Source organism: Ictalurus furcatus, chromosome 7 (assembly GCF_023375685.1).
Source record: "Ictalurus furcatus strain D&B chromosome 7, Billie_1.0, whole genome shotgun sequence".
In the NCBI taxonomy this organism is placed as follows: Eukaryota; Metazoa; Chordata; class Actinopteri; order Siluriformes; family Ictaluridae; genus Ictalurus; species Ictalurus furcatus.
In genome coordinates, this window is record NC_071261.1 from 4,529,964 (window position 1) to 4,674,142 (window position 144,179).

Genomic DNA, 144,179 nt, shown 5'->3' on the forward strand with positions numbered 1-144,179 from the left:
TCATGCATGATTGCTTTCAGTTTCACAGACAATTGAAGGAATTCAAATGTATGTCATGAGTCATTGAGTGTGTTTAATTAGTGTATGAGGGGGAAAAAGTGGAAATGTTATGGCACAAGTATTAAATGAGGTTATTAAACAGAGCAGATACGTATATTTCTCACAGAGTATGTCGATTACAAATTGGATTTTTTTTTTTTTTTTTTTTTATAGATTATTAGTTACTGTAATTAAAATCAGAGCTGAAAAAGAATAAAGAAGAAAAGAGAACTCAGGCAAAAGGAGCAACACGTCTTTGAAATAACGACACGGCTGACCAAGTGTGCTTTAATATCCGAACACAAACTCCACATCATAAGGCAATAGATACGTGTTTTTGTTGAGTAAGAAATGTTTTTTGGTCTTTGCCTGTTCCAAAAAAGTACAAATTCATTCAATTCATAAGAGTGATGAGCCATTTATATTTAATAGAGCAATGTGCAGCTTTCACATCCTGAAATAGTATTAATGACAGAGCGATATTTACAAAGCTGCCCACAAACCTTCGCAAAACAATGTAATGTTATTATAAGATCAACATCTGAAAGACTGGAACATTTAAATAAGACAGTTTGCCATTTTGTTTGCCTCGATGTTAACCTTTTTTTTTTTTTTTTCTTTCTTTTCCTTAATATGAAGAACATGTCTCAATATGAAGAATCTGTTAAGGGCATCTCAATCCAGTAATAAATACAGAGAAACGTCTTTCAATACAAGATTTAGGACATCAGATAAAAATAGAAAAGGAAAGTAAACCTGTGTCTTGATATTACGCTATTACTGTATATCCGATTTTCACCATAAATGTATAAGAATGCAATCTTCATCAGCTATGCCCTTTTTCAAATAGAGTCACCAAATAATACCGAACATCTCCGAACACATAGAAAAAGAGCAGACATGTCATGTGTTTACATTGTTCCACAGAAAAAAAGGCTAGGATGCAGTTCTGTCTCTTCAAGCTTTGCTCAGAAGCGCAACTTGATTCAGTCTGTGTTAAATTTGCTTCACATTCAGATGTATACACACTCGCTATTCCCGTGTCAATCACAACTTACAGTTGGTTCAGTTTTGCTGCTCAGTGAGGTGGCAGGCTTAGAAAAGCAAACCCACAAGAACATGGACACTCATTTCCAAAATAATCTTTTTACCTCTCTCCCTGCCTTTCTCATTCTTATTCTGCCAAACACAAACACGCCTAAGCAAGAGAGCATCACACAAGCTAGCTGCATAGCTGGCTGTGTTCTTTTCTCTTTTTCTCATCCATATTCACACACACACACACACACACACACACTCACACACACATACACACACACACACACAGGCTGGAGAGTATTATCCAAGCTAGCTTCAAAAAAGACATAAAGAAACTTACCATTCATGCCTTGATGTTTCAGTCAATCACATTTCTGAATACAAAGATACGATTCAAGGGCATCTCAGTCCATTGGTAAATACAGTATATACATCTTTCATTACAAGATTTCAGAAGTCAGATAAAATAGTAGAGGAAAGTGCAGGAGAGAACAATGTGAGCTAACTTGCACAGCTAGCTGAATTCTCCCTCTTTCTCATTTACAATTAAACACACACACACACACACACACACACACAGGCAGGAGAGAGTTATCTGAGCTAGCTACACAGCTGGGCGAGGTCAGGTTTGGAGGAGCTGGGCAACTTGACACTGAAGCTGCGAAGCAAGTTGTGGACACGTGCCACCTCACTGGCTGAGAGCTTGAGCCGGTGGCGAAGCAGGCAGGAGAAGAGGTCGAGTGGGCGCTCGGCGGGTGGCGAGAGCCGATTTACACGGTCGCGGATCTCCATCAGTGCCAGAAAGGCAGCGTCCTGTGTGCCGTGTGTGTACGGGTAGTCCAACTGTGAGACCAGCTCCTTGACACCATCGGCATCGAAGTGCATGCTATAACCGAACACCCTCAGGCTGTTTATCTTCATGTAACCCAGGTTAGCCGAGTCCATTTCCAATGGCTCATAGAAGAGCGTCTCGTTTACACCTGGGTCATCTGTGAGGATACGGCTGCGCAAGTAGACATGCACTGTCTCGAAGAAGGACTTCCATTTAGTGCCCAGCACCAGCGTCCAATTGTGGCATGGCAGTGCCGAGTCCAGTTTAGTTCGCTGCCAGTCGGGGAAGTCGTTCTGCTTGACAGGCATGAACCAGCTCTCTGAATGGCTTCCCCCAAATGGGTTGACGTAGATGGCAGGCACAGGCTCCAGCGTGCTGTTTTGTGTCGTGCAGATCTGGAAAGAGATTCCCATGAGCATGTGCACCAGGTTGGACTTGTTCTTGTTGCTCTTGAGCGTAAGCAGCATGCGCTTGCGCCATGCCGGGTTGAACCAGCTTCCCAAGCGCACATCATTGCTAATGTAGATTGCGCGCACCTCCAGGCGCCCATCCAGACGCTGCAGCAGGTGGTGTGCCTCTGCATCCACCATGTCCAAGTCAAAGTTCACATAGTGGTCCAGTGAGATGGCCACGGCTGGCCGGCATGAGCCCAGCTGCAGGAAGCTACCAGGCATGCATGTGCCACAGCGGGTGACATTGTCCGGGGCACACAAGGAACACAGTGTGCCCTCACCCACCTGACAAGGAACTGTACCCTGGCAGGAGTTGCCCTGTTCTGTAGGACACAAGCAGTAATGCACTTCCTCTGAGAAGGAGCCCAGAATTCCATGCTCATTGCAGTACAGCAGAGACTGAACTCTGTTCAACCAAAACCCCAATGTCCTGCAGGAGAGAGGACAACCATTAGCATAGAAATAATTTGAAATAATTAGAAATGCACAATTGACTGCTTTGCTCAATGCAAGAAAACTACACAAGCTCTGGGACGGCATGAAAATAACAATTGGAAAACTGCCTGAAAGTTTACATTGGCTATATTTTCATTATACTAAATGAGGTAATCCCTTCTCTTGTCCATTGATTGGTAGGATTATTAAACAAAGTGCCAGAGACCTGCCTTTAATACTAAACCAAGAGAAAAAGTAAAAAGCAAGCAATAGACTGTCTTTTATTTCCCTTTTCCATCATCCTATTTAGGGAGTGTCGTGTCGGGTTTATAAATACATTCAGCGCAGCAGATTCATCCGTTACCATCCAACTCACTTCGCAAAAATCGAGGAACACCAAGTTCCCCACACTCATAAATTAAAACCCTCTCTATCCTCTAGTGACTCCTTTTCCTAAGGCAATTCTCATAGTCTTATATTACTGAGTGCCTTAAATTAGTCGAACATGCATTCTAATGTACCACACTGTGTAAACGTGATGGCATTTTAAACAATCAGATATTTTAAAATAGCAAACTAGGCGCTCAAATTTAAAGCACACTCAACTAGGAGCACTGGATATGCTTCTTCTCCGTGTCCTAAAAATACTGCCTTTTAATATGTCAAATGAGTGACAAAGGCAGACAAAAGCTTTCTGTTTGAGGATGTTTACATATAATGAAAACAGCTCCAGGGGACATTTGGTTATGTGATATGTCATTTATTTGAGCTGCCTCGGATCCAAAGCTGACTAAACTGATTTATACATGTTCTCTCCAAACACATTTTGATTAGAATTCAGAGGGACACATATGCCAAGGTCTTTTCACCGTCCGTGTCCATGGAAGCTGAATTTTATTAGAGTGGTAGCCCAAAATGGCAGGAGGCTTGTCAGAGTAGAGTGAAAGTCTTCACAATAGAGTACGTTAACTACAACCTGCCAGTCTCTCCAAGCACTTCATTACTGCACACACACACACACTAACCACACTGCACAAAGGTCTTCTCAATCTGGCTTAGAGAAGCTAAACAGCTCTGTCTCTTACAGCTTATTTGTCTGTCTCATGTATCTCACATCTCTGTCTAGCTATTTTTATTCCCTCTGTTCTGTGTTCTCTGTGATTACACGCTCCAGCTCCATACTATTACTGCCCACATTGCTGCCCACACAGCACTGAATACCAAATCAATTTTTTAAACATTAGTTGTCAATCATGTGAACATGCTTCTGTATTACAGCTGTGATGCTTCTAATATACAGTCAGTATGAAACATATGAAGTACATTTAAATAAATGTGCCCACTGTCCAGCTTTGGTAATACAATATACCATGATTATTGATTATTAATCTTGTATTAACTGATCTTTTTTTTTTCTTAATAAATCGAATAAGCCAAAAAATCCAAACATTCCATTCATTTTCTGTACCACTTATCCCACACAGCGTCACAGGGGGAGCCTGGAGCCTATCCCAAGGAACTTGGGGCACAAGGCGAGGGACACCCTAGATGGGAGGCCAGCCCGGCCACAATAGCACACACTAGGGACAATTTGGAAATGCCAATCAGTCTACAATGCATGTCTTCGGACTGGTGGAGGAAAACAGAATATCCAGAGGAAATCCCTAAAGTGGAGAACATGCAAACTCTGTGTACATAGTGCAGAACCCCAAAGGTGGGAGGCAAACGTGTTAACCACTAAGCCACCGTTCCCCCCACCAAATAATCAACACCCACATTAACCAATTTTCATACCACCTATGAGTAAATTTAATGCCACATTGACCAACATGAACAAACATCGTAATTAACCGTTATTAGCAGTTGTTAACTCGCAAAACTCAGAGCTGAGGCTGAAGTTCCAATATTTACACTTGGAGAACACAGTTCAGTAAATTATCAACAGTCATCATGCTGTAATTACATTACTGTTAATTTATTTACGTTTATTTTTAGTCCTGGATTGAATAAACTTTAGTCAATGCAAGTGTTTTTGCTAACATGGCTTTTGGTGTATTAAATGAATCATGTGCTGCGCTAATTGTCGTTGTGGCTTTAATGGGTAACTGAATGCTAAATATTACACACATGACTTTGCTAAGGATCACAACATAAACAACGAGTATCTTTTCATGTTTTCTGATTAAATGTTTTAGCCCACTTGTGTCAAAAACAAGGCCAGAGGGCAAAATCCGGGTCACAGTCTGGTTCCATTTGGCCTGCGTGAACTTTGAAAAAATAATAGGGACTCACTACTGCTCAACATTTTCACACTATACAGAATACAGAGCAGATCCAACAGCATGCCCAAGCTTTTCCTCCAACTAAAAGGTAGTAACCATAAACTGATGTATATGTATGCACCTTTATGCACTTTTATAAAATACCTTTATGACAGAAAATTATTAAAATTACATATTAATAATAGGGCAGAATTACACCTTATATTATAAATCTTAATCTACTTTTCTATATTTACATAGACAAAAGTTGCTGCACATTTAAAGACACAGTTCAAAAGCACTGTTCTCCGGATTTGGAGTTTTGAATGTCCTTTCTACAACCATCATTATCACAGCTAATGTCAACGTAGCCCTGGATAATCCACATGATCAGTTATCTGTACACTTAGAAGATGTTGTAATAGTAGCAGGGGACAGCACAAACCTTAAGACACTCCTACACTATTAATATGAGTAGAGCTAGAGGAACTCACATCATCTGTCCTATCATATACATTTGCACAAAAGACTATCAAAATGTTTCACACTTGGAAGCTATGGCTGAACACCCAGGTACAGTTTGTGCTCAGGTTACTTGGCATGGCTTTTAATGCTGCCCACATAAAAAAGAACATCTGGGATGCAAATCCATAATGGACTACAGAAGACCACACTCAATCTTAACAACGATATTTACCTCCCTGGTGTTTTTCCAGTTCCTTGTCTGCTTAGACAAACAGAATGGCCGTGTTGGCACAATCACTGTGCTGAAGGGCTAGCAAACACTTGTCTTGCAATGCCATGATGTACAGTCCAATATGTATAGGATTATGATCAACAAACAACCAGTCTAGGGTTGCATTTGAGGTGTTTACCAATATACAGTTGCATTCAAAATTATTCGACCCCCATTGCAAATCAGGTTGATTGTCAAAATTTGCAGACTTTCGGCTGTTTGCAATTAAAAAAATCAAACAAAAGCAACTGAAATAGTTCAACACAACGAATGCTTCAATCGGTTTCCCCAAATTCAACTTAAAATGCAACTTAAAATGATTTCTCCAGTTTCAAATTTATTAAACCCCCTGAATAGAATCCCTCACAACAGCACAAATATGCAAAACAGGTGTAGTCTCAAGCACCTGATCCACAACTAATCAAGGGCTTCATTAGTTGCACCAGGTGTGCTTGAGCTGGAACACGTGAAATATGTGTACTAAACGCAGAAGGTTTCCATGCCAGAACCCCAAGACGTTCACCACTACTGACCCAAAAGCACAAGAAAGTTTTGTTCAAAATCATATAAATAAGCCACAGAAGTTTTGGGAATCTTTTCTGTAGAGCGATGAAACAAAACTGGAACTTTTCTGCACGATGGATCAGCGGTATGTCTGGAGGAAGAAGAATGAAGAAAGAACACTCTGTCCACAGTCAAGCATGGTGGTGGCTCGGTGATGCTCTGGGGCTGCTCTGCACCCTCTGGCACTGGAAACCTGCAGAATATGGAAGGTAATCAGGAAGTATCAGGAAATCCTAGGAGAAAGCATCACGCCGTCTGTGAGGAAGATGAAGCTTGGGCATCATTGGACCTTCCAACAGGACAACGATCCCAAGCTTACCTCAAATTCCACCAAGGCTTGGCTGCAGAAGTCCTGGAAGATTCTACAGGGCCATCACAGTCACCTGACTTGTACCCCATAGAAAATCTCTGGTGGGATTTGAAGAAGGCGGTTGCAGCACACAAACACAAGCATATTACTGAACTGGAGGCCATGGCTCATGAGGAATGGGCTAAGTTTCCTCAGGAATGCTGCTAGAAGCTGGTGTCTAGCTATGCATCTCATTTGCAGAAGGTCATAACAGCAAAAGGGTGCTCTACTAAGTAAGAAAGATGCTCGCCATGAAGGGGTTGAATAATTTTTAAGACTGGAGAAAACCACTTGACATATTCGTTGTATTGAACTATTTCAATTGCTTTTGTTTGATTTGTTCATTGTAAACAGCAGTAGATTTTGACAATAAACCTGATTTGCAATGGGGGTTGAATAATTTTAAACGCAACTGTATATAGCAAGATGTAGCCCTCATTTGCCTGAAATCCACTACCATTCCTTGTTCCAAAAAGTAAACAGTGAAATGACTGTCACCCAGCTGTTACAAGTGCTTTGAAAGTCTGATATTAAGACAGATACTGTATCAAAGCCATCATCTTCTCTGAGCAAGCAGATACACAGAAGACGTGGCCCTGACTGCACTTCATACAGCCTAACATACTGTATTTGGAGTATCAATCACAAATTTGTGAATTTAGTGAAAAAAAACTTACTTAATCTTTATGTTAACAAGACAAGTTATTAAGAATCAATTATTTGTTTATTTACAATGGAAGCCTGGCAATTGTAATGATGTTAAACATTTCAGTTGGCTCTTACTACTACAAATCAGTTGTTAAAAAAAAAACAAATCAGCAACTTATACCTGGGAACTTCACTCTACACTTGGATCCAGATTTTTTTAACCAGCAGATCAGAGAAGGTCTGATCTGAGAACGATGAGAGACTTGGACACAAGCACTGCAGGGCTGTGTCTTCAACACCCTTCTATATTTTCTGTTCACTAATGACCTGATTCACTCTTCTAATGGCATAGTCAACTTCGCAGAGGACATCACCATAGTGGGACAGGTATCAAGAAACAAGACAGCCTACAGGGTAAAACCAGGCAGTGTGGTGTCTATAAAACAACATGACCAAAGAAACCAGAGAGAGATGACTGTTGATTTCAGGAGGTTGAGGAGCACTCCTGCCATTACATATATGTAGAGGAGGCAGAAAGAATAGAAAATTCCTGTGGGTCTACATCACAGAGGCTCTGTTATGTTGTGGTTTCCGCCTAGTGCAAAAGGCACAACAGAGACTGTTCTTCCTACGGAAACTTAAAAAAGCCAGACTACAAGTAAACAGTGTAGTACACCAGCTGCACTTCTGCCTTCCAAAGAGACTTGTACAGAGTGGTGAAAAGCCCCCAGGAGGAGATCAGGACAAAGCTGCCGAACCTGGATGACAGCTATGTTGACCATCTGTACAGGAAGACTAGTAGTATTGCATTAAGAATAACCCATTTATGCTTTATGCCTCTTTTTCCTCAGCAAAGTGTTACAGCAATATTCATACAAGAGCAGGTTGCACAACAGTATCTTCCCAAGAGCTATAATGTATATATACATTTACCCCTATGTCCAACCCCATCTAAAATCCTGCTAAGGGGAACTAATGTCCTTTTAGTGTTTTTTTATGCCTTCTTACAGAACTATGCCTTCTTATCTTATCTTATCTTTTCTTATCTAAGCTTATCTTATCTATATGGTAGATCTTATCTATATGGTAGAAGGCACTTTACCTTTCTCTGGGCAGGCTGATCTTTGGCTGTTTGGGACAGCGCTTGCTGAGCGTGAAGAGTTTCTGCACAATTTTGTTGGCTTTGCTAAAGATCAGTTTAGTGCTGGTCTCCAGCTGAGTGTGGCGTCTTTGCAAGGCTGTGTCCAAACTCCAGAACTTCAGGATCGCCGATGTGTTCAAAAAACGATCGATTGGCAGCTTCTTCAGAAACGCCTTGAACTCATCTGAAAAAACAAACGAACAATGGCATAAATCATATTAGAACAATCTGTCCATAATGTAACGACAAACTAGGCATTCTAGACATGAAGCACTGAACACTGATTAGTGGAAAATAACCAGCCGGAATTAGCTGATGCTACAAGTGAATCATAAGAGCTTTGATTTTTAGTAGTTGGCTGTGAAACGTGGGTGGAGGAGATGTACCATTTCATATAATAACCTAAACATCTCAAAGAAATGCACAGTTAGTGGCTCAAAAGGTGTGGAGGCTGAGCGAGAATGCTGTAGAAAAGCTACAGCAATCAGCATATAATTTCTCAGCTTGTGTCCCTTTTCTGGGCTTCCAATGGCAACTATAGATAATACGATGTGAAGGATAATTGTTTCCTGCATGAAGTGCACTAGCGATAGCTGTGGAACACAGGCACCAGTCCTGTTTGCTTGGCTGAAAACGCTGAATAAGCAAGAAACACCAGACTTCAAGGATAACATCAAATTCAAATTATCCTAATGCCCATTTTAACTTTGAGAAATGGTTGAGCTGACACCGGCAGTCCTTGGTAATGACTGAAATAAAGACACTTGTGCAGATGTGGACAGTGAGAAATGGGCGAGCTCCTGGGGATTTGTTCAGACTATGTAGCTTGGGTTCCGCTGAGCACCCTGCTGTCCCAGGCAATTATAATGTGCAATGATCCCATGTAAGACGGCAAGCCCATAGGCTCCCACCAATAACACTGAATCAGTGTTGGATAACATTGGGTTTGGCTCAGAGAGTCATTTGAGCTCAGTTTACCCACTGTTCTACTCATCCATGACCAGCTGTGCCCTCTTGCACGCTTTAGTCTGTCTCAGACACATCAATGTGACCTTCATCAGAATCAACTTTCTAATAATTATCTTTGTCACATTTTTTGATCCATTTTATACCTTTACTTTCTTTATCAGCACTGAACTGTCATCTCTCACACGTATGCAAATTACTCTCGTCATTTAAGTACGCACACACTGTATATGTTATTAGGAAACTATATCATTTAACAAGTGACACTGTCTCATTCATCACTGTCTCACTATGAGGCTTATTGCTTAATTTCCATCAAAAGCAGATGGATGTGCTAATGTTAAAATGCACAGAAGTATACTGCTATAAATCAGCCCACTATATAGAAATGTTACCTAATGAAAGAATTTCAATTGTGGTCAGTATAAGACAGCCCAGACCTGGCTGTCTCCTTTGCCCAGCAATGAAACACAGCCATGAAAGCACACCTGTCTCTGTCTTTCTGTCTGTGTTTTTGACTTGATGTGGTCTGTGTTTTTCCTTTTGCTGCTCTGGCTGATGGATCTTATCTCTCACTTCTCTTCTCCTTAGTGACTTGTCCTTTCTTTCTTATCCTGCCCTCCTCTCCCCTTTATCTCTCTCTTTCCAGGTTGCCCTGCTGCTGAAGAAGACTCATTAGTATTCGTGGCACACTTAGGGAATGTGCTCTGCCTATCCACCTCTTTTTCTGGCGTTTACAACTTTGTGTTCAAATTCATGAACAATTGAGCTCCTTCAAAATGGTACTAATAAAGGAATCTGGCTGATTTCAATCACAGACACTGCATTTCCTCATTCACTGCAGCAAATTAAGTATTCCAAATGACCATAAACAGGAAGAGAAATAAGAGCTGTAGCGGTCTAATTATGTTCTATTAGATGCCAGACATGGGCTTTGCATTGCAGGGCTCCAAATAAGGGAGTAAAGGACATCTGTAAATGAGCTCTGGATGTTTTAGCACTACTGCACTGAAGACAGAATTCTCTTTCTCTCCAAAGCCTCACATAGTGCTGCTCATTATACCAATGCAGTGCACACCTGCATCCTGATATCTGAATAGTTGTCCAGTGTTCAAACCCAGTTGAAAAGCAAGGGCCACACTCCCCTGTTGATGTGAAGGGTCAGTGCAGAATTACACCTCTTTAATGAGGGGGTCAGTGGCCAATACACAACAGCAATTAACCTACCCTTTTTTACATACTAGCACAAAAGGGCAAAGAAAGCAGGGGGAATGTAGAGCGCTATTAGCCATTTTCTTATTTTTCATTTATTGAAAAAAATGCATCCATTCAAAAGTACATATTATTTGTAAGTAATGTCTCCCTGATATGCTGCAACACAAAATACAGAAATAAGACTTTAAAAGCTGCTCAAACCCTGAACAAAAGATACAAAGGGGATGCCAAGAAACTGTAATCCAGCCATAGGAAACAATTCTGTCTGAACATAGCACTTCAGACGAGCAGACAGTACTGTAATAGAAGGAAGCACTATCAATATACTGTGAAAGGAAAATATCAGTGATATGAAAAACATACAGAGAGGGCAACTATAGAATCTCTGGATATGTGAATATGTGGTGTGATGGGAAAACCTGCTTTACTATAAATGTGCCACTTTTAATTATGAAGAGTTGATCCTTTTTTTTTTTTTTTTAGAGTTTAGAAACGGCCACACCAAAAAACAATTCAAATAACTCTACGTTTGTTAGATATTTATTCATGTACTGCAGCGTACAACTTTCACCTCAGTGATCTGACTTTATGATCCAGACATTACTACACCTGCGAGTAAAGGCCTGATTTGTCTGGATAATTATCTTCAGGATATCAATGAGTTGTAGGCCAAATATTCAAATGAAACCTAGAACAGCATAAAAGTTCTCATATCGTTCTGCAACTGGATAAACATATCCGTCTTTCCAATTTGAATGACCTATTATAATCTGGTCATATGCTTTTTCATCTGAGGCTAATAGGATTCTCAAGTTCATTATACATGTAATGAACTGCTTTGCATCTAAATAGAGGTAAAACATAATTATCATCACCAATGCCGTCTAGTTTAATATGAAAAATCAGGAGTGGATGAAACTCTGAGGTTTCCAGTCTGTCATCACCAAATAGCGCTGTGTACTGAATAAAAATCAAAACTCATCAGGTGTGTTTAGATCTTAATGAGATTAAACTGATTATGGATATGAAAATGCAGGCTGTTGGTCTTCCTCATAGCTTCTTTTTGCTTCTGACTGATCAGTGTTGTATAATTTATATGAACAAGTCTCTTTCTTTTCTTCATGGGAGGATTGAAAAGATTTATATGCTATGTGCAGCATGATGAGAGACATAGCCGCTGGCCTCTATATGTCTTTTTTGTCTCTAATAGGAGTTTGAGTTTGGAGCTGCAGGAGTTGTTCAGGAGAGGCATTAATCAGAGATTGGTCAGGGGAATGTGAAGTTGCAAGCTGTAGAATTATGAGTGGCTGCCAGAGCTGTGATTAGGCCATTTCCAGCCTCAATTGGACAAAATTTTGCCTGGTGCCTCTTAAACACCATTGTAGATATAATCTGCATTAGATCAATAGCACAGAAGTTCCATTGCTACACTAATCAGAATGTAAGTCAGAAAAAATCTATGACTGGAAGATCGCTATGTCTAGATTTTTCCATCAGGAAATGAAATGATCATGAAATGTACTCATGTTAGTACAAATAAGTTAAGAATTTATGTAAATTTCAACTTCAAAGATCTCTCTTCAAAGAGATTTTCTCTCTTTTACTCAAATAGCTGGACCGGTGGATGATCAATCCGAGGTCAGGCACTGGCATCTTCTTTCCTAGGTCAGACAGAATGATTTCCTGGAATGTTAACCATAAAATCAAAGATAATTTTGGGCTGGAGAGATCTGAGGCTTGGATTTTCAGTTCCAGGCCATGATGAGACTGACATGAAACTTGTGATGCCTTTTTTTTTTCTGACAAGTAGAAGGAATTTTTTTTCCATTAATCAGATGACTGGATTGGCAGACAGTTCGAGTTATCTGAGGCCAGGTGCTTTCTGAATGCTAATGTAGATCTGACAGGTCTCTTCCTTGCAAAATGCTGCAAAAAAGTTCTCTTTCAAAGAGATCTCAAGCTCACGCAACATTCACACTGTGGGAAGCGCCCTTGCGCATGACTGGCATCTGAAGCTTGTGTAACATCATGCCTATTTATAGGCTGCCATGATCAGGTGACTTAGCAATTAAGCGCATCGCGTGATATAAAATGTGCTGTGAATCATGCCGTCAGCCTTATTATCTACAGCAACACTGCATGTCGGTCATTTGTGTGAATGCTCGCAAAAGACTCTGCTTGAAGTGATTACTAGGGCAATTGAAAACCTTAATCTAGACTGGCCCAGAGAAGAGGAAGTGGCTTGTAGCAGGCTGGACAAGCACTTTCTCCCCAGTGAATATAAATCTTCCTTACATTGCAGAAAACTCCCCTTTTTTAAGAAGTGCATGATGAAATATCGTGCTTCTGGGGAAACCTATACACTAGCTATATTTATAACCCTGTGACGTCGGATTATTCGGCCACTGTGGGGAATGAACAGCACGGCTATTTAGCTATGCCAAAGGTGTAGGAGGTGCTTGCAAGCTACCTCTGTCCATAGATAGCAGGCAATTTAGGGGGGCCAGATTTGAAATCCAAGCCTATGCAGCAGCGGGTCTCGCTTGTGTGTCATGGCATACAATGGCAGTGAGGTGATACAGCAAAGGGCGGCGTTCAGACAGTTCCTTCGCCATTGTTTTGAGTTCGCCCGGGCATCCACGAGTGGAGTACGGGCCAGCGCTAGTGTGAGGGAGGCACAGAAGGTGAGTGTGGTGGCCCACCTCCCCCCACAGAGAGCCAGGGGGACCGGGCAGCCACACTCTTGGACAAAGGGGTAATAGAACATGTACTCCATTCCTTGAGGGAAGGAGGTTTTTACGACTGTTGTTTCCTGGTCCACAAAAAAGATGGGAGTATGCAACCAATTTTAGATCTGCATTATCTGAACCGTACTCTTCGGACATACAGGTTCAAGATGCTGATGCTCAAACTCATCCTTCCACAGATTCAGTTCGAGGGCTGGTTTGTGACGATAGATCTAAAAGATGCATATTTCCACATAAAAATATTGCCCAGTCACAGGATGTTCCTGAGGATCAAGTTTGGAGGTTATGCATAGAATATTGGGTTCTTCTCGTCGGGCTAGCTTTATCCCCTGGCACCTTCACAAAGTATATAGATGCCAATCTGGCTCCCTTGCGACTCCAGGGCATCCGTGTACTAAACTACCTGGACTACTGGTTAATTCTACCACGATCCAAGTAACTCACATGAGGAGCTTGGGGCTCAGGTTGAACCTCAAGAAAAGTATGCTTTCCCCAGCGCAGAGGACAACGTTTCTAGGGGTTATATAGTCCTGGAAGGTCTTTTAGGTGCCCCATTTGAGCCCTTAGAGTCAGTGTCAGAGAAGGTTCTGACTCTAAAGGTAGCTCTTCTGCTGGCCCTGAGAGCTCTCAAGCGAGTAGGAGATCTACAAGCTCTCTCTGTTGCCCCTTCCTACCTTGACTTTGCCCCTAGATTAGTCAAGGCCCTCCTATATGCTAGCCCGAATTATATTCCTAAATTGCTTACGTCTGCTTCCCAGCCGGTAGTGTTGCAGGTTTTTTGCTCTCCTCCGTTTCTTACACTGGAACAAGAGAAATTGCACCTACTGTGTCCAGTAAGGGCTCTCTGTAGTTATGTCCACCGCTCTGGCCAGTGGTGTAAGTTGGTGCAATTGCTTGTCTGCTTTGGCGGCAACAGTAGAGGTGATGCTGTGTTGAAGCAGCACATCTCTAATTGGATAGTGGAAGCAATCTCTATCGCTTATGAGGTGCACGGTCTCGCTAAACCTCTGGCCATGAGGGCTCATTCCAATAGGGGGCTCACCTCCTCGAAGGCTTTGTCCAAAGGGGTACCCTTACAGGATGTGTGTGCTGTGGCAGGGTGGTCTACACTGAACACATTAATTCAATATTACAGCCTGGATATACATCCGGGCTCCAGTGTCTTGCAGTGACCCTCAAGCTTGATCTTTTGAACAGGCCATGCCCTCATTACGATGGAGTGGATATTCTCGTTCTCACAGTGCGAAGCTCACGCAACGCAGCGTTCCCTTTGAAAGAGAACATCTGGGATACGCTTGTAACCCTGCTCCCTGAGAAGAGAAGCAGATGTTGCATAGCTTTTTGATACTGGGGCATGCCTATGCATTGTGTCTTTGCTTCAGATAATAGAGGCTGACGGTACGGTTACATGTGTATCCCAGACGATTTGTAGAGTCAGAAATAATATTAAGCCAGAGAGATCCATGATTTGAACTGTGTGTTACACTACATATATAGTACTGTGCAAATGTACAAAGGTCTTAGGTACATTCAACGAAATGCTGTAGAACAAAGATGCCTTCAAAAATAATGAGATTAAATGTTTTTACATTTAAAAAATACTATAAAGAGCAGTAAACAGTGATAAATGAAACAAAGTCAATATTTGGTGTGACAACATTGAATGGAAATTAAACATATAGTATCATGCATTTATGGACTATTCTGTGGGAATGCCATTATACTGAGAGTCCAATTACATAGAGATTAGATACTTAACCCTCCACTTTTAGAATATATATTACAGTATCCATTATATCGCCTTCTTAATTATTAGCAATATAGCTAATAGTTACAAAAACAAACCTACCTAAGTGATGAATAATACAAATCATATCACTCAAATCACTTTTTATCTCACTTTGTTAATTGGACCTGAACAGAAACTTTGCAATATAAACATGATTGTTATAAACAGTTTAATGATGGAAATATAAAATATTATATTTGGAAATTAACTGAATATGAGGATTAATTGAAATAAATCATTACTTCCTGTATCAAAGCATTTTCTTTTACGGAAACCTCAAATCATCATGTTGTAACCCTAACTTATTGCACATGTTTCCTGTGATATTAACTGTATACACCAAACCATAAGCCATGTCTATGCAGTTGGAAGTGTCATGCAATCAGTTTGCGCCTTATTGCACTCTGGGGTGTCCTTTTAACAAGGCCAAGAAGAACTCTAAAGGTCTTAGCCTCCAAAACCTCAGAACAGAGAATAAGCCTGAGTAAAACACTGATTCCCATCTGTCAAAGCAGATCAAAGCAGATCCAGAAAATTAAAACCTCATCTTCTTCTGAAAACTACTACCAAACTGTATGCTGTTTTTCAGACAAATTTTGTTTGATCATAACTATATTGACTGTTTTCATAATGCGATCTCTTTACAGTCTAATTTATATGCATACTTTTTATAGCATTCTTTAAGTGGCTTATGCTGTCTACCATGAAAAAAGAGACTTCACAAATATGCAGCATCTTTTCCCCACCTTAGGTTATTCATATCTTTGGAAAAATGATGCTATCTGAGCTCATTTTAAGGTTTTACATTACCAGCAATTAGGGTGATGCATGCGTTTATAATGGTCTATCATCTGCAGCATATCTGCGTGCCATTCTACAGGTTGTTAATGCACTGGGAGCTGGTCTGAACTTAAATGGGGCAACTGGATGAATGAGGCTGACTTAAATGAGGTTTACTTAAAATAAGCACAAGGTGGGTGGCTTGCAGGATCTCCATAGGTGTGGGATGCACAAATCATTTTTCACATCATTAAAAAGAAAGATGATGTGAATTCCTGTAAAGGAAAGATGAGGCTGCACTGTTTTCTATGTGTTGAGAAGTTCAAGTATAGTGCTTTACTGGATATGAAGTAAAAGGGCATCAAATGCGCACAACATGATATGCCTGTAAATCCTGAGCAACTTGGAAGGTGTTATATGTCTACAATGCTGTGTTCTGACTAATGTAATGCCCTTCTTCAATCATTCATGCCCAGACTTCTTTTAGGCCACAGCTGCCTCTGCCAACTCAAATTGTTAGAGGGAGTGTTCAGACTGACGGTCTACAACAGTGCAATAATGTATGGACAGTGACACAAGAACAGATCTAGATCATCTTTTACAATATTGTTTTTCCAAAGTGATAAATTGGATTCCCAAGAAAAAAAAATCAGATTCACCTTTATGAAAAATGCAGAACTTCAATACGGAAATAGCAATATTATTATTTTCCTCATGCAGGTTCAGTTGTCACAATAGTATGGAGGACACATACAGTAAAATGCCAGAAGACCTGCAGTCTATTTAGTTAAATGTTAAAGATTCCACTCTGTCATGCCATGTCTAATTAAAGTAGTTAACAAATGCAAGTAATTCAGTCAGCTATCTTGATCACCGATGTCAATGCATAAAAAATATGTTTTGGAATCCATTTGAAAAATTCACCAGAATTAAATAGAAAATGCATCAATATATATTGTACAGTACGGGTGTTTGTAGGTAGAGATTAATTTTATGAGGAACGTATGTATTTTGTGCTTCACCAAGCTGCTCTGATGAGGCCATGTGTCATCCAGTAGAAGATCCAGTCATTCATGCGAGTGATGAGGAAGATGGAAGAGAAATAATCATAGTTGTTAGCGCACATCCAGAACTGTACAATCCAGTCTTACAAATCAATAACTCAGCACTTTATCAGTGTGTTCTAATGGTGTAAGACAGTTCCACTATCTGTATCTGTACATGTTTAGTGCTTCAAATATCTGTATCTTTATTCTGAACTGGAACTGGGCATGGTCTAGACAAGAAGGGTATTTTTTTTTTTGTTTTGTTTTGTTTTCAAACATGAACCATACCACTATGCTCAGAGAAACCTTGCAAAACACTAAAAATGAAACACCAGAGCCACTGGAAATACAATTAAGTTTCCATTTTCAAAATAGAACAGACATCTGGGTTATGCATGTAACCCTGTTCCCTGAGAAGGGAACGAGATGTTGCATGAGCTTTACGCTGTGGGAAGCGCCCTCGCACGTGACCGCTATCTGATGCTTGTGTAACGTCATGCCTATTTATAGGCCTGCCATGATCAGGTGATGTGACAATTATGCATGTCGCGTGATATAAAAACCACACCTGTGAACCAAACCGTCAGCCTTTATTATCTGAAGCGAAGATGCAATTCACAGACATGCCCCAGTATGACGTAATGATCAGTATGAGTAACCCAAGCGTTCCCTTTCAAAGGGAACTAAACATTGTGTGAGCTTCACGTTGTGAGTATGAGAATACCCAGTCCATCATACTGAGGGCATGGTCTATTCTAAAGATCAGAGCCCAAGGGTCACTGCAAGACTCTTGACCCTAGGGTGGATTGTAAATCCAGGCTGTAATATCGAATAATGTGCGCGGTGTAGACCACCCTGCTGCAACACAGACATCCTGTAAGGGTACCCCTTTGGACAAAGGCTTCGAGGAGGCACCCCCCTAGTAGAATGAGCCTTTATGCCCAGAGGCATAGTGAGACCGCACGCCTCATAAGCAATAGAGTTTGTTTCCACTATCCAATTAGAGATGTGTTGTTTCACACAGCATCACTTCTAATGTCGCCAACAAAGCAGACCAGCAGCTGCTCCGACTTATACCCCTGGCCGGAGTGGTGGACATAAGTACAGAGAACCCTTACTGGACACAATAGGTGCAATTTCTCTTGTTCCATTATGAGGAATGGAGGAGTGCAAAAAGCTTGCAACTCTACTGGCTGGGCAGCAGACATAGGCACTTTAGGAATATAATCTGGCCTAGGATATAGGAAGGTCTTGGTCTTTTATTGAAGTTAACTCTTCCACATTCTGTTGGAGGGAAAGCATCAGATTTTCATTGCCCTGTGACAGATCACTGACCAGAGAAGACTGAAAACTTGGGACAGCCTTGGCTGGGGGAGGCCATACAGTTGTACTGGGGGCTAACTGCCCTAACAACCTCATGTCCACTGATATGTCCTTCCGCGGCCCCTGAGGAATGCTCCTTCTCTGTCTGCTTGGCCTTTATGATCATTCTCAGATCAGGCCTACTAGCAGGCTGCTACTGTGGCTGCCTTGTCCCCCTGGCTCTCCACGGTGGGAGGCGGGCCACCACACTTGCCTTCTGTGCCTCCCTCGCACTAGCACTGGCCAGGGCTCCACTCTTGGATGCCCGGGAAAGCTCAACATGAAGGGGAAAGGTCTTGCTGAATGCTGCCATATGTTGAGCTCACTCAGCACATCTGCTTGGTAGGCCTGCAACACTGCCATTATATGCAGCGAGACCTGCTACACAAGCGAGACCTGCTGCCACATAGGCATTGCCCACTAACACAGAGGTGGCCTTACATGGCTTGGATGGCAAAGTCGGCCCCCTAAATTATCCGCCGTAGATGGAGAGAGGTAGCTCGCAAGCACCTCCTCCACCTTATAGCATAGCTAAATAGTCATGCAGTTCATTTCCCAAGATGGCTGAATAAGCCAACCTTGTGAGGTTATAAATACGGCTTATGTATAATTTTCCATAGAAGCGTAATATTTTGTTATGCACTTCTTGGAAAAAGGGGAGTTTTCTGCAGTGTGAGGGAGATTTGCTTTTACTGGGGAGAAAAAAGCTTATCCAGCCTTAGAAATCACTTCAAGCAGTTCTTTATATGCTTGAGAGCTGCTCTCAGCTTTTGGCACACCCTTATGGCTCCTCAGAGTCAGAGAGGAAATATTTTTTTTGGCTTTCCATAGCAGAAGGAGGAGCGATGACGCGAGCTCCAAAATCTGGTGGAGAGCCGGACCCGGAAGACAGACCATGAGTCTCCGGCTCCTCTTCCAGATCCATACGAGATCCCCAGGACCTGATCCAGATGCGTGACACTCTGAAACCTAACTCCCTTTGGCCGCAAAGAGAGCGAGTCGTGAGTGGAGCTGCCTAATTGTAAGGCTTCACAGTGCACACAGTCAGACCTCTCGAGGGCTGCCCTGGTGCGCTCCACTCCTAGACACCTCACACAGAAAGTGTGTCCATCCTCCCCCTATGATGAAACGGGAGCAAGGTATAACACACTTCCTGAATTCTCTCTCACTCATAATTTTCTCTTTTATTTTAATAGGATAGAAAAGTAAAGAGATTTTTTTAAAGATAGAGAGGAAATGAAGAGTCTTTTTGCGAGTGTTACACAAATGACAGACATGCAGTCTCACTGAAGATAATAAATATCATGTAATGCCACTGCACCTCACTGCATCATGGTCATAGGACCACCTGCACCTGAATCACGTCATGTTAACGAACACCTATGTGTATATAGCAACAGTTTGCACTGCACTCCTTGTCTTAAGTTTATCTTTCTTTGCTGTTGTTTCTGTTGCTGTGTTTATGGTCTTTCGTTTATGGTTATTCTTAGTCTTAGTGTTTTTGCCATGTGTTCATAGCATATTTTTTGTTTGTTTGCGTTGTTATTAAACTCTTTATCTGCACTTGCATCCATCTCCGCCTCCAAACCGTGACAGAACACAAGACCTCAACATGGATGCAGCAGAATTTTTCAGAGGCCAAGAGGCCCTATATGAAAAGGAAAAGCCAAGATGGGAGAAGGAGGGAAAATTCTCCCTAATTAAAGCCAATTGGGAATGGCTCGATGTGATGTACTCCGTCATGGGGTATGCCAAAGGGGAGCACTCCAACCAGGCTGGAACCATCTCCCACCATCCCTCCACCACTGTGGATCTCGTTCAGCTTGCTGAGTCAACGGAGAATGTTGTTCAACCTCCCTGCTTGTCTGCGGATCCTGCTCAGCATCCCTGTTAAGCTGAGGACGCCGTTCAACATCCCTGTTTAGTTGAGGACACCGCTCAGTCTCCTTGTTCTGCCTCCTGGTCCGGCCAACACCTCCGCTTTTCTTCCCTGCTCTGCCTCGGATGTCACTACGCCAGGCTCCACTTCGGACATCACTCCGCCTTCCTGCTTGGCTGAGGATGTCGCTCCGCCTTCATGCTCAGCTGAGGACATCTCTCCGCCTCCTTGCTCGGCTGAGGACATCGCTCCGCCTCCATGCTCAGCTGAGGACGTTGCGCCGCCTTCCTGCTCGGCTGAGGATGCCGCTCCGCCTTCCTGCTCGGCTGAAGATGCCACTCCTTTTCTTTGCTTCTCATTGTTTGTCACTCCCCCTTCATGCATCATGGAGGACATCGCTCCCCCACATGCTTCACAGAGAGCATCGATCCACTCTCTGGGCTCGCAGAGAACCTCACACCACCCTCTGGCCTCGCAGAGAACTTTGCTTCCCCCTTGGACCTCGCGGAGAGAGTTGCTCCCCTTTCTAGCTTCATGGGCAATGTTGCTTCCTCCTCAGGCTCAGCCTTGAGCTTCGTTCCTCCCGCTGGCTAAGCAGTAGCCATCGCTCCACATTCAAGCCAGGCCGGGGATATCATGTCATCTCTCTGCAGTGCTGAAGAGACTGCTCCATACCTGAACTTCAGAGAGCACACCAGGTTCCTGGCTGAGGTTGCCGTCAAGGCCAACCAAGTTCTGCTCACGCCCAAGTCTGCTGACAACGCCAACAAAACTGCTCAGTACATTTACATGAAGACATTTTGCCAAGAGGGCCAGGACTGCCAGAGGAGGGAGTGTTTTCTGGTGCTCTGGTAGTAGCGCCATTTGGGGGGCAGGGTTCTGTCATGTAATATCAGAGAAGGAACTCCAGCAGCCACTGCACCTCACTGCATCATGGTCACCTGCACCTGCACATGGACCTGCACCTGAATCACGTCATGTTAATGTTGCATGATGTTACACAAGCTACAGATGCCGATCAGGCACGAGGGCACTTCCCATATTGTGGAGCTCACACAACGTGAAGTTCCCTTTGAAAGGGAACTTTCTTTTTGACTTCAGCAACACAACACATACTCATATCATCAATAAATCATTATCTGTCCAGAATAAAATCTCAACTTTATCAGATATATCTTAAAAATGCTTCAGCCGAGAATAATTCACATATCTCAGATTCACCTCCATTAAGGCATTATTGCCAGCCATTAGAATGTGCTTAAATTTGCATTTCCCTTTGAAGTTCCATTTCAGAGCAGTACATTAGAGTTTTACCTTTTATCTGCAGCTCACCTGTTTAAATCAGTCAGTAATAACACACAGTGGACCTCTCAGAGTCTCTTTATAGACACTCATGCACACAACATTAGAGAAAACCTCATGTACATGTCAATTTTCACTTCTACATATTGATCTTAGCAAATACATAATTCAGTAGGGCAGACGAATAGAAGTCTCCTTCCGGCAAGGCACAGTGATGCACCAGCAATTACGAAATCTCACATCAGTAAAAAGCCTTGGAGCAACGCAGTGGGGAATAAGGAGAACTGTCCGAAGTTCTCAGTTAAGAAAAGCATTCATAGTACTGTGTGACATAAAGGAGTGTTGTCTTTGTCAAATTAACTTTTCTATTAAAGTAGTATACATGTAGAGAAATCCAAGGGAGGGTTTGCTTACCCATTCAAGACCTGATTAAACTGTTGATTTTAAAAAAAGCCACATCATGTCCTACTAGCTTTATCTCTAGATAGAGATCTACAGCTTAAATTTAACTCAGGTTTTGTGTACTCTGTTGAATGCAGTCTTTGTTTCCACTGCATGCACTGATTGATGTTATGTAAGTTCCCAATCGGTAGCTGATATTTCAATGCATGTCAGGTTGTTTGATAGTTCATGTTTAATTTATCATACTCAATAAGTCAACTATATAGCTTCAGTAAGGCTTTTTACTCTTTTATATTACACTAATTTTGGGGCACAGTGGCTTAGTGGTTAGCACATTTGCCTTGCGTCTATGGGTTGGGGGTTTGATTCCTGCCTCTCCCCTGTGTGTGCAGAGTTTGCATGTTCTCCCTGTGCTTCAGAGGTTTCCTCTGGGTACTCCGGTATCCTCCCACAGTTCAAAGACATGCAGTGTAGGCTGACTGACATCTTGTGTGTGTGTGTGTGTGTGTGTGTGTGTGTGTGAGATTATGCCCTGCGATCAGTTGGCACCCTGCTTGTGGTGTCTTTTGCCTTGAGTCCCCTGCGTAGGATAAGTGGTACAGAAAATGAATGAATGTGTATCAAGAGACATTTCTTGTTTTAGTTAACTTTCCTGAAATTGTATTTTAAGAGTCACTGCAGAACCGAGGACTTCCAGCTAAGCATGTGCGTGAGAAGCTCCCATGCGTTTTGTCTTTTAATTGTGCTTTTCAGGCAACCCGAATCATTTCTAAGACTCGGTGCCTCCTTTTTCAATTAATCAGTTTACAATTATAACCAGAAAGAACTTATGGCTTCTGAAAGACAATGGAAACCTAAATTGTCAGTGAGTGTGACAGTAAGTCATGGTGACTTCATGTCGAGTTTTCCCGGGCAGTGAGCCCTGGCCAGTGCTAGTGCGAGGGAGGCACAGAAGGTGAGTGTGGTGGCCCATCTCCCACCGTGGAGAGCCAGGGGGACCCGGCAAACCCACTGGACATCACATATGCTCCACTCCAACATTGATTCCAAGTCCAGAGGAGTTGCTATCCTGATAAGTAAGGCTGTGCCCTTTTCTTCTGATAAAGCTACTTCTGATGTGAATGGTAGATATGTGATTATGGAACAGAAAATTTCACAAATGCCTGTAGTTTTGGTGAATTTATATGCCCCAAACTTTGATAAAAATTTTTTTTTGCTCAGAACTGTCCAGGATCCCTGCTCTGAACACACATCTCTTGATATTTGGGGGAGATCTAAACTGTGTTATTGATTCAGTCTGGATACATCTCTGCAATGAGTTTATGGTTCAGAATGGTTACATTGATCTGTGGTGATATTTTAACCCCACAGTGAGAAAATACTCTTATTTTTCTCATGTTCATAAATCTTTCTCTTGCATTGATTACTTTTTAATTAATAACTTAGGTTGTAAACTCTGAATATCTACCCATACTTATTTCAGACCATGCCCCTTTAAGTCTTGACATTCTCCTACTTTCGCATTGCACCTCTCTCCCCCATTATGGCGGCTCAATTCTCTACTTTTATCCAATTCAGCATTTTGTGAGTATATTTCTACTTTAAAAGATGTTTTTCTTCTACTAATCAAATCGATTCAAGCTCTTTTTCTTTACTTTGGGAAACTCTAAAGGCCTTTTAAGAGGACAGATAATCTCCTATTCTCCTAATGTCAACAAGAAATGGAAGGATAAGATTAAAAAGAGATATCTGATAATATTCAAGCTATAGATGACCAATATGCTCTTAACCCGACCCCTGAGCTACGTAAACAAAGGCTTAATTTGCAGGCAGAATTTGATTTGTTATCTACAGGTGAGGCGGAGAGGCTTTTCTTACAAACACATGGAAATTATTATGAATATGAGAATACGGTCGGTCGGCTCATGGCCCCCAACTGTGTAGCCGAGCGGCTTCGCACTCTATTACTCAGATTATGCAGTTCAGTGGTGCATTAACCTCGGATCTTGTAGAAATTAATTCAACGTTTAAAAGTTTTTACTCCTCTTTGTACACCACTGGAGCTCTTGACAATTCGGGTAAAATGAGCCATTTTTTTTAAAATGCTGATTTTCCCAAAGTTGACCCTCTATTGACATCTGAACTTGACAGCCCCATCACCTTAAATGCGATCATTAACTCAATTAATTAAATGCAATCTATGAAATCACCTGGCCCGGACGGGTTTCCTTCCAAATTTGATAAGAAATTTAATGTTAAATTGGCCCCATTACTTTTGGCTGTATTCGAGGAATCCTGCTGCCACCAACATTGAGACAAGCATCCATAACTCTATTGCTTAAAGATGGGAAGGACCCAACATTATGCAATTCGTACAGACCTATTAGCCTCCTCAATGTTGATGTCAAGATTTTAGCCAAAATTTTGGCCTCTCGTTTAGAGGGGATTCTCCCTAGCAAGCCGGATTTATAAAAGGACGGCCTCTCTCAATAATGTGTAGAACTCTTCCTGTATTTCAGGGTATAATCCACAAGGGAATTCAACATAAACTAGCCCAATATGTTGACGACTTACTACTTTATGTTACTGATCAAATTACATCTATTCTAGAGATAATACACCTACTAAATGATTTTGGGAAATTTTCCAAAACCAACAAAAAGACTGAATGACTACCCATAAACCAATCTGGCCAAAAAATTAAAAAATAAAAAATAAATAAATCTGGAGGGTTCAAAATTATAATATCTTGGAGTCATGGTCACCTGTTCTTATTCTGCATTAATGGCGGCAAACATTACACCTTTAATTTCATACATGAAGTCAGTTTGATGGGCAGATCTACCATGATATCTTCGTGGTAGAATAAATATGGTAAAAATGAACATTCTTCTAAAATTCCTCTACCTCTTTTAGTCTATTTCTTTGTTTTTACTCAAATATTTCTTCAAGAATATAGACCAATTAATCTAATCTTTTATATGGGAGGAAAAACTACCAGGGTTTCCAAACTTTTTTTTCAAAAGAGTGGACTAAGTGGTGGCCTCTCATTACCCAAATTCATGCATTATTATTGGGCAGCTAATATTTAGAAAGTGGTGCTCTGGGTGCAGGCCCCCTCTCTGCCATGGTGCCACTTAAAAGCAAAGTCTTGTATTTCAACCTCCCTCACTGCTATGGTGTTCTCCTCCCTTCCAATACCCCTTTGACACTACACGATAATTCAAAAGTATGTACCTCTCTCAAATCAGTTTTGGTGTCATTTTAAATCTATCTCAGCCTTAACCATTCTCTTTCTGGGAAAGGAAGGATCTAAAATGCTTTGAAGATCTTTTCATTAATTACATGTCAGCAAACTTTTCTGAATTATCCTCTTCATTCAACCTGCCTCCATGTCACCTATTCCATTTGTTTCAAATTAGGCATTGCGTCTCCTCCCTATTTTGTGGGTTGCCCTCCTTACCTACAAAGTCTGCATGGGAAGAGGTGTTCAATCTGAATCCTCATATGGGTGGTATTATCTCACAGATATATACGACAATGTGGTAAAAGGAGAATTCTCACAATATCAAAACCATTAGTGCTTGTGAAGAGGAATTGGGCCTAGAGCTTGAGGATGATCACTGGGGCAGAGTGTTAGATAATATACGTACCACCACCTCATGTGCTGGACTTAGTTTCATATAATTTAAAGTGCTCACCTTTCTAAGACTAAACTATCTAAAATATATCCCAACGTTCCTGACGTATGTGAAAATGCAAATGTTCACCCTGTAACCTCATATGTCATGAAGTCATATGTTTGCACTCTGTCCCAAATTGCAAACTTTTACAGTAGAACTCTTTCTTCAAAACTGTCTCCGACATTCTTAAAATCAAATTAGATGTCTGTCCTTTAATTGCCATCTTTGGAGTTCCATGTCAGCATCAACCTCTAAACCATAAACAAGCTAGCATTGTTTTTTTGTTTTTTTTGTGTCACTGCTTGCTCGGTGCAGAATATTGCTGTCTTGGACCTCTTCACAACCCCACTCTATATCAGTTAGGCTTAAAGATTTAATCTTCTTTTTAAAATTTGAAAAAAATCAAGGATAACATCAAAGGCAGAAGTGAAGAATTTTTTGAAAAATGGCAACAATTTATTACCTACTTCAATGATGTACACACCCTGGAGGTGGATTGAGGGAAGGTATAATACTAATCTCTTTACTCTGTTTTGTTGTTGTTTTTCATCTTATTGTATGCATTGAGCCTTTTCAGATGTCTTTTGGTTTTGGCTGGGATTATTGTGTCAGGGCCGGGCATGGTGGGGTTTGGTGGATGGGGTGTTATAATATGTAAAAATACCCCTAACCCTATTTTGTATAGACTGCTTCAAGTGAAAGAACTTTACTAGTGCCGTTAGTTATTTAATTCAAAGCCAAACAGATTGTATTTGCTTAGCTCAGAGTGGCTTGTGACTTTGTCATGTGTACTAACTCAGCTGCATTGACACTTGGTCTTGAAAGAGCAATATTTGACCCTACCAATCAGAAATTTATTGAGTTTGTATATATTAGCTGTGACACTGGTAACTCTGGGCTGGCTACGAAATCCATATGCTAACTGAAAAACAGGCAAGTCTTGCATCTATAGAGATTCCGTTTGGATGTGGGAAGATTTTAAAGAAATTAAATGATTTCCCGTGTTGTTTACTCAGTCTTTGTCCACTTTAGGTCGAGCACACAGCTACTGATATGAGCTTCTATTTCAAAGCTCACTGCAGAGCCTGGGGCAATGGATGGCTCCTATTGATCGGGCTTCTCGAGTGAGGACTTCTGACATTCCCATGTCTCACATGCTTAGTAATTTACTGAAATTAAATGTGTTTTGGCATTGCTTTGTACTGAAACATTGGGAGTGTTTTACAGTGGTAAAATAAAAATGTAAGAAAATATAAGAGTTTGGCACATTATATGGCATTTATATGGTAATTCTTTTGTATAATGTAAAACACCAAGGATAATAAAGCAAGAGAAGTAAGGTAATTAATTCATTATAATCCATTACTATTCTTAAGTAACAAGCACACCTACTAAATTACATTTCCATGAAAGTTATACCCTAGAGCAAGTATTTTGCTGTAAAATACTTACAAAAAAATACTTATTTAAAATTATATGATTTCACTAATATAAAAAAAAGACTAATAATAATCAAGATAATGTTTTCTCTTAACTACTGAAAGCAGAGTTAGAGTCAATGTTAAGTGTCTCTTAAGAGAAAATGATAATTAACACTGGGTGTTATGAGTGTATCTAGATGTGTTGTCATTTGACACATTGTGCCTAGTTAAACAAATTGGTGTATCAACAAGACAATCAGATTTCATATAGAGATTTCTCAACGTGTGTTATATATATATATATATATATATATATATATATATATATATATATATTAATTAATGTGTTATATGTTAAATTCTTCACAGTATTCCTGATGAAGCTTTGCACACTGGCAACTTCTCAATCAGTTTCATGAGGGCACTTCACCCAGGAGGCTCCCAAATAGGCCAAGCTCCTCACTGCTTCTCCTAAATTATAAATGAAAACTACTTCTTTGGGAAAACAATTTAATTTTTAAGCAAACTCTACTTATTATAATACATTTTGATTCAGAAATGCATTTATAAAATTGCATTAACATCACTATTTACATTTGTCTTAGACACACAAATTTCAAAATGTTGATAAAATATATATTCAATCTAGGTAGATTGGTATATAGAATATTGCTGCTTTTAGCCTTTCCATGAGGGCATTTATTTATTGGTATGTGGTTGATCTCACATGGAGCTATGACCTGAAGCCGTCTGATCCAACTCAGATTACTGAGTTGATATGTCCTGTACTCTGTGGGCATGTAGAGACAGCCAAAATCCCTTGTTCTTTCCCACATTTGACAACAGAAGGGAAGAACTCAGCTATCTATAGCCCTGGGTGTCAGGTAGCCCCAAACTGACACTTAAAAAAAAAAAGTTGTGACAATATCTGCTATGCTGAAAATACAACTTATGCTCTCCAGCTCAGTTTCAACTTATTCCCATTCTGTACATCACTGCTTGTTTATTGACAGCTGCTTATCATTCCCAAAATAAACATGCTAGTGAAGGAGCAGGTCTCCTGCAGTCATTGCTGGTAGCATGTGTCTTTTATTTCTAAAAGAGTAATGCCTGCGAGGTCTGATCACTTTTATACACCAATTCTGCTCTGTGTAGTTATCATACAGATAATTTAGTAGTTATTTATGTTTTCCTGTGTATTTAGTTTTCTGTGCTGCATTTGTTCTTATCTTCATAGTCAGGTGTTTTCCCAGCAATGTTTATTCTGTGTGTGTCATCTCTTCTGACTCATATTCTCCCTTTCTACATATATAGCGGATCTGAGTTGCTTTGCTAAGGCAAATGGAAGAGTTACGTTCTAATACCAGTCCAGCTGTGCTCTGACTACAGCGCATATACTGTAATAACAAGGGAGGATTGAGAGGTGTAATAATAAGGTGTCATCCTACTCTCTACCAGGGCACCTTGGAGTGCAGAGAGGCCATGCAGAGTCTGGTGATAGACTAAGACAGAGTGTTCGTCCTCAAAAGGAGTCATTCTTTTTTTTTTTATAGTTTTTAGGTCCCATGAGGCCTCTATTGAGCTTCAGGGATCAAGAATCACAAGGACAAACTCCCAATCCCAGCATTCCCAGCAGAAGACTGACAAGAATGATAAGAATTCACTTGTAACAAGGGGGGGGGGGGCAGGTTGTGAGGATGCACACCTGGCACTGATTTGGCTAATTAGTGGGAGAGAGAGATAAAGGAGCGGCTAGAAGCACCAGAGAATGACAGAGAGAGAGATGCATGTGCGATTTCTGTTACGTTAGTGGGTTTTCTCTTCTGTTTGAGTTTGGTTTATTATTAAACTTTATGTTTATGCTCAGCCGGTTCCCGCCTCCTCCTTGCCCGCCTTTAAAGTTTGTCACACTGATGCCGAAACCCGGAACAGAAGGAAGTCATCGTCATCACCACTGGCGGAACTCATCACGTCCCTCGCCAATCTACATTTACATTTATTCATTTAGCAGACGCTTTTATCCAAAGCGACTTACAAATGAGAAAATACAAGCAAAGCGATATATCAAGCAGAGAACAATACAAGTTGTGCTACCATACAAGATCCATTAATTGAGTTCCAGAAGAAGCAAAGTGCACAGAGTAGAGATGTAAGTGCCAGAGTTTTTTTTATGGGTTGATTAGGTATTCACGGAAGAGGTGGGTCTTTACCTGTCTTTCGAAGATGGTGAGAGATTCTGCGGTACGGATTGAGGTTGGAAGTTCATTCCACCACTGAGGAACAGTTAGTTTGAATGTTCTTGAAAGGGACCTTGAGCCACGTTGAGTAGGTACTACTAAGCTTTGGTCATTGATTGATCGCAGATCGCGTGAGGGAATGTAAGCCTTCAGGAGAGAGTTAAGGTAGGAGGGTGCTGTTCCAGACAAGGTCTTGTAGGTGAGCATCGAGGCCTTGAATTTGATGTGGGCGGCTACAGGAAGCCAGTGGAGGGAGATGAAGAGGGGTGTGACATGGTTTCTCTTGGGCTGGTTGAAGATGAGGCATACTGCTGTATTCTGAATCATTTGAAGGGGTTTGATGGAGCTGGCTGCGAGGCCCAAGAGTAGTGAGTTGCAATAGGACTGGCAGGCGATCCAGGGCCTGGTACAGCAGGCCGGTGTTCCAGTCGCGCCCCCAGCAGCCACCGTGGCCATGCCCCACATTGCCTTCACCAAGATGGGACCGTAATAGGCCTTCCTGGAGCTGTATGATTGCTCCGCACTGGCATGGGGCTGGCCCAAGGGAGAGTGGGCGGCCTGCCTGTTGTTGCTTCTGTCCAGCTCAGCTCAGCTCGTGGCCCAACAGCTACTGGTTGTCAACATGCTGGAGTACCCAGACCTGAAATGGGTGATTTTGCTGCAGGTTGGCCGAACTCCAGAACAGCACCGTCAGCGCATCTGCCGGAGGTGGTTGCTGGCCGAGGGACACGGCTCCAAGGATGTGATAGACCTTGTGGTGCTCCAGCAGTTCGTCGGCTGACTTCCGGAAGGGATGGCAGAGTGGGTCCAGAAAGGTCTATCACATCCTTGGTGCCATGTCCATCGGCCAGCAACCACCTCCGGCAGGTGTCCCAGAGTATCAGGTGTCCCAGTAGGTGCATCCAGGGCCGTAATGCCTGGGTTGGCATGCTGGTGTTACAGGGGAAGTTGAAGCGATGGTCCGGCTCCCTGACACACAGCAGGCCACCCCGATCAGGCTGGGGCATACCGCATTCCGGTTTGTGTTCAGGGGGGTACATATCACATATTTTGATTCAGGCTGTAACCAAACCTCAATTTACCAATGCTTGGTTCAAGGGAATGCATTGGGAAATGCACAGTTGGTGAAGGTGAGGCGTGTGCACGGGGATGTTCACACATACCCTATAGTGCCCATTGTCATCAAATTTCATGGACAAAATATGTAGTGGCGGTGGTGGTTGGTCCTTGCCTCATCCATCCACTAATTCTGGGGACAAATTGCTCAGGGTTTCAAGCGTTAGCCAAGGAAATGTTTCCGGATGGGTCCTTCAGTACGAGAAAACGGTGTAGAATGTCTGCAGCATTGGCGGAAGAGGCGGTGCCCTGTTGGTGTCAGCTCCACATCAGGGAGACAGCGAGAGCGGGGGGAGATTAGCCACTCCCCTCTTGGCAGGGATTCCCCTCAGGGATTTTGCCTTGGAGCAGTCAAACGATGAGACCCTTAAGCATGCCTTCGACCAAGTGTGAGTAATTGCTGGAAAGCTGATCCAGCACTCTCCCACCCCTATTTTTTAGGATAAGTTATATTGAGTGACAAAGGACATTCATACTAAGGAAGAAATAGTTGTTGTTTCCGAGGAGCCGTCAGGAATTCCTGGTGACTCACCATAATCCAACAGCGGGGCACTTAGGGCAGGGGAAGACACTGGACCGGCTCATGGCTGACATTTATTGGCCAGGCATTCGCAGCAATGTTCGCAGGTGGTGTGCGGCACATCATGAATGCCAGCTGGTGAATCAACCGGCCACCCCAAAAGAACCGTTGTGCCCATTCACATTAATCAAGGTCCCTTTTGAAAAGATTGGTATGGACCTCATTGGGCCATTAGACCAATCTGCACAAGGGCATCACTTTGTGTTAGTCTTAGTGGACTATGCAACGCGATACCCGGAATCGGTGCCTCCATGCAGAAATATTGCAGAGGCAATCTTCCGAGTCGAGATCCCAAAAGAGATCCTAATGGATCAGGACACATCATTCATGACACAAACACTATGCGAGCTGTATGAATTGCTGGGGATTAAATCTATTCGCACCAGTGTTTATCATCTGCAAATGGATGGGCTGGTAGTATGGTTTACTCAAATGCTTAAAAATATTGTTCGTAAGCTCATTCACAGTGATGCGCTAAATTGGGATAAGTGGTTAGAGCCTCTGTTATTTGCAGTAAGAGAGGTCACGCAAGCATCCACAGGGTTTTCCCCGTTCAGATTATTGTATGGACGCAAGCCACACAGTGCTTGACATCATTTGGGAAAATTTGGAGGAGGGACCTTAAACATTAAAAATGAAATTCAGGAAGTTCTTGACCTGAGAGCAAAACTCCACACCTTAAGCCACATAACACAGGAGAATTTGCTACAGGTACAAGAATGCCAGTCCGGGCTGTATAATGGGGTGCTTGGCTACGAGAGGTCATGCCGGGAGATAAAGTGCTCATTTTGCTACCTATGTTGAGCTCTAAATTACCTGCCAAGTGGCAAGGGCCCTTTGAGGTCACACGGTGAGTTAGAGACGTCAACTATGAAGTAAAGCGAACTGATAGAGGCAGGGCATGACAGATTTACAATCTCAACCTCCTAAAACATTGGAGGCAGACGGTGCCCATGGCTTTGGCGATGGTTGTTTCTGAGAGGGAGGAGCTAGGACTGGAGGTGAATCTAAAGATGGCACTCCAATCCCCCCTGCAGTCCCCTATGGAGACCACTTCTCTCCATCCCAAATCACTGACATTGCTAAATTACAGGCAGAATTTTCTGATGTGTTCTCACCTCTCTCTGGTCACACTAACTTCATAGAATACCACATTGAGACAACCCCAGGGGCATTGGTGTGCCCATTTCTGCTGCCCAAACACAAAAAAAATGTAGTTCGGGACAAACTCAAGGCTATGCTCGACATGAGGGTAATCGATGAGTGTCTGGAGCAGCCCAGTAGTTTTGGTTCCCAAGACCGATGGGATGGTCTGGGTTTTGTGTGGACTTTAGAAAAGTCAACACCATGTCTAAATTTGACACATACCCAATGCCTCGCATTGATAAATTTATTTGATCAGTTGGGCACGGCTCGCTTTTATTTGAGACTGGATTTAACAAAGGAATATTGGAAGATCCCATTGACTCCAATGTCTTGTGAAAAAATGGCCTTTTCCACTCCGTTTGTGTTACAACAATTCGTTACCCTTCCTTTTGGGTTGTTCAGAGCCCCCCCAACATTCCACTGGCTGATGGATAGAGTACTCTGTTCGCATGCTGCATATGCCGCTGCCTATTTAGATGACATTATTATCTACAGTAATGATTTGCAGCAGCACATGCAGCACCAACGAGCTGTTCTGAGATCGCTAAGGCAGGAAAGCCTCACAGCAAACCCAAAGAAATGCGCAATTAGACGGGTGGAAGTACGGCACTTGGGTCATGGACAGGTGTGTCCCCAAATTGATAAGACAGCAGCAACTGTGACCTGCCCAAGACACAAGACCAAAAAGGTGGTAAGGCAGTTACTGGGGCTGGCTGGCTATTATCGTAGGCGTGTGCCTAATTATTCGGACGTAACTAGCCTGATGACTGATCTCACTAAAAAGAAGGCACCAGATCCGGTCCAGTGGACTGAGCCGTGTCAACAGGAATTCACTCAGGAAATACTGCACTGTGTGGTGCCCCACTCCTACATTCTTCTGACTTCTCTCTCCCCTTTATTTTGTAGACAGACATGTCAGACAGGGGGGTGGGGGCTGTGTTGTCAGAGGTGGTGGAGGAGGTGGCATGCCCCATGCTGTACATCAGCTGCAAGCTCTTTGTGCAAGAGACTACGTACAGCACAATAGAGAAGGAGTGCCTGGCTATCAAATGGGCGTTCCTCACCCTCTGATATTATCTGCTGGAGTGGGCCTTCACCCTCTATTCGGACCACGCCCCACTCCAATGGCATGAAGGATGCCAATGCGCAAATTACTCATTGGTATCTGGCAATGCAGCCATTTAAGTTTGAGGTGGTCCACAGGTTAGGGGTGCAGATGGCTGTGGCGGATTTCCTCTCTCGGCAGGGAGGCGAGTGGGGGTATGTGGAGGCGGGGACGTGGACGAGCGCTGGTTTGTGAATGGGGCAGAGATGAACAAGGCGAGTGGTATGGAATGCACAACTGAGGGGAGTTCTCCTAATGAATGTTCTCTGATGCAGTGAGACGAGTCGAGGATAAGAGCAAGAGAGACACACGCCCCAAGAGAGAGAGCTACCCGCACGACGCAAATGTGTTTTGTGTGCGTGCGTGTGTGTTCAAAAAAGTAAAAGAATATGAGATTAAATAAGTCTCAAAATTATAAACAAATTTATTAATAAATGCATGCACATTTATCAGTTAACTTCATAAATGTTGCAAATGTATCTTACTATCCACAAACAAATGCCTTACAATTTGTGTCTGTGAAATTCAGAATTAACTGAAGATGCAGTGATTTGTACAAATAGAGACATATTTGTGAATATAAATGTTCTATTTTGTATTAATGTATCATAATTTGCGCATGCAACAAGTAAGATGTGCATTTGTGGATCAGGTGACATGCGTGCTTTCATTGGTGTCTTTTCTGAGTCGATTCTGTTCGGTTCATTTGAATTTTGAAACTTACTTTCCGCAGTTTGCCTTGCACAATTCACACACAAATATTTCCTGATCCACACACACCTGTGCCTAAGAAAAGCAGCTACCACTAGATGGCAGTCTCAATTTGAACTACATAACGCGATGGCATGTCTTCAAGCTGACTTTTTTTTATCTAGTTAAAAGAAAAAACGATTATCAGTGTGGGCTTTGTCTTATCAGAATTTGTATCAGACTGGTCAGGTTCGATTGTATAAATGATATTTTTTTACCTTTATCTTTTCTGATATTTTATTTACACAGTACTTATGATCTCAGTCTGAACTACTCATGCCCCTGATCAGAGTCGAATATAAGTTTTGGAATCGATTCTGGATTCACAATGACTCAGAATCGAAGAATTGGTTCCATTTTAAATTGACTCCCAACCATAGTATCATGCCTTCAGAAAGACAAATCATGGCTGGACAATCAGTGCCAACGACTGCTAGTGCTGTAAGTAAAGTCCAAGACATCAGGTGTGCCATATTTTTTTTAATTAACATTCAGGGTTTGTTTGTTGTCACTGATGGTAGCACTAACCTTAGCAATGCAAGGCAATGCCATAGTCTAACTCAAATTGTTGATTGATGACGTTTGATGACGAATTTAATATAGCAAATATTGGATGCTCATATTCGATGAAAGCAAATATTTCTTTAGTAAGAGCAGGAGGAGAAACCAGTTTTTGGTATACTTTTAGCAAGCTAAAGCATTTAGGCCTGAAGAGGTTTTTGAATTTGGCTGAAGCTAAAAGTTTATTTAAATGCATACTGGGAAGCCTAATTTCTTTGTCTGTATTAAATTGTTCATTATAATACACACACACACACACACACACACACACACACACACACACACACATATATATATATATATATATATATATATATATATATATATATATATATATATATATATATATATATATATAAATACAAAATAGACCATTTGTACATTTTTATACACAAATATGTCTATTTGTAAAAACCACTGCACATTTATTTAACTCTGAAATTCCCAGACACAAATTGTAAAGTATTTGTTTGTGGATAGTAAGATGCATTTGCAACATTTATCAAGTTCATGAATAAATGTGCATTTTTTTGTTAATAATTTTGAGACTAATTTTATCCCCTAAAAGAAAGCTGAAAAGCAGAAAAAGAAAAAAGAAACCAAATAAAGAGTTGAGTTCTGTCAATCCTTCTCCTTGCCCGACCTCCAAGTTCTTCACACCGCTCTTTGCCTGAATGTGTTTCAGTCCGTCTGCTTCTCAGTCATGCCGAAATCTCCTCATTTATTTCAATATTTAAATTCAGAGGCTTGCTGAAAAAAAAAGTTATTGAAGTTACCAAAATTATATAAGGGAACTTTCCCTTGAAGCAAACCTGCAGGGGGTCTGTGGAAGTCTCAGTGGGAAATGACAGTCATGTTTGGCAGGTCTGGAAACGTGCATCATCATTTTAGAAATGTGGGCTGAGATTGTATGCCTGGTGTTTACCCCTAATAGAAGAGAGAAAATTTACAGATGTGCTGGAGAGAATTCGATTGGTTTATGAGATATACAGTAGGATGTATAGTGTAAACAAAAAAGCCTTTAAAAACCTGATGTTCTGTACATTCTGTTCAGCACATGATGTGGCAGCACAAGTTCAACAAGAACTGAGTGACACTTTGTAGCAGCAAAGAGCAAGATAAACCAACAATCACCAAAGCTGTGACAGAACAGGAATGGATCGAGATCATATCATCCATTCGTAGCCCAGCACATTAATGCACATTTAAATAATTTTGAGATATAATTCTGACATTCTGATGACAATAAACATGAATATGTATCGATGTTTTCAATATACAAAATGTGTTATTGAACTGCATATCCTGTAAGCTCCTTAATAATGGTCTAGAAAACTGAACTATTAAAACCCATTAATCACTTCAGCAAACAAGGGGAGGACAACCTTTTAATAATTCATTGAAGATGTGATTTTGCTATTGTTTGTGCGTTGACTTAATTTATACAGCAAAGCTATAGTACTCTGCAAAAGTGTATTTTTGTATAATCCCTGCTTAGAATTAAACAGCACTGTGGCTGAATAAACACATTCGTTCTTCTAGACCTCTCTAACCTCAAGTGAACACGATTTGCAATTTTCATCAGGCACATGCTGAAAGTCAGGAGTGGTATTTACCACGCTTTCTTTGTCAGATATAGTTGTAGCACCATGAAATCTTCACGTCCTATTTTGGTATTTTCTTTGCACCACTTAGCAGTATCTGCTGTAGTACATGCTGTAAGAAATATAAAAAGGCATTAAAATCACTGTGGCACTGTGTAATACTGTAAATTGTTTAGTGGATCATTTTATTTGCATTGAAAGTGCTGAAAACAAAGCCTTAGTAATATTTTAACAGTGCAGGTGACTTTATTGCACATATTAAGGACAAGTAACAATCACTAAAATCTCCTCTAATATCATTCTTCTTATTAGCCTACATCTGCTTGTCATAATTCCTCCTCATTACTTTATATTACCATTTTATCATCATTAGATCGTTCTTTAACACCTAATTACCACTCCCCTTGTGTTATGCACTTACACCAAGCACAAGTGAAAAATGACTTCCACACTTCCAGTTTTTCCACAGTTCCAGTAACTGAGAAGTGAAACCCTTAATTGATATGATATTTTTGTGTCTGCATTTAGCAGTGCTTGAACCCTGGGGAGGAAAAAAGGAAGCATTGTATAGGCTAATTGCATTTAGGTCTATGAGCATGATGCATTCTGTTGAAAAACTGTGCAGCACTCACGTTTCCAGTACAGTACAGCGTTAGTTAGTCAGCACAGTGAGACAGCAACGTGTTCTTCGTAACGGTATATCAAAATGAACATCCAGCTTTAGGTATTTAAGACAGACTGTTTTACGCAACAAATGAAGAAATATTCTGAGCACTGTGGTGTTCCTCTGTGTAGAAATATCATCAGAAATGAACAACTATTTAAGCCTCTATCCCAGCTCAGAGTGATCTCAGGAGATCATGGTTAGCAAAACTTGTGGCTATTTCGCTGAATACGAAGGTCTGTAGTACACAGTTCACACCAGATCAGCTAATTGACCCTAAAACCACCGAGAGTCAGAGAAGACTGGCAAAAGCTCAGTACTACTGCTCTTTGAATGGAATAGCTACAGTATTCCAACGCCACAAATAATAAGAAATGCCTAACGAGAAACATTATACAGAAGTCTTAATAGTATTAATTAATAGTTATTATTATTATTATTATTCATCCATTCATTTTCTGTACCGCTTATAATAGACAAGGTCATGGGGAATGTGGAGCCTATCCCAGGGGACTCAGGGCATGAGGCAGGGGACACCCTGGACGGGGTGTCAACCCATTTCAAGACACATACACACACACACCCATTCACACACTATGGACAATTTGGAAATGCAAATCAGCCTACAATGCATTTGAGCTAGGGGAGGAAACCAGAGTACCCGGAGGAAACCCCTGAAGAACAGGGAGAATATGCAAACTCTATGCACACAGGGCGGAGACATGAATCGAACCCCCGACCCCGGAATATGCTAGCACTGAGAAAGTGGATAACATGTGGTAGCAATATTTACCTTTATAGCGTATGGGATATAGTGTTAAAAAAGACATTACCAATATCATGGGCAGCAGCATCAATATCATCATCAACTAATATCATCAAGTTTCAACTGAAGACACCATATTTTCAGTAGCACAAGCTACATTGCCGTGAACTGTGTGACTAACATTAGCTTGGGTGTTTGTTTCTTTGCATTTTCATTAATAGGTACTGTCTTATCCTCATAGTTGTGAATGTATGAGGAAGTATATAGTTTGAAGCCTTTCTCCAGCTTACAGTGTTTTTAATGTCACTGACATTAATCTTCAAGAACTCTTGTGGACCCCGACTGTAAATACTGCTATTAATGTAGTGTAGTGAAAGAACTGGAAACGGAAGAGCTGTGCGCACCTTGCATGATGGTAACTTAGCACTGATTTATCAATATTCACCTCTTGACTCAGAAAGTGGACACAAGGACTACTGTTTATGTTCACATACTGTGAATGCAGAGTATATAATATCTAACTTCTTGTATCTTGCTTCTTGTAAAGTGTTTTTTTTTTTTTTTTTTTAATCTTCTGTATTTCAGAGAACAATAGTTGAGCTGTTTTTCTGCCAATCCCTAATGGAGTTGGAATGACAGACATGAGGAATCCCCATATTGTTTGGGACCAGAACCTCTTTGACAAGCACTTATCTTGCTCTTGCTGAAACTGCATCATATTAGCAATTCTGTTGCAGGAAGTGCATATCACAAGCTATAGAACAGCTATGGTCTATTCAGCAACTTCACCTCACCCTACAGGAGTGCAACAGGGAGAGAGGCAGCTGACTGATGTGACAGGGCCCATTAGGAAAAGAAAAGTGAGCTCCTCTATGACGTGATCAAAAGAAAGACAGCTGCTCAGCCCAGTGGAGGGGAGAGCATGAGAACCGATACTGTGTTGGAATACAGAGTAGAGAAACTGGCAGAGGGCATCAGCCAAATACAAGAGCTGTTAGCTACAATGCAACAGCGCTACGAAGGGCACAGCTGGGTGAAGCTTAGTATTGCTGCTTGATGCAGTGGTTGCATCTCATTCTCTAAGTTTGTTGCTTACAACAAACTTAGTTGAATGCTGATAGACTGGCAATAAAACATTCTGATGGTCAGGCTTTAAACCCAAAACACAGTACAGCACCACTTAACACCATACACGCCAACATCAATGCCTCCTTGGCAAAACTACAGCTTGAGCCTCCAGCTAATTCAATGGATCAAATGCCTGATCCATTTAATATTGTATAGGCCCAAGCAAGTGGCTGGGCTATTCCACATTGTATAACAAAGGAGCTCATATATGCGATCGAGAGCACAGGGAATCTGCAACCTGATATAAGAGGACACATAATGGCTGCAATGGCAGATCTGGAAACCATTGGGCTGAAATCAATTGCATCAGTAGAGAGGCCAGTGGCATTGCTAGTGGTTCAAACAGACAAAGCATTTGACACAAATCCACACTGTGCACAATCAAAATATGTGCAAATCTAACACAAGGTCACATATGCTCTAATTGCCCTAATGGAGAAAAAGACCACAACAGAAGATTCAGTGGGTACAGAGATTTTACAGGCAACACTCCAAGCTATTGGAGCCATACAAGGCATGGGCTGTTGCTCTACTGACACAGATGTGAAGGCAAGCTCAGCTGGCTTAAATTGCTAAATCTGGTAAAACACTTTGCACCACTGATGTTTAGGCAGGTCTTTGGCGCAAAGGTACAGGAGGTACTGGATGACCTCCTCGTACACAGTACGCAATACATTGGTGATGCAGCAGCGGATCAGAATGCAAACACCTAGCTAAAAACACGACAAAAACTGACCAAGGCACCAAAGCACTATTCAGAATTCCAGTAGCATGTCTGAAAAGCTACAGTCGACAGTGAGCTTTATTGTAACTGGGTTTACTGCTCTGCAAATAAAGCAATTAATTGATAACATCAAATCAGTGTTTCTGAGCACATTGTCCATATGGTATTGTTTACAGTGTAGAGTCAGAGTCGCTGAATATTTTCAAGATATTTTCTGCTTTAAAGAAAATCTTAAAGTAAATCTTAAATGGTCTTAAAACAGTTGTTATTCCATATACTGCATATACCAGATGTGATAAAAGATGCATATTTCCACATTCCATGCTGGGGACCAGAATTCAAAACTGTCACACTCTTGCTGAACCATGCATAATTGCCAAAGTTATTGATGCTGTGGTATATTATTACAATTATAAACTGATCTGCTCTTACCGATGAGACCATGTCCCAAGCAAGGCTCTCAAGTCTTATGTCACGTTGCATCCTCAGTAGAGTACAGCAATGGGGCTTTGAGCAAGTCTCGTCTTAACTAAGATCAGTATCAGTGCACGACAGATTCTAACCTTCAACAGTAGGAATCATAGGTGCTGTCTATGTGTGTGTGTGTGTGTGTGTGTGTGTGTGTGTGTGTGTGTGTAGTTGGGTAATCCCAAACAAAGAAAAGCTGCACGTGGTAAAATAATCCATAAACATATACATTTCAATTAAGGTCCTTGAAATAAATTTACTATCAGTTCAAAAAATATGGCAAGACTTTTGAATAATTTGTAATAAAAATAATTTGTAATCATTTTGAAACATTCAGTGATCATTCCTGTTTCTATATCAACACCCATTTAAACAGTTTCATTAATTGAGAGCACGAGGGAGCCCGATCTGAGTGCGTGGAACGGTGTTAGAGAGCGTGCTTATTAGAGAGCATACACAAAGCTACTCGCGCGCACAAAGCAGTGAAATAATTGTGCAGAGAAGTTTCCGTGCATGAGAGCATGCACTTGACACGCTCTCATGCTTTGCGATCTCTAAATGGTGGGGATACATTCTGTGGTTGAGTCAAGTTGAATTTTGAGATTTTGGTGGTGGAAATAAGCAGGATTTGGGAGTAACGGAATACATGTGACGGCGTTACGTAATCAGGACACCAAAAAACAGTAACTGTAATCCGTACTACTAAGTGCTAAGTTAGTACATTACTCATGCAAATAACAAAGTCAGTATATCTTCTGTGATACACTAATGAGGCCTGTGGTAGAATTTAATTGAGCTTAGTAGGGGCTTATTACTTATGTGCGCTATGAAAAGTGGGCTTGTTGCATTATGTACATAATGGATGTCACAATGATTTGCTTAGTTATACATAAAAGAAACTGCAGTGTATCCCTGAAAAAAAATTAATTTTAAGCTGCTGTGAACGGGCATTTAAAGGGTCTACACTTCTGACATCATTTCAACACAGGGAAGCTGGATGTGCCACAGCACATCCATGAAATGGTTCTATCATAAAGCTACAAAGAAAAGACCCACCTCCGTATGCTCTCATGTTCTATAAGTATCTGAGCTGTTGAAATGACCAATATGCATATCCCTAATTGGTACTGAAGTTGTAAGAGTTTGCTAATTATTATATTGGGCACGCACAAATCAACCACAACCTCAAAGACGCAAGTTTAAGCCTTATAAAGTCATAAACTCAATGAAATATCAAACACTGCATACGTTTATTTATTTATTTATTTATTTATTTTTTAATGTTTATGTCAATACTATTCCCTGATTTACTAAATGTTTTTATGTGCAAAAACAACACCTTGATAACATCTGCTAACAGGGTCTACAGAGGATTGTGTCTTTTATATAAGCAAAATAACACGTCAATTTTGCAGGTTGGCCTTAATGAATATGCAATCTGGGGTGGTGTTAATGCAAATAGTTTAATTTAGCACCTGGAATGTGATCTATTATGCCTGAAACTGATTCTGAGAACAGCAATTGTGTGTGCAAATTATTTCAACCTAAGGGTGAATATTCAATTTATGGAAGCCCATTCTCTTTGGTATCAGAATTCGCCGTGGTTATCAAAAAGTAATAGCACACGCAAAACAATATTTAAACATTTTACCTTCTTTGTATGAGACCATTTACACAATTAACTTTTGTAAATCACCTGAAAATGCAATTGATCAGATTGCATACGCAAACAAGGGGTCTTTGTTTGATTAACTCCGTATAAAGTATAGAACTTTGTAAAGTATAGAACTACTGCGTAATTTCACCAAACCTGAAATAATTTATCATTGTTTTCCCACTTAAATCTTTCCTAAAATATTGTAAGATCCTTTTTGTACTATACTCATACATTGTATGAAACTAGTCTATTGTTGCTGAAATACTTTAAATCAGATGCAGGAAATTAATTCTCGTTGTAAACGAGAAACAATAACTCCTGATTAGTATGTGTATGTCCTTTGCAGAATTAACATAAACGATTTTTGGGAAAAAAAAAAAGACACATTTGCTATGTGTCAGCAATCTATCACGTTCAAATGACAAAGGCACTATATCTGAGGACAAGCTTTATTGAGTAATGGAGCTATAAATATGAGCATTTCTGATGGCAAGTCTCAGAAAGTGATGGAACCTGTGCCAGAACTGTGTGCTGGTGGTACCATGTAACAAACAGCTCTCTTTTACTTGAAAGCCTGTTTTTAATTACCATAATGAAAATTAACATCCTGCAATATCAGGGGGCTGGAGAAGCAGGGCTGGGTAATCTTTACGCTGGAGACTTGAGCTTTTAAGGCTAAATTTATAGTTGTAAATCTAATCAATCATTTAAAAAAAGAAGGTGGTAAAATCACTTGGTGGCACAATTACAAAGGTGTAAATCTTAGCTGTAGGAAATGCAACATGCTCAGGTATCACATTTAGTGCTGTCGAACTATCCCACAACATCCCAAGCAAATTTCCCCTTAAGTGTACTATTCAGACATGATTTAATTTTATTGTGCATGCAATTTAAAAATACAGCACATGACCACCATGTGAGAGCTAGCAGTATGCATCAACTGTGAATATACACACCATTAACACTGTTTCTATTAATCAATCAGTTAATCAACCAACTCTCTATCATGTGAAATATCCCTAAGATATTATGATCTTATTATATGACAGTATTGATAAAAAAAAAAATGATTTCCCTATAATAGTACACATTAATACAATTAATATTACACATTTTTATCATTGATTCTGTTATACCATGGCTACTTAAAAAACTTAATCAAACATTTAAATTTATGGAAATAGCAAACATTTACATGTTTAGATGTCATCTTGTTTTATTAATTCTTGGTGCATGGTGCTCAGGGTAAGCAGACAGCAGACAGCTCCAACATTTCCAGTGATGTTGAAATTTGATAGTGAAATAGGCTAATTGTTTCATCATTGTTTAGAGGTGTAATAGTGAAAGCAGGAGTGAAACATAAATAAATCCTAGTCTAAACCGTAATTTATGCATGTTGTCATGGTTACATTTTCGCATCAAAATTGTTGATCCAGAGCTGTGATTAACTGTGACTGAACTGTGACTTATAATAACTTTAGGTGGAAGCTCATATAAGGAATTAGTGTACACTTACTAGGCAAACAAAAACAAAACAAAAATTCTGACAAAGGTGATTGTTTTCATTGCTTTAACTGCTAGCATATCAGGTAGAGAATCTGCGATCTTGAAAAGTATCTTCCTAGCTATCTTTTGATAATGGGAGTTGACTTCTCCGACAGGAAGCGAATAAAACTGTATGAAAAAGCTTTTCTCTCAAGCCCAGCACTTCACCTGCTGAAAGGAGATATGCATTTGGAGGAATGCAGTTCTGCAGTTAAACGAATTTGGGCTACTTTCATTAATGGTCCATCACAGTGTAGGAAAGGGCTTTCAGACATAGCCTGGGCTTATCTCTCTGATTGGATCACTCTTTGGATGGGGAAATGTTTGGGGGTGGAGAGAACAGATGCTGTGGTTCTTGTTTCTTTTTGCCTGTTGGCCATCACTCTTTCTGTCTATCTCCTTCAAGCCAACAATATTATCAGATTAATCAGTCCCAAACAGAGCAGTGAAAACAAGACAAAGGTTACAGTCATGAGAAAAAGAAAATACACCCTCCTTCAATTCTATGTTTTTATTTATCAGGGCATTAATAACAATAGTGTGGTCCCCACCAACTTCTATAAACACACAAATATCCCCAGGTGACAACAACAACAAAAAAAAACACAACAGATTACAATATGTAGTCGTTTTTTTCTTCAAAAAAGTTAACCAACATTCAGAAGCCAGGTGGGAAAAAATAAGTACACTCTATAATTCAGTAGAACCATCTTTAGCAACAGTACTTTCTGTAGGAGTTTATCAGTCTGAAGAGTTTTGGAGAAAATTTGGCCAACTCTTCTTTACAACATTGCTTCGTTTTGTTGATGTTTGTGGGCACTCATTTATCTACAGCTCTCTTAAGATCCTGCAATAACATCTCAATGGGGTTGAGGTCTGGACTTTGACTTGGTCATTCTAGCACCTTGATTTGTTTCTTCTTTAGCCAGATGTTGTTCAGCCAGATGTTGTTCAGATGTTAATTTGCTGGTGTGCGTTGGACCTTTATCCTGTTACATGGCCCAAGTTCAGCCCAACATAAGCTGCTAGACAGATGGCCTCACATTTATCTCAAGAATTTTCTGGTATAAAGTGGAGTTCATCAACTGCAATATTCCCAGGTCTTGTGACTGCAAAACAAGCCCAAATCATCACCCCTCCCCCATCATGCTTGAACATAAACAATTATATTGCTTACAGAGGCATGTAGAACACATGATGTAGCTCTTGGGGTTTTCTTTATATATCTGAGCATTAAATGGTCTGAGCTTGGACTGAATTTTCTTGGACGTCCACTCCTGGGAAGTTTGGCAACTGTCTTGAAGGCTCTCCGTTTGTAAAGAATCCATTTCACTGTAGAATAGTGAATTCCAAATTGAGATGGCCTTATAACCCTTCCCAGATTCCTGAGCAGCATCAGTTGCTTCTCTGAGGACATGGCTGGTGTCCTTTCTCCTTGGCATGATATAGACACACACCTGAGTGTTCCAGAACACTAAACTGCCAAAAGTTCTGCTTTTACAGAGGTAATCACTCTTGTTGATGATTAACTAATCTTGTGCATTTCATTAGTAATACCTGGCTGCTAATTACTCTCTTAATGACTGTAGAAGTAGGAAGGGTGCACTTATATTTTTCCACCTGATTTCTCAATAAAAAAAATTACTACATATTGAAATCGTTTTTTTTTTTTTGGTCACCTGAGGTTGTTAGGCATGAGGTGGAGCGGAGTGCCTAAAACTCCCTTAGCTGTTCTAATTTTATAATTGTTTGTTTATAGAAGTTGGTGAGGGCCAGACAACCCCTGATAGTCTCTGATAAATAAAAAATATAAAATTGAAGGAAGGTGTACATTCTTTTTCCCATGACTGTATTTAACTAGTAACCTGAGCCAACACACTGGCCTGTATGCACTAAATTTAACCCTCTGGGGTTGAGGAACGTGATGGATGAAGGCAGCATAGGAGGTTTTAAAAAATTCAGACACTACCTGTAATAGGAAATCTGGTTAGTTTGTTTAGAGGAGGAAGAGGGACAGGGAAATTTGTCGTTTTTTATTTGTTGCTGAATACTACGCTCGAGCAGCGTGTCAGGATACTGAAAAAGACTAAACCACACACACACACACACACACACACACACATATGTATATATATATATATATATATATATATATATATATATATATATATATATATATATATTAGCACACAAAATTTGTTTTCATAATTAGAGCAGTATTCTAATATTAATTTGTTAAGCAAAAAAGGAAGTTGAATACAACAAGAAATGTAACTTAAAATCTCTCTCAAAACTTTGTAAATCAAGTGTCCTCGCACACTGTAGAGTCGAGACACCCAGTTTGGGAACCCCTGGTCTAAACTGTATTTTCTACTGTCTATTGCTTTTATCATATGGCAACATATTGACAGCCTGCATAATAATAAAGTCTGCATTTTCTATCCCCTGATTTTCTTTTTGCTTAAAGGAAAGTGCTTGTGTATAAAGATGGTAAAAACTCCCATCATGAGAGCTCTGAACAAGAAAAATATGGCAACCAAAGAGGCATGAACTGCCTGCATATAATTTACTAGTCAGAATTAGCCAGAAATTCAGCATAATCACCTGCATAAGTCTGAATATGAAAAACTTTCCCCTTGTCAATATTGACATAACTTTTAACCTTAAACTGCTATCACTGAATGTGGCCCAAAGTAATTAAACTGAACTTTGCTATGCGAGTTCATTTTGTGATATGCTCTCTGGAGTGACGCAAAATGCTGACAGATGTTCCATTTATAAAGAGTGAGAGACCTGGATAGGGAAAACTGAGAAGCAGGGATGGGAAAGCAACACCCACATAAATCAGCTGTCACCATCAAACACAGCCCCAGAACACTCAGCTTTGTCAAATGCATTTCAGCTAAAAAGATTTTGAGTGCTCTACTACAGTGTCAGTGTTCTCCATGCTGTTTACAAAAAGCCTTGAAAGTCTTCCTGCGGCCATGTTTTAGAAGCTTGGTCCCAGTTTCCCAAAAGCAATGTAATGTTCGTGTCTCAGGTGAAGTGTTTTTCAAAGTATGCCTTGCTGTACTGTGATCTTGGTGCTACTAATTACTTCAGACAAAATTTAAACACTAACTTATTGTTAGCACCAGAGACAACAGCATAGCAGAATCCTTACCTGATTCAATAAACTCATTGTTCAAGGTAATCCAGGTCTCCCTGCTTTTCCGAAGACTCTCTTCCATGGCTCTGATATCCAAGAAGGGGCAGTTGCAGTCGGGGAACTTGGCAGAACATCGACACCAGCAGTCGTTGTTGCGGCACAAGAGCTCGCCCTCGGAATTGCATGCCACATAGCTGAGCGCTGCCTCCACGAAACGGTTGCGCAGGAAGTCGGGGAGAACATCTTGTAAACCTGAGTTTAAATAGAGGGTTGTCTTAATGGCACGTAATACAGAGAATCTATATCTCGATGTAAAACTTTTATTAGCTTCTTTAAAGACCATAAGGCTACAACCATGTATAAAGTAGTGTTAGGGTTTCTACTTTCTAAAAATGTTGGTAATCCATTCTTCTAGTTACTTTCATAATAGCAGGAAGTAATTAAGCAACAGCAAATATACAGACAAATAATTCTGCATATCTTGTCTACTTAAAAAAAAACATCATGAGAGCCATTGTAATTGTCTAATAATAATGACAACAGCTGTCTATTTGACAGCAAATGTGCTGTAACAGATGTTGAATGGATGCTGAATATCATTTCCTTAAGTGGAAGGAAGAGGCTTTTCCTCTGATAACTGAAGTCTGAGAATTGTTATGAAGACAGCACAATGTATACATGATTTAAATAAATAAAGTAGCTTAGGCTAAACTACCACCCTAGTCACACTAGCGTTCATTTTGGAAACCTTCCACATCGCCGACAGAATACAATTCTGACATGCATGTAGTTCACTGAGAATAAACATGATATTTTCCTGCACCGATCCAATGATTTAGTGTCAACAACTGTGGTAGGCAACACAAAGCCATACAAATTAAATTCATGGAACATTTTTTTTTTCCATTTTTCCTATCTCTTCTCCTTTCAAATTCCTTACACGCCTCAAAAAGTCATTTTTAGTTTTTTTTAAAAAAAAAATTTTAATGCCATGTTCAGGACAATGCAATAAGCCCAAGCTCATTCTCCTGCATTATCTTCTATAGATTGGGCAGGAAGCAGAGAGGATGGAATGTAAAGTGGGTCAGACGTCTGACCGTGTTTGCTTGCACATTTCTATTTAGGACACAGGACTGCCATGCCAGTTCTATAATTGGGTAATGGGATGGATAAAGACTAACAATCTCTACGGCAAGGTCATTCAGCCATGTATTGTTGTGATGAAGCAGGGGTGCTTTGCAAACAGAGAATCGATGATGTGGCATTCTCTGACCATATCCTGTTCTGATCTTTTGATGGGAGGTTATGTAAGTATTGATATTTATGCAGACAAATTAATTAGTGATGATTTGCTTGGGATAGCCCATCCTATACGACTCAATGGTGCCTACTATGATGGGTGGATTGTATATATAATACATTTTAAAAACACTTTTGATGTCGCTTTTGTTTTTGCTGGCAACAATGTAGTCAATTAAGCATTCGTAATCAATACGTAATGATGAACACAGCATACAATCATTCGATAATGAATACGTTCGCTATCCATCTGCTGGTGAGATCGATCCGCATTTTACAGCCCAGCTGCGGGTGTTGAGCAACTGCTAATTATATTATCTGAGAAAAGCTCTTCTCAGCTTCACCAGATCTGACACCCATCAAGAGAGAATCAATTCCTTTTTCTCTCAGCTTTTCAAATTCCCTCTCCCGGTATGAATATTTATGAGACACGTTTCTCCAGTATTTATTCTCTGAATTGCAAGAAAACAAGAGGCGTAATTAGATGCAGTCTTCCTCTCAAGGCCTGGCTTATGGTGGGTGCGGAGCCAACAGTGTGGGGAGGCACACAAAAGACAGCAACTTGGATGGCTTTCATTCCGGATAAGGCTAAATAACAGCTCTTGTGCCCTCTCCTCCTCAAGCTCAGCCTTTTTATGGAGAGAAACAGAGTGAGACGTGTTTTTTTCCCCCCACAAACGTTTACTGCAGTCTTCAGTAATATCTACAGTCTAAATTATATCTATTGCATCCACAGTTTTGGTTATGGGTTTCCCCTTAGTTCACTTCTGCTAGACACTATGATATGACTATCTATGGTCTGGAAAATGCTAAAATAGTCTTAAAAAAAAAAAAACAAAATGGTCTGAAAAAGTCTCCAGAAATGTAAAAGAACTGATGAGCTGACAGAAATAGAGGCCTCGGGCATCTTCCATCCAGCCACTTTTCTCTCTCCGCTTTAGACATGCCCCTGCCTCAGCTTATTAAAGTAGTTACATGGCTTTTGTCAGTGGGGAGATTGCTTTAGGAGGTAGCAGTATTAAGTGGGCTGACTTTTAAATGTCAAACTCAAGAAAGTGGCAAGTACTAGCACAGACCACATGTATAATTAGCACAGACATTGGCTTTCCTTTCACTGCCATTACTATCTTTTTTTCTGCTTTGGTCACTCATGGTGACACATCTGTCATAGGGGTATGAGGGAAATTTAGGTTCGTGTAAATGCTTGTCTTCAGATAACCCCTCACTTCATCTAAACCCTAGCTTGATATGAACATCAGCTTTTTTCTCTCACAGTTACATACTTTTTTCCCCTCTAGACGGTGAAATGGAAAATACATAGACTTACATGCCACAGTATAATTTAATTAAAACCTAATTAATTAAATCCAGGCAGAGGAATTTAGTCATTAGAACTTTAAAGGCATCTCTTAATGAAAATATGAAATTTTAAAAACAAAATGCTGCAGTATAGCCAGGAAAAACAATCCTTTAAATATTGTAATGAATTGTTGTTTTTAAATACTGACTATGATAAATACTTAATATAATATGTCAATTCTGAACAATTCTTTTAGCAACCAGAAAACTAAACCGGAATTTAGTCATGTGCAGTATGTATGAAATGAGAAACTTTTGAATGTCAAATATAACAAATATTTATAAATTTTTATATTTTATCATTCAAATAAACATACTGATGCTATGAAAACACATTTCATAACAAATATTTACTTTTGATTATAAATGATCACTCAAAAATATATGTAAATCTGTTGAATATAAACCAATTTACCTGGTTTATGTGAATGTTGTATTATTATTGTTGTTGTTGTTATTATTATTATTGTTGCTGTTGTTGTTGTTATACACAATAACTCTATGTGTATAGCTAATTCGTTTGGTTGATGATATTTTTCCTGTTCCTGTGAAAAGTTAGTGGTTGTATGCTGAGGTCACAGGAAAATATTGCTAGAGCACTTATAGTGGTAGTTATATATAATAGAAGAGCTAACAACAAAGAACACAAGCTTCTTTCCCCACCATTTTCCAACAATATTATATTAATATTAAATCCCACATCAGAGTAGAGAAGACTCAAAAGTTCAAGAATGAGCTCACAGTTCAAGAAAGCAGTGCAGCTATATTAGCATTGGAAGTTAACCTTAGTTAACTTAGTTAATCTTGGTTAAAGTTAGTCAGAGAGTGCAACAGACTAAAGGAAGCTCTGCTGCATTGCTCTGTTTAGGTGAAGGCTAAATCCCACTCCACTAGTATTAGCAGGTAGTCGAGCAGTATTGTGGGTAATCTAGGAAAACTTTAGTTACAGTGAAAATAAACAACACAAATATAATATGTTTAAAGAAAAAAAAGTCAGAAATTCATTATAAAAACCTTAATGCTATTGCACATCATACAGTGCCCTCCACTAATATTGGCACCCTTGGTAAATATGAGCAAAGAAGGCTGTGAAAAATTGTCTTCATTGTTTAACCTTTTGATATTTTGTTCAAAAAATTCACAAAAATGCTCTGCTCTCAGGGATATCAAACAATTGCAAGCACAACACAGGTTTGTCAAAAAAAACAAAACACTTTGTTAAAGGGGTCATAGCATGATTTTTGAATGTTTTCCTTCTGCTTGGGAGTGTAATGTATCTGTTTGTGCATGTATAAACTCTGCAAAGTTCCAAAACTCATATTTTCCACCAAAGGGATTTATTCTATCTAACAGAGAACACTGCTCAAGACCTGCCTGAAACGCGTCGTTCGAAATCCAGATTTACTTCCGTAATTTCTCTACGTCACAGCATGCACTATCACCATAATCCCACCCAAAGGCAGACACAAAGAAAGAAGGTGAGGCTTCAGTGAATTTAGTCGATGCTTGAGTGAATTCAGGCACCGTGTCGTGAAGACGCTGTGTGTTTCTGTGCGAAAGCAAAACTTCTTTGATTAGCCTTCCGAAAATGGACGAAATCAGTGGTTACTGTTTATTTATAACGCTGTTCCTGAGCAGTTCAACCCAAACATTTGCTTGTGCACAGCGCATTTTATAGATGACAGCTTCCTGAACCTGGGCAAGTACAACACAGGCACAAAGGGTACTCCATACTCCTGAAAAGAGGGGCGATTCACCCTTTGCTCAGACAATCTTGTGCTTCTGAATCAGAACCTTTTTGATTATTTTATGAAGTATCTGCTGTTGATTGTTCAAATGCTGAGTTTTGTGTTGTGGCTCTGCAAACCTGCTAGCTAAAATTTGCTAAGTTGTCTCAGTTTTTTAAGTGTTTGTTTGTATGTTGGTGGTCTGACAGATTGTTGATTGTAGCCTCTGTTGTGAGTGTATCTTGAAATGGTTTATATCATTTGAATCACAAGAATCCTAGCTTTCCAAAGATATATTGCATGAGTACCTGTGTACAGCATAGTTAGGCTCGCCGGCAAGATCAGGATTTACATCGTATCTGAAAGGTGAGAGAGTTACAAAATAAAAACTTACCTCTGTGAAGCGTTCTGCTCAAGTCGTGTTTGCAAACTTGCTTCCGCTTTACATTTTTTTAGTACACCTGGGTGACTAGGAACAGGAACTTGTTCAAACATGACTTCCTGTTTCACAGGTGTATAAAGGTTTCACATAGGCCAAATTCCCTTAGTCATTCCTAACAATGGGTTAGACCGAGGAATATAGCTGTGATATATAGCTGTGATGTGTGGCAAACGGATGTTGAGCTTCACAAAAGGGGAAGTGGCTATAAGAAAATAGCAAAATCCCAATTTCCACCATAAGGGCAATAATTGAGAAGTTCCAGTCAACTGGAAATGTTATGAATCAACCTGGAATTGGACGTGTGTCTGTATCGTCTCAACGCACTGTGAAGAGGACGGTTCGAGTGGTAGAAGTTAGTTGCAGCTTGGGGTCAGAAAGTCTCCAAAACTACAATCTGAAGTCACCTACATCATGACAAGTTGTCTGGAAGGGTTTCAAGAAAAAAGTCTCTACTCTCATCCAAAAACAAACTCGAGCGTCTTCAGTTTGCCGACACTACTGGAACTTCAAATGGGAACGGGTTCTATGGTCAGATGAAACCAAAATAGAGCTTTTTGGTAATAAACACCAGAGGTGGTTTTGACACTCACAGAGAGGTAGCCATATGGAAAAGTACCTCATGTCCACGGTTAAATATGGTGGTGGATCTTTAATGTTTTGGGTCTGTTTTTCTGCCAGAGGACCTGGACATTTTGTTAAAATACATGGCATCATGGACTCTATCAAATATCAACAGATATTAAATGAAAACCTGACCGCCTCTGCCAGAAAGATTAAAATGGGCCATGGCTGGATCTTCCAGCAGGACAATGATCCAAAACATACATCACAATCAACACAAAAATGGTTTACTGACCACAACATCAAGGTCCTGCCATGACCATCCCAGTCCCCTGACCTGAACCCCATAGAAAACCTGTGGAGTGAACTGAAGAGGAGAGTCCACCAGTGCTGACTCTCCAGATCTGGAGAGATTCTATATGGAGGAAGGGTCTCAGATCCCTCACCATGTATTCTCCAACCTCATCAGGCATTATATGAGAAGACTCAGAGCTGTTATCTTAGCAAAGCGAGGTAGCACAAAGTATTGACTAAAAGGGTGCCAATAATTGTTGCACAATAATTTGTTTGCAATTGTTTGATATCCATGAGAGCAGAGTATTTTGTGATTTTTTTTTTTTTTTTAAAGAAAAGATCAAAATGATGAACAATAAAGGCAAATGTTCACAGCCTTCTTTGCTCAAATTTGCCACGGGTGCTAATATTAGTGCAGGGCACTGTATATCAATTACAATTGACTGTTATTCTGGGTGATTTTTTCCTTTAAACCAAACATTGTGTTTAGCTGCTGCTCTGTCTCTTCTCCCTACAATCATCTTGCACTTGCTTCTAGTCAGGTAGAGGATATTTAATTCTGCAGCACTCCCATCTGTACCAACTCCTCAAACTGCCAGAGGCTGGGATTGTATTCTGCCTCACTTGTCACTTCTGAAGTCGTTTCGGAAGAAAGCATCTGCTAAATGATTAACTCTAATTAGATGTAATTTAAAAGTAAATGTAAAAGTAACTTTGTCTTTTGTTCCCTATCAAGGAACTCTTGGGGTCACAGCAATGTCAGCTCGCTTCATCAGTTCCATCCATATGTCATTTATTCATACAGTCACGCACAATAAAGAACTCTTTAAAGAACACTATTTGTACACCTCAATGCATTTATCTGATCTAGCTGCTTCATAGCCATTTAAGCTTGTTATTTAAAAAACATAAGAGGCAGAATATAAACACTGAGTGTGATCCAAAACTCAGTGTTTCTAAGAAGTGTGAATAGATTGGAAATGATTTTGGTGAATTTGGCAGCTGCAAAGAAGGATAAAAAAAAAAAAAAATTCTGTTATATTTAATTTTTTTTTTAATAAAATTGTGTGAATAAATTTTAATTATGCAATCAATCATTTCTGTAAAACAAAAAATAAATGGATGGATGGAAGGATGGATGGACAAATTATCCTTTACTAGCAACACTAAGAGTCTTTGAGTTCTCTTAGTGGAATACACTCTAATATAGTACAAAAAGCACAGAGACACTAGCTGTATGTTACAGATAATGCAGCTGGTCCCTTCCACAAACAGAATGTTAGTACAGAAAGTACTTAGTGATATACCTCTTCAGAAATTAAGCTTAAGAAAAATGTCACTGCCCCACAGCAGACTGCCAAACCATGTCATGAATCCCCACAGCATAGAGTGTGTTTCCCAGCACAGTGAGCACTGCCCTAATTGTGACATGTACTTCTGTTGTATCTTCTAGTTCTGTCTCCAACACTGTCCCTTTATAGGCCTGTTCCCTAATGTGTACACCTGTCCTCAGTTCAGCCGTCATTAGTTTGTCTTTTTACACCCTTCTGTTTCTTTGTCCATTTCTGTTAAGCATTGTTGACTGTTAATGTGTGATTACGAATGTCATTTCCCTGTTCATTATTTCTGGTTTTGGACTTTTGCTTGTTTCCTGTTTCTATAATAAGGACAATCCGTGTTTAACTTCGACTACTTGTGCTTTGACCCTTGCTGCTTCTAAGGCCAAACAGACTTCATATAAATCCATAATGAACTTTTTCACACTATCTGTTGTTACCCAGATGAGGACGGGTTCCTTTCTGAGTCTGATTCCTCTCAAGGTTTCTTCCTCTTAACACCTTAGGCTTGCTCAGTTGGGATAAATTCACACCTTTAATATCTATATACCGTGTTGATATTTCTGTAAAGCTGCTTTGAGACGATGTCTATTGTAAAAAGCGCTATACAAATAAAATTGAATTGAATTGAATTGAACAATTTATGGATTACCCTTAATAGGGTACCCTTAATAGTATATCAGTCCCGCCTCTGCCTGCATGTTACAAACCAAATATTATTTGATTACATGTTTTCTAAGAACAAAATATGTAATGAAATTCTGAGCAAACTTTTTTTTATTAAATCTAAAATTAAAAATAGAACATAGATTTTTGTAAAAATACAAAACAATGGAGTGCAAAATGGCATGCCAATAAATGGCAAAAAATATCCCAATATATGGGCGGATGTGGCTCAGGTGGTAGAGCGAGTTGTCTACTGATCATAGGGTTGGCGGTTTGATTCCCGGCCCATGTGACTCCACATGCAGAAGCGTCCTTAGGCAAGTGTCCTTGAGCAACCTCGAGTTGCTCCCGATGGCAAGTTAGTGTCTTGCATGGCAGCTCTGCTACCACTGGTGTATGGGTGAATGAGAACCAGTGTAAAGCACTATATAAGTTTTGACAATTTACTATTATATCATGATATTGAACACTTTCTTTTTTATCATGGATCATAATGATGGAAACTATGTGATGCACATGTTTATTACATGTCTCATTAAAGCTCAGTGAAATGCCCCAAGAGGGTGTTCAGACATTTTAGGGAGACTTTTTATTTTTGGTCAAAAACCTGATTCCCTTACATCTTTCCACAAATGTCATTACTATCTGCATGTTTCTCTTTCAAAATGTAGTGAAGCATAAATGAAACGATTTTTTTTTTTTCGAACTCCCTGTTACACTCGCTAAATGTGAATTATAGCATTGGGACATCTAAAAGCAACATCCTAATTCACAGTTTACCTTTTAAGATGCCTGAATCCCTTTTCTTTTCTTTTTTTTTTTTTTTAGAATTTTTTTCAAGTCATATGCTCTCTGTTCAATCAATCTTTATTAAAGTGAAAGGCTTACACTGATCTCTTAGTGCACCGGTAAAGCAGTACTGAGAGAACAAAAATAACATAGCCAATTAAACCAGGGTCCCTGACAACCTTTGGTTACTACAGCTCATGTTATTATTTATGTCCCACTTTCCCACTAATTCCCATGCCTGTCATTTCTTACACACAATCATAAAAATTAGTTAAAAGACCACCAAGCATTAAATCACTTACTTGCTAAATTAGTACTTTACTAGTGATTCGCACATATGGCACTATTGCTGTCATGGGGAACATTACAGTTGTTACATCAATATTGCAGAATAAAAATCCTGTAAATAGTGATATTTTACTCCATTCGGGGTGTTGCTGATGACAGCTCACATGAGAAGTATAAATACACCAATTTGTGAATGAATAGTGCATAATGAAAAAGAAAGCAAGAGATTTTATTGTACCTTGAGGACACACGAAGAAAGATTATTCGTTCGTCCATTCACATTATAATAAATCTTACGTTTCCAACAGCCCAAGTTTACATGGCTGCAAATCCTACCAAGGACCCTTCAAGGTCTTTGTTATAAAGTTATAGCAGCTGTGATGGTATAATCACACAGATACACAGGTAAGCAAAAAAGTTGTCATACCTTTCAGATGGATTTTATTCTCCGGGCTGTGTACCAGCACTGAGCTGACAGAATCCAGGCTGTCGTAGTTACTGCATCCCAGAGGCCCTGTTCTGGTCTCTGTTACCTAGGAAACAAGGGGATATTTTACCGCCTTATTACCGCTGAAATCATGCACCTGTTTGTTGCTCTTTAATGGGAGAAGAGCGGTGAGGCACATGGCTGTTGTCAAAAACAAACCAAAGTCATCTAGAATTAATAGTACATCTCAATTCGGCATATTGCAGCCCTTCACAAATGGCCATTTTACCAGGCTTTCATTTAAATGAGCAAAAAAAGAGAGAGAACTTCATTAATGTAATTTTAACATCTAAACATCCAAACAGATGACTCTGTCCTTCCCAAAATATCTCTCTCTCTCTCTCTCTCTCTAAGTTTGTGACTCTAATCCTTGGCTGAAATAAAGAGATAACACCATTTACCATTGTATCCTTCTCCACATGCATGTCTTTCATTTTATTGGCTTTGACAGGCATGGCCCCCACCCAGCGAGCGGAAGAGAACAGAAGTACTCATACACTGAAATTAAGGACGCAGGCACAGTGACTTCACAAAATATCATGTCAGTCTTCTTCTTCTGCCAAGTAAATTTATAAACCTGTTAGTGCACTCATGCTTTTAGAGTATTCTGTCTAATAGACTCTCAGAACCCTAATATACTTTACATTAAGAAATTAATTCATTTGTTCATCTTCAGTAAGTACTTTATCCTGGTCAGGGTCATGGGCAGGGATATTACCTGGATGGGAACAAATACCCAGGTCCATTCCAAGGTCTATATGTATAGGTATATACAGTATGTTTCATTCCAAAATACAGTGTGCAATACAGTCATGTGAAAAGATAAATACACCCCATGGAAATATGAGCATATAGGCAAAGACAAGGACATTTGGAATAATGTGTTCTGGACAGACAAATCAAAGATGGAGTTGTCTGGCCACAGTAGCAGCAGACATGTTTGGTGCTAACCAAAGACAGCTTTTCAGGAGAAGCAATTCATGCCAACTGTGAAGCACGGTGGTGTAAATGTGCTGGTTGGGGTTTGCGTCGCTGCCTCAGGGACTGGAAACCTTGCACTCACTGATTCAACTATGAAATCTGCATCATATCAGAGAGTGTTTGAAGATAAATCCACCAAGGAATGGTTCAAAAAGAAGAAATGGAGGGTTATGAAATGGCCTAGTCTTTGAATTCCACTGAAATGTTGTGGGGGGATTTGAAACACGCAGTACATGCAAGAAAACCCTCAAACATCTTGGAACTGACAGAATATTGCATGGAAGAGTGGTCAAAAATTCCAGCAAGCCCGGTGCAAAACGCCTACAAGTTATTTCTGCTGAAAGGGGCAATACTAGCTTCTGAAGCCAAGGGTGGACTTACTTTTACCACAGAACAATATCACATCTATTGATATTTCTGTTGAATAAATGATTTCAAATATCAACAAGTATATCAACGTCATTAATAGGCACTGTTTCAAAGATGATCAAATGTTTTCTTGTCCAAAAAAATGTTTTCTTGTCAAAAAAGCCAACGATTTCCATGCAGTGTGTTTATTTTTTCACATGACTATATATATATACGTATGTGAGCATCTTGCTCCTTTAATGATTCAACATACAGTTTACATTGTCAGAAACACCGGCTACTGAACAGAGTAAAAAGCCATTGCTTTCGTTAGAGTTTAGAAGGATTGACTCAGATGCAACAGAAACATGTTTCGAGCTTTCACCACGCCATGTGCTCGTTGCTTCCTGTTACCCAACATGCAGTGCTTGTGAAAACATGTCACAATAAGAGTCCTCATGTATAACGTTACAGAATAATGGCAGGTAAAACAGAACTTGGAATATTAAACAAATACGAAAATATAATATTTATAAATGCAAATGTCCATAATAAACTATACACAGCCTCTGTTAGGCAGAACAATATATATATATATATATACACACACATAGTGGGGGAAATTTTCACCAGACTTCGGTATTAACTCAAGAAATCCGCAAATATAAAGAATTCCCAACGTTAAAGTCCATAAATAAAGTTGTGTAATAAAGTGGAATGACACGGGGAAAAAAGTATTGAACACACTAAGAAAAAGCAGTTCTCCAAGGCAAGGTAAGGCAAGGAACCAGCTGAAATCCGTAAGTAATTATTCCCCCTATCTGTGCAAATTAATATCAGCTGGGTTAGTAAATTGATGGTCTATAAAAAGGCTTTTTGTTACCAAGATGTCACACAAGAAACATCTCATGATGGATAAAAGCAAAGAGTTCTCTCAAGACCTTCACAACCTTATTGTTGTGAAACATATTGATGGAATCAGATACAGACGTATTTCAAAACTTCTGAATCTTCCAGTAAGCACCATTGGGGCCATTATCCGCAAGTGGAAGCAACATCACTCCATCATCAACCGGCCACGCACAGGAGCTCCTCACAAGATTTCTGACCAGAGAGTCAGAAGAATAGTCAGAAGAGTAGCCCAAGAGCCAAGGACCACTCGGAAAGAGCTCCAGAAACACTTGGAGGAAGCAGGTGCCATCGCCACAGAGAAAACAATAGGCAATGCACTCCACTGTTCACACTCACCCCGCAAGACTCCATTACTAAAGAAAAGGCATGTCGAAACTCGTTTAAAGTTTGCAACAACTCATTTGGACAAGCCTATGAAATACTGGGAGAGTGTAGTCTGATCAGACGAGAGCAACATTGAACTTTTTGGCTGTCATACTACACACCATGTTTGGAGAAGAAATAGAACTGCACATCATCCTAAAAACACTACACCACCAGTGAGGTGAAGCATCATGGTGTGGGGCTGTTTTTCATCACATGGTACTTCATATAATTGAAGGAACGATGAATGGAGCCCTTTACCGGGAGATTCTTGAGAATCTGCCATCCACCAGGATGATGAAGATGAGACATGGGTGGAGCTTCCAGCAGGACAACGATCCAAAGCATACAGCAAAGGAAACTCTCAATTGGTTTCAGAGAAAAAAAATCAAGGTGTTAGAATGGCCCAGTCAATCACCTGACTCGAATCCAATTGAACAAGATTTAAATACAGTATGTTTAGAAGAACGGACCAAAATCACGCCTGAATACCGCCGGAACATTAATTTCTTCATACAGGAAGTGTCTTGAAGCTGTCATTACAAACAAAGACTTCTCCACTAAGTATTAAATATATTTCAGTTAGCATGTTCAATTCTTTCTTCCTGTGTCATTCTTTATTACACATAACTTTATTTATAGACTTTAATGTTAGGATTTCTTTATATGTGTGGATTTCTTGAGTTAATACCAAAGTCTGGTGAAAAATATATTTACTGAAAAAAATAATGTTGACACGTTCAATACTTATTTAGCCCCACTGTGTGTGTGTGTGTGTGTGTGTGTGTGTGTGTGTGTGTGTGTGTGTGCGTGTATGTATATATATATATATATATATATATATATATATATATATATATATATATATATATATATATATATATATAAAAGTCATTCTACCCTAAATTACCATTTGTTCAAAGATTAGCATCCAAAAGAGAGCACTGCACAGTCCTTGCATCTTAATAAATCTATTTATGTGTTGAAAACTCTCATTATCTCATGCACCTGTTTATAGTCTCATTGGGATTCTCATACAATATATAATCTGCTGCTTGTCTTCTGTATTTAAGATGCTTCACCAATACAATGAAAATTATGGAGCATTAGTCTGGTTTTAAAAACATATGCCTGCACATGAAGTGTTTCCTGAGAAAGCCTATGCCTGACACATGCGGTAACCTATTAGAGTATATCAACATTATCAAATACCTCCAATCGGCTATAAAAAAAAAAAACCCAAAAAAGATATAGAGACCCACATGATATATCCTACAGAAAAATCTCAATAATAACAACTAACTACATGATAATAAAAACAATATGAATAATAAGAGGACCTGTGAATACAGATAACCCACTGCAATTTCCCAGTCCTGATAAATATTGAGCAATTAGGACACTTCCTTGTTTGTACCACTTTTGGACAAGTCCGCAAAAAGAAGTCCCCACTACATTAAAAATAAATCAGATGCCAGAGTGAGACCTATTTTGAAAAAGTATTAACTTTCTTTTGACTAAGCAAATTAAACAAAGATTTGTAAATGTGACTTGTAAATGGAATGGCCCCTACTTTGTCAAGTTTGAGAAATTGCCATGCTTTGAGATTGTTATAAATAGTTACTGTATGCAAATTTACTAGATTATATCATGTCCACCGTCAACTTATAATGAAATTACCTTTTTTTTTTTTTTTTTTTTACATGGATGTGGAATCATCAGACAACAGACAAAGGTGAGTCAAAAGTTAAAGATTTATTGCACCATCTTGTGGGATTCATGCCAATTAACAGGAATTATCTAGTGTTATGCTGCCTCACACTGTCCTTACCTTTCAGTGTTTCATTTACTACTGTATATGTGTGGTGAATGTGCTGTGGTATATTTTGCCTGCAGCTCAAGTAAACTATGTGCAGAAAGAAACAGATCATACAGATCTTTGAAAGGTAAGGTGCTTCAAGCAACGTAAGCTCAAATCCCAAAACTGCTATGTATAAAAACAATCCATTCTTGGGAGTGAGAAATTCCACTGCTGGCTCTTTACCTTCAGATCTATGACTGGCTTGTAATCTGACTTACTTGTACATTTCCTTGGATAACAATGTCTGTCAACTTAACAGTATATATGTGTGTCATAACCCAAGAATTCATTTTCTAGTGAATCAAATACCAACCGCACGAGGTGGGATTTAACACTCTGAAAATATAGTCGATGCAAAATAAAATATTTTAAAATTGAAAGCAGCACTTATTCTGGTGTGGGGAAAAAAAAAAAGAGTACTGCTTTTTATTTCAAAATATTTTACTCTAATTTCTCTACTGAACATTTTGTTATGCTTCTCACCTCATTCACCTCATTTATGTTTCATGTTGTCCTGCTAAGACATATTCAGGGTCTTGCAAATTGAAAAGAAACCATAGCAAACGATTCATATGAATTAGTTTCAAGAGGAATGATGCATGATGCATGTGCTGAACTGTCAGTGAATGAATGATGCATGTGCTGAACTGTCAGTCCTCGCATCTCCACAATGTATTGTTGTCCATGAAAACTGTTAGAATATTTTTCACATTCAACAGAATAAAATGGTGAGGCCCTAGACGTGTAAATTTGATTCATTTTCGATTCTATTTCAATGAAATTATCCAATCATCCGTTTAAAAATATCTATTTTTTTTATTTTTTTAAAAAAAGCTTTTTCTAAATTTCCATTTCCAGTTCTTAATATTGGAATAAAAAAATACAACAAATTAAAATAATAAACGCAACTTTTTAAAACTTTTTCATCCACACACAAAGATCAATAGGAGGGTAAGATATGAGGATTTATACAGGGAAAAGCTGTGGAGAATTTATTTGTAGCTTTAGTACAGAAAAACACAGCTTAATAGCTGAAAGATGGCATCATTGGTGCCTTATACGGATGTCATAGTTAGAGTGTTTGATGATGAAATGACATACACCAATCTGACTCAAATCGGTCTGCAGAGATGCTCAGTCATGAGCTTCCACATGTTGTTCCAAGACCACACCTTGAGAAGGAAAGGACAAGTGGATGACAACTTCCTGGAAATGGCAGTTGACTTGAAGCTCACAATATCAATGTAGCCTAAGTGTTGTTGTTGTTGTTTGTTGTATATGCCTATTAAACACAATAATTTTGTGATTCAACAGATGTACCTCATTAATCATCCAGGCCACCACCATTTTGTTTTTGTCATCCACGTGTCCTTTCCTTCTCAAGGTGTGGTCTTGGAACAACATGGGGAAGCTCATGACCGAGTATTTCTCCACACCAAAGTCAAAACAGATGAACTATCAAAACATACAGCAAGCCTTTCCGAGGGGATTCTGGGCACGAGGCAGGGGACACCCTGGACTGGGGCCAGCCCATCACAGCGCACAATCACACACACATTCACACACAATTTGGAGATGGCAATCACCCTACAATGCATGTCTTGGGACTGGGGGAGGAAACCAGAGTACCCAGAGAAAACTCCCAAAGCACGGGGAGAACATGCAAACTAAGGGCGGGAGGCAGGAATCAAACCCCCAACCCTGCCGGTGTGCTAACCACTAAGCCACTGTGGCCTCTACAATTCAGTATACAGTACAATATCTCCACAGCATAATTGGTGTCTCTAAGATATAATGTGCTGGCTTAGAAATGAGGGGAAGAGAGTACTACAAGGTGAAAATTAAATAAGCTATGTAACTAAGTGCAGTATAAGTGAGGGAGAATGCCAGTGGAATCTAATGGACTGGATCCAGTATAACAGGTGAGCTTTAGGGTGGAAACTACAGTAGATAGTTACCCAGTTAACATCCGTATTAGATGTTAACAATTAGTCAACATGTTAGATGGTAACATCACCACAGTAAATTACATTATACTTATTTGTACAATATTGCACATTAGCTACATGCAGGTTATCTTTGCAGCTAACAAGTTGATAATTGGTAATGATTTAATGATAATAAATTATTCCACAGTGCAACAATATAGACAGCTGCTTAAAACCTGTGCATATGTCAGGTAACTATGTGTATGGGCGACTGGGGGAATAGTTCCAAACGCTTATTCGTGGCAAATAACATCGTTTTGAGCTATAATGATGTTCATAAACTAAATTACTATTGCAGTTCCTCCATATTTATCCACCCCATACATCATATAAATGCATCCCTTATTTTGTTTAATCACATTTTATTGGCTACCAGCTGCTTTGGTGAGAAGCAGGATGAATCAATCAGGATCACATTGTTCCTGTTTCTGCTTGAAAGCTATTAGCTCGCTAGCTATGCTTGGAGCTTATCAAGGTAACAAGCAATGAAATATTGTCGGTGTACTGCATGAAGAGATAAAGAAAAGTAGATCTGGATTTATAAAGCAAGGGGTTGTTTTCCCCATATTATTAGCATATTATTGCTAGCATGTATTTTTTTCAAAAAATAAAAGTGTTTGAATTCTGATACCTGTTAACGTTATTAATATGGCAAGGTTAGGTGATGGTATATTTAAATAATAAAATGACAAATTCCGAATATCACGCCATAGCTCCTACTACAATGTTATATATCCTGTATATATCTTCAGGTGAGTGAGCTGCTTTAGTGTTTCCCCAGTCCATGAAGTAGTGTACAATAAACATAGAAATACACAGAAAACTACATAATTCAGACACATATAGTGGCTGTAATAACACAATAAAACCTCATGAACTCAATGACGAGTACGATGAACATAAACATAATTCATTGCACAAGGTGTAATTACTCATGTGTGGTCTGATATGGTTTAATCAACGCTATACACTGTACACAAGAAAAGAAACACACAGGCACCGTGACAGGGAACTGTGCTCTCTTCCGCATTAAGACACCATGCCCCGTGAACTTTAAACAATACAAGTATAAGCCTGTGCAGGAATAACAGTCATGATTATAACGAATTACTCAAATAAAGTCACTCTGACTATTTTAAATCATGAAGTCTTGACTGCCACAATGCAAAGTAGGATGTTATGGCATCGTATCTAGCGAGCAGACGTGCAGTTAATTAGACATGCTGAAAACAACAAAACTGAAGTGATATAAAACATGAAGTTATAAGTATACACAACTACCAAACATTAAAAATACAGAAATACCATTAATGTTGTAGAAAATATGCAATGGTAAATTAATTTGAATGAAGTACACTGTCTTGTACTCCCAGTTCTTTTTTTTTTTCTTCCTTTGATATAATTATTATAATGTCATGATTCATCTTGTGGCTGGTCATAATAAATGGCAGAGATTGTTCTGGAACTAAAGCCTCTGAAGAAGTGGTGGTCAGTGTTCATCTCTATTCATTCATTGTTTAGAATGCCGGGGAAAAAACAAACCACCAAGCAAATATAATACTTCAGTTGAAATTGGGCAAGTTGAGCCAAACACCATTGTCCTCATTTGCATCATTCACACAGAATTGTTGTATTTACTGTACTTTTGGACCCATTCGGAAACCAATATATACACCCATTTCTATTACTTCCTGAATCTAAAACACAACCCTGTAACTGAACAGTACAGTATTTGTGGCACTATTTTCATTTCCAGCTTTGCAGATTCTCACCAAATTCATCAGGCCCAGCTGCATGTTCAAAGGTAGTGAGAATACAGCATTTTCCCCCCAGGAGCAATAAGCTGAGCTAGCTATGGACTGAGTCACAGGCAAAATGCATATTGGAGAGGCTCATTTATCAAAACTGCCTGTGCTGAAGGGACGTTTAGCTAAGGACTTTGGGTACGCTGCATAAGCTTGAATTCCGATGTTTAGGAGTCCGCCAAGTGTGACATGATTTTAAACGCGGACTCTTTGCACTTCATTGGACTTGACAGCTGACATTACTTAGACACCATTGCCACTGCTCCTGGCAGCACTGGATATCTACAGCTATCTCCAGACAGATGAGGTGAAGGGTTCTCTTCCTCTCCTAGTTAAAATGATTGTGCTTGCTCTGGGGACCCACTCATGATCACGCAGTATTCCTGACAAGATGTAGTGAACTGGTCTTTGTTACCCAAGAGTGTCGAAACTGTGTAATGCGTTTGCTATTTTTACAACTTTACCCATTAGGGAGTGGGAGACTACATAGATATGTAAAATGCCCTTGAGAATTTTCATAATATCCATGGCTCCTATAATATAACTTTTGAGCACATGGGGTTTTTTTTTTTTCTTTCACTACAACTTTTCAATGTTCCAGGTCAGAGCTCAGAAAGAATGTCAGCTATGTCCTATGCAGAGGTGACTATTAATAATATGTCATTTTGACAAATGAATAAATTTGGAGGGTCCTTCATGTGTAATTGTATTATTAGGCCAACATTATTGAAGCAGAACCAGGAACAGAACTACATGGCAAAAAGATGAATTATACTCAAATTGTAGTTCTTAACCCATTCTCCATTATGACTACATGTACTGTGTAGACACCACAGGTTTTCATTTAGAGCTAGGATTTTTTTAAAAGTTCTTCAAACGATCCAGCATGTGCATACACCACAGTCCAGTCTTCTCTGTGACATTTCTGAGTGAACAGAACACAGCGCCCAGAAGAACTTTTTTTGCTTCGAGTAGTCTGGAGAACACAATCGACTTCAGCATTTGCCTTTGATCCTGATCACATATGTGATGCGTGCTTCTGTGGTGCTTTCTATATATATTTCACAATAAGTGCCTTATTATGTGGAGAGGCTGGGAAGTCTCTAAAAGAAGTCCGTGTGTGTGCCATCACACTATGATTTTGGGGAAAGAAAGTGGGATTGATCGTCCTTTATGGGATTATTGATGGGCTTGTTAAGACCCACTTTTGCTTTGGTGCCCAATTCATCAGTCTGATTTGCACAATGAGTACTAATAAAAAAAAAAGTGTTGTAGAGGAGACTTGATGTCCTTGTAATGTCTCATTAGCTTCCCTGCCATAAACACATCTGGCAGGTGGTACAGCTTCATGAGAGGACAATGACATCTCATGTAAACAGGAGTTTTATTTTGGAGAACTTTGATTTCTACAAAATCCACTTTAAGTGAATCATACTGACTAAACAAGAAATAATCCATGCACTCTCATTCAGCTGTGGTTTACACCGAGGTTCATGCCATACACCACTTCCTAAAATAAAGTTTGAGACTTGTGGGAGAATTACTCTTGACGAACAAACCTGCTTAGAACTTAATATATCTATCTAAAACCACACTCAGTATGTTCTGCAATTCATATCTATGCGCAAATACAAGCACTAAAAAAAACCCCACACAATATTTCAAATATTTTAGCAATGTCACATGCTAAGAGCAGGTAAAAAAAATACAGCTAGTATTATGTGGTATTTATGAGACATGAGTCAGACTGAGTAGATGAAAATATTCTCTTGTACCTTGATGGCTGAGGTGGCAATCTGTAGGTGGTGGAGTCTCCTGAGGGTGCTCTCTCTATCAGTGAAATAGGATGCAGCCAGCTGGTGCAGGATTTCCAGAGACACCGTCGAGCTGTTGCCGTTGACCTCAGACTTCTTGCTGAGCTTCTGTTTGTCCAGGAAGATGGTGAGAGACTCCTCGCCTTCAAAAGAGATCCAAACAGAGCCCAGTGTGATATAGAAAAGCTGGAAGAGGCAGGAAGTTTAACTTTCACAAGACAATCTGAAGTGACAGCGTATCCCACTCTGGCTAGAAAAGTAGTTTTGGGAGCTGTGAGCTGTCCAACGCACCTCTATGAGAACCGAATGGAGGATAAGCAGCTCAAACTCAAACTGTCGACGCAATAAATATGTAATACAGTGCAGTCGAAGTTTTCAATTCAGTTTGCCAACATTTTGGTCTATTTTAGTTCCCATCCCAACTGAGCCAGCTAAAAAGCATTCTGCAGCCCTTGATCACCTGGCTCAGGTGTGCTGGCAGAAGGAATTGAAGAAATATGTGAAGTGGTGTTGGAATTTTTATAGCATAAGAAGAAAACATGTTTTTTTCTACTCATAAATCCAGACTTCATTTTTTAAACACACATTTTCTGTATATTGCACATTTGACAAATTTTCCACAAAAATAAAAAGATTGCTTCTATTCAAGATTTAATCCAAACATTTTTTTAAAGCTATCAAACTGCATAATCAATGGATAAACTGTATTTATTTTGAATGATTTCCTATCACTGATACATTTTAACAGTTTAGGTAACAGATTGGGGTTTTCAGGGTTTCCGTTAATGAAACAAATATTAACAATAAAATTGATTCATGTATTTTAGTCTAACATTGAACCTATATGATATATAAATATAAAACATAATGGCATAGCTATTTATTTCTAAAGCCCTTTTTTTTTTACAGAATAATTGAACTGTTTCTGTGTGATAATCTTATATAAAATATGGATGTGAAATTTGTGCTTGGAGCTAATTCTTGCATATTGTATTTATAGATTTTTTTTCCCAAACATCATTACCATGACGTTAATACTGTACGCATTTCATTACTGTTGAGAAAAATGTAAAGCCTAGCCCCATTTCCGCTGATACCACAGGAATATTTTACATTTTGTACCCATATTTCATGATTACCTGCGAAACACTGCTGTACTACTGCTGTCACCATTCCTGTGCAGCTCTCTGTTCCCAACATTCTCTCTTTTTCCAACTCCCCTGATTCAGCTCAGGAGATGATTAGTAAGCCCTTTGTGACATGTGTTTGTGAGGTGGTGTAAGGTGAAGAATTCTGAAACTGTGTAAGGTAGTAGATTCCCAGGATTGAGCTGAGAACAACTGCTTCAGAAGTTCATAATAAACAATAATCACTAGCGATAATTTCACTATAGTGAAATATATTACAAATATATTACACTTTGTCTACTGTTAACCCTGTTACATTGATATAATGTACACTTTTTTTTTTACATTCTGGACCTATACTACACATGGAAACTTACTCGTTTTGGACCTATAATACAAATGGAAACTTGCGACTTTAAAAAGGCATTCTCATAAACATTTTTCAAAGATTTTTGTTTTTACAACCCCCCCCCCCCCCCCCCCCCCCCCATTTTTCTAAATTCAATAAATGTAATATCGTTATTAAATCCTGACCCAAACCTGGCCTTATCACAAAAATTTAGAAAGGAGAGCATGGACATACCTAAAGATCATGTTTCCTGAAGTAATGCCAGAATGTAGTGCAGCTCATGTAATATACAGAAAATCATCTGGGTTACACATGTAACCCTTTTCCCTGAGAAGGGAACGAGACGTTGGGTTAGCTGAATGCTATAGGAAATGCCTTTGCTTGTGACCGGTATCTGAAGCTTGTGTAACATCAAGCCTATTATAGGCCTGCCATAATCAGTTGACGTGGCAATTAAGCATGTCGCATGAATGATTATCTGAAGCAAATACGCAATTCACAGGCATGCCCCAGTATGACAAAGCTACGCAACGTCTCGTTCCCTTCTCAGCTGTGGGAACAAGAATACCCACTCCGTCATACTGAGGTTACCGCCTGTTCAAAAAGATCTGAGCCCGAGGGTCACTGCAAGACACTCAAGCCCGGGCCGGAATGTATATCCAGGCTGTAAAATTGAATGAATGTGTGCGGCATAGACCACCCCGCCACAGCATGCACGTCCTGTAAGGATACCAATTTGGACAAAGCCTTCGAGGTGGCGATGCCCTAGTGGAATGAGCCCAGAGGCGTAGAGAGACCACGCGCCTCATAAGTGATAGAGATTGCTTCCACTATCCAATTAGAGATGCGTTGCTTCGACACAGCATAACCTCTACTGTCGCTACCAAAGCTGACCAGCAGCTGCTCTGATTTACGCCACTGGTGGACATAAGTACAGAAAGCCCTTACTGGACACAGTCGGTGCAATTTCTCTTTTTCCAGTATGAGGAACAGAGGAGGGCAGAAAGCCTGCAACACTACTGGCTGGGCAGCAGATGTAGGCATTTTAGGAATATAATCCGGCCTAGGATAGAGGAAGGCCTTAGCTAATCCAGGGGTAAAGTCAAGGCAGGAAGGGGTAACAGAGAGCTTGTAGATCTCCTACTCGCTTGAGTCAGGGCCAACAGAAAAGGGTGATTCCAAGGGCTCAAATGCGGCACCTGACAGACCTTCCAGGACCACAGAAGGGTCCCAGGAAGGTATGCCCGGTCTGCAGATGTGCCTCAGCTGCCTGACACCATGCATAAACCTCGAGGTTAGATGATGTTGCCCTACACAGGCTCCATCAGCAGGGTCATGGCTGGCCGAAATGGCGGCCACGTAGATTGTAAGGGGAGCCAACCCCCGCTGAGAAACGTCCTTGTAAGGACTCCAGGACTGTAGCTATTGCGCAGTTTCCTGTGTCTAGCTGATGTTCCTCACACCACAAGACAAAAAGTTGGATGCCATTCTAGCATTCAACATGGTCTCTACAACCTCAGTTCTGAGACCAGAATCTATGGGTTGGTGCCCCTCAGGGGCCAGACACACAGTTTCCAATGTTCCGGCCGAGGGTGATAAATCAGCCCTCCGGCTTGAGACAGTAGATCCTTGAGAATGGGAATCTCCGAAGGAGTGCCGTCCAGCAGGGATATTGTCTCTGGGAACCATATTCGAGCTGGCCAATAAGGTGCTACTAGCAGCAGACATAGATAGTCTTGGCGAACTCTCGCTAGAACTTGTGGGAGCAGAGCGATTGGGGGAAAAGCATATAGATGTGACCTCGGCCGCATGTGCCCCATGGCGTCCAGCCCTAATAGTGTGGGAGGAGTGAGGGCAAATCACAACAGGCAGAACACATCCACTTCCGCTTGGCCAAACCTCTGCCATATGGACTCCACCACTTGTGGATAGAGTCACCAATCCCTGGGCCTCAGACCCTGCCTCAACAGGATGTCTGTCCCCACATTCCAGTTGCCCAGAATGTACACTGTACTCACAAAAATTTTCACTCTGCCTATAAAAGAATTAGTTGTGCCTGCCTGAACAGGGGGCGCGAACATAATCCTCCCTGGTGGTCGATATATGAGACCACCACTGTGTTGTCTGTCAACACATGGTGACCTCTCAATTGAGGAAGAAAGAATTTGAGTGCTAGAAATATGGTTCACATTTCTAGGCAATTTATATGCCACTCCAGATGAGGGCTGCTCCAGAGAGCTGGAGCCATCTAAGACCACGCCCCAGCCCGTGAGGGAGGTCTCAGTCATTACCATCTTGCAATAAGGAGACACCCCTAGAGTGTGACCCAAGGCTAGAAGCCGGGGACACTTTCAAATTCTCGGAACACATAGGCATCGCCGCGTGACACTGATTATTCTCAGAGGTTTCATCCTCAGACGAAACCCCCAACTTTTCAGCCACCACTGAAATGGTCTCCTGTGCAAGAGGCTCAAGGGTATGGCATTGGCTGCTGCTGCCATAAGCTCCAATAGTCTCCCATAGAGATGGGAGGGGATGCCGAGATCCAGGTCTATCTTGCTCAATGTTGATAGGATTGACCCTACGCATGTTGGGGATAGAAATGCCCAGAATAGAATTAACCAGTCGTCCAGGTAGTTTAGTACACGGATGCCCTGGAGTCACAGTGGAGCCAGAATGACATCCATGCACTTTGTAAAGGTGCGAGGGCATAAAGCTACCCCGAAGGGAAGAACCCAATATTGATATGCGTTGCCTCCAAACACAAACCACAGGAATTTCCTGTGACTGGGCAATATTTCTATGTGGAAATATGCACCTTTGAGATCTATCATAAACCATTCCTCAAACTGAATCTGTGGAACGATAAGTTTGGGTGTCAGCAACCTGTATGTCCGAAGAGTATAATTCAGATGATGCAGAACTAAAATTAGCCACATACTCCTCTCTTTTTTGTGGACCAGGAAATAACGGCTGTAAAAACCTCCCTCCCTCAGGGAACGGGGTACATGTTCTTTGGCCCCTTTGTCCAAGAGGGATTTTTGCTGGACCCGGTAACCCTTTTCAATGGTAGACAGAAGCCATGGAGACACATTTGGCAGTAGTTTCCATGCTGCCAAACGGTCTTTTAGTGATGTTAACTTTTCCCCATGCTACTGGAGGGAAAGCATCAGATTTTCGTTGCCCTGTGACAGCTTGCTGACCAGAGGACACTAAAAACTTGGGACAGCCTTGGCTGGGGGAGGCCCTACAGTAGTACTGGGGGCTAACTGCCCTAACAACCTCATGTCAACTGATACGTCCCTCCATGGCCCCTCAGGAACGCTCCTCCTTTGTCTGCTTGGCCTTGATGACCATTCTCAGATCAGGCTTAGTAGCAGGCCACGACTGTGGCCGCCCGGTTCCCCTGGCTGTCTGCGGGGCTGCTGTACTGGTCTTCTGTGCCTCCCTTCGCACTAGCACTATTGAACTTGACACAACAGGGAAGGAACTGCCGGAATGCCGCCGTATGACGAGCTCACTCAGCAGGTCTGCTTGGTAGGCCTGCAACACTGCCATTGTCTGCAGTGACCCACTAGCAAGACCCACTTATGCACAGGCCTTGCCCACAAATGCCACGGTGGCCTTACATGGCTTGGATGGCAAAGCTGGCCGCCCTAAATTACCTGGCGTTGATGGACAAAGGTAGCTCGCAAGCGCCTCCTCCACCTTAATAGCCATGCCATTTAAACGCTCCGATGGCCGAATAATCCGACATCGCAGGGTTATAAATACGGCTTATGCATGGTTTTCTGCCAGAAGCATATTTTGAAAAAAAATTTTGTGTTTATTTTTTTGGGGGGGGGGGGGGGGGGGGTTTGGCTTTCCATAGCGGAAGGAGGAGTCGCGACCTGAGCTCCAAAATCCAGCGGAGAGCTGAACCTGGAAGACAGAGCAAGAGACAGAGCAGTGCTCGTCTCCGGCTCGTCTTCCAGATCCATACGAGATCCCCAGGACCGGAGCCGGCTGGCTGCCTTGGCCCAGATCCGTGAGGCTCTGAAACCCACAAGTCGCGAGCAGAGCTGCCTAATTGTAAGGCATTCACAATGCGCACAGTCAGACCTCTCGAGGGTTGCCCTGGTGCCCTTCACCCCTAGACACTTCAAATAGAAAGTGTGTCCGCCCTCCTCATGATGAAACGGGAGCAAGGTGTAACACACTTCCTGAATTCTCTCACTCATACGTTTCTTCTTTTTATTTTTATTTTTTATTTTTTAAAGGGACAGAAAAGAAATTAGATTTTTCTCTTTTTTTGGAAAAGATAGATAGGAAATGAACAGTCTTTTTGCGAGCATTACACATCCAGTCTCACTGAAGATAATAAGGCTGACGGCATCACAGGTGTCGTTCATATATCACACAACACGCATAATTGTCACGTCACCTGATCACGCAGGCCTATAAATAGGCATGATGTTACACAAGCTTCAGATACCGGTCACGTGCGAGGGCGCTTCCCACCGCGTTCATCTAATGCAACGTGGAGTTCCCTTTGAAAGGGAACATTCTTTATACAGGTTTTCTAATTGGGAATATTGATTTCATGGACACACAAAATATGCAATTTCACAAAATTGGTATTATTGTATTTGAAATAAATGCCTAATAGTCATAAATTTCTCCCAATTATTTAGGGAAAATACAGTCATTTATATTTAAGATCATTTAAATGTTTTTGGGCAGAGTTTCACGAACTCAAAAATGTTTCATTTAAACAAAATGTTAGCTGTACTCAAGTTATTTGGTGAAATATGCTCATGATTTACATCAATACGAATTTGAAATAAAGATTGGTGAAAAAAATGCAATCAACAACATATCCCACCGACATCAAATGTACCAACAATTTTAAAATGGTTGATAAGTTTACTACTTAAGATTTTAACATTACTTTTCAGTTTAACAGCTATTAAAAGAATACAGAGAGAGTAGGAGTGTGTATCCACTGGATGATATATGAGCATGCACAGCACATTAGTTTGGATTTAGGAATTAGGAATTATTACATTATAACAGAAGAACATAAATCAAATTCAGTGGACATTCTACTTTGCTTTTGAGGAGTCTCTTTCTCTCTCTCAGAATGGAACATTTTGCAATGCAATTCGTATGCAGTGAGCAGTCCCATCCTCGTTTCCACTCCTGCTTGACTGGTTAATTACAAGCATTCACTATAGCTTTGCCACTGCATTAGTCTCTCTTGTCAATGTAGCTTCAATGCACGCACCTAGCAATAAGTGGCATCATAATTAGTATCCAGATCTTAGAAATGCAAGGTTCAGTTAATATCACTGCTGTTAGAAACCAGTCTTAGGACCTATCTGCCAGCCAAGAAATGGAATGTCATGGAGAAGGTGGTGTATAGTTTCTTCTGCTGTTGAGTAAAGTGGTGTCAAACATACCTGGAGGGCACTGGAAAAGACCAATATAAATGGGGAGTCTCCAAACAGAATCAGCCAAATGTGATTCAAACAGATGCATTTATGCTATTTATATTTTAACACTCTGCACAAAGCAAATGGGAAGATATGCCCTAGCTCTCTCTGTCTCAATATACACTTCATATCTAACTGGATATTTATTTGTAAAGACATGACATCACGTCATATTAAACTTATAACAAATCCCTCTGAAATGGATCTACCCAATTTAATGGTGTTATTTTGTGTTTGTGTGTGTTTTAATTAAAGCTCAAGATACTGGTGTATAGAGAAAAGGGTTCCTCAATAGTTCTTTGGATATTTAAGGGTTCCCCCAAGGAAACACTCAGTTGTAGGGCTCTACATGAAACCTGTAAAGCTTCATACACCTTTTAAGTGGAAACAAAATACCCGTTGTGGCTCTAGATTTAACCTGTCGATATAATTTATCAATCATTTTTCATTTAGAATACAAATGACATGTAATACAAAAGGTGCTACTTTCTAATGGAGGAGAGAATCATAACACGGACAGACAGAACCTGTCACAGAATGGGGATCTACACATTTGAAGCGATTTCTCGTGCTGACAACTTACCCCCGAGTGTGGCTGATACTAAGAAGTGAGTGCCGTATTTCTTGATCAGGTTTTCATGGATCTGCTGGAGAGTCGGCCTCCTTCCAAGTAGCCTGAGGTTGCGTAGGAATTCAGGAGACAGAGGCAATGGTGCCTTGAAGAAATCTCTCTTCTCTGTGGCCAAGCTGTTCACTTTCCAGTGACTGAATTCCCTGCATGAGGGGAAAACAGAAATAAAAATATACAGGACTCAGCTTAAATTCAGCTGTGCTGAGGATTGGGATTCAATTTGCATTCTGATTTTAGGGTAATGCTGCCAAGTATTAGTGTAGTATGTATGTGTGTAAATATATAGAAGCAAAAAAAAAATGTGAGTATCAGCAAAAAACAGGCTAACCTTACATAAATATGCATCGAAAACATGGAGCTGAATATTGACGCCTTTGAATTGACAGTGGGGTGAGCAGAATACAGCTCTTCAAAAGCTTTACAGTTTGCAAGAATCAAAGTGACAGCAGTGTTTACTCTCAGCATCCATACTTTGTGCTTTCTCATTTGCGCCCATATTTCACTGAGTCTATATCAGTATCTCCAGGTATAGACCTTAAAACTTGCTGCTTGTTGAAATTGATTCTAATAAAGAAAATTCACAATGCAGCATCTGTAAGTAACATATTGGTGTTGCCTTCAGGAAGAACAAATGTGCTATATACATACAGACTGCAAGATCAGCTGTCTTTAAAGTATTAGCCAAAAGAAATAGAGCAGTGTATTTAAGGCTATTCTTTCTGATCGCAAAGAGTTAATTAGTAAGCAAGCCTGCTTGCCATGCAAAAGCTAATGATGATCGATGGTCTTAATTAAAGGGTTTTAGCACCGACTGATTCCACCTGGAGCTTGGCTGGTAGAGAGAAACACAGATAGTACAGGGCAACTAAAGCAGCCTCATAAGTACCTGGGCAAAAGAAAACCTCAGCACGTTAATGTTGAAAATGTCAAATATTAACTGCACTTCAATGTATACATACTTACTGTACATTTTACAGTTAAATACTAGCAGCCTAGTAAAATAATGTGAATTTAAATCTCTGTACAATGAAATAAGATTTGTTTACTGGATCAATTACTAGAATATACAGTATACCAGTGTAAACCAACAAGTGTTGGAAGTGGCTATTGCTGCTAAAAATTTAAAGAATTTTTTATTTTAATTTACAGCAAAATATATATTTTTAAGTACAGGTAAAATTAGTCAAAACTACAACGGTTTACATTTAATTTACATTCATGGTGTTCACTGCAACATTCTATTTTTATTTTTAAATTATATATTTATTTTGGATTTAGATCGCAAAACTCGTACTGGCTTGTACCAACATTACACTTATACCACAGTGCTGTTGAATTCTCAAATCTGCTTAATTGGTTTGATTAATTTTCAGCTCTCATAGCTGATGGCAAAGCAAAACACAGGTCTAGAGTGTCAATAGTACCATCACACATCTATAGTACCAGTTAATTTGCTGGATCTTCAGTGGAGAATGCGTTTTTTAAAAAAGTGCTTTCCAGTTTCTTTGTAACATAACCAATTGTCTTATTTACTGTGTCTTATTAACTTTAAGACAAAAGAAAGAAAGAAAGAAAGGCTGGTGAGGGGATGAATTGTTTATATCTGCTACAACGTAAGTGATAACAGGAACTAACTCGTTTCACAGATGTTCCACAACATATATGTCGTCATATAACAGGGAAAAAAAAAACACTTTGAGAAATGCCGTTACAGAAACTTAATCAACTTTGGGATGGTAATGCATCACATCAGCCTATCGTTGATTATGTTCCTATAAAAGCACACCTTGTCGTGTTTTTATTCCTTACCTGTAACCTGAAGCTAAAACAAGAATATTATTAGAACGGGCAAGTGGAAGGACACTCAGTGGTCCTTAGACAGATCATTAGCTCAAAAGGTCCTCCTTATGCTGTCTAGTACCCTGTTAAGCTAATGATAGAGAAACAAACATACCATCTTCATATAATCATAGTTAATGTGAACATTTTGTAGGTGATCTGAACCTCTTACCGGAGAATCAAAAAGATATCTAGCTAAATTAGAACCAACTAACTAATTAACTCAATGAATAGAGCTCCATAATAGAACACTGTAAGGAAATAAATAAGTAAAATGCATTATAGCATTATTGCAATGCCTAACAGTGAACGCACACTTTTAAACACTTCTCATTTATGCAAGCAAAATGTCATCTCCTTGTCTTGAATATCATACGTATATGTAATAGGTTAGGATTACTGGAGAAGATTGTAAGCAGTTGCATTTAGATTTTCACTCTGGCACTGCACTTATGATTCAGTGGTGTTGTGCAACTGAAGACGCTCAAGCAGCAATTCAAAAATAACATTAAGCTGGAGGGGGGGGTACGGGGTTCAGTTCTGATGAGCTGCTCACATTCACCTGAGAAATACAGAGAGAATGAGTTTGTAAGACAGAACTGCTGATCTGCAACATCGCACTCCGTCAGATAGAAACTGGGTCTTCAGTCTTGCGTGTGTTGTGCTGTCAGTCAAACACACAGCTATTTTCCCCATCCTGAAAACATTGACTTCTTCTCAAAACCTACCAATTATTCAAAATCACACAAAACAAGGACCCAGACCATCAAAAGAAACATATAATTGGGGTTATTTTTCTACAGGCATCTTGAATTCAGCTGTCATTACAACCATGTGCAAGTTCAGGAATAACAAATAATTAGACACTATTCCTTCTCTACAGTGCATTCTTACAGTGTTTGTGCTCAGCAAGAAAATATAGGGCTACTGACATCCTTGCCTTCTCAAAAAGGCTCCCTCTAGGAAAATTTTAAATTCTCCAGCTGCAAAGTTGCAAGATTTCATAACCATGTCTTTCTTTCTTTGACTGTAATTAGAATGTTTCTTCTAAATGGGATAAACTATTGTGCTGTGTGCCAAAAGCTTGGAGCGCTCCTCCCATTGCATCAAGCTGAATCGCAGAGACTCCACGTCTTCACTGGAATTTAACTGAATCTCATTAATTGCTTGCTGGGAGTTTTTGGCGTTGAGTGCCTTAATAAGATTTTCTGCTTTAGTACCTCAATGAGAAGAAAATAATAAAAACACAGATTCCTCAGACTTGAGATGAACATGCATCTTGTCACAGTATTTACAACACTTATGGTCCACCAGAAAAAAAAAAAAATTAGTTTTATTCCTGCATTGTGATGACTTTTTGTTTATAAAAGTCAAAATCCAACAGTAAATGATTTTCATGTATGTATTAAATGTTATCACAGAGATCGTGGCTCTAAATTCCATCATAGTCAGGGAGTGCAGTTCTAATTGCTATCAATGTCAGTAGGCCTGACTCAAACTGCCATCATAGTCAAGGGAAGGGAGTCTAAATTCCATCATAGTCAGGGAAGTGACTCTAAATTCCATCATAGTCCAGGGGAGGGACTCTAAATTCCATCATAGTCCAGGGGAGGGACTCTAAATTCCATCATAGTCAAGAAGTGACTCTGAATTCCATCATTATTGGAGGCATGGCTCTTAATTCCAATGTTAATCAGGAGGTGTGACTCTAAATTGCATCATAGTCAGGGGCATGACTGTGTATTCCATCATAGTCAGGGGAAGTGACTCTAAATTCCATCATAGTCAGAGGGAGTGACTTTAAATTTCATCATAGTTAGAGGGCAAGACTCTAAATTCCATCATAGTCAGGGACATGACTTTAAATTCCATCATAGTTGGGTTGTGGCTCTAAATTCCATCATAGTCCGGGACATGAATGTGTATTCCATCATAATCAGGGGCTGTGACTCTAAATTCCATCATAGTCAGGGACATGGCACTAAATTCTATCATAGTTGGGTTGTGACTCTAAATTCCATCATAGTCAGGGACATGACTTTAAATTCCATCATAGTTGGGTTGTGACTCTAAATTCCATCATAGTCAGGGACATGACTGTGTATTCCATCATAGTCAGAGGAAGTGACTCTAAATTCCATCATAGTAAGGGGGAGTGACTCTAAATTCCATCGTAATAAGGGGGTAAGACTTTAAATTCCATCATAGTCAGGGACATAACTCTAAATTCCATCATAGTCAGGGGAAAGAACTCTAAATTCCATCATAGTCAGGAATTGACTCTGAATTTCATCATTGTTGGAGGCATGATTCTACATTCCATCACAATCAGGGGCTGTGACTCTAAAGTCCATTGTAGTCAGAGGGAATGACTTTAAATTCCATCATAGTTAGAGGGCAAGACTTTAAATTCCATCATAGTCAGGGACATGACCCTAAATTCCATCATAGTCAGGGGCATGACTGTGTATTCCATCAAAGTCTGGGTGTGACTCTAAAGTCAGAGGAAGTGACTCTAAATTCCATCATAGTAAGCGGGAGTGATTCTAAATTCCATCATAGTAACGGGGCAAGACTTTAAATTCCATCATAGTCAGGGACATGACCCTAGTTCCATCATAGTCGGGTTGTGACTCTAAATTCCATCATAGTCAGGGGAAGTGACTCTAAATTCCATTATAGTCAGAGGGAGTGACTTTAAATTCCATCATAGTTAGAGGCCAAGACTCTAAATAACATCATAGTCTGGGTTTGACTCAAAATTCCATCATAATTGCAGCGTAGCTCTAAATTCCATTATAGTTGGAATGTGACTCTAAATTCTATAACAGTCAGGGGGAGTAACTCTAAATTCCATCATAGTCAGGAGGTATAACTAAATTTCATCATAGTTTGGACGAGATGCTGAATTCCATCATAGTAAGGGGACAAGACTTTAAATTCCATCATAGTCGGGGCATGATTCTAAATTCCATCATAGTCAGGGGTGTAGTTCTAAAAGCCATCATAGTCAGGACTAAATTCTCTAAATTCATAGTCAAGGGGTGTGTCTGTAAATACCATTGTTTTTAAGGATTGTGCCCTTAAATGCCATCATAGTCAGGACGCATGGATCTAAATGCCCTTATTTGTAAAGGGTGTGGCTCTAAATGCCATTGTTATCAGGGTCTGTGGCTCTGTCTAAACAACCATAGCAACAGTCCTCCCCCAGATAGATCCAGCACAGTGCCAATCTAGTGCAGTGCCTGTGAGTTTGACATTGAAAATAAAGTGGCTTTGGTCTATTGATCAGATCACTGTTCTGTGGCTGGATTTATGCAGCTGCTTATAATAAAGTCTAAAATGGGAGAACTACAAGAGGGAAGTCAAGACTCAAAGATTTGGCAAGTGTGACTGCAACATGTGAAGCAGTTTTACTGTTGCTTAAAAAGTTTGCTGGAATTAACTGTGAGGATGCTCTAGTGTGTAGACTTTAGCACTGATCCAACTGCTTGTGAATCACATTCACTCACATCCTCTGCCTCATCAAACACATCAATTAAAAAAAAAAAAAAACTGCTCCACCAAACATTACAGCATGTTATGGCAAACGTCACCATTAATGACCTAGATCCAACTGATCTATTTCACTCATATATATATATATAAAAAAGTGCTTTTAAATATAGAATTTAAGCTGCAGAAACTGTGCTACTATCTAATGCAGAACCATAGAACCAGTAAAACCTGGAGAGGAGCCTACATTCTGCTCTGTATGTATTCTATATATCTATATATTTGCTTGATATTACATGCACCTCAAACCCATCTTATCCTATAATGTGAAGTACTTAGATAAGTGTAAATTTACTCCTATACTTCAGCCTAAGGATAAGAGAAATGTAAAACTCTACTCTAAAATGGGCGAGTATTTAGGAGTGCTTCAGAGGTGCTGCAGATGTGACAACACCTCTAAAGATGTGAGCCCGCTAATTTCCTCAGCATATCAAAACTGCCATTGCAAGCACAAAGCTTATAAATACATTGCCCTTTTTAAATCATAGAATTAACCAGTAATCAAATATCTCCATCAGTATCTCCTCCACCTATGGCAAAATCACTATTGATAAAACTACATGGAAATAATAAATTATTTCATTTGTCTGTTGCATTTTTTTTTTTTTTTTTTAAACGCTGCAATCTGTGTCTGGCATCTCATACGTCTTTTCCCAACATGAGAGGGTAAAAATCATTAATGACCAATTTTATTGCAAACCATATTCTTATCCTGACTAGGGAAAACCCAAACCTACCCTTTATGTTGTCATTTTCCCTTTATTTCTTTTGTTTTTAGGTCTGTTGGGGTTTTGCTTTTGAACAAATAGATGTCACTTAAACAAACTAAATATCGAAAATAGCCCTTAGGATATACAGAAAAGATGTAACTGGATGTCCTTGTGCTTGGTATGGACTGTAGCTTAATAAATGTGGGTTGTTTATTTTATTCATACTTCACATAAATGTATTTACGTACCTTTTCAAACATAAGAAAAGGAAACAGTAGCTACAATACATCAACATGTATGCTGTATCCGAAGGAGTCAGATTCAACTGCAAACCAATTCAAGCAGGTTTACCCTGGTTTTATATATATATATATATATATATATATATATATATATATATACACAAACATATATAAATATATTTCTGAGTGTCACAGGTGATGTAAACATAAACAGACATTCAATATCAATATAATTATTAAGCCTTTAAGCGAAATTTTAAATGCTTAAGGGTTCTTTGCTTTTACCTTTCAGCTTTTACCTTTTTGTTTTGCAACGTTGTGTTCCCTTTGAGAAAAGGTTCCAAGTAAACCCCTTTATAAGGAAGCTATAAACACAGAACTATCCAAAGAACCCCTTAAAGAACCCCTTTTCCTAAAAGCACAATTCCTGGAAGCTTCTTGCAAAGCGGGTTGTTTGTAATAGTTTGAATTTAACTGTTAAACCTGCCGAGTTTATTCAAACGAACTGCGTACTACTACAAAGGGAGATGACGATGGGATCAGATAAGAGTAAGATTTAAAATCATTCCTGTGCACAACTCCACCTCACACAGCATAGCTCTATATTTAGCACAGTTTCTCAGACAAGGTGTCGGTGTGTAATCTAGAACTGTTCAATGCTTTACCACTTCAAAGGAGACAGTTCTCTGATGGAAACGTTCTCTAATGGTTATATGTGCCAGACATTAGAATAATACGTGGCTAGTAATAATTCATTATTTAATGAATTCTTTTAAAAAAAGATATTATTAACTAACACAGACAGCACTGACGGCTGGTGCTACTGCATTCACCGCCTGCTAAACATGAGTAAGTGAGGCATTATATATATATATATATATAAAACTAAATACACATTTATTTAAAAAAAAAAAAACTAACTTGTTTGAAAAACAAAATATGAAAAGTGGAAAGTGCCAACAGCATATGTTGAGAAGACTGCTGTTAGAGTATTTTGAACACAGACTGTCTCACCCTGTTCAGTCTACTTTGTAAATAGGCCTTTGTAGTCCATATGCTTTCTGATCTGTCACCTCTCATCTGTGTACTGCAGCCATGCATCAGAAGCCAATTTTAATTTTTCCTCCTGCCTTCTGTTTGAGACAAAATTTCAGAGTTAGTGTGAGTTGTTTTTGAAAGCTCCGCTTAGAAACTAAGTGTCATCCCCCTCTCGAGCCACTGCATTGTATTCTTTAAAAAAAAAAAAAAAGAAAGAGAGTTCACTAAGTACTCAGTGCTAAATAAATAAGGAATGACAAAATCCTGCTTTCAGCAAAAATCCAAAGCAATACAATAGCAAAAACAGGCAACTCAGCAAAACGCAGATACAAAGGAACACATCGATAGTGAATGTGAAATCTGATTTTAGATAGTAGAAGCTTGAATAGTTATCTCAATCACTCTTAAAGGAGAGCCTGAAGTGGCAAATTGCATCAAGTCACCAGTTTTTACACAAGCACAACACACACACACACACACACACACACACACACACACCTACTTAAAATAAATCCTATTTTAATTCATGCATCTCCAAGGTTGGCCGATAATTCCATAATCTAAAATTCTGGCCTCTCATATTTTGCAGAAAAAAAGCTACATGAGTCACATTATCAAAGGTCTTCCAGTTCCTGTGCTACATCTTGTCAATTCTGTAAGACCAATTTATATTTTCTTCCCCTTCCTGTCCATTATAGCTTAAGATATGGCATTATTTTCTTGCTGATGCACACTGCCCCTGAAAACCAGCTGTTACTAGGTTACAGTGTCTGTAGGGATTAAATCTTGCTCCTTTAGGCCCTCGTTGGTCGTCATTGAAAGTGCGGTGGCCCACAGGTAACAGCTCATATGGGACTATATTCATCTTCCGAAACTTCCCCAAGGGGACTCTGTGGCTCCATGGCGCCTTACTTATGTGTCATAACCATCTAGTCTTAATTTTTCCTCATAAAAGGCTTATTAATTACAAAATTATTAATAATAATAAAAAGTATGAACATGTTACAACAAACATAAAAAAGTGCCAACAATGTCTCTCTCCCCATTCAAGTCCTCCTGTCATAAACATTCACTCCACACACCACTGTATTAGAGTTTCTGCTAGGTATTTTTGGTGCTATCACGGTGTTCAGGAACATTCCTTTATGTATCATAGAGTTATTTTTTTAGCGATATGACGTCTGTTTTATCCTATAGATTGTTTGCAGTCATGTGATTCTGATGTGCAAAATTCAGATGGAGAGCAGGAATGGACAAGATGGGGGAAAGACCATACTGTACTGGTTTAGAGAATATTACAAGAGAAAGTTGGGCCTGATCCTTACGTTATAATAATTATAATATTAATAATAATAATAATAATTTTTTTTTTTTTAAAAAGATCCTTTCACGACACCCAAGGGCACTTGTCACGTAAATCACGTAATGGAAGTTAGGACAGATGCAAATGCAGATAAGAGATTATTAAAGAGAGGCAGGAAGACAAATCCAAATCGTGAAACAAAAGCATGGTCAGGCAATGGGCAGGTGATCTGCAAACGGGCATTAAACAGGCAAGGCAAAAGCCTTCCCTAGAGCCCCAAAGACGGTACTCCTGGAGCACCAGAAAATACTCCCTCCCCTGGCGGTCCTGGCCCACTGGGCAAAACGTCTTCACAGCCCCTCAGGTCACGAGGCAGGCATTGTCCAACAGATAGCAGGCTCCTCAAGGAGCCGAGGGGCAAGCATGAGGTTGGGGCAGGCTTGCCAGGGTTGCTAGACAGCACCCAGGCTTGGGAAGCTGGGTCTTCAGCTTTAGACAGGGTTTGACTTGGTAGACCATCTCGTCTGCCTTTCTTGCGCATGGAGCGCCATCCTCAGCAGAGCAGGATGGCGGAGCGATGTCCTCAGCTGACCAGGAAGGCGGAGCGCCGTCCTCAGTGGAGTAGGAAGGCGGAGCGATGTCCGAAGCAGAGCCTGGCATAGTGACACCCGAGGCGGAACAGGGAAGAAAAGCGGAGTTCCTGGCCACACCCGGAGGTGGAGCAATTCCTTCAGCTGAACAGGGAGACTGAGCGCCGTCCTCAGCTGAACAGGGATGCTGAGCGGCATCCTTAGCAGAGCAGGAATGCAGAGCAACATCCTCAGAGAAGCCTGGAGTAGTGATGTCCGAGGCAGAGTAGGGAAGCAAAGTGGAGCTCTTGGTTGCAACGGGAGGCAGAGAAACATCCTCAGCTGGACAGGGCAGCTGAGCGGCATCATCAGTCATGCAGAGAGGCTGCACGTCATTCTCCATCTCACTACAGTCTGAACTTGGTTGGCTGTGTCAGCAGACTCACGTGAAAGCAGAGCTTGGTTGGCTGTTACCTGGGACAGGAACGTAGCTTGGGAGGCCGCCTTGTCGACCTGGGACAGGAACTTGACTTTATGCTGCAGCTCTGGAGAAGAGACAACCTCGTGGGTCTCGTGCTGGAGCTCTGGGGAGGAGGTCACCACCTTGACCTCCAGCTGAAGAGCTGCAGGTGAGACCAACTCATTGGTCTCAGGTTGGTGCTCTGCTCTTGCTCTCTTGTGGAGCTGTTTGTAGGTATGTCAGCTGATTTTAAAACATTCCCGGGAGCAGAAATATGATCCGTGGATCCCAAGATTACTGTATGTAGCACATTGTAGGGTGGCTTCTTTATGGCAGCCCTCAGTCTTACATGCCTGTATCACCCCTACTGCCGCCCTGTCGGCCTGGCGCTAGAGCTGAACTGTGGAGATGGCCCTGTTGATCCACTCATAAAAGGTGTGGAATGGCAGATCAAGCTTGCTCGTTACACTGGCTCCCCTCAAAAGTTGATCCAGGTTCTAGCTCTGCCCTGGACGCCCAAAACTCCTTCATGAATAGTTCTGCAAACTGAGTTACATTGTTGAGAGCACTTGACCCTTTTGTTGGACAGATGCTCTGCCCAATCACGGACCGTGCCATAAAGCCAGGACACAATGAACCAAGCCACTGCCTCTTGTCCCGCTTGGGGTTTACCAGGCTCGAAAAGTACATTTGGCAGTGGAGCATGAACTGCCTTGGGTAGCCGCCCAATCCATAATTTAGGTCCGTCCACTGAGGAAACTGGACTGACATGAATGGTGACCAGACATTCATATGTACACTGGCGTGATGCTCTCCTTGCTCCCCTTCTGCATCCATAGTGAGGTGATATATTATGTCACGTAAAGCACGTAATGGAGGTTAGGACAGATGCAAATGCAGATAAGAGCTTTATTAAAAGAGGCAGGCAGACAAATCCAAGTCATGAAACAAAACTGTGGTCAGAAACAGGCAATGGGTCAGGCGATCTGCAAAGAGGCATTAAACAGGCAAGGCAAAGCATGTAACAAGAAACGAGAAACAAGATCAAAGACTATGAAATAAAATGAGGAACAAGGTACAAAGGCTTGGTATGCAGAAATCTCACGCAATACTTTGCGAACTGAGACACGAGGGGTTTAAATGACAAATGTAATCAATGGTTAATACAAAACAGATGAGACTAATGCTGACACATACGGGAAACAACCAATGACAATACAGGGGTGGAGACAGGACAGAAATCACAACAAAACACGTGTGAAAAGTAAACAAAGTCAGTGTCACTGACAAACCAGGAATCGCGCCGCATGCTCCAGCACTAGCGCGAAGGGAAATCATGACATCACTTCACAAATACAATTCACAAAACAGTAAAACACAATATTATATATATATACACAATCATACACATGCATATATATATATATATGTGTGTGTGTGTGTGTGTGTGTGTATATATATATGTATGTGTGTATATATATATATATATATATATATATATATATATATATATATATACACACAATATTATATATAAAACACTAAAATACATATTATAATTAAGCATTACGTAACCATGTCACAGAGAATATGCAAGCCTGATGAACTTTTGAATCTTGAAATGGATTCACAGTTGCGGATGTGATGGGGAAGTGAATTCCAGAGCTTAGGGGCAATGTGACCAAAGGCTCTTCCACCCATGGTGCTAAAGTTCATGTCTGGTATTGCTAGTAGACCTGCTGAGGAGGATCGCAGTATGCGGGGATGTGTGTAGTTCTCAAAGAGGTTAGTGAGGTAAGTAGGAGCATGACTATATAGGGCCTTAACTGTGAGAAGCAGAATTTTGAATTTAATTCGATAGGCAACAGGAAGCCAGTGAAGCTGGATGAGCAGAGGTGTTACATGGCTGGTTAATCTGGAGCATGTAATGATCCTTGCTGCAGAGTTTTGGATTATTTGGAGCCGGTGCAGTAGTCTATTATGGATGTAAGACAAGATGGAATTGCAGTAGTCAATGCAGGATGTAACATAAGCTCTGACCAAAGACTTCTGTGCTGTGTTGAGAGAGGGATGGACGTAGTCTTGCAATGTTCTATAGATCGAAAAAGGCACTGCCAGAAACACTGTTTTTGTGTGCAGCAAAGGAGAGAGTGCTATCTAAAATGACACCAAGGCTCTTAACCAGAGTGGAGCATGGTCTGTTTCAGCCATCAATAGAGATGGTGAAGGTGTTCATCTTTGCAAGTGCTGTTTTAGAGCCAACAACGAGTGGCTCAGTCTTATTGTTGTTTAATTTCAGATAGTTCTTAATCATCCATAAGTTGATGTCATGAAGAAGGCTATGATCATACTTGGAGGAAGAGAGGCTGAGGGCTTCGTGGACATGTAAAGCTGAGTATCGTCAGCATAGCAGTGAAAGTGAACACCGTGATGCCAAAGGATATTGCTAAGTGGAAGGAAATACCCCAAAACTGAGCCCTGGGGAACCCCCTTGGTGACAGCAGACCTCTCTGACTTGCAGTTCATTACTTGGACAAATTGTCTCCTGTCAGTGAGGTAGGATGTGAACCACTGTTTATAATATAACACAGTGGTTAGCATAACATTCGCTCGTGTCTGCTAATTTTAGTATATAGAGGCTAGCAGTAGGTAATTATAAACCCCCAGTGGCAGTACGCTTAAATAGGAACTTTTTTTCTTCAGCATATCCTCTATATTCATCTAAAGAGACATGCATTATTGAATAATAGCAGGTGTAGAAAAATTACTTTACCAACATACCTGGCCTTACCATTAAAAAAAAAAATGTACTGTATTTATTTTTAAATTTGTTTGTCCTTCAAGTAAATATTTAACATTTTTCCTAGACACTGTGTCGGACAGGCTCTGAATCTGGAGGTCACACAGAGAATTTATCAGCAAAAATACCGGTATTAACCGGCTAACAGAAACCCTGCACCGTAATGTCTATATTCCAGTGTGACTGCAGCTAAATAACAAGAATTGACTGCTCCTGTGCTGGCACTTATTTAGCCCATTTTTCAAGACAAAATTAAATAGTAATTAGCCTAAAACATGCTGTCAGAGAGCGGACCACTGTGAAAACGCAGCTGGTCCTCAGTTCATGTCAGCAGGAGGTCATTCCCACAATATGCAAAAGTTCTGTTTTCATTGTTTCCAGTCGCAGCATGTCTAAATTGAGTTAACCTCTGTCAGATGTTTAACCCAATTTGTCTGCTAATATGGCTCACAGAGCTAACTTGTTTTCATGACTTTTTCCAAGAGTTTGGCTTTTTCTTGACTGTTGTTTAGAGCCCTTCTTCCATTAGCTTACAAAATAGCATACTTTTATTACATTTGTAATGTGCATTTAGCATTTATATCATAGCATACAAAAAAAAATATATACTATAAATACTGTAGGCGTAGTCCGTATTCTATACATGCTTCAGACAAAAATTATATTTGTAAGTAAACTTATTTCTTATTTACTTGTTATTATATGTTAAATTCACTCTGAATAATACTGTGACTTATTAGTACACTAGTCGTATACTTAATGAGCACTTTACTAGAAGGTGACACATTGGCAATGATGTTTTGGCATCAATGTGTGTCTCACTCTAAAATCTAGCTCATTCTTCTTCACACAAAGGCTTCCATTCTAGGAGCGAACACATTTCTTTCTGATTGAAAAGTAAGACGGTACTTGCTGTGGCAGTGTCAGAATTTGCAATCTCCTGAGCACAAGCTCAAGCTAGCATTGCATCACTTAATAACATAAAGCAAAATGATTTCATCATTGTCTTTTTTCACTGTCATGCCAGGTTATTAAAGTGGGCAGTTAAAGGGTAGGCCTAATGCTGCACAGTGAGATAGATAGCGATTGATAAATAGAGATTGATAGATGGATTTTGATAGATAGGGGCTGAGATAGAGATTTCCTGACATGGCAGATGTCTTAAACCCATCTTAAGTCTGTCTTGTTTACTCAAGTTTAGTGCTTCACACACTACTCTGCATCATTTGTTTTAATTCAGTGACGTTTTGCATCCAGTGACATATCTTGCTCCAAAAATCTCATTGTCTCCTGCTGGAAACCAGTACACAGATATATGTATGAAGAGTGGAGAGCCAATCAGATCATAACCTTCAAGATCCTGAAGATTGTACAAAAAGTGTACCAAAGTTTTAAGATGCTCTGTATTGCATAAATGGAGAGTTTGAAGCTTAGCACACTCAGAAATACGTTTCATAATCGTATTATTGTACCATACTGTATACTAATACATATAAATATGAACTGGAAATGTATTTAACAACTGTAGTTGCACTTTTCTACAAGTATTCTCAGACTGTTTAGTATATTTATATTAGTATATCAAAAGTAAATTGTAAATACATGTGACACTTTGTGCACTCTTCAGGTATACATTAGGACACTTATAGCAATTTTTTTTCCATAATGAATGTGTTTAGCTATAACTTTGGGGGTAGGGGGATGCTGGGGGGGGGGGGACTGCTGTACGCTTGGATTGAATTTGTCGCAGTGAACTTTTATCTCTTTTGACAATATATATATATATATATATATATATATATATATATATATATATATATATATATATATATCTGCGTAATAAATTTCTACTTAGAAATATGAATAGAGACTTTTCTAAAAATTAAATTCAAAATTTTATCAAAATAAATTAATATCATTGAGTTGTTCTTATAGGTATAGTTGTGTTGAGACACAAAAAAAGAAGTCCATGCATCCTGTGTTCTCGTTCTCTCTCTCTCTCTCTCTCCACTTGTGCTTTTAGAAAAAGATGTGTTGCCATATTTAAAGGTAAGGGCAGCTGAAACAGGAAGTTGTGGGATAAAAACTTAAAAACCTCCATGTTCAGTCAGATGAGAGTTGTTTATGCACCTTGACTGAACCACATAGCACATGCACACACAATTTCACACGACCTTAGCAAGAACAAACTTACACTTTGGTCTTCAGGACAACCTGCAAGACAACCTTTCAAACAGCTCTGGCAAGACCTTGTTTTGCTCTCAGCAAACCCATCACACTTCAGCAGGGGTATTCTTTGCAGTTTTCTGCAGGCGAATGCTGAGGCGCTGATCAGAGTCTACCACACACAGGTATGGGGCAGAAGAAGCCGACTAAAAAAGCCAAAATCCACCCACGGAAAAGCTGTCAGCCACAGTGAAGGAGAAAAAAAACATTCACTGTTCTCTCATCATGACTTAACATGGAACTGAGTGCCAATCGAGGCAACGGCCTTAAAAACAAATATGAAATATAAATATAATCTGTCCAAAATAATCAGAAAGGAATGCAAAAACAGTGCTGCATCTGAGAATAATAAAAAACTAAACATTAATTCAATAAATAACTCTGCTAATGTAATAATGTTGACTGACTGTTAGTGAAAATTTAATGACAGTGTGCACTCAAGCTGGCACGGATTCCACAAGTTTGTGAAAATTATGCTCCATTTTAGATCAAATCCATTAGCATGTCATCTGAACTGAATGCTTCAATAGAAGAGATGAGGGAAATCTGACCTTTTGGACAAAGCAGTTAACATGGTCAATATCACACATTTGCAAACTTTTAAATAGAGACATCGAAATAGTGCAGGATCTTGAATGTTAAATATTATGATTAAGATATTGAATGTTTACTTGTTTTAAATATTTAAAAATTCTAAAATCTTCTGTGTATTTCCAATTTTAAATGAAATAAATAAATAAATCAATGTGGCCTCAGACTTATGGACCCCACTGTACTCTTCCACATGCCATGAACTTGTGTACAACCCTCACCACCTGTTGTTGATATAACAAACATTTAACAGCATGTTGTTATTTAACAAAGAAAAACATATAACTGTTGTTATGGTGAGGGAGATGTTTATGTAACAGTTAATGAAGGAGTCTTCACTATCAGTGTTACGCTACGGCCAGCAGAGGGCACTGTGGCTCGGCTCCTGACAAGTCACATGACATTGTTTTGGTTCGCTCGCTTCCTGCTGAACATTTATTGAAGTGACTTTCATTTGCCACAGGTGTTTATGTTTTGAGGTGATTATGTTTGGTATTTAAATACCTTGGTTACTGAGCACGTCGCTCAGTATTATTGGTTGTATTATTTGTGTCGGTCGTTTCTATGCCTTGAATGATCTCATTGTATACCACGTTTATCGTTTGCCAGCGAAGACCGCATTTACTTTGGTTTTGAGTTTAGTGTTTAATAAAGACTTTGATCTGCACCTGCATCCGCCTCCAGTCTACGACACGTTACAGAATACTGAGCCCACCAAACGGAAGCAGCAGATCAACAAAATGAGCGCGGAGTTGAACCGAGTGTTCTGGGAGAGGAACAGACTAACGGACGAAGCACTGGCGCGGATTATTCACCAGATCGCGCAACAAAAGCTGCTGCAGCGAGCCGGTCGCTGGTTGAGTTCCGGGAGCTCAACCAACAGCTCAGCGAGGAACTTGCTCGGCTCAAGCGCATGGTAGCAGAGCAGAGACAGCTGCAAGCTGAGCTACGCGCCACATCGCCCCCGGCGCCCTTGATCCCGTCCCCACCACCGGCGAACCACGCCATGCAATGCAGCCAGCAAAGCGGCCGGAACATCTGGGGCTTCCCACTGCAGGGGAACTGTACAGCACCACGCAGCCAGCAAAGTGACCTGAGCATCTGGGGCTTCCCACTGCAGGGGAATTGCACCACGCTGCGCAGTCCTGAGGTGAAGGCTGGCCCAGAAATTTTTTTGTGGGGGGGGCAACGAAGACAACAGAGCTCCAGCCTGAGGCCTACGGGGAGGCCTCAGCTGTGGAGCTCCTGCCTGAGGTCGACATGGCGACCTCAGAGCTACAGCTTGAGGCCTACGGGGAGGTCTCAGCTGTGGAGCTCCCGCCTGAGGTCGACATGGCGACCTCAGAGCTGCAGCTTGAGGCCTACGGGGAGGTCTCAGCTGTGGAGCTCCCGCCTGAGGTCGACATGGTGACCTCAGAGCTGGAGCTTGAGGCCTACGGGGAGGTCTCTGCGGTGGAGCTCCCGACAGCCGAGGAAGCTATCCTGCTGTCCAGCCCAGCCGAGGAGGTCGTCCTGCTGCCCTGCACAGCCGAGGAAGCTGTCCTGCTGTCCAGCCCGGCCGAGGAGGCCGTCCCACTGCCGTGCCCGGCTGAGGAGGCCGCCCAGCCCTCCAGTCCCGCTGGGGACACCGCCCAGCCCTCCAGTCCCGCTGGGGACACCACCCAGCCTTCCAGTTCCAGAGCCGCCGGGGGTGGCGCCCTGCGTTCCAGTTCCAGAGCCGCCGGGGGCGGCGCCCTGCATTCCAGTTCCAGTGCCATCGGGGGCGGCGCCCTGCGTTCAAGTGCCGTCGGGGGCGGTGTCCAGCGGTCCAGTGCCGCCAGGGGCGGTGCCCTGACTTTCAACCCCGGTGGGGGTGCTGCTCCGCCCATCTGCTGCCAGATGGAGGCTGCCTCACTTTCCGTGGCAGTGAGAGATGGCTCGCGCAGGGGCCCAGGACCCCCGTTGGAGGGGGGTTCTTGGTGCTCCGGGAGGAGCACCCTTTGGAGGGGGGTTCTGTTATGCTATGGCCAGCAGAGGGCACTGTGGCTCGGCTCCTGACGAGTCACATGACGTTGTTTTGGTTCGCTCGCTTCCTGCTGAACATTTATTGAAGTGACTTTCATTTGCCACAGGTGTTTATGTTTTGAGGTGATTATGTTTGGTATTTAAATGCCTTGGTTACTGAGCACATCGCTCAGTATTATTGGTTGTATTATTTGTGTCGGTCGTTTCCATGCCTTGAATGATCTCATTGTATACCACGTTTCTCGTTTGCTGGCGAAGACCGCGTTTACTTTGGTTTTGAGTTTAGTGTTTAATAAAGACTTTGATCTGCACCTGCATCCGCCTCCAGTCTACGATACGTTACAATCAGGGCCAGTGGCGTGCACAGACCTTCGCTGGGGCAGGGGTGGAAGGACCAAAAAGGGCGCTTAATTAATTAATTAATTAATTAATTAATTAATTAATTAATTGTTACTTTTATGTACCTAACCAAATTTACTTTTATACAGTATTTAAATTCCCAATTATTTATTAAATAAATCACCTGTATTTAACACAGTACTCGTCTGTCTGTTGTGTATTAAATATTTGAATGACTTCCTCACGGTTAATTGGAATGTCACGCTCAATTGAGAGTAGCGGTACATCAGAGAGCCTCTCTTCATTACATAGACTTCGAAGTCTGGATTTCACGAGTTTTTACTTGTGACCGTTCAACTGTAGATGTGGAGACAAGTAATGTGGCATATACTTTTAGGTGTTGTGAAAGAGAGGAGAAAACAGTCTCAATCTCATTGTCTTTAAGGCACTTCCTGGACATTACTTTTGGGGATGGAGTAGGATGCATGAAACACATTAAGTTCTGTGAAGACCTGGGAGATGATAATATTACTAAATATTATTTACTATTATTTTGCCAAACAAAATAGTGGGAATCAAGAAATCAAATAATCTTGAATTTTGAATTCATGTTCAATTTTGTTTATGTTATAAACTTTAAGTTTGTATTATATGGATGAAAGAGCTAGCTAGCGTGAAATCGAAGATATGAATACCTTACGCGTTAGAAAGTTGGACTTGGACTTAGATTTTATTTCACTTAGATGCATTTCCCCAAAACATACCATAAAACTTAAAAGCATTTTTAAAAAAAAGTGTCATTAAATAAATAACTAATACTCTCTGTAACTAATACTTAAATAAGCACACGAGGATGTGCTAAACTATGCTACTGTCGTTGAATGGATAAAAACAAATTGAATGTCATTGTCAGAAATAATTAAGCATAACTCGCATGCTGCCACATTCTCTACGTTTACCATAGTACGGTAGTATACATTAAAATTTTCTGTATTATCTGCAGCTTGTGAAGTAATTCGAAGACTAGCAGTTAAGAGACTGCTGTGTAGCACTGTAAAGGAAGCTTCTGCCAACAGCCTCATCATCATGCATCTTTCAACTATTTATTGCAGGATTAATAATAATATTTTAATTTGTATTTATTGTTATTGGTAGTAGCAATGGTAGAAACGTATTGTTATGTTATAATAACACACACACACATACACATGCTGGCACCCCTGGTTTTCATATGGGACATTTTTCCTTTTGATCCCACCGACCCATTCTTGGGAACTTAATTGACAGGTAGTTCCTAAGCATCTGGGTTCCATCCTGCCACAAAACACATTGGTTCATTCCCATTTGGTACCTTGGTTACTATACATTTCAAACAGGCTCAGAGATATAAAAGAAAGAGGTTTGTAACATAGAGTGGGCTGGTAACATCAAGGAAGGGGCTTATAACTTCAGAGGCTGCCTTTTGTGCCATTAATGCTATTACCATCACACATCCCTTGTCAGACGTTGGTCCACATTTCTGTACGTTACATTTGTCTCTATTCTATGTATATCTTTTTTTGTGATTTTGTTTAATAGAAGATAATCTTTTGGAGTCAGATAATTAATTAAATTGAGTCAGATTAAAACATGCATTAAACCTTTGGCTGAGACTATTTCCGTCTTTGGTCATAGGACAGCAGTGGGCTAAATAATTACGTCATATCACAGCAAAACTGTGACTACATTTCTCATCCTGCACTGCGGCCTACAAGCATGGCCGCCATGGACTGCAATTCCCAGAACACTCACGTTCACTCTAATCACATACACCTGCATCAAATACATAGTACTCACAACCACAGTATATAGAGACTGCTTGTACACAATACTTTGCGAAGTATTGCGAGTATTCAACGTGCCAAGCCTTTGTTCGAGTTGCGTTTCATGGTTTTTGATCTTGTTTCTTGTTTCTCATTCTCGATTATTGCCTTTCCTAGTTTATGCCTGTTTGCTAATCGCCTGACCCATTGCCTGTTTTTGACCATGCTATTGTCTCATGATTTGGATTTGTCTGCCTGCCTCTCATTATTAAAAGCTCTTATCTGCAACTGCTTCCGTCTTAGTCTCCATTACGGCCTTTTCGTGACAAATTAACGCTTAATATTTTAGCCCTACACTAATTAGGACATTTTTTATTATTATTATTAATTTTATAGTATAATGTATCATCCATTAATAAATTAAAATTCTTAATCTTTGGCATGATCAAGGAATACAACACTTCATGATACTGAAAAAAATGTACATCTATTTTATTGGAAAATAAGAAAGTTCACAAGGGTAACAGTAACTCCGCAACCCACTGGGCTGCATCACACTGTCATTGATCATTGTCCTATAACAGTATTCTGTTTTATTACTCAGTTAATTAATACCTTTCGAAGGTAATGCATGTGTTTAGAGTCTAAACAGGATGTTGTCAGCAGGGATGGAGTGTGCATTGTTTTTGTTTTAATTTTTTTCTGTCGTTTTATGTACAGTATTTATTCAAAACTTTCCGAATAAACAGTTGAACTACTCAAAAGGCTGATCAAATAGTAGCCATGTATTTGACTAATACGTAAAACCTTATTAAATGCAGTGTATTTACACTAAGGACAATGGAATAGGCACAGTTAACATAAAGTGAAACTGAACCAGAACATATACCTCATTCATACAATCTCAGATGCAGTTTAGTTGTGTTGCATTGCACTATGATTATTAATTGTACAAGGCTCAGTGTTAATTAAAGTCAAATAACTGTGCAGTGCATAAATATGCAATGCACAGTTGTTTTACTTTAATTAACACTGAGCCTTGCACAATTAATAATCATAGTGCAATGAAACACAACTAAATCTCTGAACACCACTGAATCTGACAGCCCTACTGTATAAGAGCCCTCATGTAGATATTGAATTGATCACCTATAATTGTATTACATGTGACTTTATTACACGGAGAGTATGTAGTAAAGTCATATGTAAGTCATTTATAAGTGATCAATTCAATATCTACATGAGGGCTCTTATACAGTAGGGCTGTCAGATTCCTATAAAACATACTTAAATCCATTCATTTATTCATACCATCAATACCATTAGCACAATATATGCTAACATGCCATGAAGCACAAAAGGTGAAAACTGTATCAGAAGTGTCCGTGTCGTTGACAGGAAACTATCTTGTCACTGTCACTTAAAAAGTATTCCAAGTATTCCAAGTATACATACACTATACGATATTCAATATACATGCTCACTACATATGATATAATATAATGGCATTGTAATGCCTACATAGTTCACTGCCAGTTGAGATTAATCTGGAGAAAAAGAGTGAACCTGATAATGCCAGTGTAAAATTAACATGTAACATTACTTTAACTGACACACACACACACACACACACACACACACACACATCCTACAAACTGAGAATTACAGTAAGTAATTTTTTACTTTAAAAAATTTGTATTGTAACCAACATGTACAGTGGGGGAAATAAGTAGTGAACATGTCAACGTTTTTTTTTTTAGTAAACATATTTTTGCATCTTTAATCCTCTATTTTCTGTCTTGGTCTTATAACAGTAGAGTATACATATATATATATATATATATATATATATATATATATATATATATATATATATATATATATATATAGTATCTCACAAAAAGTGAGTACACCCCTCACATTTTTGTCCCCTCAACACACAGCCATTATCTCTAAACCACTGGCAACAAAAGTGAGTACACCCCTAAGTGAAAATGTCCAAATTGGGCCCAATTAGACATTTTCCTCCTCGGTGACATGTGACTTGTTAGTGTTACAAGGTCTCAGGTGTGAATGGGGAGCAGGTGTGTTAAATTTGGTGTCATCGCTCTCACACTCCCTCATACTGGTCACTGGAAGTTCAACATGGCACCTCATGGCAAAGAACTCTCTGAGGATCTGAAAAAAAGAATTGTTGCTCTACATAAAGATGGCCTAGGCTATAAGAAGATTGCCAAGACCCTGACACTGAGCTGCAGCACGGTGGCCAAGACCATACAGCGGTTTAACAGGACAGGTTCCACTCAGAACAGGCCTCGCCATGGTCGACCAAGGAAGTTGAGTGCACGTGCTCAGCGTCATATCCAGTGATCGTCTTTGGGAAATAGACTTATGAGTGTGGCAGAGGTTGAAGGGGTGGGGGGTCAGCCTGTCAGTGCTCAGACCATACGCCGCACACTGCATCAAATTGGTCTGCATGACTGTTGACCCAGAAGGAAGCCTCTTCTAAAGATGATGCACAAGAAAGCCCGCAAACAGTTTGCTGAAGACAAGCAGACTAAGGACATGGATTACTGGAACCATGTCCTGTGGTCTGATGAGACCAAGATAAACTTATTTGGTTCAGATGGTGTCAAGCGTGTGTGGTGGCAACCAGGTGAGGAGTACAAAGACAAGTGTGTCTTGCCTACAGTCAAGCATGGTGGTGGGAGTGTCATGGTCTGGGGCTGCATGAGTGCTGCCGGCACTGGGGAGCTACAGTTCATTGAGGGAACCATGAATGCCAACATGTACTGTGACATACTGAAGCAGAGCATGATCAGTATGCAGTATTCCAGCATGACAACGACCCCAAACACACCTCCAAGACGACCACTGCCTTGCTAAACAAGCTGAGAGTGAAGGTGATGGGCTGGCCAAGCATGTCTCCAGACCTAAACCCTATTGAGCATCTGTGGGGCATCCTCAAACAGAAGGCGGAGGAGCACATGGTCTCTAACATCCACCAGCTCCGTGATGTCATCATGGAGGAGAGGAAGAGGACTCCAGTGGCAACCTGTGAAGCTCTGGTGAACTCCATGCCCAAGAGGGTTAAAGCAGTGCTGGAAAATAATGGTGGCCACACAAAATATTGACACATTTGGCCCAATTTGGACATTTTCACTTAGGGGTGTACTCACTTTTGTTGCCAGCGGTTTAGACATTAATGGCTGTGTGTTGAGTTATTTTGAGGGGACAGCAAATTTACACTGTTATACAAGCTGTACACTCACTACATTGTAGCAAAGTGTCATTTCTTCAGTGTTGTCACATGAAAAGAAATAATCACATATTTAAAATGTGAGGGGTGTACTCACTTTTGTGAGATACTGTGTATATATAGGGTCAATATACAGTGGAGAAAAAAAGTATTGAATGCATCAACATTTTGTTCTGCAAATATATTTCAAATAAGGTTATTAACATTCCATTTTCACCAGACATCAGAATTAACTCAAGAAATCTGGAAATATAAAGAATTCATGTTCGGAGAAGAAATGGCACTGCACATCACCCTAAAAACACTACACCAGCAGTGAAGTTTGGAGGTGGAAGCATCATGGTGTGGAGCTGTTTTTCATCACATGGTACTGGCAGACTTCATATAACTGAAGGAACGATGAATGGAGCCCTTTACCGGGAGATTCTTGAGAATCTGCCATCCACCAGGATGATGAAGATGAGACGTGGGTGGACCTTCCAGCAGGACAACGATCCAAAGCATATGGCAAAGGAAACTCTCAATTGGTTTCAGAGAAAAAAAATCAAGGTGTTAAAATGGCCCAGTCAATCACCTGACTCGAATCCAGTTGAACAAGATTTAAAGACAATATGTTTAGAAGAATGGGCCAAAATCACACCTGAATACTGCTATCCATTAATTTCTTCATACAGGAAGTGTCTTGAAGCGTCATTACAAACAAAGGCTTCTCCACTAAGTATTAAATACATTTCAGTTAGCGTGTTCAATTCTTTCTTCCTGACTCATTCCACTTTATTACACTTCATTTATGGACTTTAATGTTTGGATTTCTTGAGTTAACACCGAAGTCTTGTGAAAATTTAATTTGAATATCCTCATTGGAAATATATTTACTGAAAAAAATGTTGATGCATTCAATTTATATTTCCCCCACTGTATATAGACCATATATACCCTACTGTTATAAGACCAAAACAGAAAATAGTGAAATAAAGAACCAAAAACCAAACAGGAATAGCTTTTACGCCACATATAATAACAGAGGGGAGAAGAAGACCACGGATATTGGTACCTGCAGGCACCTGACACCTGACATCCTTATTTCTGGAATATTATAAAGAAGTGTGAATCTGATCCACTGAAAAAACTTTTACTTCCAGAATTTTTTTTCCAGAATTTTTTGTTTGTTTGTTATTTACGCTTGAAACTTTATGTAGAAGATAATGTTTCAGTAGTCAAAAATGTGTTTTCCAAATGTTTTAACCCCTAAAGAATGAATATTTTTTAAGGTATTTTAGCTTTACACTCAGAAAACACATCGCATTTAAATAATTTGATCTGCTTTCAATTTGTTTTCACTAATATAGCAGTGACAGAAAGAAATATTTAATCAGCCAACCCACTCAATTTAATTACTTATCAAAATGTATTATCCAATTAAATATTCCATAATATATTATCATGCATTTTTGCCATTAGCAATCTGAGGATTGACCAAATTAAGATAATATAACCATTATTTTTGCATAGAGTGCACAATAGCATACAGTAACTGACTCTGGTGGTAAAAAAGCCATGGAATTTTCAAGATTATATAACCATTATTTTTGCATAGCACACACACACACACACACACACTAGCATGATTCACTCCGGTGCTGTGAAAATCGTGAAAATAAATGTGAATGTCACTTGTGTTAGTCAGCGCAGAATATGAGGGAAAAACTGTGTGAGGTCTGGCCCATTTATGTCATGTGTTTGCACCTATCTTCATATTTGTATGGCATTACTTATGACGCGGATACCATAGCCTTGGAGAGATTTTACTCTGTATGTATAACATGCAGTTGCATTTTGCTGGCATGGTTTGAGTCCACTTGTCCTCTTAGTCAGTGTAATGAATATGCTATGATGAAACATATCTATCCTGTTAGGAGTGGTCTGTTCCAGGATGTCCACTAGGGCATGAGAGCTCACTGAGTGGTCTGATGAGTATAAAGAATATGGCCTTCACAGTCACTAGATCTCAACCCTATTAAACACCTATGGGAGACTTTGGAGCGAGGTTTTACACAGCACTCTCCAGCACCATTATCAAAACACAAATTGAGTGAATATATTCGAGAATCTATGCCAAGGTGCATTAAAGCTGTTCCGGTGGTCAACGCCTTTCTAATTAAGTTTTTCTTATCTGAATGTTGCAGTTACACTTCATATAGTTTGTAATTTATTTTTCTTTCAGACAGACCTCTGCAGAATATGTTTCTTCCTTCTTCCAAATAAATACAAATCAAATTTTAATGTCATTCTATGCATACACACATACACAGAACACAGGGGAAATATTGTGTCTCCAGGCTCATGATGCAACACATAAGTCAGTAAAGGGATTTCTTACATAGGCCTAACTAATGCAAATATCAAGCCTGGCTGAGATTTTAAAAATCGCATTTCACTACCCCTGCAGAATGAAGTATCCATGGTAGTATTATTAAATTATTTAAAAAAAGTTGAACTCATAAAGCAGATTTTACAGCTTGTATTTTGTTCTGCAGGAAAAACCTTTTATAGTGTTTTCAACATGGACAACTTTTTTTCTTCCTGTTTCAAGCATGGCAGAATTAGACCTTACCTATAGATCTTGTAGCGTGTTGAGAAGCCCTGCTGAAAGCGCTCCTTGAACTCCGTGTACTCCGGGCACCGGTGGAAAGGACCCTTGTCAGACAGGAGCCAGTCCAGTTGAGCCACACTTGCCTTGCCAGGCAGAGAGGAGAAAGATAAAGGCTCAAGGCGCTCAGCTGAGGCCAGGAGCCAGCTCAGAGCACCCAGAGGTGCCCAGCGCCACACGAGCATCAAGAGGAACCATCTAACACCCAGAGCGCTCTGCCAACACGACGCCATCCTGCCCCCGGATGCCTGGGGCCAGCATTCTTCTGCCAATCCCGCCTGACCTGGAACCAGAGGAAAGGAAACCGGTGATGTCAGCTGGATCACTGCCATGTTGAAAAATCTGAATCCATTAGCAAGAACTGGGTCTCTTTCCTTATTCATGAGAAGCCATTTTTTTTTACATTCCTGATACGTATTATTCAATATATTATTTTGAACTAAGAAAATAAAATGTTAAGCAGCAAAATGAAGCAGTCTTGCACTTATGAAACATCAGTGTGGACCTATTCAGCATTCTTGTATAACTTTGTAATATGAATGTCTATGTATTATTTTGCAGAAGAGTTTGTGAGGCAGAGTAAACACTCAATTATTCAATAGTTCACTGGAGGGGAAAAAAAATAAACAAGTCCAAAAGTCGAAGGGTCTATCCTGGACCAAATATTAATAAATGAGTGGTAGATTCAGCAATGCAACATAGGATCCGGGAGAGAACTTACTAATGCACTGATGCACATAATATACTGGGGGGATCTGGGACTATCAATATTCCCTGACACTGTTTCCTCATCTTTTCCAAATTTACAATGAAAATTAATTTCACTGGGACCAGATGTGTGGCTGGATTCTTAGTGATGTATGAACTACCTTGCTTTCATTTGGAAGTGGAGCAAGACACTACTGTGGGTTTATGGGGGAAAAAAGCAATTAGTGTGCAAGTGGAAAGTCTGGATCCAAATGCAAGGCATGCTTTGTTTCCCAGTAATAACCTTCCATGTATAATGCATATGTCATTTGCTCTATTTACTCAGAATAGTCTATCCTTGCACAATTCATAAAGCTGCCTGAGGCCAATGGATATCCAGAGATGATGTTTTGGTTTATGTAAGAACATCTTATTTCCAACCTCTCACTGGAAGTACTAATACAGGAAATTTAAATACCTTAATTTCTCTGTAGAATACCCTTCTCCTCCCTTTCTTTCTCCTACTCCCTCTCTTTGCTTTGTGCCCAGCAATCCTCTCACTAATCTAATTCCTCACTATTCCATTTCTCCTCCCGCTCTCCCTTACATATTTCATTCCAATCCTCCTTCAGACCTTTTCTATTCCCTTTATACTATTGTTTTTGTTTCGTCCAATGCCTCCATGGCTCTGTAATAAAAACGCTGTTTCGACAGGGAGAATGAATTATCTTATCTTTGCAGAGTAACAGTTGAAGAGTAAGCACTAGTTACTTCACAATATAGTGTAACGACATATGACTTAATGAGAAATACATTTACAGATTAGTTTCTTCTGTACAGAACCTTCCTACTCTGAACATAGCTTTTACGAAATTAAACTGTGTGGTGTGTGTCGACATTTTACACGAATACACACAAAAGTATGTTTGGTTTGCACTGCAGTAAATGCAGACAAAGCAATAGTGAACACAGTGGAACTGAAAAGAGAGAGAGAGAGAGAGAGAGAGTGTCTGTGTGTGTGTGTGTGTGTGTGTGTGTGTGTGTGTGTGTGTGTGTGTGTGTGTGTGTGTGTATGTTCAAGAAAGAAAGTGTCCATGATGAACTACATTACTGCGCCGATAACATTGATCAAATCCTGCAATGCTGCTCCAGGTTCCCTAAATGCCACCCTATTTGTCAAACTAAAACAGAGCCACTGCTAACAAAGTGCCTTTCTCAGTCGTTAAGAGAAAGTGGCGTTAATATCATTCCAACACCACGGCCAGATTTACTAGTTTAAAGAGTGCTGATACACATTTATAATGCAAAAGAGCATATGTATTGTGGATAAATAAATAAAAAATCCGCACATGCTGGATCTCCGGATTTAATAACGGGACAATTTCGAAATTTGTCTCTGTTTTTTCAGAACCTTCACTCAGTGATCATAACTGTAACAGTAGATTAAATTGCACTTTGGTGGTGTGTGACCAAAAAACAAGCGCATTTACTATAGCTGTCCAGAATATAGTGCACGTAGCGTTATAGTGCATTCCTTTCCGAATGAATTCTCCCATAGGGCTGAGCGATATGACAAAAATATCATATCGCGATAATTGAGAATATTTCTACGATATTCACGGTGCATATAACTGAGTTTGACGATACTTTTCTTTAATGCCTACAAAGACAAAAAAAATAAAAATCGCTCATGCAGTAGCATTTAATTTGTAATAATTAATAACGTTAAAAAAAATACATCACCATACCGACGATATCTCAGGAAGGTGTATCGCATAATCATTTATCACAATATCGATATTATATCGATATATCGCACAGCCCTAATCTCCCACTCAAAGTTCAAGTACTGAATAGATTAAACATTTAAACCAGTATAAAAGTTCCTGTTCAGTCACTGTGGATCGTTTCTATCTCACTGCTAGTCTCTTTCATCAGCCCGAATAGTGCAGGTTGACTGTGATTGTGGATGTCACTCACATCACATGAAATAATTTGACTGGCTGTTGCCCAGTGACATTTGTATTTAATTTGCATAAAGTTCACAAATGTTTTCGTTTATTTCCGCTCTCATGGCCTGCTTTCCACCAGCTTTTGCTCCCACAATCCTCTGCACAGAGGATCTGTCATCTGTCTCCATACAAAATGAATGTGCCGCTGTGACTCCATACAAAATGAATTTGAACACGCCTCTAACTAAGTTTCATATAGTGCTCGTTCACACAAAAGATTTCTAAAGCTTGCTCTGGATCAAGGTGTACAATCTTATCCAGAAAGGGTCGCTATGGGTGCAGGTTTTTATCCCAACCGAGCACATGCCACACCTGAGTGTATTGAAAGCCAAGATTAACTGATTAAACAGGTGGAATCAGATGTGATTCCTGCTTGATTGGAATGAAAACCTGCACCCACACCGGTCCATTGCGGAAAAGACTGGACACCCCTGCTCTGGATGCATGATAAGTAAAGCAGAGAATGAGAGAGAACCTATGAGAGATTATGCTGGAACAGAAGCATTCAACTGCCGAGGAGCATAGAAGACTGTTGCCTAAGAGTTGCCAAACCAGCCCTTTTCCAGCCAAATCATGTTTCTTCCTTTCTCTCTCTTTCCGTCTATCTATCCATCTATCGCATCCCCTTCCAATGACCTCACTTCCACTTTCCTCCTGCTGGCATTACTTTATCTCAGCTCTGCGTGTTGTCTGCCATTCCGAAAAGAAAAAAGGCAAGACTGATGCTAATTCCACTGAGCGTTAACTAGGGTGCAAATCCAGGCGGCTTCCAAAATTCGTGGCATGAGCACTAATTGAGCACTTTCCTTTATCTTTTGGAAGGGAAAAGACTGAAGAGAAGTAATTTACGGACGTTTTTTGTACTAAAATATCTTGGCAGAATTCTTCCAATCTTGCTTCAAATTTGCCTTTCAAATGAAGCCCTGTGCTTGAGCAGTGACTTCTTAGACTGATGCTCTGTCTCATACCTCCATGGCCTCTGGGGTTCCTGACTAATTATAAAATACATAAAACATATTGAAAATGCCAGTGAAACAATGGAAGAAGTGCTGAATTTAGCTGTGACATTTACATGCTCAACTTGCATAATTCAGGTGTCTTTATATTTACCCTCAGCGCCCTGGAGAAAATCTGGGAATAAGCGAGGACTGCTTCGAATTTATTAGTGCATAATTGGGACATGCAATGGTATGAGGTGTCTCCAGACTGCACATCCATTTTTGCTCAACCCTTTTAAAAGGGCTTTAGAGTTGAGCTTAAGACATCCAGCCAGCTGGTTTTCTGCAAGATGTTCATTTCACGTGTAGGCTTTAGTGTTGTATAATGACACTGGAACTAATTGATCAGATAAAACTCATCAGGCGGTTTGAGGGACTGGTGGACAGCCCGTGTGCTCTGGAGCACCGAAGGATTATCTTAGTGCTTAACAGGGTTCAAAGTCTCTGTAGTGTGGTGCATTTGTATCTAATTTTATCCTTAGTGATGTAGAATTACCCATCTGGAGCACATGCCATGTGGAGAGGGGAATCTGTGCAGAGTCGAAAAGTGAATTGTCAAGGACTTATCTGCCAGCATGTTTTTAACCTCCATGTTAGTGGGCAAGCCTCTCACAGCATTTCCTGAGCACTCATATATTTCAACGAGTCATTAAAATGTTTACCTCCTGGAAAACTGCAGACAGATCATAATCCAGTCATCAATTCTGTTATTAATAGCTCCTTAAGTTAACATCCATCTCTGAGTCAGTTTGATTGGTACATCTGCTAGCAAGATGGCTTCTCTTTTGGTCTGGAATAGCAAAATATATACATGTATTAGACTAACGGCATGTTATCAGATCCTGCTGAGGTTGTTTTTCTGGTTTCAACGTCTCCCGGGAAAGGATGTGCAACATATCTCCTGGGTTTAGGATGTAGTAAATAAAATGTGTTTTAGTCTGAGAGTACTTGAAAAAGTCTGCAAAGCACACAACGATGTTAATGCAAAACATCAAACCATCAGTTGAGAATATTCCACATTTCCTAATGAGCTTCAATAAATGATGTGTTTAGCTTTGCAAAAATTAACACGGACTTTAAAGACTACGTGGAAAAAAAGTGCAGCATTTATATAGCTTATCTCTCTCTTATATTTATATATTTATATAGCTTCTCTCTCTCTCTCTCTCTCTCTCTCTATATATATATATATATATATATTGTTGCGGGCAGATGGCACTGTGGCGACAACGTGCACGAGCGGCTTCAGAGCACGCACGTGCACGTGCTTGAACTGCGCATGGACGCAAAACTGTCAAGTGTTGCCAGCTATCGGCAATTAAGAGACTGGTTATTTAAACCCCTCGCGTTGCTGCGCACATTGCACGGTATTAAAGTAGAGAAAGGACTAATAGAGAAAAGACTAATAGAGAAAAGACTAACAGAGAAAAGTCTAACAGAGAAGAAGATGGAATGAATAATGGTGCCAGGTTGTAATGTTACCATACTCCGTCTGTTCTCCTGCTCCTTAGTTCATGCTATAGTTAAGAGTGTTCATGCCATGTCATAGTCAAGAGTGTTCCTGCCATGTCATAGTTGAGTGTTAATGCCAGGTCATAGTTAAGAGTGTTCATGCCATGACCTAGTTAAGAGTGTTCATGCCATGCTATAGTTACGAGTGTTTATGCGATGTCATAGTTAAATAAATAAAGCTATATATATATATATATACTAATATATATATATTAGTATTTATGCATTGATTTTTATGGATGCACAAAAAGCACTGAATTAAACTACAATCCTAAATTAATAATAAAAACTCCCTGTCACTGCACCTTGTGCTTCCTGTTACTCACTGCTTTTAGGAATATTATTTTGATTTTGATCATAGTGTTTTAATTAGACATTACAGATCTTACTTGCGCTTACACTGCGAGTGAGGAGCAACACGGCCTCGTTACTAATAGATCACTTCCGTTATAATAAACGACAGAAGTTACACCAGAAGCGTGCAAATACACCATATAATGACAATAAACTTAAATTAAACTAAACCTCTTAAGTAATTTGCACCAGTTTCCCCTGCCCCTTACACACAGTGGAGCATTTTGGATACAAACATAAGTTTGTGCTCGTGCATCACTGTCATGCTTCCCTGCTACACAGACTCTGCTTTGTAAAGTTTTATCTTCTCCGCTGTGTTTAATATAAAATACCCCACTGTCTTAGAGGACTTGGAGGTTGCACACTTTCTTCCTCAGTCACTTGACGATTATGCCTGCATCTGATGTCTGATGGTCATGCTGGGAATAAAAGGTAACGTTGACACAAACAGTAAACTGAAGAAAGTCATTGTCGGTGACTCTGGGTATCTGCTAAAGCTAGCGGCATCGCATTATATGCGTATGACGTCATGCACCACTGATTAGGAAGCGGCTTATACTTCTGGTTAGTAAAAAAATTAATGTGCTTCATTTGAGACCATATTACCTTTCTAAAATTCATACACTAGACCAGTGGTTTTCAAAATTTTGTGAACTCTGGACCCCTAGCATATTTCGAACAATCCACAAGGACCCCCTCACTCCACAGCAATTATAGGCTATATATTTAAGTCATTTCTATATATGTTACTTTATATTTAACATTAATAATATAAACATTGGTCATTTAAAATTGAATCAAAACATTTCAAGATTTTATTTTTTACATTTTACTGTTGGTGTGACAAATAATTTGACTCTCTGAATTAACTTTTGTTTATTTTATCCATCAATGCGACACTACCACTCGTAGGTTTTTATCATTTCATTTGTAAATAAATTGAAAATAAAATCCATTGATGAACGATCGTGATATTTGTGAATGCACTCAAATAAATAAATTGGTTAATTTTAAAACATCTCATTTGAATATGTTTTCATAGATTTAACAAAAAAATAATAATAATATTATTTTAAAACATTTTTAAAACTTTCCTATGGACCCCCTGCAATTACACCACTGACCACTAGGGGTCTGCGGAAACACTGCACTAGAGGGTAGACTACGCAGCACATAGTGTAAGTGTATAGTACGCCATTTGGGACACAACTTTAGCATTCACTCTCCGAAGCATGATTTCGGAAGAGAAATAACGTAATGAATAAATGTACCGCGCGCAGATCGACTAATCGATAATGAGATTCGTTGACAGCGATTTTCATAATCGATTGTATCGATTATTTGTTACAGTTCTACACATTTTTAATTAGTTTATGTGGAGCTTCTATCATACAAGTACCTGTGTAAGTTGTTACTATAGAAAATGATTACGTACGTGCCTTAATATAAGTGTTTTGCAGCTGGCACTATTGTCAGAGCTGATGTTAAAGAAAAAGAATCAACACCTTCTGGCCAATCAGATTTGAGAATCCAACAGTGTTGTGGTAATAATTGTCATTAGGGCTCTAAATACATAGTATGTTACCATTTGAATTCAGTGTCAATCAATCAAACAAAAACAAACAAAAAAAGTTGTGTATAAAAAGGATTGTCGTGAACCGTTTCAGTTTTCAGGGCTGCACGCATGTAAAAGTGCGCATTTAGGACACTCGTCAAGATTTCATTACATTTTGCTTGTGTTCAGCGAGGTCCTTTTTTATGGTTGCTTGATGATCCTGTGATGATTATAGCAGATACAGAGATAGCGCTTGCTATGATGACCAATTACTTTTTAAACTTCATTTTCCATTTGGAAACAAATGACATTCACAATAATTTCCTCACATAAGATCACACTGACCAATTTAAATGAAGTACCATGGCAAAATCAGTTGATTGCACACAGTTGCTCCATATAAATCAACGTGTAACACAGCAGATCACACATTTTTACAGGATTTGTTTCACATAAGATATTACTCCAATACTGCCTGATGACAAGTTAAACTAAGAAGGAATTACAAATTAGGACGGAATATATTTTTTGCCGTTGGCCTTCACTAATAAAGACTGCTGCTGAGTCTGCTTCGTTGCAGGAATCACTAAATGGTGCAATAACGGTGCATAGAGGGCACTGATGAGCACACTTTTGAAGCATAAAATGAGAAATGGGACACCCTACGGCCTTCTGTACCTACTTGGCAGATGCAAATGAATACCACAAGGCCACAAGTGCACCATTTGGGACAGGAACATTATTTGCACCTGTAGCAAATTTAAGCAATTAAGCTTAAGCAATTTGGTGACCACCTATAGTAGTGAGGAATGCTGATATGCTTCTTTTTTATCCCTCCACTGTGAAACACTTTCTGGGTTTGTTTTTTATATATATATATATTTTTGGTTTCAAATATTTGTTCCTACTCAGAGTTCCTAAGACACTTGAGGTGAGGTGAGACTTGCCATACTGCTACTGTTTAACTGTTTACGCACGTCAAGTAGGGAAGCAAGAGTTTTAGACTTATTCTGACACTATAGACAATACAATGCATACATACAATTTATAAACAAGCATTTTCCTATAGAAGGCGTCTGGTTTGTCAAATTCGAATCAACTCTGGCTCTACTAATAAAACCGGCAGTAGTATAATGCAATCAGAGTGGTGTGAAGTAAACACTCGCTGCGGGTATGAACGCAGGCTCACAACCTGATCTGTGTAGAAGAAGGGGCGGGTGGTACGGGTTATATTGCACTCAAAGGTGACAACAGTGAAAGCAGGAAAAAATTAAAGCATACGTTCCGGGTTTAAAAAGTCTCATTTTGCTCCAGAGTTCCAGGAATCTGTCATTTCCATTTAATACAAAATGTCAGTGTTAGATTTCAGGCAGCTCCTGTTCTAATCCCTGCTGTGGACTATGACGGCGATAGCAGGAGTATTCTTCCACTTTGTTGCAAAGACATTAAACTAGAAAATAAACTCATCAGGATATATTATTATTAGACTTATTATGAGCATTCCTCGTCTTATTATGTCTAATTACGAGCTTTCCTCGCATGCCACAGGGCTCCAAACATCTGTCTGAATTTACAGTACAATGATACAGTAGGCAGTGCTAGAGCTGTACTACTCTGACAACTGTTCTGACCAAATCTTATTTTAAGGAATCAAGTTTACAGTGACTGGCTGTCTTAGCAGCACCACATTTCACACATATTGCACAGAAGGAAGCGGGGTGAGGGCGGCCTGGGGGCGTGAGATTCTTTTGTTCTCATAAGAAGAGATGCAGGAAAGGAGGAAAGAATCCTATCTTAAAACCTTGCATCACACTGTTACAGCACATGGACATGTCAGAGTGATATAGATTGGAACCAGCAAAGTAGAACACGAGAACCAGCTTCAGAGCCAAAGTTTTAATAAGGGCCGGCATTATACACGGCCAACCTCGCAGTGTGAATATTTTATATGCACGTTCACACTGAGAAGATAATTAAACGTTAATTTCAAGCAAAATAACCAGCAGATTAATTGATATATATATATATATATATATATATATATATATATATATATATATATATATATATATATATATATCAATTCATATATATATATGTATATTTGTCTGTTTTAATGACCCATTATAGGTTTACACCTATACATCTGTTCATTTCCGTTTCCACTGTCTTGAGCAAGTTGATGATTTTCTTCAAGATCATTACATTTTATCAGATATTACCTTATAAATAAAAAAAGCATGATCTAATAAGTGAAATAAGTGAAAAGACGCATTTAATTAAAACATAAGCATGGCTAGTTAATCGGCTAATCTAATTACAGCGGTGTGAACACACATTGAGGTGAAAGTAATCACATTTAACTCATCCACACCTATCTATTTTACTTTCGTGATGGTGTGTGTGTGTGTGTGTGTGTGTGCATATTCATTAAGCCTCCTTCCTTAGCAAGATGGAATATTAATACATTTAATTAGCAAAGCGCAAACCAGATGTTGCTGAATGTTAACTAGGAGAAGGCTATCTGTCGAAGCTGACCTGGTTGGCATAGAATGAGGGTAGATTCACACAATCCAGCTGTTTTACGATGCGAGACAGATATTTCTCTATCAAGGTATAAATAATCTCTTAGTGCTCTACTGTCCAGCTGTTCTAGCCACTGGAACACATGGTGGGGTGAAATTTTTTAAACATTAATAATGCAATCGTCCTTACACGAGCTTACCACAATATTCGCTTGTATCAGTTCTGTTTATTAAACGCACAAACATGCAATGAAACTGCATTTTCAATATCTCATTTTAAATATTAAAAGTAATTGATGATTTTATTGTATAATAAGCATTCATTTATAGCTTGGTAAAAAGACATGATAGCCCAGTGACCTTGTCTTCAACCCATCTGCTGGCACCATAATTGCTAGAAGAAATAATGATAGTAATAAATGCATGTATTCTCATGAAAAGTGAAAAAGGTGGAGAGGTTAAATTTCCTATCAAAGAACATATGCTTAGAATAGTTCACTCAAGTTTGTTTGTTCAAGAGTGCATGTTTTGCTTAACAAGGTGTGTAATAACTATAATTATACCACAGCAATGTTGAATTCACAATACCGAATTTGTTGATTCGTTTTCTATAACAGCAGATCTGACAGCCCGTGCGTTTACATGGACAACAATAATCCACTATTAACCTGATTAAGATAATACTGTGATTAAGAAACTACCATGTAAACAGCCATTCTTAATTACCTTAATCTCATTAAGTAATCAGTAAACACTAATCGAATTAAGACAGTAAGAAGTAAACACTAATCGAATTAAGACATGTGGAGTACTCCTGTTTTAGTCGCATTATCGACGTGTATTACAGACATGTAAACACCTTAATCACATTATTAACGTCGTGTGAGAGTTTTCACCACATTTTGCGACAGGACACGATCACACACGGCAGTGCTCAACATTTTACAGCAAACAAGAGAGCACGGCTGCGTCCCAAACCGCGTACTTGCTTACTATAAGCCTGTAGTGGGGAAAAATACATGTATCTCGGCTACTATATAGACGGTAAGTACGCGATTTGGGATGCAGCACACGGCTTCAAGCAGTTGTTTATTAGCACGTATAGCATGACAAATAATTAACTGTACTTAAAGCATTCGTAAAAAAAAATTAATAAAAACAGCCAAAACTGTATACGGTACCATAACGAAGACGAACTATATGTTGATACGTGAAATTCTGGAGGGACGTCGGACGGCGTGGCGCGGTGACGTAATGACGCGGGCTGTTAATCTAATTATGTTCTATAACATGCAAAACGGGAACATGACAGGAGTATTCTAAAAGCGACTCATGTAAACACCTTAATCACAATATTATCTTACTCAGTGTAAGGTCGATAATTAGATTACTGCTGTCCATGTGAACGTAGTCAGTGACTACGTTCACATGGACAGCAATAATCTAATTAACGACCTTATTCTGAATAAGACAATAATCAATAATCAATAATCTCTGTTTACATGCTAGTTTCTCAATCAGAGTATCATCTTAATCGGGTTAATATCGGATTATTGTGGTCCATGTAAACGTACTGAGTAGTGCTGCTGTACTGTATATCAAATCCCAGGGTTACATTAATGTGCTAATTGCCCTAATATGTTATTGTTTCTATAGTAAAGCCTATTTCACATAAAATAATTAAAACCGTGTGTAACTGTTGAAATGAGGACGTGAAGTAAGGAGATCTTTGTTTACCATTTTTGTAAGGAGTCTCCAGTTTCAGCGCATTGTAGCAGTAAGAGGTAAAGCTGTAAGGTAAACTTTATATTTTTGGAAACAAGAAAATCTTCAAGACAGTGTGCTTCGTGGTTTCTTAGTAACATGACAAACTGCTTTTCCTTTTAGCTTCCAGCTTGTTAGAATGTAAGTGATAATAGGAATTAACTTGTTTCACAGACATTACACAAGATTAAATGAAACTCTAAATGGGATTTTAAAAAAGCATGATATGTTCTTTAATAAATAAAACCCTATTTGTGCATGGAATTAAATTTGTACCAAATTTATTGATGATAACTTTTAAAGAAATGAGCAAAAATATACAATGAGGAAGATGAAAAACACTTTGAAACTCAGTAGTAAGAATTTAACATGTTCTTCAAATAAACGTCTGGGTTACGCATGTAACCCTGTTCCCTGAGAAGGGAACGAGGTGTTGTGTTTAGAATAATACTAAGGGAGTGCCCCTCGTGAGTGACCGGCATCTGAAGCTTGTGTAAAATCATGCCTATTTATAGGCCTGCCATGATCAGGTGACGTAGAAATTAAGCACGTCGCGTGATATATGTATGCCACCTGTGAACCACACCGTCAGCCTCTATTACCTGAAGTGAAGGCACAATTCACAGGCCTACCCCAGTATGACAAAGCTATGCAACGTCTCGTTCCCTTCTCAGGGAACAGGGTTACATGCGTAACCCAGTCGTTCCCTTTCAAAGGGAACTCCACTTTGCATTTAGCATAACATAATGGGAACGAGAATACCCACTCCATCATACCGAGTGTATGGCCTGTCCAAAAAAACCCAAGCCCGACGGTCACTGCCAGACACTCGAACCCGGTGCAGAATGAATATCCAGGCTGTAATATTGAATGAATGTGTGTGGCGTAGACCACCCTGCAGCAGCGCACACATCCTGTAAGGATACCCCATTGGACAAAGCCTTTGAGGAGGTGACCCCCCTAGTGGAATGAGCCCTTATGCTCAGAGGCGTAGCGAGATCGCGCACCTCATAAGTGATAGAGATTGCTTCCACTATCCAATTAGAGATGCGCTGCTTTGACACAGCATCACCTCTACTGTCGCCACCAAGCAGACCAGCAGCTGCTCCGCCACTGGCCAGAGCGGTGGATGTAAGTACAGTACAGACATCCCTTACTGGACATAGCAGGTGCATTCTCTCTTGTTCCGGTGTGAGGATCAGAGTAGGGTAGAAAGCCTGCAACACCACAGGCTGGGCAGCAGGTGTAGGCACTTTAGGAATATAATCCGGCCTAGGATACAGGAAGGCCTTGGCTAATCCAGGGGTAAAGGCAAAGCAGGAAGGGGCAACTGAGAGAACTTGTACATCTACTACTCGCTTGAGAGATGTCAGGGCCCGCAGAAGAGCTACCTTTAGAGCACATGTGTCAAACTCAAGGCCCGCGAGCCAAACATGGCCCGCCACGTCATTTTATATGGCCCGCGAGAACGTGATAGGTGCATGATTGTCTTAACATACGTTTTTGCTGTTCTCATTCCCAACTCGTAAAATACCGACGATTTGTCACGCCCCTAGGCCTCTGATACTGACGGAAAAGGGACCCTTCCATGTCTGTATGAAAGGATTCTCAAGTGACTCCAATGTAAACCCGTCTGCGGCGGTAAGAGACGTTCAGAGCAGACGCTCCAGCCGTCCATTCACTCCAATAATAACCCGATCACGCCGATACATGACGCTGTGAGCGTCAATCAATCAAATCAATAAATAATAATAAATCAATCTGATTGGCAGAGGGTCCTCGGTTCTCCAATCAGATTAAAGCTCAGTCGGTGGTCGAGGATTATGGGTAATGTAGGCCTTTCCGCTATCCAAAACATACAAATAAAACTTTATTTCTCAGAATCGAAGGAGAAAAAAAATCATACTGAGGGCCACATAAACTACATCTGCAGCAAAGTCCCGTCAAGGCGATTTGGAATTGAGAAATTTCCACAAATTAACCTCATTTTTGTCCAAGAAGAGAAAAACTGATGCACAAGGAAGGCAGTTTCACGAATGATGGGAGAACGAATACATGTTTGTACTTCAAGGTGAAAAACCAGTATGTCTTTTGTGTTATGAGACAGTGTCAGTCGTGAAAGAGTACAATCTACATCGGCATTCTGACACCAAACACAGAGCTAAGTATGGTAAATTTACCCTCCAAGAAAAATAAAGAATTGCAGCAGAATTAAAAGGCAAACTGCAGCCGCACAGAATGTGCTCACAAAAGCTACAGCCAAAAATGATGCAGCAGTGAAAACAGGTTTTATTGTGGCTAAAGAAATCGTCCAAGCTTCAAAGTCTTTTTCAGAGGGTGCATTTTTGAAGCAGTGCATGCTAAAGTTGTGTGAGCAGGTGTGTCCCGACCAGATACAGACTTTTCAAAATGTCAGTTTGTCAAGAAACACCATCACGGACTGAGTTAAGGAATTAGCAGGAAATTTAGCAATACAGCTGGCCGAAGAGACACGCAGCTGTCTAGCTTTTTTATTAGCTGTGGATGAAAGCACAGACAACATGGATACAACACATCTATCCATTTTTATTAGAGGCATGAAGCCAGACCTCTGTGTCACTGAGGAGCTCTTGGATGTAGCTGCCCTGCATAGGACCACAACGGGCCGGGACATTTTTGATGCAGTGGAGAAGTCCGTAAGTAAAAATAAATTGCCGTGAGAAAAGTTGGTGGGACTAACTACAGATGGTGCACCTGCGATGTGTGTTGAAAAAAGTTCGGAATGAAGTTAAGGGTTAATATCATAACTTGTTTATAATATTTTTCTTTATTTGCTTAAATAGTTTGAACACTGATTCAAGTAATGTGGGTTTCAAACTGAACATTTATTTTTACATCTGTGCAAATGCATATGTAATATTTGTAAGTTGAATACATAATTAATACAGTAACAGTTATTTAACATTATAATAAGGTGTAGTTTAATTTATTTTAAATTACATTGCATTTTGTTACATTCATACTGTTAATGTGGCCCATCGAAGGCAACCATTATGCTGATATGGCCCTCGGTGTAAATGAGTTTGACAACCCTACTTTAGAGTCAGAAGCTTCTCAGAGGCTGACTCAAAGGGCTTAAATGGGGGCACCTGACAGACCTTCCAGGATCACAGAAGGTCCCAGGAAGGTATGGGAGGCCTGCAGATGGGCCTCAGCCACCTGACACCACGCATAAACCTCAAAGTTAGAGGATGTTGCCCCACAGAGGCTCCATCAACAGGGGTGTGGCTGGCCGAAATGGTGGCTGATACGTAAGCCCTGATTGTAGAAGGAGCCCACCTCACTGAGAAACGTCCTTGTAAGAACTCCAGGACTGTAACTATTGCACAGTTCACTGGTTCTAGATGGCGTTCCTCACACCACAAGACAAAAAGCCGCCACTTGAGCGCATACAATTTCCTCGTGGATGGTGCTCTAGGGTTCAACATGGTCTCTACAACCTCACTTGTGTGACCAGAATCTATGAGCTGGTGCCCCTCAGGGGCTAGACCCAAAGTTTCCATAGTTCTGGCCGAGGTTGATAAATCAGCCCTCCGGCTTGAGACAGTAGATCCACTCTAAGGGCTCAAATGGGGCACCTGACAGACCTTCCAGGACCACAGAAAGGTTCCAGGAAGGTATACGTGGCCTGCAGATGGGCCTCAGCCTCCTGACACCATGCATAAACCTCGAAGTTAAAGGATGTTGCCCCACAGAGGCTCCATCAACAGGGGCGTGGCTGGCCGAAATGGTGGCCATGTAGACACTGATTGTAGGAGGAGCCAACCCCGCTGAGAAACGTCCTTGTAAGGACTCCAGGACTGTAGCTGTTGCGCAGTTCACTGGGTCTACAGTGGATCCTGCAGATGGGAATCTCCCAAGGAGTGCATCTAGCAGGGATATTATCTCTGAGAACCATATTCGAGCTGGCCAATAAGGTGCTACTAGCAGCAGACATAGACTGTCTTGGCAAACTCTCGCTAGAACTTGTGGGAGCAGAGCTATGTGACCTCGGCCACATGTGCACCATGCCGTCCAGCCCCAATTATGTGGGAGGAGTGAGGGTAAACCACAGAGGGCCGTGTGTTGTCTCCTCAGAGGCGAACACATGCAGTCTTGCTTGGCCAAACCTCCGCCATATGGACTCCACCACTTGTGGATGGAGCCACCAATCCCTGGGCCTCAGCCCCTGCCTCAACAGGATGTCTGCCCCCATATTCCAGTTGCCCAGAATGTACATTGCACTCACTGACAAAACTTTCCTTCTGCCCAGAGAAGAATTAGTTGCACCTGCCTGAACAGGTGGCGCGTACATAATCCATCCTGATGGTCAATATATGAGACCACCGCTGTGTTATCTGTAAACACATGGTGACCTCTCAATTGAGGAAGAAGGAATTTCAGTGCTAGAAATATGGCCCACATTTCTAGGCAATTTATATGCCACTCCAGATGAGGGCCGCTCCAGAGACCGTGAGCTGGACAGCTGTTTAAGACCGTGCTCCAGCCCGTGAGAGAGCTGTCTGTCATTACCGTCTTGCACTAAGGAGACACCCCTAGAGTGTGACCCAAGGCTAGAAACCAGGGACACTCAAATTCTCAGAGCACATAGGCATCGCAGCATGACACTGATTACTCTCAGAGGATTCATCCTTGGACGAAACCCCCAACTTCTCAGCCACCACTGAACGGTCTCCTGTGCAATAGGCCCAATGGTATGACGTTGGCTGCCCATAAGCTCCAATAGTCTCCCATAGAGATGGGAGGGGATGCCGAGATCCAGGTCTGTCTTGCTCAGTGTTAATAGGATTGACCCTATGCATGTTGGGGATAGAAATGCCTTCATCATAGTAGAATCCTTATAACCCCTAGAAAAGTTGTCCACTGCACTGGAGAAAGCATACTTTCTGAGGTTCAACCTGAACCCCAAGCTCTTCATGTGGGCGAGAACAACATCTCGATTTTGAACCACCAGTTCCCTGGATCATGCTAGAATTAACCAGTCATCCAGGTAGTTTAGTACATGGAGTCACAATGGAGCCAGAATGACATCCATGCACTTTGTGAAGGTGCGAGGGGATAAAGCTAGCGATACTTCTATGTGGAAATATGCACCTTTTAGATCTATTGTCACAAACCAGTCCTCAAACTGAATCTGTGGAACAATAAGTTTGGGCATCAGCATCTTGAATCTGTATGTCCGAAGAGTACAGTTCAGATGACGCAGACCTAAAATTGGCCACATACTCCTCTATTTTTTGCGGACCAGGAAATAACGGCTGTAAAAACCTCCCTCCCTCACGGAACGAGGTACATGTTCTACGGCTCCTTTGTCCAAGAGGGATCTTACTTCCTGTGCTAACGTCGGGCTCTGGTCTGTGCTGACTACTGTGGTGAGCACACTAATGAACCGTTGGGTCGAGCTCAAAACTGGACCCGGTAAACCTTTTCTACGGTAGACAGAACCCATGGAGACACATTTAACAGTAGTTTCCATGCTGCTAGATGGTCTTTTAGTGAATTTAACTATTCCACATTCTATTGGAGGGAAAGAATCAGATTGTCTTTGCCTTCTGACAGCTCACTGACCAGCGAACACTGAAAACTTGGGACAGCCTTGGCTAGGGGAGGCCCTACAGTAGCACTGGGGGCTATCTGCACTAACAACCTCATGTCCCCTGATACATCCCTCCACGGTCCCACAGGACCGCTCTTCATTGTCTGCTTGGCCTTTATGACCGTTCTCAGATTAGGCCTAGTAGCAGGCCGCGACTGTGGCTGCCCGGTTCCCCTGGCTGTCTGCAGGGGTTGGCGGGCTGCCATACTCGCCTTTTGTGTCTACCTCGCACTAGTGCTGGCCCGGGCTCCAATCGTGGATGCCCGGGTGAACTCGACACAACAGGGAAGGAACTGGCTGAATGCCGCCATATGTCGAGCTCACTCAGCAGGTCTGCTTGGTAGGCCTGCAACACTGTCATTGTCTGCAGTGACCCACAAGCAAGACTACTACTGCATAGGCCTTGCCCACTAATGCCACGGTGGCCTTACACAGTGGCTTGGATGGCAAAGCTGGCCCCCCTAAATTACCTGCCGTCGATGGAGAGAGGTAGCTTGCAAGTGCCTCCTCCACCTTCAGCATAGCTAAATAGAAATGCCGTTCATTCCCCACAATGGCCGAATATTCCAACATCGTGGGGTTATAAATATGGCTTATGCATGGTTTTGTCATGCACTTCTGGAAGAAAGGGGAGTTTTCTGCAGTGTGAGGGATTTACTTTCACTGGGGAGAAAAAAGCTCATCCATCCTTAGTAATCACTTTTTCCTTAGTAATCACAGCTCGTCTCCGGCTCCTCTTCTGGATCCATAAGAGATCCCCCGAACCTGAGACGGCTAGCTGCCTCAGCAGCGGCCGGCCCAGATCCGCGAGTCTCTGAAACCCAACTCGCATCAGCTTCCAAGAAGAGCGCGAGTCGCGAGAGGAGCTGCCTAATGTAGGCATTACAATGCGCAGCCTCTCGAGGCTGCCATCGCATGCCCTATCCCAAGACACTTCACACAGAAAGTGTGCACTATTCCCCATGATGTAACGGGAGCCAGGCGTAACACAGAGATTTTGAGAAAAGATAGAGAGGAAATGAAGCATCTTTTTGTTTCTTTACACAAACAACCGACATGCAGTCTTGCTGAAGATAATAGAGGCTGATGGCGCGGTTCACAGGTGCCATATATATATCACGCAACGCACTTAATTGCCACGTCACCTGATCATGGCAGGCCTATAAATAGGCATGATTTTACACAAGCTTCAGATGCCAGTCACACGCGAGGGGCGCTCCCATAGTGTTATGCTAAACGCAACGTGGAGTTCCCTTTGAAAGGGAACAGCATTCTTTGTTAAGTTTTCTAAGCTTCGTTTTGATTAATCATTGTTCATGAATGCGCTGCCAGAGTTTTCATTTACGCTTTCAAATTTTTTGTTTACGCTTCGCAAGTTTACGTTCGCCATTCTGGCACAAATCTCAAATGTGGGAGGGGCTTAACAGTGATTGATTCTCATTGGCTGGTGAGATTCAGATTGTTTCTTGAAAAGTTGCATTCAATATGTTTATTACAAATTGAATCTCATATTAGCGATGGCAAGTTGCTGGGGGTATAAGAAGAATAAAACACTTCAGGATGTGATGTTAGAGGAAAATAATCAACTTTGTATCACACAACCTGTATAACAGCATGACCACTTTGTTATTGTTTAAACCTAACTTTACAAAAGGCTTGTTCAAGACTGAGCTAAATCCTAATTGGTGGTTGAACCAAAAATAAATATAATATAACTTTTATATAACAGATACAGTATGACTTTTTAGTCATTTATACATAAACTGATCGAGCGATAATACTCAATAAGATAAGATAAGATAAAATAATACTTTATTAATCCCCAGATAATACACAGCAGCAGCCCAAAAAAAAAGAAAGAAGAGATAAAAGAGATAGTAAGAAGAACAATACAGGGATATATAAAGAGTATATACAGGATGTATAAATATGTATAGACATAAGCACAAACTCTCTCTCTCTCTCTATATATATATATATATATATAGAGAGAGAGAGAGAGAGAGAGAGATCTATATCCATCCATCTTCTATACCACTTAATCCTTTTCAAGGTAACAGGGAATCCTGGAGCCTATCCCAGGGAGCATTGGTACACCCTGGTGCCAATCCATCACAGGGCACACTCATACACATGTTCACACACCCATTCATACACTACAGACACTTTGGACATGCCACGGTGGGAATCAAACCCCGACCCTGGAGGTGTGAGGCGAACGTGCTAACCACCTAGCTAGCCACCGTGCCGTGCTATATATATATATATATACTGAAATCTAGAATTCATCTACATTTTTTATGGAAATTGTGAGGCATAAAATTAATATTACATATCATTCCATTCAGGAAAGAGAAAGAAGGTTGGAAGGATCCAGGAACATGCTTGTTTGATTATACTGCTCCGTAAGTTATTTGGAACCAGGCTTTGTCAAACGCTGTGTAAACTCATTTGATAATTGAGGAACAAGCTTGAGCCCTGTGCAAACACGACTCCCACACACCTAGAAAACGCTCAAATTTCTAATGAGGGAATGAGGTTCTGAAACACACTCCAGTCCTGTAACCATGGTTGCCTCGTATCAATCCCCAATTATCTCAAGCACTAGCTGATTTGGCACGTGTATATGAGGACTTCATCTATATGCCTTGTAAGAGTAAAGGTCTCAGCCTATCATGATGAATTCATGGGTAGTCATAGGAAAAAGGAAGTTATAAAAGGATACAAATTTAATTATTTGTGCATGTGTGCGTGTGTGTGTGTATGTGTGTGAAACTGACACTCATAATTTGGACACTGAGTCAAAACCAGCTAACATATTTACACTATATTTACCTTAATCTTAAATCAGGAGAAATCTTCCTACAATTTAACACTAACTCATGTTTATAAAACAGTTCATTCCAGTCCTCTAATATGATTGGTCAAGCAGCATTCCAAGAGTGCTTATATTTAATAGAACTGTACTGGAACTGTTGTGTCAATCCACTTCTTGGTGTTCACTACATAAAATTCCAATTCTAGCAATAGTTTGTTAAATTGAAAGCCTTAATACATTTATTATTGGCTATCCAGTCCCTTCAGGATTTAGCGCAAAAATTAATTGCCGCAGATTCGGGCCAAGATGTGATGTCATCACAACGAGCATTCAACTCTTCAATTCACATGTGTCAAACATGTGTACAGCTAAAAGGTCTCATTTACCAACAAACAACACTGTGAAAGACTTTTTCGGGCAATTGCGATTTCACCCATTCCAGTAGTTTTGCACAAAATAAGCATTAAAAAAAAAACTCTGCAAGTTGCATCACAAATTTTTAAAAAAGCAGCCGCAAAATCAAGCATTTTTGATCACAAAAATACTCTGAGAAATCCAGCATGGACTAGCTGTCAGTCAGTCTCCAGCTATGGCTTGTTTTGGAATCATTGTTGTTGACGGAGCAAAAATAAACAAAAAAAATTGCCCATGTTGTGTTTAAAATGTCCGAAACGCAGCACTCAGCCTTCAGCCATGTGCCTACGGCCAAATTACAGCCGTGCTGATATTCAGAATAACAACACTCTCGTACATGCAGTATTGCTTAATTATTACAGTGCTGTCCTGTGGGTTCTAATAAATGCTGAGCTCTTCTCTTCGATATTTATTTTTGTCTTATGGGTAGGTTTTGAGCTGTTCAAACAAAACGCCGCATACTTCACCAGCCTCGGTGAAAAGTATTGAATTTTCCCTTTAGATTATTTCCCCTCTGCACACACAGCTTCTGACATCTGCTCTTAGATCCGTTTTCATCCACACAAGCTGTTGGCGCTGTGTGTACTTCTGACGTGTTGTGCTACAAATAAACTTAACACCCTGCCCTGAAACTGCCACTTCCACAAACAGACAGACAGACATACAGAGAGACAGACAGGCAAAGATAGATAGATAGACAGATAGATCGATAGATAGATAGACAGTAGGCATGTAACACAATGCCACTATCTCTATCTGTATCTGTTTCATGCTCAAAAATATTTGTATCTCAAATATCTACTCAAAGTTTTCTACCAGAAGTGAGCGTGGTCTGTACTAGAAGGTGTTGTTGTTTTATGTGAACCCTACCACTATACAATGGAAACAAGCACTGAAAAAATAGCTGTTGGAAAGTCATTTTCATTTACCAATAATAACAAACAGCAATTTGCAGAACATAACTTCATTCAACTCCTCACCCTTGTGGAACTTTCTGCCCTGCTGAAAAAAAAATACAATTGAAACCATCACAGAAATTCTAACGGTTTCCACTACAAAAACCAATACTAACCATCAGCTAACCATTAAAACCACTACTATTAGCATTATTGGTACTTAATGGTATCCACTAGACATAACCTGCCACCAATAGAAGGCAACACATTACCAATTAGAGACCCACAGGGACCATTACAGTTCCCATTAAATCCAATACAATTCGCATTACCGTATAGCCATTACAACCCATTACAAATTCTATGAAGGTTTCTATTGTTTTTTTCAGCAGAGTGGCAAGCTTTTATCTTCTATCTAATGTGACTGAGTAAGCAAGCTAACTCAGCATTAAAGACTTTCCCAAATCAAGAAATTTAGGTTACAGTCGACAATATCCATCTAATAATATTTGATCAAATTTACTTCCGTTTCTGTGCTCGTGACGTTGCAGAAAGATCAGAAAAGTTCGCTGAACACACTATTACAGAGCTATTACACAGGACAAAATAGGGTCCTTTTAAGCATCACTTCATTATAATGTCTATAATGTGATGCTTAACATTCTCTCATAATAACAATGGAGAATGAGAGCACATGCGATGAACCCAGAAGTTTTACAATGTTTTATTTTTATTTATTTTTTTAATAAATCCTGCAGGATCCCAATCTCTTAAGCGTTCCAGAAATAAATCAATAAATAAAAGTAGCATATTTGTATTTGTATTCATTTAGGAAGCTCAATTTGAACAACGTATTTGGATTAAATAGATTGACAGCTTCTGTGATTGATTTTGAATGTAGCATCTTGTGCAATGTCATAAGACATTTGTATTAGAAATATACTTAAACACATTTATAAATTGGACTAATAACATTTATCTGTTTTTTACATACTTGTTGTTCTCTTGGCACAAACAGTTATCCATACAAACAGATCACATATGGCTTTTTCTAGGGAAACAAGTAACCTTTTACTGCTTCCTATCAGCCTTTTGTTCTCCAAACCTTGACTGCTTTAGAATTCTTAATGATGAGAGGAGGAGGAGAGAGAAAGGCAAAGATGTACTGAAAGAAGGCAGGATCAATACCTGGTTGTAACACAAAGGCGGACCCTCAGCCTGACCCTGTACAACCTGCATTCACACACACACACACACACACACACACAATGTAACTGAGAGAAGGTACATATTGACTCATGCAGTACGTCACTAGTTTACAAGCAATGTCATCTGGTTAACAGCTTGATTTGTGCTACATAGTCTGTATAAGATAGCCGGTGTTAGTCTAGTCAATGCTGGCACTATTTGTGGCAATTTGTTACAATATGTAACATATAGATAATCTAAATAAAGTAGAATGAACATTTCCTTTGCTGGTTTTATTAGTACAGTGTTAGTTAGTCACTGAGTGTGAGCTGATGTGTATTATGCATGTGGATAAAATGAGTACGCCCGATGGAAATTGTTGGCTTTTTTTTTTTTTTTTTTTTTACATATTTGGACAAGCAAACCTTTGATCCTCTTTGAAACGTGCGTATTAATAAAGTTGAGTCAAATTGACATTTAGTACACACCTACATTTATCACACCTTCAAATCCATAAAATTAGAATCAGGTGTTGAAGATTGGTTCCAGTGATTAGAACCTGCTGAGGGAGTGCAGGTGGAACCGGTCTTATTTATTCCCCTCTCATATCTAGTGTCTGGTGTTCCCTTTGCTATTGAGGTGCGTGGTGCCATCATGTCAAGATCTAAAGAGATTTGTAAGGCCTTCAGAAAAAAAGGTTGTGGATGCCTATGAGTCTGGCAAGGGATTTAAAAATATTTGAAATACATCATTCCACTGTAAAGAAAATAATCTACAAATGGTGCAGATTTCACACAACTGCCAATTTGTCCAGGAATGTAGACCATCTGATGCAAAAAGAAGTGTCAAAGAACCCCAAAATTTAATCACAGGATCTACTAGTAAGTATTACAACTGTTGGTGTCAAAGTGCATGCGTCTACAATCAGAAAGAGATTGCACAAATTTGACCCGCATGGGAGGTGTGCCAGGAAAAAGCCGTTGCAAGACTACAGTTTGCCAATGAGCACATAGGCAAAGACCAGGCCTTTTGGAATAATGTGCTCTGGACAGAAAATCAAAGATAGAGTTGTTTGGCTACAGTAACAGCAGACATGTTTGGCGCAAACCAAAGACAGCTTTTCAGGAGAAGCACCTCATACCAACTGTGAAGCACAGTGGTGGATATGTGGGGTTATGGAATGGCCTAGTCAAAACCCAGAAATGTAAATGTTGTGGGGGAAATGTTGTTGAAACGGGCAGTGCATGCAAGAAAACCCTCAAACATCCTCAAACAAAAGAATATTGCAAGGATGAGTGGTCAAAAATTCCAGCAAGCCGGGAGGACAATTATGCAAGAACGCCTACAAGAAGTTAATTCTGTTAAAGGGGGCAATACTAGCTTCTGAGGCCAAGCGTGTACTTACTTTTTCCATATCACATCTATTGATATTTCCTTTGAATAAATGATTGAAAAAGCTCATTTTCCTCATGGGTTTGTTTTAGTGTATCAACTTCTTTAATGAGCACTGTTTCAAAGATAATCAAATATTTGCTTGTCCAAGTATGTCAAAAAAAAAAAAAAAAGCCAACAATTTCAATGGGGTGTACTTATTTTCACAACAAAAAACTGCATTATGCATTACAGTCATATTTGTGTGCAAAGCCTAATCCTACTCACACACTGAGAGTATATTTGAATCAATTATCCTGGCAATCAGCAGTTGTAATTGTATTTTGTAGTTTATTAAGAATAAAATGTGATTGCTTGTTTTTCACATGTAGCATGTATATTACGCCTTAGCTGCTTATTACTGCATGTCATTCCCTCATATTTCCCAGAACATTTCAACTGGTTTTGTGGAAGTATTTTGGATACCTTAAACATTAAACATGTAGGTGTTTAAAATATTTTTTTCCCAACGATCTCAGTCAACATGCTGAGAAGAGGAAGGAATAATATAAATGAGGTGGCTGATTAGATCATTTGTTTTGTGTTTTTCTTTTTTTTTGTTTTTTTTTGTTTTTTTACAGAAATAAACAAAGAAATTCTGTACTTGAATACCCATAAAAAAAAAATCTGACTGTGAAAATCTTAGGTTTAAAAGATCATTGAACCCTTTTTTCTCCTTTTTTTAATTTATCATTACCATGAAAATTTCGAACCGTAGCAACCCTAGAGGGCAGGTGGCAAATTAATACAATTCTTGACTTTTTTTTTCCTACACTGATGAACTTGACTGAATGCTAAAACTGAAACTGAAATGACTGGATGCTAAACTGATTGGCTTTGATGCCATACAGTCATTGGCTGGATGACAGAAGAAGAAAAAATGCCATGATTTATAACAAGTACCTCTTAATAATAATATAAGGAATAAAAAGTATGCTTTTTTTCTTGGAAATGTAATTAAGTAAGATTACAGTTAAAATTCTATTTCAATAATACTCGACTAAAGTATAAATATGCCAAAATAACACTTAAGTATAGTAAAGAAGTACAATTACTCAAGTATTTTCCACCTCTGCTTACAGTCAGGTGTGTCTTTATAAATTCATGTATTTGTACTGGCGAGTCAGTGTCCTAATAATAGATATTGGCAGATAAAATGTGACTGCTTATAGGTGTCTTTGGAAAAGTGGTAATGAGTCAGGACAGATGTGGCACTGTGAAAAAGCCAGGGCCAGAGAGGTTCTCCAATAGTCAATAAATCTAGCTTGAGGTCCATTATTCTCTGGCGCCCATGAAACTTCTCTTAAAATCATTCTTGGAAAGAATTTGACCTTTGAACCATTTCACTGGGCTTTTAGTGATTTAGGTAAAACAGTACTACACCATCAATGCCAAGGTCAATACATCAACTGCAGATTCCAACATCAGCTTAAATAAAACTTTAATATCTCAGTAAAACCTGTATACTGTGTAGTATTTTATCATTACAGGAGTGACATTTACTGGAAGAAGTAACTGGTTTTAGGGTCTGGCATTGCAGTAAAAACAATATCAAGAAAGAACATATACGATGCATTATAAGTGTGTACATTTTTAGAATTGTTTAGACAGCAAATCATAATTATCTTCATCTTATGATTTAAATAGCTTCATATTAATGAGGACACAAGCAGGGACTTGAATTCTGTGACGCTCTGCAGGATTCGCTCCAATGATTTGTCACATATTCTGTAAGATGTGGATGTTGGTTTACATGGAGTCCTTTGTGTAAAAAGCATGAGCATAAAATAAATCCATGACTACTTATATTTAATTCAAATGAGTTGCTTGTTACTGGTTGCAAGTTACTATTAAAAGTTTGGGGGTTTTTTTATATCACTTTGAGAGACCTAAATCCACTGAGTTTTACTGCTTTGTAGCTAAATATAACATGCTTAGTGTAATAAAAATGCTATAATAAACAGTTCTTCTGACTAGCCATGCTCAGTACTTCCATCTACATACATCCATGCCATGCATTTACAGTTTAAAGTAAAATAAGCTTTAGCTGTTATTATGAAATTGTGAAAAAAAAAATCAGTTAGATCATTTGTGGTAATATTTTACTTAACAGTTAGGTGGTTGTATAACAAATACAAAAATTATCCTGTTACTTGTGCCCATTTTAATATAGGTTTTATTGAAATTGTGTCACGTTCGCCTCACACCTCCGGGGTCGGGGGTTTGATTCCCACCGTGGCCCTGTGTGTGCGGAGTGTGCATGTTCTCCCCGTGCTGCGGGGGTTTCCTCCGGGTATTCCGGTCTCCTCCCCCAGTCCAAAGACTACATGGTAGGCTGATTTGCATGGCCAAAGTGTCCATAGTGTATGAATGGGTGTGTGAATGTGTATGTGATTGTGCCCTGCGATGGGTTGGCACCCTGTCCAGGGTATGCCCCGCCTTGTGCCCGATGCTTCCTGGGATAGGCTCCAGGTTTCCTGTGGCCCTGAAAAGGATGAGCGGTACAGCAGATGGATGGATGGGATGGACATATTCCACCCCTGGTAAGAACTAGGCCCAATCTTAAGGTTTGTTAGCAGAGAATGTATGTAAATGGATTGGCCTATTCAGCCTGTCCATTGGCTTGAGGGTGGTATCCTGAAGTTATACTCACAGTCACCCCCAACGGTGTCCATAAAACTAGTCCATACTTGTGAGGTGAACTGTGGACCTCGATCATTCATTATATCCTCAAGAATCCCAAAGTAACAGGACATGTGATTAAATAAGATTTTAAATGCGGATGGTAGGTGAGGGAGTGGTATGAGACGTAAAGATTTAGAAAATCAGTCAGTTACCCCCAGGATAGTGGCATTACCTTGAGATTCAGGTAGGTCTTTGAGGAAATCAAAGGCTAGATGAGACCACGGGCATTGCAGAATGGGCAGGGGTAAGAGCTTTCCTGCTGGCAGGGTTCGAGTAACTTTGGCTTGGGCACAGGATGGACATGAGGATACCACACGCTGTATCTCAGAAAGAATGTTGGGCCACCAGTATTTTTCTATTAGTACTTGAAATATGCATTGAGTGACAGGATGGCCTGTAGCCAATTCTGTGTGGCCCGAAGAGGTGAGTTGAGTATGCAAATGGCTGGGGACAAAGAGCTTGTTAGGGGGACAATTGGTTGGGATCTGTTGTCTAGGGGTGCAAGCTAGGACTTGGTGAAAAACCCAACTAATAGCTCCCACAAAGCAAGATGAAGGAAGAATGTTTTCTTGTCGGAGCCTTGTTTACAATGGTATGGAGGTGTGACAATGCAACTGCTTTGGTATTCTTTGAACCTGGACAATAGGAAAGGGTAAAGTGAAATCAGGCAAAGAAGAGGGACCAATGGGCTTGTTGTGGGTTAAGGTGTTTAACTGTTTGAACATATTCCAGATTTTTGTGATCTGTGTAGATCACAAATGGGTGTTCTGCTCCCTCCAGCCAGAGCCGCCATTCCTCCAGTGCTAATTTAACTGCCAGCAATTCTCTATTCCCTACATCATAGTGGTGACGGGGTGGAGTTTAGGCTTCTTTCCAAAGTGCTGAGAGAAGATAGCTCCCACCCCTGTCTCTGAGGCATCCACTTCCACAATGAAGGGCTTGTATGGGTCAGGATGTTTAAGAATGGTAGCATTGGTGAAGGTAGTTTTTAATTTGACTATGGCTTGTTCTGCAGCTGGATTCCAGGTGAGGTGCTTGGATTTCCCTCGTACTAATGGGTTTTGCAATGGAGCTAAAGCCTCTGATAAAATGTCTATAAAAGTTTGCAAAGCCTAGAAATCTCTGTAAATCCTTTACAGTACTGTACCCATTTCAGGACCGCAGTGGGTTTTGCCTGGTCCATGGAAACCTCCTCTAAATTGATTATATTGTTGAGAAATGAAACTGTGGTTTTGTGAAATTCACATCTCTCCCCTTTAACATAAAGTTGGTGTTGTAGGAACATCTGTAGAACCTTGCGAACATGATTGATGTGTGTTTCATAGGAAGGAGTAGATCAAGATCATCAATGCATGCAATCACAAATTTGCCCAACATGTCTCTCAGAACATCGTTCATTAGGCGTTGAAAAACTGAGGATGTGTTAGACAGCCCATATGGCATTACGCAGTATTCATATTGGCACGAGAGGTGCTGAAAGACGTCCTCCACTCGTCCCCTTTGCATATATGTACCAGATTATAGGCGCTTCGGAGCTGGAGTTTGGTGAAGAACTGGGTTGATCGGAGTTGCTCAAGAGTGATGGGCACTAATGGTAGTGGGTACCCTCTATGGTCAATATATGGTTGAAGGCCACCCCCTTTTTGCCACAAAAAAGAAGCCAGCTGACATGGGAAGTATGGAGGATCTAATGTAGCCCTGTTGCAGCACCTCCTGAATATACGCATCCATAGCTTGTTGTTCTGCCATGGAAAAAGTTTAGATCCAGCCACGTGGTGGCATAGTCCCTGGTAATAGCTCTATGGCACAGTCATAGGTATGAGGTGGAGGTAACCCACTGGCTTTGATCTTGCTGAATACCTCCATTAAATCATGATATTCCTGTGGATCTGTGAACACCCCGTGGTTGTCTGGGCTTTCAGTGCAGGTAGAAGCAATGATGACCTTGGGATTTTGCAGATAGTAAGAGAAGCAGTGAGGGGACCAGCAGGTGAGTTGTTTATCCTGTCATGACAATTGTGGATTATGTAGCTCCAACCACTCTACACCCAAGATGATGGGATGCATGGGTGATGTAGTGCACATATAGACACATATCGTCCACAAGACACAATAATAACTGAATGTAAACAAATGAAACAGTTCAAAAGTTTATATATGCTCGATTCTTCATACTGTGTGTTGTTAACTGGATGATCAGCGATTCTTTTTTTTTTTTTTTTTTTTTTTTGAGTCCCTTGTTTGTCCTGAGCAGTTAAACTGCCCACTGTCCTTCAAAAAACTCCTTCAGGTCATGCACAGCATCTTCTGCACATTTGACCCCATTTCCAACAGTGATGTTGAGAAATGATGTTAAGATCCATCTTTTCACACTGAGGACAACTGAGGCACTCATGAGGAACTCATGCACAACTATTACAAACGGTGCAAACATTCACTGATGCCCAAGAAGGCAACACACTACATTAAGAGCCAGGAGGATGTAAATGTCTGAACAGAATGATCGCTGTAAATTATTATTATTTTGTTTATAGATTTTTTTTTCTCCATTTAGTACTGCTCTTCGGAAGCTACATAAGATAGTTACATGTTTCCCAGAAGACAAATTAATAACAATTTTCTTTTAAATGACTAACATTTTGCAGCTTCTACAAGGTGTATGTAAACTTATGACCTCAACTGTACATAGACTGATGAAATTATGGCACAGCTGGCTAAGGTATAACTCAACCCCCAGTTGTGCAATAATTAATATTGTGGGCATTGTGTCTGAGTAACAGCGGCTGAAATCTGGCTTAAACGACTTATCGCCTACAAAGTTTATGGCAAGATTGCCGACTAGCACAGGACCAAAGGATAAAACAATACCCCATCAGGGAGTAAAATGTTCAGTTCTATTATTCAGCCTTCAGTTACTCTGCTAAACTGATGACGTCTGAGACCCTCTAGAGTTTTGTCTTTTTACGTTCCTTTGGGTTGTTTGTATTGTCTCTATGGTGAGAACTGACACTGGGGTATGTTGTTTGTGTGTGTGCATATGTCATATTAGTATGTGCTATTCCTCTAGCCTTGAGATTATGGGTTCACTCACCCAGCAGCTCTGTAAGAAATATAACACACAGGTAGGTCAGGTTAGCAGGTGCAGCACAAGTCAGTCAATAATAACCTCAAGCTTGTTATTAGGATGGCTGCTGGAGCGCAGGGCCCTTATTACTTTGCACAGCCTGACAGAAAGGAGGGAAGAAGGCATGAGGAACTCATCATATTCTCACTCCTATTTTGCTTGTTGTGCAATTTATTAAGTACTGCATTCTAGTTGGACAAATCTCCTGAGCTGACTGAGGATTATCCTCATAGGAAGTAGCCCAAATCTTTCATCACATTCATTCTGCTGCCAGTTTAGGATACTTCAACAAGTATGAGTGTACAGGTTCTATTTCCATCATCACAGTGAACACACAAGGCATAAAATTGTGGTATTGTTTATTTTTGTTATCTTCATGACCATTAGTGCAGGTTGCAACATAGCGCAGGGGCAGAGAAAACGTATAAAGAAAGAAAGAAAGAAAGAAAGAAAGAAAGGCAGTGGTTGGGTTTGAATGAATATGTTGTTATTATGAGGTGTGGTTAGGTGTTCTGCTGTGATATCCAATCGAATCAGCTCCTTTCATTTATTTGAAAAACTGATGTGTGTGGTGAGCACAGTAACGCTTTACTGAGATTTATAGATTCCATATCGGTTTTTAGTCACTAACAGAACATACACATACTCATTCATTTCCATCAAGCACTTTATACTGATCAGAGTTGCAGTGGATCCAGATCCTATCCCAGGAACACTGGGTAAGAGGTGGGAATGGACCTCGGGAATAGCACCATGCATACACATTAATACAGTCATTCACACCTAGGGGCAATTTAGCTTAGGTAAAAACCCACACTGACATAGGGCTTCACAATTAATTGAATATCGATCTCGATTACAATTTATCTGCCCACGATTACGTGAACACGATCGACTGCGATATTGACGTATAAAGTTCGTCCTCCGCTCAGAGAAAACTTCTGCACATCAAATCAAGCGCTTCCTAAACGTACAGACCGTCACCATAGAGCGGCGCAGGGATGACGTCATTTTGTAACGCCAAAACCCGGAAACCAGTTAGCATTTTAGCCCTTCAGAGCGCGCTCCATCATTGGCTGCGTCTCTCCTCCTGTAAACACGGTTATTGACTTTTCTGCATTCGCCTGAATTGTTTTCATTTGGTTGCATAGTGTTATATTTGATGCATTTTTTCATTTGGTTGATGGTATTTATATTTTTACTTATCCTATATTTTGGGTACAATTTTATTTATATCTTGCTTCTACGAGATGATGTACTTTAAGGACCAGTCTAATTTGATGTAAAGATTTGTACATTAGCAGGAATGTAGCACAACATGGAGGTGAAAGCAGCGGTCTGTTTATTTAAATGTGAAAGTGCAATAAAAATATGTTGTCCCTAAAATCAATGAATAATCGTGATAAATCATCGTGATCTCAATATTGATCAAAATAATCAGGATTATCATTTTGACCATAACCGTGCAGCCCTACCCAGACATAGGGACAACATGCAAAACTCAGATAAATCTCTTGAGCTCAGGATCGAACTGAGGATACTAGAGTGTGACAACACTACCTGCTGCGCCACCGAGCTGCAAAAAAAAACAAAAAACAAAAAAAAACTCTTACAGCAAATAGCCTGTTTTTACTGTCATAGGATTTTATGTCAATACTTTCATTGCAGTGTCACAAATGCTGAGACTTGTATACCAGTGTGCATGTTTTTATTTTGTTTAGTAATTACCCTAAAGGTGTTCATTTGACCAACGCCACACTTCCACAAAGATTTAAAATGCATTTCAAAGAAAATCTGCAGACGGTAAATGAAGAATATTGACAAAATGATGCCAAGGACCAGACTTTGGCAGCAGAGGCACAGTCGAGCATCAGCTGCAGACGGAGAGGAGTCGGTTTGAACTGCCAGGTAACGTGTGATGAGTCTCACCTGTAATCAAGGTGAATTTACTTATGTGTGGTTTGTTTGTATTTGTCGGAAGGCCTTGAACCGGAAAGAGAGCTGAGCTGAACTCTGTGTTTGTGTTTGTGCGTGTGTGTCCATGAGTGAGAAAACACTGAAAAGCACTCACAGATCAAATTAAAATAAAAAGTCGCCTGTCGCCCGAGTCCTTCAAACCCACAAACGGCAGGGTTCTACACAGATGTATGTATGTATATGAGGAGGCACAGCAAAAAGCATGAATCGTTGCAACCGCAAAATGTGCTGTGATGTTTCTGACGTTAATTTTCAATTTATCAAGGCTATAGCTCACTTGGGACTGCCTTCTACATGAGATTTGCATGAGGTGCAAATTGCCATTTAATAGCTGCTGTAAAATGGTGGAAAAGGCAACCATAAAGCCGTCACAAAGCTAGGGACTAAAAAGTGCGAGTTCAGTAAGAGATAAGTGTTTAATAATAAAGACTCTTGTGTTAGAACAAATAAACAGTGTGGAGTGAAGCTGATATTCCATTAAATCCTCAACTGGGTTAACCCTAATGAAAAGACAGTGTTGAATAAAGAAAAAGCTACTTCTTACTAAAAAATATATATTTTTTAAACAGTGTGTAATTACCCAGTACTGCATTTTTCTCGTGGCTCCTCTAGCGTTTATAACATTTCAATAAAAATGTCAAAAGTCCTGTCTGATTTTTTTTTTATTTGTATGCTAGCTATGAAATATACTGTATTGTGTTCATGATGTGCGCTTTAACCAAGGTTGCCAGATCTGCGCAACAAGAGCAGCCCAAGGGACAAACAGTGTATTAATATACAATACGTAGTTCTATCACGAAGATCCTAAAATGCTCTCATAATATTATGCACCTTTCATAAGGATAATTCTATCACTTTAACCCTTATGGGGATGATAATTAGGAAATATTAACACCTCTGAAGCTAAATGCAAAGGGCCATGGTCACTTTGTGTGCACGTTTGTGTTGTGTGTGCATGCTTGTACTGTATATTTAGTAAATATGCAATGGAATGTGGTATGAGAGGTTAACAATGTGAAAGATTTGAATTAATATAAAAGATAAAGTTATTATCTTACTATGAAACCATGGAGGAAGATTTAATGATATGGGGTGCTCTATGCTGTAGGCTTATTTGAACACAATATTCTTTCTAAGTAAAAAGTTCTTAAGTAGAACGATTTGTTTCTGGTTGCAACATTATATTGGCATCCCATGAACAATATTTGATAAAGGGTCTAGCTCATCTAACAAGGTTGGAAGCAAGGTAGAGGGATATCGGACCACTCACTCCTTCGTGCAGTTTGTTGAAGAATATTTTAAGCATTATATTATGTTACATTTTCCCATGTGGGCTGCCATCTTTAATTCTGACCACAAATTTTGAGTACACTTCATATCAGGAGACTGAGATAGTCTTCCTGGCAAATTCCTAACTTCTGAAAGTTGTATATATATATATAATTGTTGTGATTATGCTTAATTGTGCTCTTAACATCCATTACCTGACTTCTGAGTCTATTTTTTTCCCCAAGCATAACGATTTGTTTGTAATTGTATCTTCGCATATGAGAGATAAGACTATTAATTAAAGAAAGAAAGGGATTATTATGAGAGGGATGTTTGCTAGAGGAAATGTAGGTTCCAGGTAGTTGTATGGAATTCTTTTACATTGTGTGTAACATAAATTTTATACAATTATTTTGTCAGCATAGGGTGGCACAGTGGCACAGCAGGCAGTATTGCCACGGTTCGATCCAATGGAATGTTATCCCCTTGTGCCTTTCCAAAATATTATGTGTGACATGTAATAAGTGCAATTTCGTTGTTTTTCAATGAAAATGTTATTTTGGAATATGCAAATGTGAAAAGATACCCACTATTTGTACTTTCTTGCAGTGTTACCAGTTCCATGGTTACATAAAATAAACCGCTGTCCTGTCCGAAGTTGGGCATTTTGCTTACATTAGAATAATTAATTCTACATATTCAGTAGAAACATTCACCAGCGGACATCTCATCGTATACAAACAGCTATTCTTTACTCATGACATGTATAATAGTATTTTTGGATCTTGGTGAAAGAACTATTTAGTAAAGCTAATATGAAAATGTATTGTTTGTTACCTATAAGAAAATTACAGTAGACTTCACACCGATAATCATGATGTGGGTCTACAACACAGACCTAGCAACTCTGCTGTCTTGTTAAGACGAAATGGCAAAAGATACTTTCTAACTGAAAAAAAAAATAAAATAAATGTGATGATGAAATAGAGGTGCTGATTACTAACATAGGAGCAAAGAGAACACAAGTTGATGTAAGGGTTGCTAGTAACAATGATAGGATATGTGCGAAGCAAATATTACGATTCCTATGTTCTGTTTAGTTGCTTTGTATGTTAATATACAGTAAATATATTTTAATTGTTAGTGTCAAAACATGGTGTATTTGGATTGATAAATGCGTAATGGGGTCCAAAAGTCGGAGATCACACTGAAAATCTGGAGCAAAAAAAAAATAAATTCTTGTCATTTAAATTTTGAAATAAAAATGACAGGTTTTAGGATTTTGAAAGAATTTAATTTCAAAAAATGAAAGTAAATGATCAATATCTTGATGATTTATTTAATGTTCAAGATCCTGCACTATTTCTAGGTCCCTATTTAAATGTAAGAAAATGTGTGATATTGACCATGTCGACTGCTTTGTACAAAAGGTCAGATTTTACTCGTGCCCGATCTCTTCTACTGAAGCACGTGTATTAAATTAGAAAAGAATGCAAAATAGAAGCATTGTCAGGAGTGGTCTCAGACTTTTGGACCCCATCACAATTAAAAACAATGCCAGAAAACTTAGGAACAATCAGTCAATGTTGATGGTTAAAGAGACCAGGGAGGTTCCGGGTCGCCCGAAATCATCTGTTTTTGCAGATTCTCAGGCATTGAAGGAAATTTTAATATCTGATGCCGGAAAAAAAAAATAATTGCCAGCACTGAAAACTGAAAGTAGACTGCACAGGGGAGGTGGAGTATTATGTCATATTATTCTTTTATATATATATATATATATATATATATATATATATATATATATATATATATATATATATATATATATAAAGGCGGTATTTAGGCCTAACATTAATGTTAATGCTTTAATATTTAATTAACATGCTTTTCATCTTTCCATCACACACAAATTCAGCATGCAGTCTGTTCCCAACGCTTCTATTTCTCAGAATTAATGAATAAGATAACCCGGACCAACTTGACACAGGATTAGTTAGCAAATGCATCAGAGAATTTCCCACTACTGAAGTTTTCCTTTTACATGCTTTCATTTACAGATGACCATTTAATGGCAAAGTGAATGCAGCTCATTGCCCCAAATCATAAATTTACTGCAGTCACTTATTTGCACAGAAAGGTTTAGATCGTGTACATGTAAGTAGAGGTATATAAGAGCAGGAGGCTGCATTACGGAAATCACAGCTAGACAACGGAAAAAGGAAACCGCTGTAGTGTTTAAGTGTCAGGGGAGCGACATTGCTATGTCAACACCACTCCAATCTATGAGCTGTGCAAATTCTCCAGAAGGACCTGCAACCAAAACAAACACACGCGTAAACGTGTGTGTACTTTGCTTTACTCTCTGTGTTGACAGGAAAACTCAAAGAGTTCCTCATTTGCTTGTTTGTGTACAAATATACAAGTATAATTAATGTGCTAGCTCTTTTTTTTTTTAAAGCAATTAAACAGATCTTCCTGATAGCAGGTAGGAGTTTTAATAATAGGCAGAAGACGCGTGGCGGCTATTAAAATGACCTTTTTAGTTTTATATGTACAGAGACCACTCACTTTATCTTTTGTTCTTCATGTTACTCTTGGGTCAAGTAATAATCAGGGATTTATTTATTTTTTCCAAGTAATTTTTCATGTTCATCAGAGATATTGATTTATGCAAATAATGCACTATTTGTTTCTTTTGTTATGCTTTTAGCAAACATTTAAAAGGAGTCATTTGGACTTGAATGGAACATAATTTGCCAAAGCACTTAAGAGGTCGGTGTCTTTCATGGCAAAAAGCAAAGGCTCGCTGCTTTTCATTTATGATTTATTTGACGTGTTTGCACGCCCCACAGATGGCCGTTTCAATAATCTTCAAAAGACAGTGACATCTATCCTTTATATATAAAGGAAACCGGCTTTCAGGTCTGCCCACATGAAACGCCTCTTTTATGCTGCCAATTTATGAAAGCTTTAAGTTAAAAATACATAACGCATTATAAAGGCCATGCACCCCATCTCAATATTGCTAGCATATACTATAATACAAATTGTATGCAGATGTTAAAAAATTCTAAAAACATGTTAAAATGCACATTTCTGGTTTTTTACCTCATCTTGGATGCACCTGAAGTTCAGTTCAGGCCATTTTCACTCCTCGACAGAGTGAAAGGAGGTGAGAGGTGCATTTTTCTATCCACATGCTAATGAGGCCACGGATTTAATGCACATGGATCGTTTCACACTTCCCTGGTGTGTGTGTGTGTGTGTGTGTTCCTGTTCCTTTTTGATGGGTAAATATGTACTAATGGAACCCTTGCTGAACCGTTTCACAAAAACTGACAATATCACACCACATTAAATCAGACGTGTATACTGAACATAGTGTAATGTATTTAATGAGCAGTTTCTCTTTACAATATCTCAATTAAATGTCATTTTCACGGCTTTGTAGAAAGTTAGAGGATGTAATTTTTAACCTCATAGTGTATAGTATCTCTGATGTTTTCTGGTGTAGGGGTATTCAACTAAAATTTGTAAAGATCCAATTACACCGAATTTCACGTATACCAAGGTCCAGTTAAGCGCACTAGCATGAGTGAGTGTCAGTATTAGTAACCTTTTAATATGTAACCATTAGTGATTAGCTCAGAGCTATAAATAATGCACACCGATTTGAAGTGGTTATGTTTTGTATCGTAATGGTGCTTCAAGTGATCATTTCTTACTAACACCATGGACTGAACAGACGAGACATATGTTTTAAACTTGAAGCAAATTAATAAACATACTTCTCTGTCCAGTTTGTCTTTTTTAAAGCTTTTTTTTTTTTTTTTTTTACAAACAATTTCAAAAATCTATTTATCTAAGTCTTTGAAAACACTTTCTCTTTCAGCTAAATAATTTAAGTGGATTTTTCATATAAAATATATGTTTTTATATATACATACTGCAAAAGTCGGCATCCTCTGTGGATTCTGGGTATGAAAAAAAATGTCCAATGTAATTCCAGGGCTGAATATATTAGTTTTAATATATTACCAAATATATTGCTTACTAATACAAATATTACCTTATCTTGGCAATCTTTAGTGTTAATGCCAAATGATCTGGGGAATAAATCAAATTTCCATTGAGAACTTTTCATTTGGAACGAAACGGAGTGATGTCCTGCCAACAAGCTGGCAGACGACTATGGTACTCAATTGTAGATGGCTATTTGGACTAATATAGCAGGGTCATTAAGGAGCACTTTAGGTAGGAATGCTGACACAACCTAACTGCAATGGAGAGTTCCTGGCTTGCGGTCAGAAGCAGGACAGTAATTATTCACCAGTGCATCCTGTCCATAACACTCTTAGCAGCACAAGATCCCAGTGTGTTAATGCCACAAGCTTGCTCTTCTTTGCATCATCTTGCCATTTTTATATGGCCTCACCGGCTAGCTGTAATCACATTACCTACACTCTTTTCCGCATTTCTTTTGAGTTTTATATTAAAAGCCGTTGGGTTTGAGCTTTTAAAAACAGCATGGTGAGAAATGAGGAGAAGAAAATATAAACGTTCATTAAAACTGCATGAATACCATTTTTTTTTTTTTAAAATGATGACACGTTATTATGCATTCTGTCGAGCTGTCGATGTTGCTGCAGAGGTACGAGGTGGAGTTGGAGCTCCGTTGGCATGTTGGCATCTCTTCTATGCATTCAAGTTGGCACTTGGTGGATTGGCTCTCAAAAACACATTTCATCAGTTCTGCCTAGGCTGCCATGTCCCACATGCCAACTCGTGGATCAAGCCAAGGCTACCAGACGCTTCATGGATAAGCCGAAACATCCATCAACAAACTCTGCTCTCCTATCGATCTCTGTCTCTATCTCGATCCCTCAGCTACAAAAGATTAGGGTTCACATTTAGGAACAAATATGAAAAAGATCAAGGCGTGTGGGCAAGGTGGAGTCAGAGCATGGCTGTTACATGGACAGAAAGGAGCCACAGTAAGAGTGTTATGTGTAGATTTTGCTATTCAGCATTTTCAGCAAGGCCATACGAAGTATCCAGAAGTAAACAAACTGCGATGCCATGCTTGATTGGCTGAAGCACTGTGGGAGTTCCAGAGGCAACCTGGTGAATTTACAAGCCGTAAATGGTGTATTGAAGTGAGAGGCTTTAATTATGCAGGGTGAAAGAGCATGTTCAGCAGTGATCAGGTAAAGTGAATCGACTCAGTGTTGGGCGGGGGAATGATGCTGCTGACAGGGTACCGCAGAGCAATGGACAAGTCCATACATCAATATCAGGCCACTTCATCAGTCTCTCTCACTTAGCCACACGCTAAACCCACTCATGCATCTAAGGCTGAGACTGATGGACTGGTGGGACCAGGCGAGTTGTGTTTACGTGTGTTTTTAGATGCATGTGTGAGACACCTTATCCCATGAGGAATGTCCATAAGGGACCGTTGGCCACTGTGCTATTTGTTAGCGTGCAATGATTTTTGTTAGGAGAGTCAAGAAGCTGATGAAAGAAAAGCGGGGTCATGTGTGGCTGGTCTCCAATTGAAAAACTCTAATAGAATTTCTTAAAGGACATTCAACCTTAAAAATGAGAAAATCTGTGGATGTTTTTATTGTTATTATTATTATTATTATTATTATTATTATTATTATTATTATTAGAATCATCATTTTTTTATTGTTTGATTGAGAACCAGCACTTCACTCTATCACAGTCTTTGAGTGCACATTTGATACCAGGGAGATCTCCTAAATACCAGTTCATATCAACACAGTACATGGTAACGCATGGCAAAGTAATTTTGCTCTAGTGTAACATAAAAAATGGTTGAAACTTGTACACACATAACTGGTACACTTAAGCATTATCTCTTTTCCTGGTGGGGGCGTTTTAGTCAAGCCTGTGTTAGTTAAATAGATAGATAGATAATAGGAGTGTAACGGTACGGTCTATCGTACCGTTTCGTTTGATACGAGGCTCTCAATTCTATACGTTTGCATATCGAACAATATAATCAACATCATAAATTTGCTTATTCATCATAAAATACTGCTTACATTACAAGAAGGGCAATAAAGATTTAAACTTCATCAAGCTTATACTCACTCTTAAGAAGCAATGAGATTACTACAGGGGACTTTTAAAAACGCTTCTGCTAAGCTTGCTGTTTTTCACAAGCCTACCTGCTAGAATAGAACCACACTAGTGTATTAGCACTTACATTCAAGCAGCAAGTAGTCACTGAAAGATTCCCCCAAATCTAAGATCTGGTGTTTGGGAGCACTTCCTGGTAAATGATAATGCTGACGGCCAGTGAGTCGGGGACCGAAACATTCCAGTGTGCCGAATGCGGCAAATATGTTTACGATACACTAGCACTAATATCGCAAATATAAATAAATCAGAAATCAGAAATCGATTGAAACGTCAATGAAAAATTTTTTCGGTTTAACCGCTACGAGAGAGGAGGAAAGAGTGTGTAGTAAAAAAAAAATAATTAAATAAACCCCACTGCTCTCTGAGGCAGACATGTTTATTTATTTGACAGATTTAACATGTTGAAACAATGAACAGAAACATTTATCAGGAAGATCAGCTTTATTAATCTCGGCTAAATATTCCAACATACAATTTAACAATTGTAATTTAGGAGTACACACTTTGGCGTAGGTTAAAATAGAAACTTCTTGACAGTTATAAATGCCATAAAGTTTAGGATTGAAAATCTCATCGATCCATCCTTCCATGCATATTTCATACCGCTTATCCTTCACTGGGCCGCAGGGAGTTTGGAGTCCATCTCCGGGAGCTCAGGGTACAAGGCGGGGAACAGCCTGGACAGGGTGACAACCCATCACAGGACACACTCACACACTACAATCAGCCTACAACACAGGTCTTTGGGCTAGGGGGAGGAAACCGGAGTAAACCCCTGAAGCAGAGGGAGAACACACAAGCTCCGCGTACACAGGGCGGACGCAGGATTCGAACCCCCAACCTCGGAGGTGCGAGGCAAATGTGCTAACCACTAAGCCTTATTGCGTGTTTATAATTATTTGATGTTCAATACAGATAATTACACTGTGTATTTACTAAACCAATATAAAAACAAAAATGGAAAGCTCCAGGTACACAATGTGCCACACTTTCAGTATCACATCTCGTGTAAAATATGCTTAATCTGCTAGAATTTTTTATGACGTTGTATTAAAAATGCCTAAAAATATATTATCTTTCTTTTCCTGTGAGCTTCATATCTGAGCAGTCGCTCCCACAAACATGAGAGTGAAAACCACCCACTGCCTCGGCTTTTTTCAGTCCCATTGTGCACCGTTACTTTTTCTTACTTTCCTCACTGTCTCCATGTGTTCGTAGGGAATAATACCTGAATAGTGATTTCAGTATTCAAATACAGGTGCCTAAAATAGTTCTGCAGATATTCAAATACTCTTATACACCCATAGTGATATAAGTCTTCATGACTGCAAATTCACACAAGCCTATAAATCTTATGCAGTGTGTCAGCCAAACACACCATGTCTTTAATCACACAAAATCACTCTTTTGTGTTACGCACAATTTGTGCAAGATTGGGTTTTGTACATTATATATCACGTTCTTCTGCCTTTCATTGTCGCATATGCATCACATTAACCCCTGTCACTAAATATATCTCCAAGAGTTGTCTCAAAAACTCATTTGTTTCTGATTAAAGCTACATTGTTCAGAAAATCACTGTAACCAGCTCACACAAAGGAGCAGCTTCACTATCGCTGAGAGCAGAACAAAAGCAAGGCATTCCATGTTATTACCCACATTAATAAAAGAAAGATATAGTATTATGCCCTCTCTTATCTAGAGGAAAAGTGGAATCTCTGTGACCTTTCTCTCTCTACTAATCTCAAACAACGCTGTGACCTTTCCAAGGTTTGTGTTTAAAATTTCACAATGATGAATGACGTTCGTCTCGGCTGCCGACTGAAGCTCCAATAAAACACCAAGAACCATCTGAAGGGTCTGAATTTAATGCACTAAGAAAGAAAGTAAGACTTGCCAGAGCCATATCTCCCTGCAGTTCTTGCCTAGTGTCCCACTGAAGTTAAGCAGCGTTGAGCCTGGACAGTACCTGTATGGGAGACCTCCTGGGGAAAACTAAGGTTTCTGCTGGAAGTGGTATTAGTGAGGCCAGCAGGGGGCGCTCACCAGGTGGTCTGTGTGGGGCCTAATGCCCCAGTGTAGTGACGGGGACACTACAGTGTAAAAACAGCACCGTTTTTCTCATGAGATGTTAAACCGAGGTCCTGACTCTCTGTGGTCATTGAAAAATCACAGGACACCTCTCATAAATAGTAAGGGTATAACCCCGGGGTCCTGGAGAAATTCTATCATGGCCCCCTAATAATCTCCATCTCTGAATTGGCTACATCACTCTCTCCTCTCCACTAATATGTGGTGTGTGGTGGGCGTTCTGGCGCACTATGGCTGCCATTGCATCATCCAGGTGGATGCTACACACTAGTGAGGGTTGTAAATGAAAAGCAAGTAAAATGTGTCTAACCAGGACTGAAATCAGATAACAGACTTGAGGGTTTGGAAGTGTGTGTGTGTGTGTGTATCTTCAGTCGTCTTGACTCGGTCTTGCCACTGGATCACGGCGGTCACCGGGAAGTGAGAGTGAGGCCGATGCTGCGCAAGTCTTCCTCACTTTAATCCAATTCACGCGCAAGTCGAGTCCCAGTTTGTGTTCTCCATAATGGAGGCGGAAATGGAAACTTCGGTCTTTGTCGAAATCGATGGACGAACTCCTGTGTGTGTGTGTGTGTGTGTGTGTGTGTGTGTGGACATATTTTTCTATCTTGGTGGTGACCAAATGCCCCCATAAGCATAGGAATATCTGTCAGTTTTTGCTTTGTGGGGACATTCCGCTTCCCGACATGGAAAACTATTTTTGTTTGTTTTTATTTGTTTGTCTGTTTTTACAAAAGAAAATAGCAACTTATATTTAAAAAAAAAAATGAAAGTGCCAAAAAGTTTCCTTTTGGTTGCTAACGTTAAGATTGCCCTTGATGGCATAACCCCAGTGAAAAGGACATACACTGTTTGGTACATTTAAGTACTGTACTACATAAGAATATTTTAAATGATTTACAACTAAGCTCAAATAAAGTTTAGGTTAAATATGCAGTTACCTCTTAGTGCCTTTTAGTTCTTGCAGGACACACTCGGAAAAATAAAACGTATTGAAAAGCATGCATTGGTTTCAGAAGCGTATAAAACCCAACAGTATTTGAGGTCACAGAATAAGACCGTATTGTTCGTCCTCCATTCATAAATCCACTATCAAAATGTGTTGGAATGATAATATTAAAAATTTTAAGTGATCTTGAAATGAAAGCATTATGCTGTAGCTGTAGATTGCAGTATGTTGGATTGTTGGTAGCTAGAATGTCTACATTTTGATTACCCCTATCTCAAAATGACTAAGACACCCAGACAAAACATTTAGTTACAGGGCTGTGAACTACCTAAAATGTTAAATTTTGAAAAAGGCTGCACATTCTCTACATTTCACTGTCCACTACCAGAACGTCTGACTCTTTTAAAGGTTGAAAGGAAAAAGTAGCAGTGGACGGGAGTGTCTGTACCAAGGGCCAATTCTATAAAGATGTATGACACGCCGGTTGCCAAAGCCATTTAATCTTGTTCACATTCTAGTTAATGCCGCCTGGGCTGATTAACGGCTGTAGCTATTGCACAAGAGGAACTATGAGTCATTTAGCTGAGCCTTACACACGGGCACAAAAATGAAGACAGCGCACATTCTTTACAACAACCAAAAAAAGCAGACCTGCCAAATGATTCAATTCTCATAGACCATTACTGTCTGACTGCCAGAGTGAAATACCTGAAGAGAGAAGGATCCTATACTTATACACCAAATTGCCCAGTGACCAGTCCTCTGCCTTCTTTCTCACTGAGCTTTATTTCTCCACAGCACTGGCATTCCGAATCAAGTCAAACGTCAATCTATCTATGGATGTGAAGACATCTTTTAGATTTACATTTATGGCATTTGGAAAACAACCTTATCCAGAGCGAATTACATTTATCTCATTTATACAAGTGAGCAGTTGAGGGTTAAGGGCTTTGTTCAAGGGCCCAGCAGTGCCAACCTACCACTGCTGGGATTTGAACTCACGACCTTCTGATCAGGACTCCAACGTCTTAACTGCTGAGCTGCCACCACCATCTTTTCAGAAATGTCTCTGCAAGCACACGTTGTACAAAAATACTAACCAATGTAACGTCGTTTTTTTTTTCCACCTCCATAATAACTTTTCATTTTGAAGAAGCTCTATATTCAGGGCTGAATTTAAATTTTGACATTTATAATAGAAGATTGAGGATTGGGGAAGTAGAATTTTGCTGTAATAGGACTGCATGCAGCCTTGAGATTTCAAGCAGAATTTAACTACTATAAAGATTTAGGTGCTGGAAAGAGTAACAAGTCCAGCCAACTCATAATTTCATGAACATCACTAATTTGGTGACATTTTGTTTCGCGAGAAGACTGTAGCTCAACAGTTAGGCTCATACTTGCATAGGAATGACATTCATGAATCATTCAGTCAGAATTTAGGCCTCGCAGTACTAAAACAGTGTTGGCGTACATGGCCTCAGTTTTGTCCTGCACGTTGAATATGGTTGTGGAAATTCCTTGTAATCTGAGGTTCGGCTCATTCAGACGGGGAAAAACATCACCCAGATAGAGCCACTCTTCATCATGCAAGCGGTGACACAATTCAAAAGGATGGTCAATAAAAAAAAAAACGTTAAGTCCGTCCCTCAATTCAAATAGTCGCGTTCCCCTGGACAACCATCGCATGTCAGTATGGAGTAACAGTGTGACGTTGTCGCTGCACAATGCAGAAAACAAACGAGAATTCAAGGGCCTTGCTTTAACAAAGTTAACAGTTCTTACAGCATTGTCCAAAACTTCGTTCAGACGGTCAGGCATGGAGGCCAGCGCCTCTCTGTGGATGGTGCAGTGAACGCAAGCCACACAGGGTGCAACTGCTTGCACGCATTTTTTTTTACCACTCCACTATACTTCCCTGTCATAGCTTTTGCTTCATCAGTACAGATGCCAACACATTTTGTCCATGAAAGTCCATGTGACAAAAATTTCGACTAAGAAGTTTGTGAAGAGCCTCGGCAAAGTATCTAACAGCTCACTAAGTTATACAGAGTCAATCAGAACCTCAATGGAGGCATTCCAGTGATGGTTGACCACAGTAGACAAGTCAGGGCTGCCAGGCAAGTTTGGATTTTGGAAGGTTTGGATTTACCAGTATGGGGTAGGACACATCTTGTGGCCATTGCTTGTTTATGAGTTCTCAATGTCAGCTGTGGAAGGAGAGGAGTTCATGGTCACCTGTGAAAGGGAAGTGCTGCAATACAGAGAGTCCACTGACCCCAAGGTCTCTCGAGCCAGCCTCAAGGTGTAGACATGCAAGATGTGGAAGGCTAAGTATGCTGTGGAACAGGCGGAGGCAATACTGCGCCACAGTGTACTGGTAGGCTCAGTGACTCCCGGACAAGCAGGACTGGGGTTATCACCCAAGCCCCGCTATGACAAGGACCAGGGGAAAGAGGGGCAGCAGATGTCCAAGAGGAGGTGAGAGCTGCAGTAGAGGACGTCGTTGCCAGCAAGTTAGCAGGAATGCAGTAGCAGAGAGCATGGACAAGGTGAGATCAAACATAGGGGACTTAAGGCATGCAGAAGCACAGTGCATTAGGTTCCTCACTTGACCACTCTATAATGTTTTACCCAGTCCTGCAAACCTGCACCTCTGGGGAAGACAGAGACACCTTCTTGAAGCCTATGCAAAAGGAAGAGGACCCTAGAGCACATTCAAAAGTTGTAACTTTTGTCAAGGCAGGGGAGAGGCCTCAGACCCCACATCAAGCTGCAACAGACCTCCTCAACTCAGCTAACGACTGGCAGTTAGGTGTCAACCTAGGGAGGCAGCTTTTGTTCCTAGTTTACAGTCATGTCTGAGTCAGCTAGACAGGTGATTATGTTGGAACTAACTGTCCCCTGGGAAGACAGAATGTAGGAGGTGTAAGAGAGGACGAGGGCCAAATACTAGGCCCTAGTCAATGATTGCCACATATCAGGGTGGAAGACAAACTGTTTGCCCATTGAAGTAGGCAGCAGGGGATTTGCTGGCCAATCTCTTGAGGTGGAATGGCAACAATAGCAGAAAACCACACTGGGTTCCACTCCTGTCAGTCAAGACCAGGAATCTGAGGCTATCATGGGCACAGGCTCAGCCATACTGGACAGCTAAAGATTTAGCTTTGGAGTGGAACCTGATGTGGTCTTCTGTGGTCTGATGAGTGCTTATTTGAGTTTCTATAGACTTCATGTTAGCTCAGGCCAATCTGGTCATTCTCCTCCGATCTCTCTCATCAACACGGTGTTTTAGCCGGTAGACCCAGGATGTTTTTTTGTTTTCAAACTATTCTGTGTAAACTCTAGAGACTGTTGTATGCAAAAATCCCAGGAGATCAACAGTATATGGAATACTCAAACCAGCCCTTCTGGTACCAACATCAATGCCACGATCAAAGTCCCAGAGATCACACTTGTTCTTCATTCCAACGTTTGTTGTGAACACTATGTGAAGTTCTTGACCTGTATCTGCACAATTATTTGCATTGGACAGCTGCCACATGA

At 40.1% G+C, this 144,179-nt stretch overlaps 1 protein-coding gene across 1 annotated transcript; it reads right to left on the reverse strand.

Moving 5' to 3' along the window:
* Window positions 1–949: 949 nt before the first annotated feature.
* On the reverse strand, window positions 950–98,937 carry brinp2 (bone morphogenetic protein/retinoic acid inducible neural-specific 2). Its single transcript, XM_053627975.1, has 7 exons — window positions 98,540–98,937; window positions 73,141–73,331; window positions 65,569–65,750; window positions 55,476–55,581; window positions 46,302–46,538; window positions 8,457–8,679; window positions 950–2,791 (listed from the first exon to the last, which is right to left on the reverse strand). Exons 1-7 carry the CDS (start codon window positions 98,905–98,907, stop codon window positions 1,678–1,680), a joined length of 2,421 nt encoding a protein of 806 aa, XP_053483950.1. The 5' UTR covers window positions 98,908–98,937; the 3' UTR covers window positions 950–1,677.
* Between the last annotated feature and the right edge of the window lie 45,242 nt (window positions 98,938–144,179).

What these genes read in the sequence shown, in the direction of transcription:
- brinp2 (XM_053627975.1), bottom strand. Translation starts at nt 98,907, where the DNA reads ATGGCAGTGATCCAGCTGACATCACCGGTTTCCTTTCCTCTGGTTCCA. An exon ending in CAATGAGTTTATTGAATCAG is followed by an intron (nt 8,680 to 46,301) that starts GTAAGGATTCTG and finishes TTGTTTTTTCAG; the next exon opens with ATGAGTTCAAGGCGTTTCTG. An exon ending in ATCAGCCTGCCCAGAGAAAG is followed by an intron (nt 2,792 to 8,456) that starts GTAAAGTGCCTT and finishes TCTCTCCTGCAG; the next exon opens with GACATTGGGGTTTTGGTTGA.